This window comes from Neovison vison, chromosome 12, assembly GCF_020171115.1.
Source record: "Neovison vison isolate M4711 chromosome 12, ASM_NN_V1, whole genome shotgun sequence".
Lineage (NCBI taxonomy): Eukaryota > Metazoa > Chordata > Mammalia > Carnivora > Mustelidae > Neogale > Neogale vison.
The window spans coordinates 10,137,573-10,266,281 of NC_058102.1; the positions used below are offsets into that span (position 1 = coordinate 10,137,573).

The 128,709-nt window shown below is 53.0% G+C and overlaps 5 protein-coding genes and 1 long non-coding RNA gene across 9 annotated transcripts; 2 read left to right on the plus strand and 4 right to left on the minus strand.

Annotated features, from left to right (window-relative positions):
* Nucleotides 1-5,408: 5,408 nt before the first annotated feature.
* Nucleotides 5,409-8,279, minus strand: LOC122891284. Its single transcript, XR_006381266.1, has 2 exons — nucleotides 8,225-8,279; nucleotides 5,409-5,616 (listed from the first exon to the last, which is right to left on the minus strand). It is a non-coding gene; the product is annotated as an uncharacterized LOC122891284 (long non-coding RNA).
* Nucleotides 8,280-22,188: 13,909 nt separating this feature from the next.
* SOX10 (SRY-box transcription factor 10) lies at nucleotides 22,189-32,445 on the plus strand. The gene is given in 5 exon segments (XM_044226826.1): nucleotides 22,189-22,239; nucleotides 22,241-22,504; nucleotides 22,967-23,484; nucleotides 28,061-28,329; nucleotides 30,505-32,445. Coding segments are annotated over 5 exon segments (1,806 nt in total). The 3' UTR covers nucleotides 31,209-32,445.
* A 3,623-nt stretch (nucleotides 32,446-36,068) lies between these two features.
* On the minus strand, nucleotides 36,069-47,241 carry POLR2F (RNA polymerase II, I and III subunit F). Its single transcript, XM_044226828.1, has 5 exons — nucleotides 47,120-47,241; nucleotides 44,989-45,058; nucleotides 41,964-42,094; nucleotides 36,765-36,836; nucleotides 36,069-36,240 (listed from the first exon to the last, which is right to left on the minus strand). Exons 1-5 carry the CDS (start codon nucleotides 47,137-47,139, stop codon nucleotides 36,150-36,152), a joined length of 384 nt encoding a protein of 127 aa, XP_044082763.1. The 5' UTR covers nucleotides 47,140-47,241; the 3' UTR covers nucleotides 36,069-36,149.
* Nucleotides 47,242-47,349: 108 nt separating this feature from the next.
* C12H22orf23 (chromosome 12 C22orf23 homolog) lies at nucleotides 47,350-55,157 on the plus strand. Of its 2 annotated transcripts, XM_044228598.1 has the most exons (7): nucleotides 47,350-47,484; nucleotides 47,814-47,925; nucleotides 49,149-49,211; nucleotides 52,887-53,069; nucleotides 53,692-53,823; nucleotides 54,021-54,121; nucleotides 54,307-55,157. In XM_044228598.1, exons 2-7 carry the CDS (start codon nucleotides 47,823-47,825, stop codon nucleotides 54,376-54,378), a joined length of 654 nt encoding a protein of 217 aa, XP_044084533.1. In that variant the 5' UTR covers nucleotides 47,350-47,484; nucleotides 47,814-47,822; the 3' UTR covers nucleotides 54,379-55,157. The 2 variants fall into 2 exon arrangements, with proteins under 2 accessions (XP_044084533.1, XP_044084534.1); XM_044228599.1 differs by lacking the exon at nucleotides 49,149-49,211.
* On the minus strand, nucleotides 54,966-82,777 carry MICALL1 (MICAL like 1). Of its 2 annotated transcripts, none has more exons than XM_044228597.1 (16): nucleotides 82,595-82,777; nucleotides 77,680-77,728; nucleotides 77,083-77,224; nucleotides 72,773-72,861; nucleotides 71,494-71,636; nucleotides 69,224-69,669; nucleotides 68,504-68,561; nucleotides 67,261-67,652; nucleotides 65,076-65,491; nucleotides 62,851-62,985; nucleotides 62,193-62,319; nucleotides 61,965-62,055; nucleotides 61,729-61,802; nucleotides 59,182-59,296; nucleotides 58,959-59,005; nucleotides 54,966-57,789 (listed from the first exon to the last, which is right to left on the minus strand). In XM_044228597.1, the coding sequence occupies exons 1-16, from the start codon at nucleotides 82,621-82,623 to the stop codon at nucleotides 57,668-57,670; spliced, it is 2,475 nt and encodes an 824-aa protein (XP_044084532.1). In that variant the 5' UTR covers nucleotides 82,624-82,777; the 3' UTR covers nucleotides 54,966-57,667. The 2 variants fall into 2 exon arrangements, with proteins under 2 accessions (XP_044084532.1, XP_044084531.1); XM_044228596.1 differs by lacking the exon at nucleotides 82,595-82,777 and adding an exon at nucleotides 81,727-82,040.
* Nucleotides 82,778-93,788: 11,011 nt separating this feature from the next.
* On the minus strand, nucleotides 93,789-120,926 carry EIF3L (eukaryotic translation initiation factor 3 subunit L). 2 transcript variants are annotated; one of them, XM_044226611.1, is made up of 13 exons: nucleotides 120,822-120,926; nucleotides 120,232-120,280; nucleotides 118,532-118,742; nucleotides 115,502-115,581; nucleotides 111,967-112,028; nucleotides 108,793-108,862; nucleotides 108,506-108,579; nucleotides 104,974-105,145; nucleotides 102,682-102,836; nucleotides 101,759-101,929; nucleotides 100,207-100,704; nucleotides 94,883-94,963; nucleotides 93,789-93,997 (listed from the first exon to the last, which is right to left on the minus strand). In XM_044226611.1, exons 1-13 carry the CDS (start codon nucleotides 120,852-120,854, stop codon nucleotides 93,959-93,961), a joined length of 1,695 nt encoding a protein of 564 aa, XP_044082546.1. In that variant the 5' UTR covers nucleotides 120,855-120,926; the 3' UTR covers nucleotides 93,789-93,958. The 2 variants fall into 2 exon arrangements, with proteins under 2 accessions (XP_044082546.1, XP_044082547.1); XM_044226612.1 differs by lacking the exons at nucleotides 115,502-115,581; nucleotides 120,232-120,280; nucleotides 120,822-120,926 and having other exon boundaries at nucleotides 118,532-118,610.
* Between the last annotated feature and the right edge of the window lie 7,783 nt (nucleotides 120,927-128,709).

Consider the following 128,709-nt stretch of genomic DNA (forward strand, 5'->3'; position numbering starts at 1 on the left):
TCTAATGGTTATCACCACAAAGACAGACCCTACGAAGAGTTGTCCAGCCCGAGGAGGAAGCAGGCTCTTGTGTGCTGCTGGTGAGAATGAAAAATGGTCCAAGAAGAGGGAGATGGGTTCTTAAAAAGTGAGATACACACCTTGTGTTCAGCCCAGCCATTGCACACCTAAACACTGACCTGCAGAAGTGAGAACACATGTCCACACAACGCCTTGGACACGAATGTTCATAGTAGCTTTATTTGCAACAGTCCAAATCTGGAAACAACCCCAACGTCCAGTAGCAGGCAAATGGATAAACAAATTGTGGGCTATTCATACGATAGAATATTCTCTGGTAGTAAAAAGGATAAGCTACTAATATGCCCAATGACAGGAATCAGTCTCAGAGCAAGTCTTCTGAATGAAAGAAGACAAATCAGAAAGCACTGCCTACCGTACGATTCCATCTAGCTGCAATTCCAGAAAATGTGAATTAATCTGCAGTGACGCAGAGCAGGTCAGTGGTTGCCCGGGGAAAGGGGTGGGGCTCGGGGAGGGATGACCAAGGGGCAGGAGGGAAGTTTAGGGGGCGATGAAGGTGTTCGTTCTCTTTACGGCGGTGGTTACAGATGGGTCAACCCTCAACAAAATGCACATCTTAAATCTGCATCTTAATTTGAAGATTTAAAATGTTAATTTTAAAATGCACATCTTGGGGTGCCTGGGTGGCTCAGTGGCTTAAGCCTCTGCCTTCGACTCAGGTCATGATCGCAGGGTCCTGGGATGGAGCCCCACATTGGGCTCTCTGCTCAGCAGGGAGCCTGCTTCCTCCTCTCTCTCTGCCTGCCTCTCTGCCTACTTGTGTTCACTCTGTCTCTCTGTCAAATAAATAAAATCTTTTAAAAAAATAAAATAAAATGCACATCTTATGAATGGATAAAGAAGGTGTGGTGTATATATACAATAGAATACTATGCAGCCATCCAAAGAAATGAAATCTTGGCCATTTGCAACAACGTGGATGGAACTAGAGGGTATTATGCTGAGGGACATAAGTCAATCAGAGAAAGACAATTATCATATGATCTCCCTGATATGAGGAATTTGAGAGGCACAGTGGGGGGCTTGGGGAGTAGGGAAGGAAAAAATGAAACAAGATGGGATTGGGGAGGGAGACAAACCATAAGAGACTCTTAATCTCAGGAAACAAACTGAGGGTTGCTGGGGGTGGGGAGAGGTAGGTAGGGATAGGGTGGCTGGGTTATGGACATTGGGGAGGGTATGTGCTATGGTGAGTGCTGTGAAATGTATAAGCCTGATGATTCACAGACCTGTACCCCTGGGGCAAATAAAACATTATAATTATATGTTAATAAAACTTTTAATTAAATTATTTTATTATTGTTAATTATATATAATATATAATTATTCTATATTAATATATTTATTAATTATATATAACAATAAATAATTCATTGTTTTAATGTTATTATTAAAATAATTATATTTTTAAAATTTTTATTTTTAAAAATAAATTAATTTAAATTTAAAAAAAATAAAATAAAATGCACATTTTAAATTTATTGTATGTCAGCAACGCAACCAGGTACTCCTGGCCGTCACACTGGGGCCACCTGGGGCCACCATCCACACCACCTGGGCTCGAATTCAGTGGCTTCTCCTCCCCGATCTCCCTTGCTCACTGCTCCCGTCCCTTGAGCGCCCCAGGCACACTCCCGCCTTAGGGCCTGGGTTCCGGCTGCCCCTTCTGTGTGGAATGTTCTTTCCCAGATATCCCTGTGCCTCATCGCTTCAACAATCTCGGGCCTTCACCCTGTGGCACCTTCTCGCCTTCTTGGGGAGGCCAGCCTCCGTCACCGCACTTCAAACTGGGGTCCTGACACCCCTTTCCCTGCTCACCTTCATCCCCCTCCCATACCACACCGAATAAATCAACTTCCTTTGGGTTTTGTTTGTTTCCCTCAGTTGGAATTTGTACTTCTGTTATAATTCAGTGTTGTAGTCTGGGGGTCCCAAGTAGGTGTCCATAAATGTTGTTAAAGGAATGTTTAAGCAGCGCCTGGGTGGCTCAGTCCTTAAGCTTCTGCCTTCAGCTCAGGTCATGATCCCAGGGTCCTGGGATCGAGCCCTGCATCCAGCTCCCTGCTTGGCAGGAAGCCTGCTTCTCCCTTTCTCACTCCCCCTGCTTGTGTTCCTGCTCTCACTGTCTCTCTCTGTCAAATAAAATAAATGAAATCTTTAAAAGAAAAAAAAATAAAGGAATGTTCAATGCGTACTAGCATTGTTGTGACTGCTTTTCATAGATCATAGTATAGTCCCCGGAAGTAGTGCTATAATTCTGCCCACTTTACAGATGGGAAAATTGAGGCATGCAGAGATTTTTTTTTTTTTTTAAGCATGCCCAAGGTTATTCCAGACCCTGTGCTCTTAGCCAGCCTGCTCCACCATCTCCCCAGTGCTTGGGTCCCCTGATCACAGCTTCACACCTGGCATCTCCAACCAGATTCCTCCTGGCAGGTCCCCGATCCCGATCTTATAACAGCCACAGGAACAACAACCCTTCCTGGTTTCCTCTAGGTGTTCTCACTGCCATGGTCCAAAAGGCATGTGAGGAAGAGAAGGATACACAAAACACAAATGGCTTCTTTCAAAAGGGGGCAGGGCGGGGGGCGCCTGGGTGGCCCTGTCAGGGAAGTGCCAGACTCTCGGTTTCAGCCCAGGTCATGATCCCAGAGTCCTGGGATGGAGCCCTGTGTTGGGCCTCTCTGCTCAGCAGGGAGTCTGCCTCTCTCTCTCCCTCTGCCCCTCCCCACCTGTGCTCTGTCTTTCTCAAATAAATAAATAAAACCTTGGGGCGCCTGGGTGGCTCAGTGGGTTAAGCCGCTGCCTTCGGCTCAGGTCATGATCTCAGGGTCCTGGGATCGAGTCCTGTATCGGGCTCTCTGCTCAGCAGGGAGCCTGCTTCCCTCTCTCTCTCTGCCTGCCTCTCCATCTGCTTGTGATTTCTCTCTGTCAAATAAATAAATAAAATCTTTAAATAAATAAATAAATAAAACCTTTAAAGGGGTGGGGGGCAGGTGTGCTAAAGGTGGGAAGACAAGGGGCAAGGTGGGCAGGGTCCCAGAGGGAAATGACAATACACAGACCACACTCACGCTGTGTAAAGCTCAAGTCCTGCGACAGGTCCCAGGACAGCCCTGATGGCGCCATGATTCCCAGGGTCCTCAGGACGGAAACCAGCTGTGCCTACAGCTAGTTGTTCCCTCCCTCCCTCAGGCATTCATTCATTCACGATCTATGATTCCGCAACACAGGGGGCTTCCCCGTGGGGCCCTCACCAGGCACAATCAGGGCAGAGCGCTTCAGCCCCCCTCCTTGGGAAGGACAACCTGAGAGCATGACTCCCACTTTCATCTTGCAAATGTGGACGCAGGTCTTGGAGCCACAGAGGCTGCTCCTTGGTTTGAGCCCGGCCTCCGGCCTCTGTTGGCCACCAGATTCTCCAGCTTCCACTTACTTCCTGCGCCCCCAGACCCGCAGTCTCCCATGGCTCCTGTACCCCTCAGCCCCTCCTCTGAGCCGAGGCCTTCCTGTTTCAGGCTCATCGTCCCAGGTCAGCCCAGGGGTCCCTAACATACCTCCCTACAGGTGGGCACCCATCCTGCCCGCCCCTCTGCCCGGCACTGCCGGCAGGACCTCAAGTCAGGAATCAGGGTCAAGTTTCTACGCAGTTTGCCCTCTTTGGACCTCTTGGGTTTTTTATTCACTGAGAAATGGAGCCCTTATAACCAGTAAAATCCGGTTCCTTTCAGATTTTGTGAGCCTGCAGCTTCCCAGAACACCAGGAAGCCAGGCGCAGGGTGCACCCCGGGAGCTCCAACAGGGATCCCAAGGCAGCCCACTGTCCTCTCCGCGGAGTTGAAAGCTGGGCTGAACCCACTAAGTTGGGCCTGGAGTAAGAGGGCATCAACTCCAAGTGGACAAGGACAGATTGGGCTCCCTCTGCTCTGTATTTAAATGCTAAGGCACCTGTCCTGTGCTCTATAAACAGTCATTGTGGGACTGGCATCCCTCACTGTGGGATAGCCAGCTGCGGTCTGCTACCGCTGATCACCCCGGCCCTCGCACACTGCGAATAATCCCAAGGTTCCTCGGGCGTGCGTGGAGCCTCCCCCAGGCCTGATGGTTGGCTCCTCCGATGGCTCGCTACCCTCCCTGGACACCAGCTGTCCATCTAGGTCAGTGCTTCAGCTCACTGGACAGGAGGCCAAACAATTTTTTTTTAAATCCAATCCTTTGTGGACCAGTACTTTTGTAAATTACAATACAAATAAATAACTAAATGTTGATCCCTCCCTTGGAAACTGCAGCTAGCTATGCCAACCTGTTACAGGAGTGTCTAAAGTCTCCACTTACCCCTTCAGGGAAGGCTCCCGTCCATGGACCTCACTTGCGGGAGTGCTGCTCTGAATTTCCTCATTTCAGTGATGGTAGTTCCCGTCCCATCCCCACTGTGCCTGACAACCCCTCACCCTGCCACCGACGCAGACCAGTTGGTCATGAACTTCCTTCCATCCTAATGTCTCGCTGGTGACACCCTTCCTCTGTGGCACCCCAGACCAGAATCCCACTCTCCCACCTTCGACCTTGGCCCCCCAACACCACCCAGGGTGAGCTTTGGAACTGACGTGTGTCCCTTATGAACTGAAATCCTTTGTGCTTCCCCTTTAGGACCCAAGCTCTTGAACCTAACATTCCCTCCATAAGCTAGAGTTTCACACACAGCCCTGCCCCATCACTTCCTATGCCCTCCCCGAAACCTGGGATCCCCACGGAACGCTGGTCTGCATTCACTGTGTGCATCAGGACTCTCTCCTTCTGGGAACACACAGGCCCCAGCTCCTCTTCGGCCAGCTCTGTCCTCCCCATGCTCTCAGTCCTAGCTTCTCCTCCCTCAGAAGCTCTCCGGGAAGACCCGTGGGTTTCCTGCCTCCATCCTCCATGCTCCAGCGGCCCCTCTCCCAGCCACATAGAAAGAACCGGGTGCCCCACCCAGCACTGTTACCGGTTCTGCACACGAACGCGTTCTCCCTCCACAGACCCTTTAAGTGAGTGTGCAGACTTCTTCATCCTCCCCTGCAGTCGTGGGTGCCCACTCATAGCGATCTTTCATCTGTTTTTAAAGATTTTGTTTATTTATTTGACAGAGAGAGCGATCACAATTAGGCAGAGAGGTAAGCAGAGATGGGGGGGGGGAAGGCTCCCCACTGAGCAGAGAGCCTGATCTAGGGCTCGATCCTAGGACCTTGGGATCATGACCTGAGCCGAAGGCAGAGACTTAACCCACTGAGCCACCCAGGCGCTTCTGTCTTTCATTTTTAATGCAAGACTCTTAATCATCAACATCTCTGTAGAGTGGTTTATTAGCCTCTTTCTTCAACAGTGGAGATTTGGGACTTGCTCAAAGCCACACACCCAGGGAATGTCAGGATCAGGATTCTAACTCAGTTCTGCTGGCCTCTGGAGTTCAAATGTTTAAATAGCTACATGAAATATCTCTCTGCTGATGGTAAAGTCACACCAGGCAAACCCAGAGAGTCAGCGCTTGCAACCCTGTAATAGGACAAGATTATATTTAGGCCAAAAGCATTAAAAATGTGGACTTTATAAAGTGAAACATTATAAAGAGATTTTAAAATATAAATACATATGCACCAAATAACAGCATCAACAACCATAAAGCAGAAAACATAGGTGATTTTGGCAGAACTGAAGCCCATGGGGGACAGGAGAACTGAACCCTCCTCTCTCAGATCAAATGAGCAGAAGAATCTAGAATCGTGAAGCTGCCATAAACCCAACGCTCAGATATGTACTCGGATGCACCCCAAACATCTACCCTGCTCTCCACCTAGAGACAAGTTCATCTGCTACGCATTTCAGGGCTCAGACAAACACATTCAGATGCGCACGCTTACGGATAGAATTCTGGAACATTTCACCAAACTGTTACCACTCTCTGGACAATGATATTAGGAGTTTTTACTTTCTTGTTTTTGTTTCTCTATGTTTTTAATTTGTCTACAATAAATGTACATCATTTTCCAACATTGTTTTTTCAATGCAGAGCACAGAGGACTGATTCGTTGAAAGTTCACATGACCCAGGCTTCACTGACACAGACTTCCGGATAGCGAAGCCTGCCTCCCGTCTCTCCCTCCATGAGGAAGGTGATGAAGATTCATCTAGAAGACGCATCATCCAGAAGACACATCACAGAACGTGCAGAGCCCACACTGAGCACCCAGGGACCTGCGCTGTGTTGGTATTCCCACCTTCCTCCAGGTCTTTCAACGCAGCCACTGCCAGACGGATTCTCAAGCCTCTCCTCTTCCTCTCTCCCCTCTGACCTTGTCCCAGCCCAGGTCCCACCATCTTTTACTGAGATTACTATCTCAGCTTCCTAACCGGCCTCCCTACCTCCAGTCTCTTCCAGTACCTCCCTCCCTCCAAGCCCCGCATATATCTGCCATAAAGTCTGACCATAAAGTTGCCACATTTCCTCCTTCTTAAAGTTTCTCCATGGCTCCTCATTGTCCTTAGGATAAAGTCCCCTGCCAACCTCTCTAGTGTCACTCTGATCCCTCCCCTGTTCTCCATACCCTAAGTCCAAAATAGCTTGCATTCCACGTATCTGGCACTTCTTTTGAATTCTCCAGATGCTTGCTTTCCCCTGAACTTTGTTCGGATATCTTCTTCTTCCTCAATTACCATGAGGCCACTTTTCCTTCTGTTCAGACCCTTTCCTCTAGGTTTTTCCCAAATATCTTCTCCACTGGGAAGCCCTCTTTGATTGCCCCAGTGCAGTTCCCTTTGCCGAGCACCCTCAGACCCTGGTGCTCAGGATCGTTTCCTAAGATCCTTGTAAGTACCATACGGACCCCACACCCTATCAAGCATATTAAAAAGTACCCATATTGAAGCACCTGGGTGGCTCAGTGGGTTAAAGCCTCTGCCTTTGGCTCGGGTCATGGTCCCAGGGTCCTGGGATGGAGCCCCGCATCGGGCTCTCTGCTCAGCAAGAAGCCTGCTTCCTCCTCTCTCTCTCTCTGCCTGCCTCTCCGCCTACTTGAGATCTCTATCAAAAAAAAAAAAAATGTACCCATATTTGGGCGCCTGGGTGACTCAGTCAATTAAGTGTCTGACTCTTGATTTTGGCTCAAGTCATGATCTCAGGGTCATGAGATCAAGCCCCACATGGGGTTCCATGCTCAGCAAGGAGTCTGCTTGAGATTCTCTCTCTTTCCTTTTCCCTCTGCCCCTCCCCACACTTGCCATCTTGCTCTCTCTCTAAAATAAATAAATAAATGAAATCTTAAAAAAAATTTTTTCGCAGCTGGTGCTTTTGTGTTTCATTCTCACATATCTTTGTGGGGTGATGAAAAGCCTCTAGGCCCTGAGCCCTGAGCTCCCCCTGCCAAAGGTTAAGAAGACTGCACCCAGGGGCGCCTGGGTGGCTCAGAGGGTTAGACCTCGGCCTTCAGCTTGGGTCATGGTCTCAGGGTCCTGGGATCGAGCCCCACATCGGGTTCTCTGCTCAGCAGGAAGCCTGCCTCCCCCTTCTCTGCCTGCCTCTCTGCCTACTTGTGATCTCTCTCTGTGTCAAATAAATAAATAAAATGTTAAAAAGAAGAAGAAGAAGAAGAAGAAGACTGCACCCAGAGCTGACCACTGCTGGGTGTAGCAAATCAGGCGTTTATCGACCTGTCTCCTTGATGGACCAGGGGACCTCAAGAATCAGAGTTCGCCTCCTCTCTGTGCCCCTGGTGGCCAACAGCCAGCCAGCACAGTGCAGTGCTCAGGCAGTGCCCACAGAATCTTTCTTCTCTATGAATCTAATAAAATGCAACTTGTATTTATTCCTGTATCTGTCAACTATGTCTCTCTATTTCTTTTTTTAAAGATTTTATTTATTTATTTGAGAAAGAGAGAGTGAGCACAGGAGTAGGGGGAGGGGCAGAGGGAGAGGAGGAAGCAGGCTCCCCACTGAGCAGAGAGCCCGATGTAGGGCTCGATCCCAGGACCCCGGGATCCTGACCTGAGCCCAAGACAGACACTTAACCAACTGAGCCACCCCAGCGCCCCTCTATAAAATACTTCTACAATTTACACAACATCTCTGCTCACGTCACATGTGCGCGGCCAGGAGCCCACACGTTACCTGTCCTGAGCCTCCCGGCAACTTCACGAAGTAGATCCAGTTATCACCGGTTCACAGAGAACGACACTGGGGTTCAGAGTAGGGAACGAGCTTGCAAGGAAGAGGTTGCAGAGTGAGGAAGAGAACGAAGGGCTGTCCCATTCCCAGTCCCCCAGGCCCCCTCAACATCCTTCTCCTGCCACCCACGGGTCCCACCGCCAGCCATCCCTCCCCGCCTGCTCCTCGCCCGTTCCTCTGCTTCCAGGCAAGACGCGGCCCTCGCCTGCGCCCAAACGCGCCGCCTTGCCAGCAGTGGGCTGTCTCAACACCATCGCTCCATTCAGTCCCACCGACCCAGCGCGTGCCAAGCTCCGTGCAGGGAACCAGAGCTAAAATGAAGAACGTCAAGGTCACCTGGCTACCAGGTCCTGCAGGCCAGGGACGGCGCCCAGAGCAGAGAGACAGCAGGCCCTCACCAGCGCATCCTCTACTCCGAGGATGTTGGAGAATGTCGCTTTCAGGCACCTGCCGCCTCTCAAGCCAGGCAGGGAACCCCTGGGTTGTCCCATGTCTCAGCTGTGTTGAGTCTGCTCCCCTGGGTGGGGTAGCCATGCCTTGGGGGCACCAGCCACCCTCCCCCACCACATGGCACAGAGATAGGCCTGGGCCCCCGGCCTCCCTCTCCCAGAGCCTCTCCAGAGGATTGGCACGTTCACAAGGGGCCCCAAATGGACCCTCTTCAAACGCCCTAAATGCAGAGCATTTTTCGGTTCGCAGAAGCCTCCACCGACTTTCCTTCAGTCCATCCTGTCCCCATCTCGCCTACAGGTAAGCAGTCCTCCAGGTCCACTTGGCTCCTCGAGGCAGAGTTCGGGCTGGGACCCCGGAGTCCCTTGGTACCTCAGAAAGTCCCCTCTCCTTCCTAAAACTCACCTCCCCATCTGGGCTCTGAGGGGCCTCAGCTGGACAACCTCTGAGATCCCCTCGGGCTTCAACATGCCCAGAGTCCACAATGGGGAGGAAGGCTGGCCTTGGGACACAGGAGGGCACTAAGGCCCCGAGATTTCCAGAACCCCGACGGTGGTCCCCGGAACTGCTGTGTCAGGGAGAAACGTGCCACCTGCCACCAGGACCGGCAGGAGGAGTCAGACCGTGTGGAAACACTGTTGGCACCAAAGGGGATGGGGGGCCGGGGAGCTCACCCCCACCAAAACCAGGCATGGGATTCCTGAAAGCCACCGGAGCGGGCACAGGCTGCTGGGCACGGATTCAGACGGCCAAGTGGTACGTACTGTACGGTCCGCCTCTCAGCCGGGGGCTGGCGGGAGCGCCCAGACCTTCGGTAACAATGAGCAACACAATCAAAATAACAGCACCCTCCGGGGTTCGGGGTTCGGTTCCTGTCAGACCTTCCCTGCCCCCCCCCCGCATTCCCCCACCAAGCAGCTCCTCTCATTTTACAGAGAGAATCCCCCGCTCCCCGGCTCTCACATGGCTGTAGGTCACACGGGGGGGGGGGGGGGAGTAGGGCACCCTGCTCTGTCGGCCTTGAAGCCCTCATCCTTCCACCCACCCCGTCATCCCCGTTCTGTCTGTCCCCCACGGTGGAGGCGCCTTACGGTAGCTCAGTGGCCGGGGCGGGGGGGCTGGCTGGGCCAGAGTCAGGGCACAGGGCTGAGAGGCAAACGAGCCAGGGGCAGGTGGGCGCCTGCCAGGGGCCTCAGCCAGCACGTCTGCAGAACCAGGAATTTGACCAAGAGCTTCGCCAAGGCCCTTCCTCAGCCTGTGACATCCAGGATGTCCCCAGAGGCCCGCAGACCTCCCCAGCAGGGCCTGTGGCTGAGGTTGACCCCCATGGGGGCCGTGCCCCAGTGGGGGTCCGAGTGCTCCAGTGCCTCCCACGTGCCGGGAGCTGAAGGGGTCTGTGGTCCCCTGGCAGGAATGTGTCGGAGCTGGACCTGGAGCCAAGCCACAGACCCGGGGACAGAGGGTCCGACGCAGGAGCCCGAGCCGGCGCTCTCTGCTGCCAGCCTCAGGGCCGTTCTCCAGGGGACCCGCAAGGACCCCTCGGCAAAGATGGAGACAGGCTCCGGGCACCCAGAAGAGCAGGCCCGTGGGCCCGCCCGGACAGGCCCATAGCCTGGGCTGGGCTCCAGGCCTCTGGGGAGACAATCACATGGGACTGGAGGGTGTCGCCATCCTGGGAAAAGAGGGAAGACGGAAGGAGGAGACCCTTGGTGACGGAATGACAGGAGGGGGTCCCCATCCCAAGTGGGAACGGGGGTCCATCTGTGATGAAAAGCATACCTCCAATCTTAGGGCTGTGGGCCCACCTGCCAGGGCGGGCTCCCATTACCAGCCAGACCCTGATGCCCTTCCTTTGACATCTCTGCCTCGGGCCTCTCCCCGCGCCACCCCCACCAGCAACTCTCTCTCTCTCTCCTGCATTCCTCTGGGAGCTGATCAGGGCTTGAATGACACCCCAGATGACTCCTTGCTATTAATTCCCACACACAGAATGGGCCCCTTGTTCTCCTCTCCCGGAGGAATCGCCGTGGCCAAAGCCATCCCAAGAGTTCCTGACTTAACCCTTCTCCCGGCTGCTCGTCTGCATGTCCCCAGACCCAGGGCCACAGGGCCAGCAGGAGGTGGGATGCAGAGAGGGAGTCTGGGAAAAACAGGGACTCCTCCAACCCAGAGCTTCTGGAACAAAGTCCCCAGGATAGGACAGCAGGACCACCCAAACTTCCCAGGGATCCTGAGCCTGGCTCCTTGCCTAAGCCTCTCTCAGCCAGGCCCTGGTGGCCAGAAGGCCTCACCACTACGTGCGGGAGGCCCAGGGCCTACAGCCTCGCCAGGGCCAGTCTGATGCCTCAGACCCCCAGGGAGGTCCTTCAGGGGACACCTGGCAGGCTGGGGCTCTCAGCCGTACCCGGTCCTGAGGGGGTTAATAGGACCGGAGGCAGCAGCCACCTGTCCAGGTAGGTCACGGACGAGAGACAAGAGGTGCGTAGCCTTTGGAGTCTGGAGACAGAGGAGGAACTGGTCTGTTGAGTCAAAGGACACCATCTCTTCTTTGCCTGTCCCCACCCCTCCAACTTAGACAATGGGAGTGAGAAGAGCTTCAGAGGCCATCTAGGCCGGGCCCTCCGTGCTCAGATGGGGAAAATGAGAGGGGGACAGTGTGGCCTCTGTCTCTCCGGGCAAGTTGGTGGCACAGCCCGGGGACCCAGCTTCTAAACCAAGACACTTTCTCCTCCATCCCTTCCTTTTCCACTTTCCACCCTCGCCCTGCCACCGACCCAACTCTGTAAGCCTGCTGTGTGACCTTGAGCCCATCACCGTGGCTCCCTAGGTGGCGGAGAGCTCGTCCTTGAAGGGGACATGAATCCCTGCCCCACAGTCCACATCAGCCACCTTCGCCTCTTGCACCAGGACAAGCTTCCGTCTGCAGCTCAGTGAGGACCATTCCAGAAAGACTTGAACCCACCCTCCCACCTTGCCTTTTGCCATCACAGATAGTGCTGTGGGAGCTCAGGGAGAAGGCCCCAGAGGCCATGGCAGTTAAGCCGGGAAGAGGCAGAGGGAGGTGGGGTGCGGGGCACAGGCCTGAGGCAGCAGCAGTGCACCAGCGCGTGGAGGTGGCCGGGGCAGGACAGCCTAGGGAGCAGCAAGCTGAAATGTGGACCGGAGCCAGGCTGGGAGGACCTGGAAGGTCAGGACAGGCGGCACTGGGCGCTCAGCCCCGAGAGCTGCTTGGCAATCATGTGCACACATCTTGGCTGCTCTACCTTGTCACCTCTGCTGTCTCTCTCACCTTCCTGGGGCCCTCCACCCCCTGGCAGCCTCCCCAGATTTCCAGGTAGACGGGGCCAGGGGAGGTGAAGGATGGCCAGGGGAGCAGCGCGGGGAGGGGGAGGGCGAAGACAGAAATTTGAGGAGAGAGACCGAGAGAGGTGGAGGCCTTACAAGCAGAGCCCGGGCTGGAGACAGCGGGAGAACAAGGACAGAGACGGCCAGCCAGAGACAGAGCGGGCCAGAAGAGGACGGACGCGGGGAGATGGAAGCAACCAGCTGTGGGGTCAAAATTACAAAGCCTCCCAGAGAGAGGAGGCTGCAGACAGAAAGAGGGGGAAGAGGAAGCAATGGGCAGAGAGTAGGAAATCAGGCGGAGAGTAGGCCAAGAGGCAGAGCCAGGCGTGGAAAAGAAGACCGAAGGCAAAGATCTGGAGGAAGATGAGGCGGCCGGAGGAGGGAGGAAAAAGGGGGCCTCCCAGGCAGGTCCCCGCAGCCCCCTCCCGGCACCCCACGCCACAGGGCGCACGCACACGGCGCTCCAGCAGCGTAGAGGAGGAGGACCCGGAGCTCCCACAGCTCAGCGCACAGCAATGAGGAGGGCACCGTGGAAGCCCGGAGGGATGGTCTGCCCCAGAGGTGGGCATTGGAGGCTGGGAAGGGGAACCGAGAGGCCACCCAGTCCAGTAGTTTCCGCATTAGCCGCACCATAGACACAGAGGAGCTTTTAAAAAGAGATTCCCACCCAGGGGCACGTGGGTGGCTCAGTCAGTTCAGGGTCTGCCTTCAGCTCAGGTCATGATCCCAGGGTCCTAGGATCGAGCCCCACATTGGGCTCCCTGCTAAGCAGGAGCCTGCTTCTCCCTCTGCCTCTTTCCCTGCTTATGCTCTCTATGTCAAATATATGAATAAAATCTTAAAAAAAAAAAAAAAGAAAGAAAGAAAGAAAGAAAAAGAAAAAGAAAAAAAGTTTAAAAGAAGAGAGAGATTCCCACCTAAATCTATGACTGGGATGGGACCTGGGAACCAGCACCGACAACAAGCTCTCCAGCGAGCTTGTAGCCACGTGTGGCTCTGGGGTGAACCAGACTAACCAATGAGGGGGCCACTGACAACCACACAAGGGTTCCCTGCAAAGTCTTACAGTGAGGCCTCCCAGGTCCCAGCCCCGGGTGGCACACAGGAAGGGCCTAAGTGGGCAGTGCCGCCTCCCTCTCCCTCCATCTCTCCAGCCTCGAGGCCAGGGCCCAGCTCTTCGGGGGCTGCCAGGTCAGTCACCATCCTGAGGCCCAGAAATCAAATGGGGGAAAGAAAGGCATTGGGCCAGAAGAGGATTTCTGTCCCCCACTTCCCCACCCCCGTCCCCCGAGTGCCAAGGCCTGGGGCTGTGAGCTCTAGCCAGAGATGGGGGCGGAGGGTGGGGCAGGAGGGAGGAGGGGGAGACCTGGGTGCTTCCTGTGCCCCCCCTCTTTCCCTTGGCCTCCTTGGACTCAGGGCTGGGTCCCCTGGGGCGGTGTTTCTGAAGCTGACAGATCTGCCCCGTCCTTCCTGCCTGCTGGGGGAAGGGGTGGGGCTGGCTGGGGAGCTGGCTCAGATCCCCCTTCCCTAGGTCCTCAGGGCCTTGGCGTCTCACTAAACTCAGCCTGTCGCTCCAGGGGCCCCGGCTGCATTAGAAGGAAGAATATGGGACTAGGGGTCGAGGCACCTGCCTCTGTCACGTGACAGACCTCGGACCCGTCTCCTCCCTCTGGCCCTCAGACTCAGCCTCCCTCCTTGCTCCCTTCACCTCTCCAGGCCTCCCGCCCCTTCCTCCACTGGTCACCCCCCTTCATTCATTCATTCACTCATTCGTTCACTGGGCACCTCCGGCATGCCAGGCATTCCGCGGATCCCCAAGGATTCACGGAGTTGACATCCTTGTGGGAAGACGGACAAGGAGTAACTCATCTCACAACAAACATAAAGTCGTGAATCGACGTGAGCGCTGTAAAGGAGAAGGCCAGAGTGCGGTCCCAGGGCATAACAGATGCTAGAGAATCAGGCGGTGTCTGCAGACCCAACCTCAAGGCTGAGCCCACAGGAGAGGCCGGAGAGGTGACCGCGGAAAGCGCATTCAGTGGAAGGCCGGCATTCATGGAGCTTGGCAGCCACTGTGGCTGGAGTTTCGGGATGAGAGTGGGGCCAGGACGTGAGGGCCAGGCTGAAGATTTGGGATTTTGATCCCGAGAGCCGTAAGAAGGAACTATGTTGTATCAAGTCTGTTTCTGATGTGAAGTGTTATTTCCATAATGGGCACGTGTGTCTGCTACATCCGTGCGTTTGCTCACCCAGTGAGCAAGCAGCTGACTGTGGCATGAACTCGTGGGTCTTGCCCCAGAGGGACTGATATAAATGATGTGATCGGGCCTGGGGAGCGGAGAAGCAGCCCAAGATTCTTAGTGGGTTCTCTCTCTGGTCATCGAGGTTGGACAAGTACTCGTTGAGCACCTGCTGTGTACTCCCATGTCCGGCCCTGAGCAGCCGAGTCGGGGAGACAAAACCAGGTGTGGGCCTTTTCCCACAGAACCCTGAAACCCCTGCTAGTAAATCTGAAGGAGCCCCCTCTCCCCGGAGATCAGAGGCCAACTCTCTCATCGTACAGATGAATGGTTGAGCAAACCCAGAGAGGGCTGCCGACTGCCCCAAGGTCACACAGCAAGAGTCTGGACTTTGGCAGCATTTGGGAACAGCTCCTCCCACTGTACCTGCCAAAGCTGAGATTTCCGCTTAGGGTTCTATCCCCAAACGGGAGACATTCAAACTCTCTGACTTCTCTATCTGCCACCTGGTGGGGGTTGGAGGGGTGAGACATGTGAAATCCTTGTGTCTGGCAGCCTCATGGGTACATTTCACTTCTCCTTGGACCGGAGCACCCGGACGCATGAGCAACACCCCCCCAGGGTTGTGCCTGAGTCCCTTGGTCTTATAGCGGTAAGTGCGCCTCCTCCCCCTACAAAGGGAAGAGATTTTCCTGGGTGTATTATAGCCAAGATATTATCATATCCAATACGTGGGCCGTCCTGCCTGGAAAATGCTGGACACAGACGAGAGAAGCGAATGGCCGTGTCTACCTTTTGTTTCCGGCAATCTGCTGGGCACGTACTGTTTCTGCTTTTTCATTTTTGTGACATTCCCAGGAGCCAAGTGTTGCTATCATCATCTTACCGATGAAGTAATTCGTTACGAAGATAAGTAAGCGGCCCAACCCCACAGATTAGTGGGGGCAGGACAGGATTTGAACCCTGGTCTCTCGGGCTCTGGATCTCAGGCTCATCACTCGGCTCCCTTGTCCTTATAAAGTGACACCATCACAGAACACGGTAACCTTCTTGTGGAGCAGCCCCTTCGAGCTCATACAAACCCTGAAATCCCACCAGATCATCCCGTGTTCACTTTAAGGGGACAGAGGGGAAACTCTGCAAGAGCAGAGATGCACTCACAACGCCAAGCCTGAGTGGGTGATCGTGACTGCCTTCACGCCCAGCCCGGTCCCCTTCAGCATCCACAGCCCTGGTCCCTGGTCATGCCCCGGAGGACGGGGGTGAAATGACAGGGTGTCTGGTGTGGGCAGATCCGGGGTTTTTCCAGCCACCCCTACACCAGGCCACCTGGACAAGCCCCTCGCTCCAAGCTGCCCAGGTAATGGAGGCTCAGAGGCCCTTGTTAGCCACACGCAGCACACCCAGCTGTGACAGTAGCAGCCCCAACCCGGTCAAAACCAGGGTCCCCTCTGAGAAAAGCCACCCTCGGCCCTGCTCTGCCCTTCTTTCTCTCCTCCGCCTTCCCCACACCGCTCTCGCCAGCCTCACACCTGTCAGCGCCACTGCCCTAATAAGTGCGTGGGAATGTATGAATGAACGACCCAACTCCCCACTCATCGACAAGCTCCTCAAAGACAAGCCGACTGTTCGTCCCTCTTCATGACCCCACGGACAGCAGAGCCTTGCCTAGGAGTGGGTCCTCGGGAAACCTGGGGCAAAAAGTCAGGGCACAGAGGTCAAGTTCTGAGACTAAACAGTCACGTGACCTCAGCCAGTGAGTCGCCCCCCTTCCTGCTCTTGTTCCATGGGACGACGGTCCTGCCCGTGTTCCGCCAGCTCCTGGCTACGAGGGGCGGACAGAGAACGTCCACTGACAGCAATCGCACGTGGACGGGGAAAGAAGCAAGGATGACTATCAAACCCAAGGTCAGCTGACAGCCACCCTCCGGAGGCTGATCCCTAGAAGCCGAGATCAACAGCAGCCATTGACCTAGTCCCGTAATGTGCCAGGGACGATCCTGAGCGCTTACATACTACATCCGGATTCATCCTCCCCACAACCTAGAAGGAAAGGGAGACTCAGACCTCACGTCCTTTGCTGAGGACACACAGCTAGTAAGTGGGGGCGCCAAAATTCAACCACGGAGCAGCACAGCTTGCTGCCTGCAAGGTCATCTCCTCGGGACTCCTTCGTTCATCGGCACCGCTGGGCACCTTCCAAGCGCCGGGCATATGTCGGAAGGTCGGAAAGACCCACCTTGCAGGGACCAGGTCCTGCTGGAAAGGCGAGGGACACAGGAGCCGGACGAGGCTCCAGGCCCAGCCACCAGGCAAGGTGTCCCGAGCAAGGCTGGGCCACAGAGTGGGGCCGGGGAGAGTGCTCACGGCCGAGGAGGAGCTGGGGATAAGTATTTAAACAAAGGTCCATTTCTTAACTGCAGAACTTAGAGCTTTAGACAGGCCCTGCGTCTCTTGAAAGAGAGAGTGGAAAGCAGGGTTTCCGTAAATTATTTGCCCACAAAACTGCCTTTTCAAGAGACACCGCTCCATGTCTGGCAACACCACGGCTTGGAAACATTAGCTCAGGCGTTGGGCCCTCGTTTTGAAATAATTCATGGGCTATCCGACCTGGAAACACCCTCAGAGATAACCTAGTCTGCCCCTCATTTTAGGGGATGGGGAAACTGAGGCCACGGGAGGGTAGAGGTAGCCGGGACAACAAAGGGCCTCAACAACCCAGCCCTCGGGGTCCCTATGGCCCACATAGCCCAAGGCACTGGGTATCCGTGTAGGCCTCTCCCCTCAAACTCTGAGCTCCTGTGTCCCATACAGAGTACATTCCCGAAAGTTCAGCTCAGCGTGAGAGATTCGGGGCAGACACCCGGAAGGGGTTTCTAGCAGCAGGGTCTGGAGAACAAGAACAAGCAGTCCCCTCCTAGGAGGGCTTCTGAGAAGAGGGCAGAGGCCAGCTGCCCCGAGGCTGCCCTAGGCACTGGCCCAGCCTCCTTGTGGTCAGAGAGGGTGGGGCGGGCCAGGAAAGGAAGACTCCAGTCCCTGGAGCTGTCTTCCTGGCTTGGGGTGGGACCCTCGGCTTGGACCAGAAACAAGGACGGGGGAGAGCCCTTGTTGGGACAAGCCCTGGAACGCGGCGGTCCACCATCCTCCACAAGCGCTCAGGCCCTCCACCTCCAGGAAGCCAGCCGGTCCTGCCTGCTCCAGCCTCGCCAATCTGTTCCGCTCTGGAACCCTGACAGCAGCTCAATTCGGGAAAGACTCCCTAAGGTCATGCTGTGCCCTGGGGAGGGCCAACACCAAGAAGGAAGGCATGGCCCTACCCTCTCGGGGGCTCCAAGTAGGAGGTAGAGACTGGCCCAGACACCACGCTGTGTGAGGAAGGGAGGTGCAAGTAACAACTCCACCAGAAAGTAATCGGGAGAGAATTGCAGCGGAGTTCACGTCCAGGAGTGCGTCCCTGGAAGAGAGGGCCTCAGAGCTGAGCAGTGATGGGGAGCACGAGGGAAGTGCAAAGGCCCATAGGGTGGGTGGAGGAGGGGACTGGCCCATGGCGGCCCCTGGGGTCTAGTGGCACGGGGCAGAGTGGTCAGAGGTCCGGCTCCAGAGGTAAACTGCAGGCGCAGATGCATTCCCACCTATCACTGAGCTCGGGCCTGTCGCTGAACCTCTTGTGCCTCAGTTTCCTTCCTAGAAGGAGAATAACAACAGCACCCACTCGCTGGGTTGCCGAGAGGACAGAAGCACTCAGAGCCCACAGGAGGCTCTGGCAGTGCGGGCCTCTGCTATTGAGGGGGCCCAGGGAGAGGAGGCCCAGCGCCTAGGGGCTTATCACGCACCAGCCCGGTCTGATGCTGGGATTCAGGGGGCAGACGGTAAAACTCCTGAAGGCGAGTCCACACTGGCTACTCAGTAAACGCTTGTGCACTTGAACTGATGTGAGCATTTCCACCTCCCAGCACGTAAATTACTACTACGAACCAAACGCTGAGCTAGGCACTTGTGTGTGCATGTGAGTCTGTGCAGTTTCTGCATTCTCCCATCCACTCCCACGTGCAGTGATGTATATTATCAGCATTTTACACATGCAAAAATCAAGTCCCAAGAAACTAAGAGCACAAATTGCCCAAGGCCCCGTGGATGCTGATGGCAGGACTTCCTGACCAAGTCCAGTGCTCCTTCCACTGCCCTCCAAACGACGAACCACACAGCCTGTCCAGAGGTGGCGGGGGCCTAGGAAATGTTTGAGGGAGTGCTCACACTCCCCATACGCTCACCCAGACTAAGCTTCTGTAGCGGTCACTACCCTACCCTTGACCCCTGACCTGTGCCCCTGAGCCCTCCCTCACCCCACTGTGCAGCCGCTCCCCTGCCACAGCCCCCCACTCCCCAGACACCCCAGTGTGACTGCAATTCCAACCTCCAGCTCTGGGTTCCAGAGCCCTGGCCCCCTGCCCTCTCCCCCAGAGATGCGGGGCTCTGCATGGGCTCGTCACAGCCTGCGGACTCCAGGCCCCCAGTGATGGAAAGCAGGGCCCAGAGAGCTAAAAAGTAAGCACATCTGGACCCCCAGCCCTGATGCAGAGTTAGCCAGTCTGTGGTGGGATCCAGGCTTCGGTATTGTTTAAAAACTTCGGACGTGATTCTGAAGTTCAACAAGAATTACAACCAATCCTTCAGACACCTGCCTCGGAGCTGGTGAGAAATGCAGAATCACAGTTCGCATCCCGGACCCGAAGAATGCCAGCCAGTGTTCTGCACACCTTTATGTTGAAAAGTACTGCCCTCGGCCAAGCCCCCCTTCTGCACAAACCAGCAGGTAGGGAGGAAAGCCAATCCCGTCCCCCTGCCCCCGGGGCGCTGGACAGGTGGACAGGTGAGTGTCTGAAGCACTGAGAGGGGCCATAGGCCCCAGGGAATGAGGGAGTGACAGCCTAGACCAGGCGCCTCGAGGTGCTAAAGTGCTTTCCCAGTGTCCCCTCATCTGGTCTTCAGGCAGGAAGAGTCTCGTGCCCAGCTGGGGAAACTGAGGCTGGAGCAGAGGCCCAACTTGACCAGCACCACCTCTCACCCTGGCGCAGCCCCTGCTCCACTGAAAAGCAGACCCCCCCCCATCTCAGCTCAGTGCGTCCTAGGAGGCAGGCAGGGAGGCGCTGGGGGTCCCTGCCCAGGTGACAGATAAGGGACTGAGACCCAGGGCAGGGAACCAAGGGCGGAGCCTTCCATGGAATGGGCCCAGTGCCCTAGGAAGAGGACTCAGGGAGCTAAGGGGTTACGGGTCACTGCTGACGGAAGCAGTTCTGCCAGGCGGGGTCCTCAGTGGACTTTACCTCTGACTGCCAGGGGCCATCATTCCCTGTCAGGGCCATCTGAGCAGTAAGGCTGGGACTGGCAGCAACAGAACCCAGGTGGGGTGGGGGGAGGTCCCAGGAAAAGTCTGCAGCTCCTGAAAGGCCTCTCCACCCAGGGAGGGAAGCCTGACTCTCCACCATTACGCTCACGCTCCCATGGCAGACCCCTCTCTGCTGGGGAGAGAGGGCAGGTCACGGGGTCCGTGGCCACCACATCTCAGTGAGGAGGGGCAGGCTGGATGGGGGTGTGGCTGTTCTGCTAAGGGTAGAGCCCAGGGTATCTTCCTCCGGCACCCCTGCCCCCCCCAACTCACTGCACTCCAGGGATGCCTGGGGCCTTTGCCCTCTCTGCTGGAGGAAGCTGGGGCCCCCAGGGCCTGGGAATGGGATGGAGGGGATTACAGTGGCGGGGGGGCGGGGGGGGTGTCATAGCAGGGGTCCCCCCTGCCCCCGCCCCTGTGCCCACACCTCTGGGCATCAGGCAGCCCCTCCCCACACCCCTGAAGGCCCACCTGTCTCATCCAGCAATCTCCCAGCAGAAAGCCCAAGCACAGCAATGAGGAAACAGGAGAGAGGGGGAGATAGAGAGACAGCCAGAGGGAGGGGAAGAGAGAGGTCCCCTCTGTCCAGCATGGCTTCTCTGTGGACCCAGAGCGCCCACCGCCGCACCCACCCCATCCTGGCACAGCTGGGCCCAGGAGGGTGAGGGAGAAGGAGGGGAGCCGGAGAGGGGCGCTGTGGGACCCCACGCCCAGGCTTCTTACCCTGGGCCCTCTCCCTCTAGGGCCACCCCTCCCACCCCAGGGGGGTCTCAGACACCACGGGCAGCAGGGAAGTCCTTCCCTCCAAGAGGAGGAACCAAGGGATGGGAGGACAAGTGGGGACCCACCGGGATCGAGAGATGCCGGGCAGGCGGGCCGCGGGCGGACAGCAGCGGGTGTCGGAGACCGCTGCGGGCAGCTGGACACAACCGGCTGGATGCGCGTCCCTCCGTCCCTCTGTCCATCCAGGGCGGCTCCTCTCTGGGCGGTTCTGAGGCCGGGCGGGCGCTGTTAAAAAGCTTTTTATGTGTGTGTGTGTTAATCACATGATTGCCGTTCACCTGTATTTCGAACAAAGACAGCTCACTGTTTCAAGGCCCCGAACAAGAGTCTGGGCACAGGGAAGAGAAGGGAGGCGGGGGGAGGAGGGTTGGCAGCGCCGGGGGTGGCGTCGAGGAAAACTGGGGGGAGATTGTCCAAGGCCGGCAAGCGAGAGAAAGAGAAAACCCTTATCAAACTCCTAATTCACTGGGCTCCGAGGCCCCAGACACACTGGCCCGATTGTCTGACTGGTTGTGTGTGCGAGCATGTGTGTGTGTGTGTGTTCCGATGTCCGCTCCCCCCACCCCCAACATGCCTTTGCCTCGTGTGACTACCTCATTGTGTCCCATTACCCACCCCCCTCCACCCCCTTGGCCTTTCCCAAGCATGAGGCCTTGCCTAGACCCCCTTAGCAGCCCCACTCCAGACGAGACTCCCTTGCGCTGGGCCTAAGGCCTTGCCCAGCCGCTGAGGTCAGGAGTGTACGTGGTCGCCAGCGCGGGCCCAGGCTCCACGTGCCCCTCCACACCCACCCGAACCTCTGCCTCGACACCCGGCCCCTGGGAAAGGGGAGAGGGAAAGGAGCCTTGGGTGATGGGTGGGAAAGAAAAAGGAGAGAGGCGACCCCACTGGGGAGGTGGCCGAGGACAGAAGTGGGCAGAGAGGTGAGAGAGGGAGGCGGGCAGGGAGGGAGACACCCTGAAAGGGAGGGGGAGTGCGGGACTTCCCGACAACCCTGAATGAGAATCTCCCCACCGCAGACCAAGAGAGCATGAACCCAGCATGGAGGGAGTTGGGGTCCCAGAAGCCTTTCAGACCTAGCTGAAGAGGACCCCCCCAGCCCAGCCCCACGGCCAGCCCCCTAGGAACTTCAGTCCTGCCTCCCTCTACCTTGAGCCAGGCCAGCCCTTCCAAGCGCTGAGTGTCTGGTGAGAAGGGCCCAGGGCTGGAGCTAGGGCCTCTGGCCTGGCAGGAGGTATCCAGCCACCCCTGCCTCTCCAGGTACGGACCCGCGTGTGCTTTCTCTCCCATATGAGCTGAGGCAGAGGGTAGCCTGGGTCAGGCTGGGAGGCAGGTGAGGCAGGCTGAGAAGCAGCGTCCCTCGGATCACAGTAGGCCCTCCCTAAGTGTCTTAAACCAGCAGCGCAGGCCGGGCGCCCTCAGATGACCACAGAACCTTCCCCTGTGTTCTCTTCATCCAGCCCCAGTCCTTTGCCACCTGCCCATCCCACCACCTGAGGCAGAGGCTGGGGGTCCCAGTTGGGCCCAATTTTCCTGCAGGTGACTTGTTCCAACCCTGCCCACCTGCATCCTTTGGCTTTCCCGGCCTAACCACGCCCACTCCTACACCTCCCTGACTATGCCCAAGCCCCAAGACGGGCCTGGGACAGCCGCGCCTGGAGCTGGGGTGGGGGGGCCTGGCGGAGGAGCCCTGAGTGTTGGGGATGAAGGACAGCGCTGGAGGCTCCACCTTCTGCCCTTCCCTCCCTCCCCTCCCCCTCCCCCTCTCCCCCTCCTTCCTTCCCAGCCCTCCGCAGCAGCTCAGTGCTCAGTCAGTCTCAGGCTGTCCGGCCGGGGTGGTTGGTGGTGAGGTTTCAGGCTCCGTCGGGACGAGGCCGTGGCCTGAGGCTCAGGGCCCCCCAGCCCCTCCCTCCCAGCCCACCAGCGTCACCCCCCAGCCCCGAGCTGGACCGCACACCTTGGGACACGGTTTTCCACTTCCTAAGGACGAGCCCCAGACTGGAGGAGAGGTCCGAGGAGGTGAGTGAGTGCGCAGTCTGCTCCTCTGCTCCTGCCTTCCTGGGCCCGGGCCTGGGACCCCGCGGTGGGGCGTGGGTGGAGAGAGAATGACACCCGCATCTGCCCCCCGCCCCCGCCAGCTCCTCTAGACTCCATGGGGGGGCAGGCAGAAGGGAAGACGCAAAGGTGAGAGAAAAGGTGGGAAATTCCAGGAGCCAGGATTAGAGGAGAATAAAGAGTCCGTTTTTCTTCCTTTCCATCAACAAACCTCCACCCAAAAAGAGGTTTAAAAAAACCCAAACCCACCCACACCAAGAGACGGTTGGGACCAGGTGGTGGGAAGACGCGGAGGCGGGCGCTCGGAGGCCGAGCCCGGGTCTGGCATGTGCGCGGGCCCCACCTCGGGGCTGTGTCCGCCTCGCGCTCCGGCTGCCGTCGGGGCTGCGCTCACCGCCGCTCCGTCGCGTCCTCCTTCCCATCCAGGTGGGCGTTGGACTCTTCGCGAGGACCCCGGCGGCGGGCCCCGGGGAGGCGGCCGAGGCGGCGGCGGCCGGGGGCGACATGGCGGAGGAGCAGGACCTATCCGAGGTGGAGCTGAGCCCCGTGGGCTCCGAGGAGCCCCGCTGCCTGTCCCCGGGGAGCGCGCCCTCGCTGGGGCCCGACGGCGGTGGCGGCGGTGGCGGCGGCGGATCGGGCCTGCGAGCCAGCCCGGGGCCCGGCGAGCTGGGCAAGGTCAAGAAGGAGCAGCAGGACGGCGAGGCGGACGATGACAAGTTCCCCGTGTGCATCCGCGAGGCGGTCAGCCAGGTGCTGAGCGGCTACGACTGGACGCTGGTGCCCATGCCCGTGCGCGTCAACGGCGCCAGCAAGAGCAAGCCGCACGTCAAGCGGCCCATGAACGCCTTCATGGTGTGGGCGCAGGCGGCGCGCAGGAAGCTGGCCGACCAGTACCCGCACCTGCACAACGCCGAGCTCAGCAAGACGCTGGGCAAGCTCTGGAGGTGAGCGCCCCCGACTCGCCTCTGGGGAGCTCCCGCGGGCCCCCCTAGCTGCGGGTGGATTCAGGCCAGACGCGCGCTGCCCGGGCCCTTCTCGCGGGGGGCAGCCACCGCTCTGATGGGACTGGAAGACCAGGTGTGGGGCTCGGGCCCGCCCTTCCCCCACAAGTACCCCCTTGAGGTTGCGCCGCCTTAGAACTCCAGTGGCCTAGGCAAGGCTCCCCACCCGGGGCAGCGGGCAGGAGGGCGCCCCCTCGTGGTTGGAATTCCGTCGGTGGCAGGCGAAGGGCCTGAGCTTCTTCCTGGGGGGGTAAAGGAGAGGGAGGGGGGAGGATCCTGAGGGGCCCACACCAAAGACCTTTACTAACGTCTTCCGCCGGACCGGCGCACTCGAGGGTGCCACTGCCACCGGCCCCACTAGTCAGGGGGATGCCCGAGAAATGCTTGGGACAGAACGGAAGGCCTGGCTGGCGAAGCAGGGAAACTAAGGCAGCCAGATGGAGAATTGGGGGACAGTTCAAGGAAAATAAGGAACTCAGACAGGAGCCTTTGAAAGAGTGAGGGATGGAGAACGGCCAAGGGCAAATCTGTCACTGCAGGATCCTGTCTTGTCCCAACTACCTTCATCGTGCCCTCCTTATCCTCCCCTCCTTCCGGGTTGGGGGAGAGGGGGGCTCTTGTCTTTATCCTCTAGGGTAAGGGACGCACAGAAAGAAGTATCCCCTCCCACCCTGTGCCAATGCTGCCAGGCCTGCCCCTCTCTCCCTCCCTCCCGACGTCCGGCGCCATCTTCTTTTCCAGGGCCCCACCCAGCGTTGAGTAACCTCCTACCCCTCCAGCCCCAGAGCTGGAGCCGAATGCCCTGGCCAGGAGGAAACCTTGGCCCCTCTTCCTACCCAGGGTGCCTCAGAGTCCTTCATTCCCTGGGGCCAGCCCAAACCTCTGGGGGGAAACATGCCCCCCAACGAGGAAGCCGGCCACCCCTCCCCTCAGGTCTGGGGCTCGGCCTGGCCCCTTGAGATATGTTGAGCAGGGCAACCACCTCCCACCTCAGGCCCAAGAGACAGTCCCAGAAAGGAAAAGTGACCTCAAAGTCCACGTCCCAGCTGGTGGCAGAGCAGGGTCAAATCCATGTCTACTGGTCGTCCTCCACACTGTCCTAGGTGACAGTGGCGGGTCACCCCTTGGCTCTAAAGCGTGGTCAGGAGGTGGGGGGACAGAGAAGGGGAGAGCGGAAGTACAGCACACCTGAGTTCCAGAAAGTCCGCACTCCTCAAAGGAGCCGGCTTCCCTCCTGCTGCTGCCCTCCCCTGGTGGGCCCCAGTGTAATGGAGATGGGGCCTAGAAGGCCAAAGGTTTAGGGTGGTACAAGAAGCTTAGAAGGCCCCCCCCAAGAGACTAAGAGGGATTCGCAACCAGCCCCACGGCCCCATGTGTTTGCTGATGGCCTAGTGCCCCCTCACATCCCTATCTCGGCCGTCAGCGCTCTGCTCATCCCAGGCAGGCAGGCCTTGGGCTTAGTGACCAGCCTGCTGTATCGACTCAGAGGCTCCAGCTCTGCCCAAGAGCAGGGTCAAAACTAGCTCGTCCGCCCAAGGTCCATCTGCACTGGGTAGGGCACAGCCCAGGCCAATACTCTTGGTGTCGTGGGACAGAGAAGAGCAAATGAGAGACAGACAACCAGGAGGGAGACAGGCAGGAGGAGCAGGTCCTGGATCAGGAACAGACCAGAGCACCAGCTCAATGACAGCATCAACACAAGGATGAACCCCCACTTGTCCCTCAAGCCACTGCGAGGGATTTAAGACTAGACCCTCCACTGTCCCTGTTCTTGTTCCTCCAGCCCAGAACCCTGGGCTTGGGCTCCCTCCAGAGGACTAGCATAGGGCCATCAGGAAAGCGGGCACTGCTTGCTCAGGACCCAAGCCCAGGGTAGGAGGGTGGCAGGACAAGGACAAGGATCAAAGGCTATCCCCACAGGTGGGCAAACTATCTGGATCCTGGGTGGGGGCCCCTACTGAAATCATAATTCCCAGGCCACCAGGGAGGGGGGATGGGCTAAACAAGCAGAACTAGAAAACAGGGCCCTAAACCCAAAAAGAGGAAGACACGAGGACAGACTGCTTAGGGTGCTACAAGTAGGTTGGGGTCGGACACCCAGCGTCCAGGTCCCGGCTCCTAAGTGGCTGTGTGAGCTCTTATAGTCACATGCTGACGGTTGTTGTACATTGGCTGACTTGCTGCAAAGAGTAATTAGACCCCAGAGACTGTAAAGGGGGTCACAGGCTGGAGCCAATCTTGACCCCCAAGTCCACGGCCCCTTCCCTGACAGAAAGAGCAGAGGGAGCAGCAGCCCGTGCCCCACCTTAGGAGCCACCCCGCCCAGGTCGGGATTTCCAGTTTGTAGGGGGAACTAGCCTACCCTCTCCTGGCCCCTATTCCAGACCCTGGAGATCTAGAGGACAGAGGCCAGGTGGAGTGCAAATGAGGATCGGGTTTGCAGTTAGAGCTGTGGGTACGGGGCGGGGTGTCTGGGGGACGATGTAAGGCTGGTGCAGGGGTCAAGATGAACAGAGCTGAGGTTGGAGTAAGGCTGGGGTCGGAGCTTGGAGGCTCGTTAGCCAGCTGGGCTGGGGTGGAGGCTGGAGGCGGGGGGACCAGAGGTCAGGATCCTGTCAAGATTAGGGTACTGCTGGGACCTAGCAGGGAGGTGACAGTGTATCGTGTTGGATTCTTCCCTGTCTTGTGCCCCCACTCCATGCCCCCTACTGTGTTCTTGCTGATTCACACCCAGTTGCCAGCTGGATAGAGGGCACAAGCAAGGATCTGGGTAGGAGAGGAAGCTCAGTGTCCCCAGCCATTGCAGAGCGTCTGAGCTGGGGCCCTTGGAAGTGGCTGAGTCCTCTAGTGCCTCTCTCTCCCCGCCTTCAACACACACACATACACAAATCTGCCGCCCAGCCTCCCTGAGGCCTGGCTAGGGGGACAGCCTGCATGGCTGGGGGAGAAAGGGGGCAGCCCACTCCCTCGTCCCAGAGGAGGTGCTGATCTGGGGTTTTCATGCCATCCCTCAGCTGGAGGGATCCTTGGAGAAAGCTACACTAGGGCTGGGTTCTGGCAGCCTGGTGGGGGGAGGGGGCGGCCGGGCAGGCTAAGCTGCACAGGAATGCTGCCTCCGGCTAGGAGGTGCCTGGTATGACCACCCCCTCCCATCCTGGACAGGAGGGCTAGGCCTTCTGCTGGCTGGGGGAAGAGGGCAGCGGAGACAGGCCCTTTGGGCAGCAGAGTCACACCCCCAGAGTCCCTCATGTCTAGGACTCTCTGAGTCTGTTCTTTCCCCTCAGCCCACTCCACGAGGCACTCTATTCTGCCCTCCTTGCCCTGAGGGCAGCCAAGCCTTAAACATCACCCCCTCCACTGTCCTCCAGCCCTGGCCTGAGGCTGGACTTGAGTGGGCCCCAGGCACTGCCTTCAGGGCTGGTCTCAGGCTGGGGAGAGGGCCTATCTGCCTCTGTCTCAGGGTCTGGAAAGAAAGTCTAGCTTCCTCTACCCTCTGTCACTCCCTGGACAAGGAGATGTGATCTCCCCTGGGATGCTGTGACCCCACAGAGCAAAGGGGACTTTCATCCTGTCCGCACCACACTGGGACTCACAAAAGGAACATTCCAGAGTTGAGAGGGCCCACCCCAGGTCCTCCTGGCCCAGCCACCCCCCCAGCAGTATGAGAACAGCACCTGTTTCTCAAGGTGCCTGCCCTCCACCCCCAGGCCTCGTGCAAAGGGCTTCACACCCGGGACCTCAGCCAATCTGACACCCAGTGAAGTAGGCATTATCCTCTAGGGACAAGCAAAGAAGCCCATAGGAGCAATTTGCCCGTGGTCCCACAGCTAGCCAGTAGCAGAGACTGAGTTCTTCCCCCCACTATGCTTTGCATACCTCCAGCCCCAGGGAGCTTATCCCCTAAGAAGGCAGCCAGCTCTACCTCCAGACAGATCTGATGATGGAAAAGCTTTTTCTTTCCTTGAAATGAAGTTCCGTGTCCCTCAAAAGCCCTATTCCTGGGGCACCTGGGAGGCTCAGTCGGTTGAGCATCTGACCGTTGGTTTTGTCTCAGGTTGTGAGCTTCTCCTGGCTCCTGGAGTCAAGCCCTGCCTTGGGCTCCTCAAACAGAATCTGCTTGCCCCTCCCCATTCCCCTCCAGCCCCCTTCCCCACTACCTCCCCGCCCCCCACCGTTGTTTGTGTGCTCACACTCATGCTCTCTCTCCCTCTAGGATAAATGAATAAACCTTAAAAAAAAAAAAAAAAAAAGCTCTATCCATACGTCTAACTCCATCCTCAGGGTTGCCAGGAGCCCCTGAGAGTTTAGGGACGATCACAGCCTTCTGAGCCTGTGGATCCTCCGGCCTCACTTCCTAGTTTGCGACTCAAAGAGCAAACCCCCCCAACTCTCCCTGCCCTGGACCCCGCCCACCCTCTGCACTTGTCACCCCCCGCCCCCCCACCCCCAGGCCTCATTTGTCTGAGGGCAGAGACTCACACTGGCCGCTGGGCTATCTCCCCCAACTGTACCGCCCCAGGCTGCTGAACGAGAGTGACAAGCGCCCCTTCATCGAGGAGGCTGAGCGGCTCCGAATGCAGCACAAGAAGGATCACCCGGACTACAAGTACCAACCCCGCAGGCGGAAGAACGGAAAGGCGGCCCAGGGGGAGTCAGAGTGTCCCGGCGGGGAGGCCGAGCAGGGCGGCGCTGCTGCCATCCAGGCCCACTATAAGAGTGCCCACCTGGACCACCGGCACCCGGGAGAGGGCTCCCCCATGTCAGACGGGAACCCCGAGCACCCCTCAGGTGAGCGCTGGGCTGATGGCGAGCTGCGGGTGGGGAGAGCCTGGGCGCTGGGGAGGCTCACCGGGCTGCACAGTTGCCCCAGCTGGGGTGCAGGGTCCCGGAGGGAGCTCGGTGGGAACTCGGGCCCCCGAGGAAGTAGCTGGGCAAGATGGCTCTGGTGGATGGAAGCGGGCACAGCTACTGAGTGAAGAGGCCAGTTAAGGAGGCTGTGGAGGCCATGGAGGCCGAGGGGTGAGTTACAACAGGGAAAGCAGAGACAGGGTGATTTTGAGAGATGGGAGATCAGATGGAGGAGAGATCATTGCCTCCTTCCCGCCTCCCAGTCTGATGGGGGAGCCACGGCATGGGATCTTGAGCAAGTGCCATGGAGAGGCCAGACATAGGACATCTCATTGCATTTTTATTAGTGAAAATACCAACTAACATTAATTGAGCACCTACTGTGTACAGGCACCCGAATTACCTTATGTGTATTATCATTCAATTACTCTGAGCTGTGATAAGGCAGCCACACTGCGTGGGCTCCGACTTCAGCTGTGTGGCAAATGACGCCCATGTCACGGATGAGTAAACGAACACAGCTGAGTCTGACCCAGGCAGCTGGATTTCAGGGCCCCTGCTGACACTAGTGCTGCCTTGCTTCTGTTCGTACAACGTGTAGAAGGCCGTACGTGGGGTCAGGCATATGGGAAGTCTCTGCCGGCACAGCTCTGCCCTCAGGAGACACACCCGAGTCCTCCTTTGTGCCAGACCCAGGAGCAGACACCAGAGGCACCAACAAGAGAAGCTCCCTGGTCTACGAGGTCCACAGTGTAGAGGGAGGAGCAGGGATGAAAACAAATGAACGAATCCAAAACAAGTGTGCATGAAGCCTGCACCTTCCAGAAGGAGGCCATGTCTGAGCTGCTTAGTATCATCTTTGTTTTCTTTTTTTAAAGATTTTTTTAAATTTATTTATTGGACAGACAGAGATCACAAATAGGCAGAGAGAGAGGGAAGCAGGCTCCCCGCTGAGCAGACAGCCCAATGTGGGGCTCAATCCCAGGACCCTGGGACCATGACCTGAGCCGAAGGCAGAGGCTTCAACCCACTGAGCCACCCAGGTGCCCCAGTATCATCTCTGTTTTACTGATAAGGAAGCAGGTTAGAGAAGATGGGCATTTTTCCAGGATCACACAGTAAGTGATAGAGCCAGGATTCAAACCCAGGTGGGCCTCTCAAACTCCAGAGCACTTGGCCAGTGCCGGACCTGGCATTGCCTCTGGCCTGATGCGGAGACATGGGCCGACCCCCAAGGAGCCCCCAGTCTCATAGACCATGGGCACATTCTCTCTCCAAAGGGATCCCCAGTCCGGCCGTCTCTCCTACACAACTTACATACCTTACCTTCAAAGATTCAGGGACACACACACACACACACACACACACAGAGCAGAAGACCACATACCAAACAGTCACCTCGGAATACAACTGTGGGCCTGGGCCTCTGCTCAGCCTTCAAGGCCCAGCTCAGCTTCCTTTCCCCAGAGAGGCCTTCCCCAAGTACCCACGGCAGGGCAGGTGGCTTCTTCCTCTGGTCTCCTGAGCCCTCTGCACATCCCGTCACTTCTGAGCTGCCCTCCAGTTCAGTGTGAGTCTCTGGATCCTCCCCCAAGCCTGGGAGCTGGTAAAGTAGGATCCCTTTTCTTTCCTCTTGTGTGCCCTGCACCTGGCACCATATCCCCTAAGCATTTGCTGAATGAATGTGTGAATGAGAAAACCAAGGAACAGGGGGTGGAACGAGTCAGCTAAGTGCCCATGGAGGGGACAGCTAAGGGGCAGTGGGGGCAGAGAAGGAAGCTGACTTCAGCTGATATGAGGAACAACTTCCCTAACAGGAAAGGTCTTTCAGGATGCAGCAAATCTCTCCAGGAGGTGGGTGACAGGGAGAGTCCTGCTGTGGGTGGGGGAGGCAGATGCACCCCTCCAAATGGGGGACTTCAAAAACAGCTGGAGACCAGCCCTAGACCGTTAGAGAATTATGCACCAACTTGGGCTGCCCAAACGCGTAAAGCATACAAGGTCACGTCATGATCCATCCTCAGGCCCCCGAGGCATCTTTTCTGACAGTGAACCATCAGAATCCAGAAGCCTCTGACTTGCTTCCCACTTTCTTTCTGTCTCCCTTCCACCCAGGCCAGAGCCATGGCCCACCCACCCCTCCGACCACCCCAAAGACAGAGCTGCAGTCGGGCAAGGCAGACCCCAAGCGGGATGGGCGCTCCATGGGGGAGGGCGGGAAGCCTCACATCGACTTCGGCAACGTGGACATCGGTGAGATCAGCCACGAGGTAATGTCCAACATGGAGACCTTTGATGTGGCTGAGTTGGACCAGTACCTGCCACCCAACGGGCACCCGGGCCACGTGGGCAGCTACTCAGCAGCCGGCTACGGGCTGGGCAGCGCCCTGGCTGTGGCCAGTGGACACTCCGCCTGGATCTCCAAGCCACCAGGCGTGGCTCTGCCTACAGTCTCGCCACCCGGCGTGGACGCCAAAGCCCAGGTGAAGACGGAGACCGCAGGGCCCCAGGGCCCGCCGCACTACACCGACCAGCCGTCCACCTCGCAGATCGCCTACACCTCCCTCAGCCTGCCCCACTACGGCTCCGCCTTCCCCTCCATCTCCCGCCCCCAGTTTGACTACTCTGACCATCAGCCCTCAGGACCCTATTACGGCCATTCAGGCCAGGCCTCTGGCCTCTATTCGGCCTTCTCCTACATGGGGCCCTCGCAGCGGCCCCTCTACACGGCCATCTCTGACCCCAGCCCCTCAGGGCCCCAGTCCCACAGCCCCACACACTGGGAGCAGCCAGTATATACGACGCTGTCCCGGCCTTAAAGGGGGGGCCCTGTCATCGCCACCTTGCCCGGCCCCTCTGGGTGGCATGCCCCTTCCCCCAGCCCTCGTGCCCTGTTCCTCACCCATCTCAGGCCTGGTGGTGGCTGGAGAGGAGGCTGCAGAGGCTGACAGCTGAGGGAAGGCTTTCTGTCTGGCTCACTGCCTTTGATGACCCCACCCCATCCTATCCCAGCTCCAGCCCAGGCAAAGCCCTGGGCTTCTAGGCTGGGCAGAAGAGAAGGAGGTGACTGTCGCCCCTAGACTGAACGATGAGGGGCTGCACCTTCCCCCCCAAGAATGACCCTCATCCCAGGACCTGAGAAAGACCCATTCACCCTCCTCTGGGAGTTGGGGAGGCATCCAGGGTCGGATGGGAATCAGAGGCCCTGCCACGCCTGGGCCCGTGTTGGCTTTCTCGTGGAGAGTGAGGGGTCTGACATAACCCGTGCCACTTGGGCCACGTGCCTAAGATCAAAGCCAGCCAGAGACCTGCGTCAGTGCCTACAGTGGGCTACATCTGCCCCCCGAGGGCTGAAGACAGCTTTGAACAGCCTGGGCGGGGCAGGGGTGCTCAGAGGGAGGACTCCTCATCCCTGCAGGGCCCCCTCCCCTTCTGAACACAGGGAGGAATTGGCACAGAGGCCTCCGGACCCATTTCCGTGCCAGCCACCTCATTCTTTGTCTCGCAGAGACAGGGCGTCCTGGTCCTACTCCATGACAGCCCCCCAGACCTTGAGGCACCTCCCGGATGAGGAGTGAGAAGGCAGGGGCTCTAGGAAAGGATTCAGAGACAATTCACAGAGCCTTCCTCCCAGGCTCCCTGCCAACTCCCTCTCCCCTCACCAGGCTCTGCGGTCCCTGCTCTGTCAGCCCCAGCCCCTCGGGCTTCCCAGAGGGTCACAGCTGCTCAGACCTCTGCCCTTAGCTCCAGGAGGAGACACAGGACAGGGCCCGGGACCCAGGTTGCTGGCAGCAGGCTGAAGACACTAGACTCCTGACATGTACGTTCTGCCCTGGCCTTTTGCCCTTTGCCTCCCAGTGGTATCTGAATAAAGTATGTAGCTCTGTCTGCCCCTATCTTCCTGTTCTGCAGCCCCGCAGTCCACATGTAACTCATTACTGCCCCCTCTTATTTATCTCAGTAGACCCCTCTCCCCTCTCCCCTCCTCCTAGGTATTCCAGCCCCTATTAACTCTGCATTAAGCATTCCACATAATAAAATTAAAGGTTCCGGTTACCTGCTTGGTGGGCCTGACCTGGCCTGTCTCTTGGTCTCTTATCCCTGCACCTGTGCCTCCTCGGATGCTTTCTGGAAGTAGCTAGGGGCAGAATACAAAGGACAGATAATACAGAGGTCTCCTCTCTCCCATGAGACGGTGGGGGACGTGCCGTGTGTTGGGACAAGTGGCATCACGGTAGGGTCCGTTGATGCCCGGGCTGGAGGCCCCTGCTGGGAGTTCTCCCCCAGCCCTGCTGCGCTCATCCTGTCGTGGGGCCACCTGCGCTTCCAGCTGGAGCTCAGCAGGAGCAGCCCCTTTTACTTGCCCAGCAGAGGGGTGGGGGCCTGGAAGCATTCAAGGGACAGGTATTTGAAAGAGGGGGGTCCAGCCTGATGTCCAGCCGTCTACGGCCAGCAGGCCTGTCCTTTGGGATGTGTCCCCGGGCTTTCTCTCACTGCACCCCTCTTTGTGCCTTCCCTCCCCTAGCGCGTACGCGCATGCAGACACACACACACCCCTCGGTCTGCTCCACGATCTAGCCAAGTCTTCGTGGCAGCTGCACGGGTCTGAACCCGGAATGGCAGACACGCAAACTCATCCTTCAGTGCTCATTCCCTAAAAGCTCTTCCCTCGGTGGAATTCCAACCTGTGCTCGGGGGCAGAAGGCATTCCACGTCAGGGACAAGGGAAACCTCTTTCCTGCCATCTTCCACTGATGGATGGCTCTGAGGGTTGGAGATCCTCCTTAGGCCAGGCTCCTAACAACAGTACAGTCCCCGTGCTCTGAGTGCTCCCTGACCAAGTGCTCTGCTGACTGCTTTGTCATTCAGGCCTAGGACCAAGTGGGTCCACTCATTATCCCTATTTTCCAAATGGGCGGCTGAAACTTTGAGATGTTGATGCTAATGAGACATTGACCTTGCCCACGGCTTGCAGGCCCCAATTCTGCTTGTCATCGGGAGTGATGCTTCTCCCGCTGCTCTAGACCAGCGTCCCCAGCTCCCTTTTCCATTTCTTCCACCTGTGGGCTCCAGTCTCTCACCGCCTCGTCAGGACCTGGGGCAGGGCAGGGAGCGCCCAGGCTGGCCACACTCCCACCTGGAAGCTGCATCACGCAGTTCTTCTGGTAATGTCAGCCATAGCCACTGGCTCCCATGAGGCTTAGCGGTAACTACAAAGCCCTGCTCTTACAGACATAACTGCTGCCAAGTCAGATCACCTGAAACTGTATAGAAGCTATTTTCTGGTGTTTTCTTTTGTTGTGTTGTAGTGAAAGGCAGGATTTTATACTGAGTTTTGACAGAACTCGTCTTGTTGGATTTGACTGTTTTCCCACCTATACTCAGTCCTGGAATTCTGAATCCAACTTATTGATGCTCCTTCTGAGTTTTATGTATCTGCAAACCTGAATATCTCTATTCAAGTCACGAATAAAAGAGGCTGACATGAAGAGAGGCCCATAGACACCACCAAATACTTCTCCATCATCTGTTCCATTATCAACACTCTGAGGGAAGGACTAACCAGTCAACTCTGAATCTGACTGTATCACCACGAGTACAACCCTCTCCATCATAGCTATTCGAAAAGACCGCCTGATGCCTTGCTGAAATCAAGATTCGCTCTGTGGCATTCCTCCAACCTACCAGACCAACCAGACTACTAACCTTTGAGAAACGGAAATTGGATTCATGTGGCAACATTCTTAGAAATTCTGCTAGCTCCGGGATCTCCTCTTTATTTACCTCTGTGTTCTCAAATAGGAAACAACCTATTCTACAAATTTTGTCAGGGACGGATGAGGACTGACCTTCGGTACTCCTAAGTTTTACACCCAGCCGTTCCCCTCTGTTGCCATGCAGGTTGCTAGTACATTTCCAGGTGCTCACTGCTCCTGCTCTCCGTGGAGCTGTGGACAGAGCCAGTAAGGCAGAAGGGAGGGGCTCCATGGAGATGAAACCACCCGCTCCAGGACCCTGCCTCTCAAGAGATGGAGATGGACTGGGAAGTCACTGGGGATATGGAAGGAGGTAAAAATGGCCCCAGAGAGGACAAATGACCTTGGAGAAGTCGGAAGACCTGGCTTGTGCTCACGCCCTTAGACCTAAGGTTCTGGATGTGCTTGGGCCTCAGTAAGGCAGTGGCTTCTGTGTGTGGAGAGATGGGGCCAGATGTTTCTGGAAGGGACTGAAGAAGCCATGCCCAGGCCTGGACAGCTGAGCAGCAAGGGACTGACTCCCATGAAACAGGAGCAGGTTGGGAAGGGAGAGATGGGAAGAAAGCCACCCCTTCCTCCATCTCCCCTACACCCTATCCCCTAAGGGTTAACCCCCTACTCCCTCTCTCAGCCCCTTCTCTCTTCCCCCGCCCAAACCCCATCTCCCTTTAATCACATCTGATACTGAGCGGCCCAGCAGGAACAAAGAGACCATTTAGAGAATCGGGGCCGAGAAAGTGACCCCGCACTCCGGGGCGGCCGCCTGGACGCCAGCACAAAGGCGGCATTTCAGAGCTGGAATTTCAGCACCCTACTTGATTAAAGGACTCCACAGGCTTGGAGGAGGGAGGAAACGGGTGCTGAGTCCAGGGCTCCCTGGATTAACCCTTCTCCAGAGAGGCAGACACCCCCCCAACTCCTGGGGACACTTGTCACTCCCACTCTGTCCACGGCACACCACCCTGAAGGTCCTGCCTCTCGAAGAGGTCGGGCAAGCCCACTCTTCCTCCTGAAGGGGAGCTGGCAGCAGAATGGAGGTCAAGGCTGGAATATTCAGGGAACCAACTTTCCCTCTCTGTGGGTGTCGATATACACCCTCTCCCTGTCCCCCCAGGGAGGGAGGAAGCAGTGAGATGGTCTTACTGCAGGTTGGGTAAAGCAGGGTGAAGAGAGCAGGACCCAGAACCTAGGACAGAGGAAGCGCCGGTGTCGACTTCATGTCACACCTGGAACCCGGGAGCCCTGCTTCCCTGCCCACCGTCATCCCAGTCAAGGCCTCGCAGGAGCACGGGCCCTACACAGAAGGGAAGGGACATCCTGCAGAGGTAGGGAAGGAGAGGAGATGGGTGTGGCGGACCAGAAGGCCATGGAGGACAGTGGCCTGAGGAGTGGGGACAGAGTGGGGACAGGGCTGGGCAGGTGTTCGGTCCCTGCTCCAGCTGCTGCCTTGCCCAGCAGGGCTCTGCCTGGGAGGGCGGGAGATCACTGCATCCCTAAGCTTCCTGCTGGGGCACTAGCTCCTGAAAGGGGATCCGAGCCCACGATAAGAGGCTCGAGGCAGGTCCTCAGGAAACAATGGGTGGCTTGATGAGACCTGCTCTGTGATACTCCTGAGAAGGGAGAAGCCCCTGCAGCCAGTCCCCACTGGAAAGGAAATTGGGGGTTTCCGTGGCAACCAGCTCCCTGGGCACAAAGACTCGTCTGTCTGCTGGGAAGGCAGCTGAGGTGTCTCCCCGCAGCAGCCTTTGCACTGGGGAACAGGGAGATGGAGGGAGGGACACGGGGGATCCACGAGGAGTAAGGCCCCTGGTGCTCCTCAGTGCAGACGGTCAGGGGGCCACACGAATGGGTGTCCCCGCCAGGCAGCGGGGCAGTAACAGGGAAGGACCAAATGGGTATCAGAGAGCTGGAGGCAGAGCGGGCTAAAAGGCTGAACAGTTTATTATTTACACGTAGAAAGAATGTGAAAATAGGATGAGGCACAGTCAGGAAGACGACTCCAGCTCAGTCGGTGATGATGAGCTCGTCCACCCCCCAGTCTTCATAGCTCCCGTCCGGCAGGTAGCGGCGAATGATGATGGGGATCTTTCGGGCCCTGTGGCAGGGGGATGTTACAAGTATATGAGGGTTGGTGGCCCCGGTTCTACAGCAGATGGGACAGACTATGTGCAGAATGCCACGAAAAAGAAGTCTGGACAGCAGCCTTTTTGGACTATGAGGGCACTTTGTGGGAAAGAAATTACAATAAAAAGAAACTTCTTGCATTCTCGAGTAGGGAACAGTGGGTCTGGAAATCGTATGAGAGTGGGTCTGCCATCTTATAAGAAAGAGAAAGAAGTGTGGAGGGATACTGGTAAAGCCAAGTGCAGCAGGAAGAGGGGGATTTCAACAGACAGGAGAGGACTGTGTCTCATTAAACCCACCCCCCTTCGCCTGCTCCCTCCCAACCCTCTTCCTACAGGGCTGACTCCTGAACAAACTAAGGACCTATAGGAACAAGAATCACACTTCCCGAGCCAGGGGTGGGGAGGGTGCGCGGGGTATGCAGCAGAGAACCTAAGGGACGCCTCCCAGGGCTCTGAAGAAGTGAACCACTTCTGGGTGGTCTGGGTGACTTACTTGAGCTCTTTCATAGCGATGAGCAAGGGATCTGTCTCCCCCTCCAGCTCCACCATCACGGGGGCACACATCCTGTAGGTATAGGGACACGTGTTGGGAGAGTAGGGCCCAGCAGGAAGACGGGGGCTCACTTCACAAATCAGATCAGATCAGCGCCCTAGTCCTCCCCAAGAAAGGTCACCTTCTAGGGAGGCAGGCAAGCATGGGGGGTGGGAAGGGGTTTGGAGGCACTGCCACAGTGACTATAATAAGCAAGTGGGAGCCAGGAGACAGGCTTTAAATTCTACCTCCAGAGACACTGAATTTCTCTCCAAATTTCAGGATCCTCACTCAAACATGGGAGAAACAGAGCCCTGACGTGCCTACAATGATACAAAAATACTACTGGCTAACTTAGTACTGTCTGCTGTTTCCCGCTCTTTCCACAGAGGATCTCACTTGAGGTGAGGACTCCTATAATTCTTATTTTACTGAGGAGGAAACTAAGAACAGAGACATCAGTGACTTGCCCAAGCTCACACAGCCAGTAAGTGGCAGAGCCAAGACTGGAATCCCACATGCACCTACCCACTATGCTGTAACACCTCCCATTAATAAGCTAAAGATCCATAAACTTGGGGGCACATGGGTGGCTTAATCGTTTAAGCATCTAACTTCAGCTTAGGTCGAGATCCCAGGGTCCTAGGATAGGGCCTCACATCAGGCTCCCTATCATCGGGGAGCCTGCTTCTCTCTCTTCCTCTGCCACTCTGCCTGCTTGTACTCTCACACTTGCGCTCTATCAAATAAACAAGATCTTTAGAAAATAAAAATTTAAAAAAATAGGGCACTTGGGTGGCTCAGTCAGTTAAGCGTCTGCCTTCAGCTCAGGTCACAATCCCAGGATCCTGGGATCAAGGCGTGCATCGGGCTCCCTGCTCACCAGAAAGCCTGCTTCTCCCTCTCCCTCTGCCTGCTGCTCTGCCTACTTGTGCTCTATCAAATAAATAAAATCTAAAAAAAAATAGGGGCGCCTGGGTGGCTCAGTGGGTTAAAGCCTCTGCCTTCAGCTCAGGTCATAATCCCAGAGCTCTGGGATCGAGCTCTGCATTGGGCTCTCTGCTCAGCAGGGAGTTGGCTTCCTTCTCTCTCTCTGCCTGCCTCTGCCTTCTTGTGGTATCAAATAAATTTAAAAAATCTTTAAATGTCCATAAACTTAAGAAAGGTACTGTGAGCAGGACACATGTAGGCTTTCCTCACCGGGCCATTAAGATATCCTTGTCGGCTCCCTTGACAAGGGCCTTCCACAGACTCCCGAGCCCGGCCCCCTCAGCAGAGTGTTCCAGCACAGAGGAACGACCACCCAAAGGCTAGTTCTAACCCAACTCCTCAGGCCTGCCTCAGGGCCCAGCCAACTCATTTTCCTTCTCTGCCCAAGCAACACCCCTCAGGATCCTGCTCTTCAACCTCCACACAGGCCCTGCGGGCAAATGCTCTCTTCTTTCCAACCCTTCTATGGCACTGGGTTCGGCCATCAGCAGAACCCAGTCTGCTCACCTCTCTAGGAGCTCCTTCTCACGCTACTTGCCTGTATTCATCCCACGTTCCCGCCATACCAAACTCCCACGGGCCCCAGACACACCCTGGGGGCTCCCTTCTGCACCTTCCAATAAGCTCTTCCTCTCCCTAGAAGCCAGGGATAGGCTCAAATTTCTCTTCTCCGGCAATCCTCTGCCCCGGAAATCCCTGCTCGGCGCCCGGCCGAATTTCCATAAGCTTCTCGATCTCACTGGATGGTAGTTGCTTATCTGGAGTCTTCTGCATTAGACCATAAGCACCTGGTGGCCTGGGACCACACGTCCTAACACAACACTTGGCCGGCAGCAGAGACTCTCAAAATGAATGGGAGGAACGCCAATTCTATCCTCTAGGAAGCCACCATTCATGATTTCATCACAAGTTTACATGAATGGATCCCAAACCCCACAATCATCAGAATTACCAGAACACGCTAAAAATACAAGCCCTCAGGGCCTGCTCCAGACCCTCTGAATAGAAATTCTAGTGAAGAAGCCTGAGAACCTGCATTTGCAAAGCTCGCCAGGTGATTCTGATCATAGCCAGTCTGAGAGGTGCCAGTTTACACAACGTCATTTACTGATTTTTTTTTAAAGATTTTATTTATTTATTTATTTGACAGACAGAGATCACAAGTAGGCAGAGAAGCAGGCAGAGAGAGAGGGGGAAGCAGGCTCCCCACTGAGCAGAGAGCCCCATGTGGGGCTCTATCCCAGGTCTCTGGGATCATGACCTAAGCTGAAGGCAAAGGCTTAACCCACTGAGCCACCCAGGCGCCCCTCATTTACTAATTTTATTATGACTTTGATTTGTTGTTCCCTGAAAATTTCCCAGAGGCAGAGACCAAATGTTTAACCTTCCCTATATCCCCTCTCAAGTGTTTAAATTTCCCAATAATTTAAAGCTTTAAAATATATAGCAAAATGGTTTTCCTGATCCGTGTACACCTTATTCCTTTCAAGATATTAATAATTCAAGTCCACTCATCCAGCCTTGTGCATACAATGTGCGAATCACGAGTGTGCCCTTAGGTATTTTGTCCTGCACCAACGACCCCACAAACTTGCCAATGATCCTCAAGAAATGGCTGTGGTAAACATCGGCCACCAGGTGGTGCTAATGACCCAGAGCGACACTTCATCCAAAAAACTCAAAGAAATGTTCAGCACCTTCAAGGTGCAGGGTCCCGTGCCTGGTACTAGGTGACAAGATACAGCCCTGGCTGTCGGAGGGCCTACAGCAAGCAGGGAGCCCCTGGACAGCGTCCCAGCCCATAAAGAGAAGGAGCACAACAGACCCAACTAAGCTGAACCAAGCTTCTCTCCCAAAGCAAAGCAAGACCCTGGGACCGGCGGTGTACCAAATGTCCGCCTCCCAACTTTTCCCCACACTGCCCACCAAATGCATGCTGATCTTGTGAACTTGTCACTCGAGGCACTGGTGACACCTTTCCCAGCCTTGTGCCCCCAGCTACTTGCCATTCCCCCACCACCATCCATGCTTGTCAGCCCTTCCTTGTGCTGTCTCCGGCACCTGGGATACCCTCAAAACCGCCTGCCTCTCCCCATCCACCTGGGCTCTCACAGGCAGACCCGCAGTGACTCCCTTCTCTCCTTCCTTGTGCCTTCTAGAAAGCACGGTACCCGGCTGCTGCGGGTTCTGGTGACTTGTGAGCCATCTCCCCCAGCAGACAGCGAACGCCTGGGGGCCTGGGGGCCTGGGGCCATCTGCTGTCAGCTTCCCCTCCCCAACAGGTGCGAGCCCGATATGTCACTCAGTGCTGATAGACTGTAAGCTGGCAAAGAATCATTCTACTTGTTTGAAAAATAATTTACAAGTTATTCTTTCCGCTGGATCATTTTTAGCCTGGACAAGCACTGCCCTCTGGAATGCTCTGCAGTGTTGGAAATGTCCTCTATCTGCACTGTTACGGAGACCCTAGCCACGTGTGGCTACTAAGCACCTGAAATGTGGCTAATTAGACTGAAAAACTGAACTTTTTTTTTTTCAAAATTTTTTATTTATTTGACAGACAGAGATCACAAGTAGGCAGAGAGGCAGACAGAGAGAGCAGGGGAAGCAGGCTCCCCGCTGAGCAGAGAGCCCGATGCGGGGCCCAATTCCAGGACCCCGGGATTGTGACCCAAGCCGAAGGCACTGAGCCACCCAGGTGACCCTGAAAAACTGAACTTTAAATTTCACTTAATATTACTTGACTTAGGGATGCCTCAGTGGCTCAGGCAGTGAAGTATTTGCCTTCAGCTCAGGTCACGATCAAGGGTCCTGGAATTGAGTTCCACATCGGGCTCCTTGCTCTGCAGGGAGCCTGCTTCTCCCTCTGTCTGCTGCTCCCCCTGCTTGCGCTCACACTGGCTCTCTGACAAATAAATAAATAAAATATTAATTTTTTTTTTTTTTTTACTTAAATGGCCACATGTAGCTAGTGGCTACCATAATTGATGGTACAGACCCAGAGGATCTGACCCACAGATAATCAGAATCATCATACTGAGCGCAGCACTAATTCCACCCAGACTAGCCAGGAGTACAACCAGGCTAGAGAGAGATCTATTACTTTGAAGATGAGGAACAGTGTGGGCCACCCATAAAACCCTGTTCAAAGTGGATATGGTGGTCATCTTTACCCCAGAGAACCAGAGGCGATAAAGCCCAGCACTTTTTGAAAACAAAGAAGGGAACACAGATCAGAATCTCCTCCAGCATGCAGGACTCCACAAGGCTGACCCCAGCTCTTCCTTCTAGACATTTTCCCACTATTCCCTACTTATAGCTCCCACTCCTCCAGATACCCACCGTTTCCCACACCAGCTTGTCAGATGTTTGAGGTCGGGGGTTCATTTCCTCAGCCTGTGTTCCCTGGGTAGGACATTCCACTAGAGTCACCAATAATGTATCTGCCCTCTCTCTGTCCCCTAATTCACTCATCCCCAGGAAGGAGGAATAATAAATCCTAAGAGGGGAGTCAGGGAGAAAAAGCTATTACCTGGAGCCCAGAGTCGACAGTTCCTGCTTTCTCAAAGCCACCTGCCTGCAAGGGAGGCTGTTTTCAGGGCTGTTCATTCACCACCTTGGCAGGTAGGCTTACCCCTGCAGACACTGGCCCTGGAGGCCTGCACTGCCTACGGCTGAATATGCCATCATCGGAAGCTTTGATCTCCACCTATCTACTGGCTAGTTCCTGAATCTTGTTATCCTTCAGCTGGCTCCTAACTTGGAAGAAAGGAAAGGTCTGGCCTGGCCTCTACATGGAGGGCCTCCCCTCTTCTTGACCTTGAGTCAAGAACCACCTTAAGCCCGACGGGTGTTCCCGCAGTGCCCCTGACTAACCAGCCACAAGAGTCTACGGCTCCCTGTAGTCACACTTTTTTTTAATTTGTTTTGCTTCACTAATGTGACAGGCACTCGAGTTCTGTATTTTTATGTTGCTACTGTACTGTTATTCAGCTTCTCAGATGTTCATGTTCTGTTTCTCCCACTGGATCACAAACTCCCTGAGGGCAGGAATCTAGTACAATGCCCGGCACACAGAGACAACACCAGCCTTGCTTAGCAGGTGAGAGCAGGAACAGTGTTTTCAGGGGCCTGACCGACAGGGAAGATCGTGAAGGGGCATACACTCACGCGATCTGGAGGGCGCGGGTGCCGAGTACACGGGCTCGCTCATACTTGGTCATATACGGTGTGGTGATTCGCTTCTGGTTGGCCTGTGGTCGCTCTCCAGAGGGGAGGATCTCAACGTTCTCCTGGCCCTCCTGGGTACCAAGAGAGAAAGCACGGAAAGTCTCAGGGAGTATGTTCTGGGTTGAGGGGGAGGATGCTGGTGACAATGGCGACAATCACCGCCGCCATCACCACTTACTACGTTCCGGCACTCATGCCGCTACAGGTAGTGACGCCTCATTTAGTCCTCACGATGACGTCACATGGTGGGGGTGACAGTGACCATTTTAGAGGCTCAGAGTAGGGGCTGACTTAGCCAAAGGCTCAGGCCTAGTGAAAGAGAAGAACCACGACTGGGATTCAGACAGCCTGGAGATGGGGGTGGGGAGTGGGTAGGTCCCAGAACATTAGCTGTGGGCAAGTCCTAGAGCACAGACAACAGATCTCTCTAAGCAGGAGGCAAGGAGCAAGCACTCCATCCTTCAGACAGGGTAACTGAATCAACAGGTCGGATGGCTAAGAAGTCAAAGTGAGGACAGGAATGTGCACGTACTCACATGCATTCAACGATTACTTTAAGCGCCTGTCATATGCCAAACACCATCACAATGGTGGTAAGACAGCAAGCTAAGCGTTTCTGTTCTCAAAGAAGTCAGCCAGCAGAGGAGACATGAGTAAACAAGACAGCAGGTGCTACAAAAGAAGGCAAGGGTGCCAAGAAGTTAACAAGAAGGTGGGGGACATCAAACTCGTGCTGGGGGTTCAGAAGACCATCCAGAGAGGAGACCAGAAGAATGAGGAGGAGCTGCCAAGCCAAGAGGAAGAGAAGGGCATTTCTGGCAGGCCGGGCTGCATGCACAAAAGCACAGGGGTCAAAGAGAATGTACTACTTAGGAAGTATGAGTAGAGCAAAAGGTAAGCATAGCAGTTTAGGCAGAAGAATAAATTCTAAAATAAATAGGGGTCCTTGGCTGGTTCAGTGGGTAGAGCATGTGACTTTTGATCTCAGGGTCAGGACTTTGAGTCCTATGCTGGGTATAGAGATTACTAAAATAAAGAGAAACTTTTAAATAACAACAACAACAAAAAATTAAGTCAACAAATATTTATTGAGTACCTGTGTGTCAGATAGTATTCTAAGTGCTTTAAATAGAAGAGCAAGACAAAAAAAAAAAAAAAATTATTTCCCCTATAGAGCTGACATTATGAGAAGAGGTAACAAAATTAACAAGTAGAATTTGTAGTATAAAAACAAAAGAAAAAAAGAAGTAAAATTAAGAACAGAAAGTGAAAAAAGGGAGTGCCAGGATGGGTGTGTGGGAGGAGGGGAAGGACGCTACCACTTCAAATAGGATGGTCACGGAAGCCTCACTGAGGGGACACTTGGACAAAGACCTGAGGAAGGTGAGCCGTACGTCGCGTACATACATATAGGAAAAGCACTCCTGTAAGAGGGAATAGGGTGATCAAAGATCCTGAGCAGGAGTCAACCTAGTATGACAGGGACAGTAAGAAGAGATGAGAAAGCAGGTGGCCAGAGCATGGAGGACCTTGTACTTCTGTTTGGCACTTACTCTGTATGAGATGGGAAGCCCCTGGATGAGGGTTTTGAATAGAGGAGAGACACAATTTGACTTAAGATTTAAAGGTATCCCTGGACGCCTGGGTGGCAGAGTCAGTTAAGAATCTGCCTTCGGCTCAGGTCATGATCTCAGGGTCCTTGGATTGAGTCCCACATCGGGCTCCCCGCTCAGCAGGGAGCCTGCTTCTCCCTCACCCCTTACCCCTTCTCCCAGCTCGTGCACATGAGCACACCCTTTCTCTCTCAAATAAATAACTCTTTAAAAAAAAAAAAAAAAAGACTTAAAGGTATCCCTACGGATGCTCTGTTGAGACTATTCTGTAGGGGCTAAGGGCAGCAGCAGACCCTATAGGAAGACCAGCAGTAATCAAGCAGTTAAGAGAGAAAACTCCGGCAGCAGGATGGCAAATTAAGCAGCATGGAGGGAGACTGAAGGCAGGAAAATCAGTAAAACATTTCCTCAACAAAGTGAGTGAAAGCAATGAAGGCGGAAGCACTAAGAACGGAGAAAGAGAACCAGAGCTGGACCATGTGTGGGAGGCAGAACCAACAGAACAGGGATGGGGAGACCAGGATGGGCAGGAGGTTTCTGACTCAGTGAACAGGCAGCTGAGAGTACCATGCAGAAAAAAGAAAATCCAAAAAGGGGGGCTTTGGCTTCCAAGTCTAAAAAAATTGAGGGATTGTTCCCTTTCCAGGAGCCATAAAGCAGTTCTTCCTCCATTAGTCACAGGACAGAAAGCTGTAGGTCTTTCAGGAAGTTAGGAACCCATCCACCTAGTTATGCAAGCCAGAAACCTGGGGGTCGCCCTCTCATCTCCCACTTTCTTAGCTCTGTATCCAATCCACCAAAATATCTTTCATCCACTTTGTCATCACCTATATTACGAGCATCCAAGCCTAAGCCACAGGTCTCTCACCTGGATGGAGAGACACTAATGGTCTCTTTTACTCCTGGACCTCCCCAACTCACTCATCACTCTGAGGCCAGAACGCCCTTTCTAAAATGTACACTGGATTGGGCCCCTCTCTGCCTCAACACTTGTCAGGGGCTTTCAGTGCCTTTAGGCTAGAAAATCCTGCCTGATGTGGGTCCTTACCTCTCCAGCTTTATCCTGGCCATTCCCCACCCCACTCCCCCACCCCCCCACCCCCCAGCTCCTTTCATACAGCCTGCCCACAGGGCACCTAGTACATAATAAACATTCAACACAGGCTTGCTGCATGAATGGCGGTATTTCACCCATCAGCAAACCAACTGCCCCCAAAGCCACAGGCTATGGCCCACCCTGTTGGGCTTTTCCACCACCCAGGACACTGCTCAATCATTCAGGCAATTATCACCAAATGGCTTATTTGCCAGCTTGGGCTGCAGAGAAAGGGAGCCCACAGCTAAATACTGACCTCCTCAGCATTCTCCAGGTCACCAAGCCCTTCATCCTCCTCCACATCATCGAAGTCGTCACCATCAAAACTGTACAAGAAGAAGAGATCAGTTAGTTGGAGCATCACACTAGAATCAAAGAAAGAAGAGATCTGTGTCTCATCTGTTATGTAGAAAGGGCTCAATAAGAAACTACATAATGAGCAAATCAAACTTCTGCTCCATTTTACTCCTTCATCTTTATTCCATCAGCCCACAAATTTTGCTAGGACTCATTCGTTCTCCATCACTGTTTCCCTCTCTACTGGGTCATTCCCATGAACATATAAACATGCAGTTATTTCCCCACCTTAAAAAACAAACAGGGGTGCCTGGATAGCTCACTCACTTAAGCATCTGACTCTTGGTTTCAGTTCAGGTCATGATCTCAGGGTTGTGGGATGGAACCCCATCTGCGCTCTGCGCTCAGCACGGAGTCTGCTTAAGATCATCTCTCCTGCGCGCTCTCTCTCTCTCTCTCTCTCTCTGCCCTTCCCCACCTCTCTCTCACTCTCTCTCAAATAAATAATCTTTAAAAACAAAAAATGTACCTCTCTTTTACCTCCCGCAGAGTCCTAGCTCCATGCTTCTCTTAGAAGCAAAATTCATGACTGGGTGGCTCGGTGGGTTAAAGCCTCTGCCTTCTGCTCAGGTCATGATCCCATGGTCCTGGGATCGAGCCCCACATCAGGCTCTCTGCTCAGCAGGGAGCCTGCTTCCTCCTCTCTCTCTCTGCCTGCCCCTCTGCCTACTTGTAATCTCTCTGTCAAATAAATAAATAAAATCTTTAAAAAAAAAAAAAAGAAGAAGAAGCAAAATTCATGAGATGCCTATCTTCCCTGTCTCCAATTTCTTTCTTCTCATTCTGTCATAATCTCACTCCAGTAAGACCTTCACCCCCACAATTCCAGCAAAACCACTCTTCTCAAGTTCATTAATGACTGCCACACTGCTAAATCCAATCGACAATTCTTGTTCTCATTTAGCTTTATCTATCAGTTGGACCTCTAGAGGACTCCCCCGCTCCCCCCGCCCCCCCACCTCAATATACTCTCCTCATTTGACTGCAAGGCCTCCTCTCTCTCCTGGGGTTCCCTACCTCACTGGCTGCTCCATCTCGGTCTCCTCTGCTCATTTCCCCTCTTCTACCAGGAGCACTCAATGCTAGAATGTTCTAACACCTGGGTCACCAGCCATTTACTCTTCCCTACTGACACTCCCCTGGTGATCTCACCTGGTTCTTAGTTCTGACTAACAAACTGAGGCTGCTGATTCCACTATTTTAAGATTTTATTTATTTATCTTATTTTATTTATTTTACTGTAAAATGTTATTATAAAATTTATTTATTTGTTTGTTTGTTTGTTTGACAGACAGCGATCACAAGTAGGCAGAGAGGCAGGCTCCCCGCCGAGCAGAGAGCCGGATGCGGGGCTTGATCCCACGACCCTGGGACCATGACCCGAGCTGAAGACAGAGGCTCTCACCACCCACTGAGCAACCCAGCCACCCCTGATTCCACTATTTTTATCTTCAGAGAAGACTCTCCTCCGACCACGCACATCCGGAAATCTTCACGCCCTAGCTTCTTAATCAATCCAGAATTCAAAACCACTTGTCACCACGTCTACTAGTATCACCCCAGTCCAAGCCACTACCTCCTTTTACCGAGATTACTGCAACCCTACAGACATTCACACATACGCCCCCGGGGCTCGCCAGACTGTCCCCTGGATGACTTCTGGGCTACACGCTTCTAGCGCGTACTCTCACACGACCCCGTACTATCTGTTTCAGCGCCTGTCCCCTCTCCGGGGAGCAGGACTATGCCTAATTCACCTCAATACTCCCAATACAAAACACACAGCCCGGCTCGCCGAAAGTCTGCTGTAAGTCCTTTTCACTGCTCCTCTCTGGACCCTCGAGTCGGGCCTTTCCGTGCCCAGCCTCTCACCCGGTCTTTACTCAGGGCTCCCCGCCCTTCCCCTCTCCAGCCCCGCGCCCCCTCAGTACCCGCAGTCCCCTCAGAGACTGCGCCTGGAGCCTGGCTCCACAGCCGCCTTCGGCCCAGGCTCCCGCTTCACCCGCCCCTTCCGAAGCTCCCGCACTCACTTGTCCTCGTTGTCTGACATGACGCCCGCAGCGACGCGACGCGGCCCGGCGCTGGAGACCCTGGCGAAGACCCGCACACACCGAGCCTGACTCCCGCGCGGTGCCCCGCGCACTCTACGCCTGCGCCGTGACCCAGAGACAAGTACTTCCGGGAGGCAGGCCGGAGCCGTAACTGTGCGCACGCGCCGAGAGCCGTGTGGCCGTTACCATGGTAGCCAGAGTCGCTAGTGGCGGCTCTGGTCGCGGAGGTCTGCGAATATTTGTGCGGGGTCCAGGCACGGTGCCGCTGCGGAGCCGTGTTTACGGTCTCCGAAGCCCAGCCGCTCTCTGTGGCTGGGGGTAGCCAGCCGGGGTCTTACTTTAGGGTGAGGTTTCAATTTTGGCGTATACCCCGACCGGCACTGTCCAGACCACGGCTATCCTAACGCCCCCTTCCACCCGAGACCGCTTCCCTGCCGCAGGCGTCGGGTCAGGATGAGGTCTCCGTTCGTGTGGGGGGCGGTCTGCCTCTGTATTTGTTCGGGGTTGGGGGATCAGGCACTGTCGCGATACTGACGGCGACGTCACGATTCTCCTATGGCTCGACAGCCACCCACCCCACCCCCCGCCAGACTTTGGGTGGCGTTGTGGGGTGCGCGAGCAGAGCTTGGACCTGGGAGACAAGAGTTGTGCCGTTGCGTTTTTCCCTCCTCAGAGCCCTCCCATGGCTTCCCAGGAAAGGGTGGAGACGGTGACCAAAGGAACGGAGTTCTGGCGCTGCCCCAGGCCGGCCACTTACACCCCGGGCACCTGCGAGCTGCTCAGAGGTCAGTATTTGTAAAGGACAGAAGAGTGGTGGTAGCAGTTAACCCTCTGCAGCTTAGTTCTCCTTTACTTGACCTGCGGCTCAGCAATTGCTTTAGTCATTTTATAGGTAAAAAGCCTGGGGTTCAGAAAGGTTCAAGGATCCTACAACTTGCAAAACTCTTGTAGACCCCATAGACCACACCTTGAATTTTCCCAGGAAGCCAGGAAGCCTCCCCACTTGCCACCACCACAGTGGAGCCAACAGTTCCGCCCTTTCACAACTCCAAATACCTTTTCCTTCAATGGACGGCAAAACCTGTAGTCAGATGTTTAGTTCTTTCCCATTGGGTTAATAGTCATCTACCACTCTAGACCATGAACTCCATCAGAGCAGTGATTATGCCTGTTTGGGCTCACAACTGTAGCTCCAGCCCCTGGCACATGCTTAGTAAATATTACCCATTCATTCTTTCACTCAACAACAACAAAAAAATTTTTTTTAAGATTTTATTTATTTATTTGTCATAGAGAGAGAAGCGAGAGCAAGCACAGGCAGACAGAGTGGCAGGCAGAGGCAGAGGGAGAAGCAGGTTCCCTGCCAAGCAAGGAGCCCAATGCGGGACTCGATCCCAGGACGCTGGGATCATGACCTGAGCCGAAGGCAGCCGCTTAACCAACTGAGCCACCCAGGCATCCCAACAACAACAAAAATTTTAAACCCACTTAACGTGCTTTAGACATTGCTCTAAGTCCTGAGGATACAACAGTTAAAAAAAAAAAAAAAAAGAACAGCAAACATTCTTGCTGTCTCATAGAACTAACATTCTAGTAGGAGGGGTACAGTAAGTAAAATATGTAGAATTTCTTTTTTTTTAAGATTTTATTTATTTGTTTGACAGAGATCACAAGTAGTCAGAGAGGCAGGCAGAGAGGGAGGGGGAAGCAGGCTCCCTGCTGACCAGAGAGCCTGATGCAGAGCTCCATCAGGGCTCAATCCCAGGACCCTGAGATGATGACCTGAGCTGAAGGCAGAGGTTTAACTCACTGAGCCACCCATGTGCCTCAAGAATTTTGATGGTAATATGTGCTCCAGGAAAAGACAATAAAGCAGGAAAGGGAGAGAAGGAGTACTCAGGTGCAGAAAGGGGTTAGGGGATGATTCAGTTTTACACTGGCGTAGGATGAGATGAAGGGCTCTGCTTGTGGCTCGGGAGGCCTCATAGAGGTGCTTTTATCTTTGCAGTGATGATGAAGGAATCCAAACTGACTAACTTCCAACAGCGCCACATCATGGACACCATGAAAAGTAAGAGGCAGTCCACACAGGCTTCCTGGGCGGAGGGACTCCAGACCACACTTTCAATGCTCTTCCATACTAAGGGGTAGGGGGCCTCATTTTAAAAAGACCAAAGAAAGTGCGCCTGGGTGGCTCAGTCAGTTGAACATCCAACTCTTGGTTTTGGCTCAGGTCATGATCTCATGGGCTGTGAGATTGAGACCATGAAGGCTCTCATTCAACGGGAGTCAGCTTGAAGGATTCTCTCCTTCTGCCCCTTCTGTGCGTGCTCCCTCCCTCCCTCCCTCTCTCTCATTCTTTCTCTAAAAATAAATAAATAAATCTTTATTTATTTTTAAAAAGATTTTATTTATTTATTTACATTTATTTATTTATTTACAGAGAGTGATCATAAGTAGGCAGAGAGGGTGTGGGGAAGCAGGCTCCCTGCTGAGCAGGGAGCCCAAAGCAGGGCTCTATCCCAGGACCCTGAGATCATGACCTGAACCAAAGGCAAAGGCTTAACCCATTGAGCCTCCCAGATGCCCCAATAAATTAATCTTTAAAAAATAATAATAATAAATAAAAAGACCAAAAAAATGTGAATAGTATTTTTGACCCTTGCTCCTGGGGAATTGACCTTTTAGGATTTTAGCCTCTTCCCGGGACATGGGTCCTAGCACAACAGCAAGCCTCTTGCAGTCTGTCTATCTCTAGCCAGCCTTCCAAGAGATCACACAGCCCGATCAAGACGTGCTGCCCAGCCAAAACAGTCTCCACGTGGTCGTGGCTGCCATCTGTCCCTCCCCGTTACACACATCCCACAGGAGCTCTCCAGAGGAAAGCACTGTGTGTGTGTGTGTGTGTGTGTGTGTGTTACTCATAGTTTTATTCAGTCACAGCTTAGCTAGCAGAAGCAAAACACTTGGCAGAATTCCAGCATAGGAGGAATGTGCAAAGGCTGTCCGCACCTTGCCTTTGGCCACCCAACGTATTAGTTGTTTTGAAGGAAAACCAAACCATGGAAGTACATGAGTATGACAGCAAGGTGCTCATGAAGATCTTGAATCCTACCGTGCTTCCTGAGGTTCAACTGAATCAGCATTTAATGTATCAGAGACCTGTGATGTGGCCTTGAAGAGAGAGAATGTCAGAATCTTTTCTCTGAGTCTACCAGAAGCGATTGCCTTATGTGCCAGAGAACAAGCTCATGGGAGGGCACCAGAGCAGCCACAGCAGCAAAGGGAAGGGAGGGCCAGGGAGGCAAATATCGGCAGTTCAGGTCCAGCGGTGGCCAAGGCAGGCTCTGCCACACCAGCACAGGGGTCAGAGCCTCCTCGCTGGGGACAAGGACAGCTCAGGCTGTCAGAGCCTGGCGTGTTAACCCATGCCCAATCCATCACTCCCACCTCTGCACTCAGCAGTCCACGAATAATCTGGTGCACCCCGGCAGCATGACTACAAAGAGAAGGACCTAGAAATTCCACTAGATGTAAAGGAGATGAAGGACTATGTCCTTGTTCACCCCAGTACCACCAGCAGCCAGACGCTGGATATTTACTGAAGGACTGATTTCATTAGTGGAGAAACCAAGTTAAGGAACAGGTTTGCCAGACAGTTTTATTCTCCAAAGTTTTCTTTTTATGTATTTATTTATTTAGAAAGATTTATTTATTTATTTTAGAGAGAGTGGGGGGAGGGGCCGAAGGAGAGAATCTCAAGCTGACTCCACGCTCGGCATGGAGGCCGACACGGGGCTCGATGCCCAGACCCTGAGCTCACGACCCGGGACCAAAACCAAGAGTCAGACTCTCAGGCAACTGCCCCACCAAGGTTCCCCCTTAGTTTTCTTTTTTTAAAAACTTGCCTCCCACCATTGGTGTTGAGTTGGCTTTCTTCTGGAATCCCCTCTCTTTTTTTCTCCTCTTAACCAAATCCTACTTGTTGTTTTGAGGCTTCATTCAAGTTCTGTGGCAGGCCACAAATGCCCCCAAATTCCCAGAATTACTTGGGCTGTAATCATCTGCTGAGGCTGGGCCCGAGCAGGAGGCAGCACATGGCCCTGGGCATGTGGAAATAGCACGTGGAGGGAGCAGGAGGGACATTCTAGGAAGCACAGCATCTCTTCAGGGAAGAGTAGGAAAGGCGTGCTGGGGCTCTAGGTAGAGGCTCTGGGAAGGGGAAGGTTAGTGGGAAGTAATGGCGTCTCCAACCTTCCAGGCCCTCAGGACAGACACGTTGGCTCCTCTTTCTCTTTCTCCCAGACCCCACATCCAATCCATCTGCTTTGGTCTGCTTGACCTCCAAACAATTCCTGATTCTGACCACCTCTGCCCTTGGCCCCCACACTGTATTTTCATCATCAGCCAGAGGACCAGGTAACTTCCCTGCCCAAAACCCTCTGATGGCTTCCCACCTCAAAGGAAAAGCCAGTCTTTCCAGAGGCCTACAAGGCCCTATGCATCTCTTGCCCTCCCTGACCTCTGACCTCTACTCCCACTGTACCCCCGCCTTGCTCACTCCATTCCTGCCACCCTAGCTTCTTGACTGTTGCTCGGACACTCCAGACACCTTACCACCTCACAGCCTTTGCCCTAGCTATCCCTTCTGTCTAGAATGTTCTTCCCCAAGTATCTACACAGCAGAGCTACTCATCTCTGGGGTCTTCTCTCAAACGTTAGCCTCTTCGTGGGGGCCTTCCCTGCCTCCCCTATTGAAAACTGTAGGTGCCACTCTGACCTAGTCTGGGGACTAGACCATCCCTCTATGGTCACAGTCTGTGTGTTTCACCCATACCCCTGCAACCCCAAATGTAAGTGCCCCGAGGGCAGGACTTCGTCTTACTTTACTACTTTACCCCTGTGTCCGGGGCCTAGCACAGAGCAGATGCTCAGTACATCTTTGCTGAGTGGATGATAGAAGTTTGGAAAAGTTAGAAGAGGTAGTTGGGAGCCAGATTAAAGCAACAGGTGGGGCCTACTCTGAGCTGGGCATTGGGGCGATTGACAGGAGGGACCAGACAACCAGATAGGAGGTGACACACTTGGCTGGCCTGGGGGAGGAGCCCCAGACCTGGGCCAAGACCACTGGGATGGACAGGAGGAGGGACTGGTTTGTATTACCACCCAAACCATCCTTCCGCCTGTGGACCAAGCAGGTGTTGGGAATCCGTCTGTAGAAATAAATGCACCAGGATAGAGGCTTGATGCACAAGAATGTTTATTGCAGCATTGGTTTGAAGTAGTAAAAAAAAGGGGGGGGGAGGAACAGCTTGAATTTTCTGAAATTAGGAGGCTAGTTGAATAAAATAAATAATGTATTCATTCTAGAAACTAGTATATAGCTATAAAAATAAGTTATATATAAATGGAGTGATCTGGAAGTTTGTCCATGATAACTTGTTAAGAGTCTCTTACAGAAGGTAACACAGTAGGAGCCAGTGTTTGAAACACGGAGGTCACATACGCACATACATCTTTGAACATATTTGTATTAATGTCAGAAAGTCTGGAACAAGACCACCAAATTCTAACCACTGCTCACTGCAGGGTGGGGATGGGGAGTTGGAAGGCAGAAGGGAAGACCTCTATACTCTTCGACTTGCTGTAACAGGTGGTATCACTTTTATAATTTCACAAAAGGAAACCCAACCCAACGCAGGGGGATCCCCGCCCCCCACACCTCACCCAAACCTTCCTTCCCCAGGAGGAGACACTCTGCCCCTACAGTGCAGCCCGACGTCCAGCCAGAGGGTCTTGCCTTCCAAACAGCCAGCCTCAGCCATCTACCTGCCTCCCATCCTGGCGGCCCGGCCCCACCTCCGGCCTGCCGGCTTGTGCCAAGCCAACGGGGCCTACAGCCGGGAACCATTCAAGCCTCAAGCCACCCGTAAGTGAGAGGGCCTCGAGGGGGGCCGAAGGGCCCAGCAGCCCACGGGGCAGGCAAGCAGGTGTCTAAGGAAATTCTCTGCTGTTTATACGAATGTGCTTGAGCCTTGCCACGCCTTCGCTTGGGGTGTTCAGGGTCCAGGGGAAACCGGTTCGGTGATCCTTTTTTCTTTTCTGAGAACTCTGTAATGATTACCTGGAGGCCACCAGTCCCTGAGGAGCGTTTGGCTGTCTGGTCATGGCCACTGCTCTCTTAAGGTGACATAATCACTCCAATCCAGAGCTCCTCTGTATGCCAGCCTACTCCGTGGAGCCTTTGTCCCCCTTCCTGCTCAGCATCCGATGTAACTCCACGCAGCCTCTCCGCCCAGCCCGCCGTCACGGCAGGGGCGGTTTTCTCAGCCTCGCTCTGCACCAGAGCTGTGTGTGGGTTCTACCTTCGTTCTCCCAGCCTTCTTGCCTGGGACAAGGCAGGCCTGTCTTGACACAAGCTCAGGGGCTCCCAGGGTGGAAGGCGCCCGGTTTGCAGAAGCCCCCTCCATGTGGCCAAGGACCCGGGAGCAAAGCATGCCATGAATGGGGCGCCCTGCCCGCCTTAATGAGGCCATTTCTGGGTCCTGCAGGAGATCTGGACAAAGAGAAGCGAAGACTCCAAAATATTTTTGCTACCGGGAAGGACTCAGAGGAATGGAAAAGAAAGCCCCCTCCCGTGCGACAGGAGGACTCAGCCCCCGAGCTGGACCGCTTTGAAGAATGTAAGCCACTGAGGGGCCACTTACGCCAGAGTGGGGGGTGTGGAGGGGCCCCATCTTCAGCGGCCAGAGTGAGAAACACTGACCCCAGAACTGCTTCCTCTCCCCGAGAGAGGCAACCTGCTGCCCCCGCCACCTGTCCCAGGAGCCTGCGGGCTCCCTACTGCCCTGGACATGGACAACCCTTCTCCCCCATCTAGTGGTAAAGGAAATCCAGGAGAGGAAAGAATTCCTGGCTGGCATGGAGGCACTGGGACAGGGCAAACAGTACCGAGGGATCATCCTCACTGAGATCTCCCAGGTAGGAGAAGCAACAGGAAGGGGGTGGGGGAGGGCCCGCCATGAGCGTGCGGCAGGAGACGGGAGTGGATGAGACCGCCGGCACCCAGGTCGGGCCCAGGTCTGGGAGTCTTCTCTAGCCTCACATCAGCAGCGGCTCCTCAAGTTCCCTCCCTGATCCCCAGCTTTCCCTGATGTCGTTTGCAGAAACTACGGGAAATGGAAGACATTGACCACAAGAGGAGTGAGGACCTTAGGAAGGCTCTTGTCACCCCTTGACCTGTCTCTAGAGACAGGGGTAGGGTAGCCCATCCCGGACCACTGGAGCCTACCCCCTCGCCAAGCAGAGCCATCACCACCCCAAGTCAGCCCACCTACCCTGGCCTTCAGTCACATCAGATGGCTATGCAGCCCTGCCTTGGCCTAGGGGACCCTGGGCACACACGGCACTCTAGAAAATGGACCAGCCTCAGGGAATGGGCTCGTTCTCCTCAAGACTCTGCCCAGGGGGCCTGGGTCAGCTGGGCTACTGACCACAGTCACAGACACACACACATATGCACACACACACACACAACTTCGAGTCTTTCTCGGGGAAAGACCCCATACACAGTGAAGGCAAGGCCCAATCTCACCACCTTGGGCGTGTGTCCGAGGACATCCAACAGGCCTCTTCCTCCCTCCCCCAACGCCCACTGTGAGTCCTCCACATCCAGTTTTCAGACCTGCGTAATGAATATGACTCCTTCCTTTCTACCTGCCTTTAGGACCTACTTATCTGACTTCTCACAGCCTTAGGTAAATGTTTAACCACTATGATTAATTGGCCGGTAAGACATATTTAACATAGATCATGACATACACCATTCTGTTTTCAAAAGGATGGGCTTGTTTGTTCAAGGAGTTAGAATTTTTCAAGTACAGATGCCTTTTGGCTGTTTGTATATCTCAAGTGGAAATGAGAACCAACACTTCTCAGACACCCCACGGCCGGGGCACTGTGTCAAGGGCTGAATTTCACTTGGTTCATTCTCTCAATAAAACTGTGCGAAGACGGATCGCTCTCCCTGTGTGAAGCCTAAGGCTCCCCAAGACACTGTCACCGAGGTCACTCAGGGTAAGATGTTAGTTCTCAGGGTAAGATGTTAGTTCTCAGGCTTTCCAAGAACCCCAAAACCCACAGAAACACAAGGGTGGGCAAGAGCTAGACCAAAGGAGCCTGGCTTGGGAGCTCTGATCCCAGCCTGTGCACTGGGAGCCTGAGCAGGACCATGGCCTCAGCTCTCAAGGCTCAAGGGCGATGCCCTGCCTCAGAAGCCTTTGGAGGCACCACCGACCACACAAAGTCCTCACAGTCTTCTGACAACCACAAGCCCTGCACTCTCCAGGACTCTTGTCACTTTCCTGTCCCTATATATCAAAACAGTTTGGAAAATTCAACCAACACTTCCACCTGGAGGGATTCGTATAATCCTACAGGCCACATGACCCAAGTTTCCGGTGGCCGAAGAAAGATGGCTCCACAGCCTCAGACAGGTTAGCGGAAGGGGGAGCTCAAGGAAGGGCTGGCTCTGGAACATTTCTGTGAGAAGCCTGTGTCCACGTACCCTCCAGAATCTGAGCACAGAGGGTATACCATGATAAGGACAGCTGTCCTCCACCTCAAAGGCCCCCTCACGTAGCCCCGAAACAGCAAACTGGAGAACCCCAGGACACCTTTGGCCCATCCGTGACAACACAGCCTACCCTTGATTTAAATGCAGACTAGTTGCCAATATTTACAAATCACACACACACAATCTGGATTTCCAGCTTCTTTTGAAAAATGGAAAGGTCTAGCCACACTGGGCCCACATTCCCACAGGCTATGGTTGACTTAAGGAAGGAAGAACTTGCCCCTTAAGAGCTGGGACAGACAACCTCATTCACCTCAGTCCCCACTACCTGAGTCTCGGATACCAAGACAGCCTGACAGAGCCACCCCTCGGGTTACACCCAGCCTCGTCAGGTATGTGACGCACCAGGCCCCTAAAAGTCTTTGGAGTTGGTGACCAGCTTCTGATCAACAGGCATGTTTGGAAGGAGACCCCAGGGGCTGCGCAGGCACAGGAGCTGCCACTCCCGGCAGAGGAAGAGTCCTGCCCACCACCAGGCCCTGGGGGCCAAGGTCCCTGGCTGTGGATACCCCACTTGCCCCTCTCAGGCGACCAGAGATGCCTGACCACGGGACATTGCGGAGGCAGGGAAGAAGGCAGAGCCAGCTAAGGGCAAAGTGCCCAAGGCTCAGCGGCACTGACAACTGAGGTTGTCTCCATTTATTGTTGGTGAGGAAAATCCTCAGGAGTTAATACAGTGCGTACTTTCCCCAGAGGTGTGCTGAGGGAGGGGGCCCTAGAGCCGCCCCACAGAGCCCCAGAGATAGCTTATAGCAACAGTGCTTTGACTTGAGGGCTGCTGGACACAAGCCCGTTGTCCCCATAGGCTCCTCCTCTCCCATGGCCATCACAGTGCGGTGAGTGGCCATCAGTCCTTTGGGGGAACAAGTCGGGAGAGAATGGACAACAGTCAGGTGTGAGGAGACAGAAAGGTGACGACCGCACCCAGGAAGACACCCAAGATCAGCCCGGGGCGGCCGGGCAAGTCTGAAGGAGGAGTCAGACTACCGTGTGTTCCGTGAAGCACACAGCTCCCTCCGCTGATGCTTGGGGACCAGAACTGCCACTGGGGCCTGTCACCCAGAGGCCCTCTCTGGGGACTCAGCTCCGGGGCACCCACCCAGCTCCAACTCCTGGGAGGTGAGGTTTCCCACGGACCGAGGGGAGATGACAGAAGCACCTGCTAGAGGTCTGCGGGACAGAGGGAAGAATTTGTCCATCAGGCCCATTCGTGTCTGAGGACAGAGTAACAAGCTCAAACTTAATTAGACTTCATAAATAGAGCTCCGGAATGAGGAGAAACGGATTCGGGGCCACCTGCACTGGAAAGGAAAATAGGGACTCGGAGCCAGGGCTGGGGTGGGAAGAAGCCGGTGCGGCCAAGCCAGGCTTGCTGGCCTGCCAAGAGCAGCAGGGCCCTGAAGGCAGGAGACCTCGGCCAGAGGTCCACCACGGGCCGACCACATGGGCAGAAGGACCTTCGGGTCAGAACTCTGACTGCTAAGAATCCCGTCTGGACATGGTACAGAGGGGAAGAGGGACCCAGGGGCTGCCCGTCCTGACAGGTGGTGGGTAGGACGCAAGGCAGGGGTGCTACACCCCTGCTGCTCCCTGAACCCAGAGCCCTCTTGCTCCTTGGGTCCATCCCAGCATCTGGAATCATCAGAACCAGATCGAGCAGGGCTGACCCACAGCTGCCTGCAGCCCCGAGAAAAGGGAAGAAAATTCTTTGGCCCAGACCAGCCAGAGGAGCCTGAGGAGGGAGAGGCTGTCACCCAGAGGCCCCCCCTTCCCCTGGAGCCATCTTTCCCCAGGACTGATCCTGATGGGAAGCAGGGTGCCCCCCCAGCAGAGTACAGCTCCTCCTGTGTGTGCCAGGAGGAGGGGAAAGTCCCAGCTGGCTGCCCTGGCTGTTAGCTCTTATCCCCCGGGGACTTGCTCTTGGTATCCCGCTTGTTTCCTAGCAGCTTCAGCACCTTCATGGTCTTGAACTTCCCCTTCTTCTTGCCCTCGGGTTCAGCCTCCTTCTGGAACTCTGCAGAAGAGAAAGGGGCGCACTCAGCATGTGGGAAGGGGAGTACATCGGGGTGGGCCAGGAGCAGTGACGAAGGCCCAGCTCCATTCCTCCATCTCGTCTGGGGTCTTGGACATGTCACCTCAGCTTTGTGAACCTGCAGGATGGGGACTGCACCTCTGTCCCCGTGTTTTGGCAAGGATCCAGAAATAAACGACCATGAAAGCCACCTGGAGCTTGGAAGCACAGTACAGGTTTATCGTGAAAAGGCCCTGCTTCCCTAAGCCACTGTTCACAGCTCTGGGTGCCACAACATGGAGACACTGACAGAGCTGGAAGGAACCCCAAAAATTTCTGCCTCACCCCTAGTTTTCACGAGGCAGCTACGGGCGACTGTGGGCCTTTGGAATGGACTTAAGGCCAGCTGAGCTCTCTGCGGGGGCCAGGCCTGGGGTGAGGTGCCTTCCATGCGCCATCCCTAGACACTCAGCACCCCCCTGCAGCAGATGAGGGGCCAGAGCAGACGGACTCGAGTCCAGACCAAACCACATGGCCACAACATGAGTCCCTGATGGGACCAAGCTGAGAGCAGTCTCCTGACTCCCAGGCCAGTGCTCTGTTAGCTCTTCTGGGCACCGTCTCCAGTAGGCATGGCTATTTGGGCGCACAATTTTTTTTTTTTTTTAAGATTTATTTATTTGAAAACGAGAGAGAGAGAGAGAACGAGCATGCGCAAGCACCCAGAGTGGGGGGGGGGAGGGCAGAGGGAGAGAATCCCTAAGTAGACTCCCCGCTAAGCACAGAGCCAGACGCAGGGCTCGACCCACCACCATGAGAACATCACCAGAGCTGAAACCAGGAGTCAGAGGTTTCACTGACTCAGCCATCCAGGTGCCCCAGCCCACAAACTTCTCCAAGATCAGATGCAGATGTCAAGGAGGAACTCCTGGCTTTAGGCAACCGCCCTGGCACAGGGTTCCTCGCCCACTGAGCCCTCCCTCTAGCCCACTCTCTAAGCCCAGGCCACAGCACTGCTGGCTCTAGGCTGGCCTGCCTCGCCACACATGGCCCTCTCATCAAGAGAGAGGCCAAGAGCTTGCACATACCATCCCTGGAGCTCCCGCTCTGACCCTCTGCCCTGGCTGCCCTCCCAAGATTCAGGTGGACCAGAGAGCCAGGAGGGGCCTCACCTTTCCTCCTGATCATGGCTTCCAACATCTTATCTTCCTCCTCCTCCCTGAAATGAGAAAGGGAAGCCCGGTGTCCCCCAGGAGAAAGGACCGGATATTCCCTCAGTCCCTTCCAGCCCGAGTCCTTCCCACAAGTTAAGGGAGGGTGTGCTGGGATCGCTGAGCCCCTTCTGCAAGGACCCCCCGACTCCCCAGAGTGGGGGAGCCCCTCCCCCTCCCTCACCTCTGCCGGTCCTCATCCAGGCAGTTGACGATGGCATTGCGCTGCTCGATGAGAGCCATGAGCTCCTGCATCAGCACCTTCTCTCGGCCCCGGTCCTCCTCTGTCCAGTCCTTTTCTGCCCGAGGAGAAAAGTTGGGGAACTGAGCGAGGGGGAAACCCTCCTGCCTTCCCAGGAAGCCAGGGACCAACACCTGACTGCTTAGGTGGCTGTAGACCAACCAGCTCATGCTGAATCCTGCGAGGACAGGAAGGAAGGGACCACCTGGGGGTTGGTGATAAGTTTTGGGGGGAAATGAAGGTTAAGAGACCGAGGATACTAGGCTGCCTACTGAAAAACTCTTCAAGGGGGCTCCAGGAGGGCAAGCACAACACATGTTCTGCGAACAGAGACCAGCAGTGGCCAAAGAGGCTCCTGCTTCTGCTCATTCATTTATTGATTCAATGAATGTTCACTAGGTGGTTTCTTGGAGGAGGCAGGATTCAGGCCAGGCCTGCTGAGAGTCTCCAAGGGTGGGCTGGCCAGACGGGGCAGAGCTTGGGAGATAATAGGGGACCCCAAGGGTCTTTACGCAGTAGAAACAAGGTAACCCAAGATATATTGGAACCTTAATAAAATGCCATACAGGAAGGCATATTAGAGGAGACAGGACCCTGGGGGTGGTGAGCCCAGCAAGGGGGTGTCCTTGACGTATCCTATACCTGCTGCCCCACCAGCCTCCTCTCAAGACCCCTAGCTATCCCACGGGACCATCCAAGAGCCCACGTGCACCCTCATTTCCCTTTCACCCAGCCCACAGGCTCCCAGGGGAAGGGTGTCCACACCCAGCCTTCCCTCCACGCCATCTGCCACCATAGGCCTCCCTATCTTGAGCCCCCCCCAGTCCTGTTCCAATGTCCTTACACCTCACCTTGCCAGAGCTCGGGAGCAGGTGGCCCAGCACAGTTCTGGGGACAGCATGGGAGTCATCATCCCAATTCACATCCTTCGGCTACTTCCCAAATATGGGGCCCGGGGAGGTCCTATCCCTATACTATATGGGGAAACTGAGGCTCAGGAAAGTTAGGGCCTTAACCAGTGTCACACAGCAATGGTGGAGCCAGCCTTTAATCCTGGGTAGCCTGACAGCCCCAAGCTACAGCCCTTATGGTATCTTATGGGTCCCTAACCGACCTGGGGCCTTATAAACTAGCCTCACCATGCAAAAGCAACCCCAGGGACAGGATGACAAGCCCAGGACATGCGGCCATCACAGAGAAGGCTGGAGAAGCAACACAATAAACCCAGGGCCAGGCTGGCCTGGGGTACAGGGGACTGCACCAACTCCAGCCACATGGCGTCGCTGTGGCGCTCTCTGCATGGGGGCCGTGCCCGTCCTCCAGATGTGGGAATGACTCACAGGGGACAGTGGAATGGCTTCCAGAGACACTTCTACCTCCGGGTCTTATCCCGCCTCCCAAGTTCCCTAGTCAGTGAAGAGACAGGGCCACTGTCCCAGCAGGCAGGAGGGGCTGTGTGAGCTGGGATAGGCCAAGTCAGAGGCAGGGATGAGAAGCCCAGTGCCACCACCAATGGGCAAGACTCAACCTCTAATTCTCCATTTCCCCATCTGTGAAATGGATACAGTGAGACCCACTGTCCAGGCAGAGGAAGTAGTCAAAAGCCTGGTTCCTGTGGTCTCTCTGCCCAGCTGTGGCTCAACTACACATCAGGGCCACAGACCCCACCTTGGTCACGTAATAACCATCAACCACCAGCCCCTTGGGGGGCACCAGGTGTTGCCACATCCTCTATCTCCTGTTCCAGGAATTCCCTACAGGGTGGGTACCTTCGCCCTGTCTTACACCTGAAGCCACTAAGGCTCAGTGAGGCTAAGAAATCTGCCTAGCTCCCCCTTACCCCACCCCCACCCCGTCCCCTGCCTCCAACACATTTGTGGCGGAACCCCGCAGAACACGGGAGGATAGGACTCCACACCCAACCCCTAGAGCCGCAGCTCCACCATTCTGAGCCCATCCCGCCCTGTACCCCCAGAGTCCTTCTAAGCCACACTGTACATGGGATCCTTCCACCTTCTCTCCCACCACTGCTAAAGTCTGACTGCGCTCTGGCCTCATAGCCATGAACCCCGAGGTGCCTCTGCTGTCACTCATTTGGGGCAGCCTGGGGCCCTGGAGCCTGAAGGCTCTCCCCACTGGGGACCCATCTACCCCCAAGTTCCAAGAGAGGGAGAAGCCAAAACATGTCAGTCTGGTCCTGGGCCTGGCGCTCTCTGCAAGCCTGTCATCCCTGATGCCACAGGAGGCCACACCCCCACACTGGCCACGCTGTTCCTGCTCCTGCCATCATTCAAGCCTATTTATCACCTGCTATGACCCAGACAGCACCTTCTGGCCCTCTCCCCGCCGCGGGGCCCTGTTCCCAGAGCTGGCCTATGCGTCCCCATTGGGGTTCTGTCTCCTCCCCAGCCGCGAGGGTAAGAACTGGGCCCACTAGTGAATGTCACAGCCCCTGGCAGGTGCCAGAGGAGCGCGTGGCGCTACGCTCACCTGGCTTGTTAAGGAGGCACCGGAGCTCATACTCTACGTCCGCCTGGCGCTGCTCCAGGTTCTGCTGCTTGAAACTGGAGGGTGGGTACAGCCAGGTGTTAGCCCCGCCCCTCCGCGGAAGCCCCGCCCCCGACGCCCCGCCCCTCGCACGGCTTCCCTGCCCCATGCGGTCAGAGGAGGGAAGGCAGGAAAGATCTCCGTGCTGGGGAGCAGACGGCCCAGGGGTCTGCACTCACACATAGATGAGCTCGGACTCCCGCCGCACCAGCAGATGCTTCTCGTGGATGAGCTTGAACCAGTCCACCAGCATGTCATCCTCGCGGCCCTCTGGAAGCCAGAAGCCCACTGAGGCCAGGGCTGGCAGGACTTGCAGCCCTCAAAGGAGCCCCCGGTGGAGGGAAGGTTCCGCCCCCCCAAGACTCCTCCCCCCCACCAGGCCCTCCCAGCAGCTCCCCACACCACACCGTTCACTCCGCCCCGCAGCTTCTCCTCCAGTAGGACTCCACGGTGTTCCAGGGCATCCAGCTGGCGCTCGATCGTGTCCATCTCTCCGTGGATGTCCTCCTCGGGGATGTACTGGTCGGCCTGGACCTGCCCGACAACGCCCCGGTCACCGGAAGAACGACCCATCTCTCCCACCTGCCCGCTGCCAGGAGTTTTGCCATTCTTCGGGCCAGCACTGGCCTGCCCATTCCCACACCCCAGCACGGCCAGGTGCAGGACCCCTGTGCGGGGAAGGGCCACTGTAGAGAGCACCCCAACCCCTCCAGGCCCCTGGCCCCAGCCCAGAAAGGCACACCCAGAGGGAGGATCAACCTTCTGCCTCCTGTGGCATCCCCTCCCCCTCCTCTGCCATTCCATAAATGATATCACTGGAGAACACTCTAATCTGTTTAACTCAAAGTGTATCATGTGAGTGCTTTGATGCGTGAACTATTATTAGTAACAAGTGAAATGTCAGTCTGCTCAAAATCCCCCTGGCTGCAAGTTAAATCCTCCCTTTGGGCCCCCCAAGGGCCCCTCTCTGCAGCCCCGGAGGACAACTGCCCAGACAGCCCATCCTCTCACGAGTCCCACAGGACACCTGAGGCAGCCGAGCGCCTGCAGACTGCCGGCCAGTACCTTACGCTTGATGAGCGGGAAGCCGTGTCCTGGGGCCGGCGGCCTGGCCGGCTTGGATCCCTTGGTGGTCTTCTTTGTGGTTGGGGATGCTGTGGGTGATGCCTTCCGGTTAAAAGGGTTCTCCTTGCAGGAAGACTAAAGGCAGGGAGAATGGCAAAGGAGAAGTCTGGTGAGGGGGCAGTGAGACACCCCCACCCCCGCCCGGGCAGCCTGACTACATGGGACTGGGGCCCGGTGCCTAGGAGGAAGCAGCCCAGGCAGAGAGAGAGAGAGAGAGACCCTCCCAGCACTCCGTCTCTGGTCCACTGGGGCATTCGACAAACATCTCCATTTCCAAGGACCTCCCACCTCCCGTCCTACACTGGATCCCTTTAGATATTCTTGTTCTCCCAACCCCTCTGCAAAACGGGTATTGTAATGCCCATTTTATAGCTGAGTATACTCAAGTCCAGAGAGGTTAATTAATTGGTTCAAGGTCATGCACTTCCTAAGGGCCCAAGCTAGGGCCAGGACAGCCATCTAGTACCAGAGGCAGTGGTCAGGACGTGGAGTTTAGGGCCAGACAGTTACACTCGCTCTCTCAGGCCTCACAACCACCCCTCTCAAGCAGGGACTCTCAGGCTCAGGGAGAGAAAGGAAGCTCCTGGCCTGGATCACCCTGCCAGGAAGTATGACAGCGGTATCCCACCTTCCATCTGGCCAGGAGATGGAGGAAAAGAGTAGCTTCCTTCCTTCCTGTCCAGGAAACACCCCTCCCCTCTGTCTTCCCCCCACCGCAAGCCCCACCCCCCAGCCCTGCTTCAGTCCAGCTTTCCGCAGAGACCCCGCCCCTCTGAGGCAAGCACGGCCAGATAGCCCCAGCCCTGGGACTGGGCCTCGCTGCCACACGGGCAAAATGTCCTCCAATGGCATTTTCCAGCTCGTCCGACACAGAGATGTGGTGATGGGCCCCAAGGAAAGGTCTCACTCAAGGCCAGCAGTGCTCCCAGGAGTGTTCACCCAACCTTCTCCCAGGCAGGTGAGGGAGGCTGGTGGAGCCCTGCTCACCTCCCCCGCACCAGCCCATGGAAAGAATCCTTCAGGCTGGCAGTGGCTGCCCTGGGGTTTCTGAAGCAGAAGTACGAGGGCCCGAGTCCAGGCAGGGCAGGGAGACAGAGGCTGGTTCCCACAGGGCAGCACCCATAGGGGCCCCAGCACGGTATTAAACAGACAGAGATCCCCAAGGTCCCCAAGGGTTCTCAGCCTTTCACCACAGACTCTGTCAAGCCACCCAGGACACACACCCAGGACAGAAAGATGATGTTTAAAAGTCGCTGCCTGACGGTAGAGGGCAGGTGTCCAAAGTTGACCTCTTGCCCCACCTGCCACCACCAGGGAACCCTGGGCCTCCTCAGAGCAGGCTGAGGCCCCCAGAAGGGCCAGGACCTTCTCAAGGCCACACAGCAGGCGGGTGGCGGAGCTGGACAGGAGGCTGCAGGCCAGGCCGGGGCAAGGGAGACGTCTGAAAGGTGCACAGGTAGGAGCTAGACCCATAGCTCAGCCTGCTCCCCAGACTGATCCCCTGTCAGGTCCATCAGCCCGTGACTACGGCCACCCCACCTGAGCTGGGCCGCAGGAGCCCTGGGCCCTCAAGGGCTGCAGAGCGTGCACAGATGCAGACAACCAGTACCTGGTGGCCCAAAAGGACTGTGGCTACAAGAGAGGCCCTTGGGAACCAGACGCCCAGAGGAGTGTCCTGACCCCTGACGACCCCCGGTTCCTGGCACGGGACTGAGAAGCAATGACACAAAGAGCCACAAAGGTCACCTGGAGAACAAGCTCCTTGAGATGGGTGCCCCAGTCCCCTCTGCCCCCAAGAGGAGATGGAGTGCCAGGAGGCCTGGGTGGAGTGGGGGGCTCTGGCATAAACAGGCCTCGTGAACAGAGAGGTGGACAGAAGGATGTGGAGTTGGATGGGGGCTGGGGGACTGGATCCCCGACGGGCACATATGTGGGATGGGCAAGTAAACAGGGGACCAGGTGCCTCACTATATAAAGGGTTCAGCAGGTGGACGGGTGACTCGATGGGTAGGAGGACGGACGGATGACTGCGTGCCTCAGTGAGTGGAGCCACAAATGGGCAGAAAGACACAGCCAAGTCAGACGCCAGCCAAGACGGAAGACCCTGGACATTCCCGCCCTGAGACCAGACAGGCCAGCGGCTCTTAGCAAGGGGGAGGACTCACCTTTACTTGGAGCTGCGGGGACGAGGTTCCCGGGGAAGGCACGGGGCTCTTGTCTCCAACCAGCAAGAGAGGGGTGGGGGCCGCGCCACTGCAGGGCTTGGCGGGCTGGGGACCCGGGCTGCCCCTCGTGCCGGGGGCGAGGCCAGGGCCAGCCTGAGGTATCTGGTCTGCGCTGGGCTGCACCAGTTCCCCAGAGGAGGACAGGGAGGAGTGGGTGGAGAGGCTGGCAGAGGTCCCAGGGGTGGCGGGGGCATGGACTGCAGGCTCTGAGGAGCTCTTGGGCACAGCTGGTGGCTCCAGAAGCTCCCCAGAGGGGGTCTGGCTGGAGCTCTCAGAGGACAGGCTCTCCACGCTGAGGGCCGGTGACGGGGTCGCGGAAGGCGGCTCTGAGTGTGACAGGTGGGCGGTGTGCAGAGCTGAACGAACAAGTAAGCATGTGAGCGCCCCGCAAGGAGGCACAGCCTCACCTACCGCCCTCCCCTCTCCGCAGAGAGTTTCCATGTGCCCACAGGCTGAGGCCCAGAGAACAGCGAGGGCATGACAGGACCAAGGTCAGCAGCCGCCAAATCATCAGCCTTCGGCCCCCACACTTCGGGACCCGGGGCGCCACCTCGGGGCACGTCTGTAGTCCTGGGTTCCCTCCCTGCCTCCATTTCCCCTCCCGTGTCTGATCTGATCCAATGCCAAACCCAGTGGAGGAGGCGAGGCTGCAGGGGAGGGGAGGACACACAGAGTCCGGGCTGGCCCGTCCTGGGCCTCGGCCTGGCAGGACAGGGGAGGAACCGGAAGGCCTTGAAGCAGCCCCCGGACCTGGCCGGGCGCCGCCCTATGCTGCTTTGATCCTGTGGGCGACGGAGACACCATGCTTCGAAGCCTTGCTGTCTGTGTTTTCCAGATGAGGCAGCAGGCTCAGAGGGCAGGCACTCGGCCGGCCGGGAAGGGCTGGGGCAGACACAGCCCCGTGGGACTCGTTACTCGGCGTCCCGCAGCTGCCCACCCACCGTAGCTACAAGACCCCGGGGTTCCAGCAGGGGCCACCTGAGCACCTGCTTCCAGGCATCTCTCATGTGCTCTCAGACCCCCTGTCCCAGGGGCTCCCGCTGAGGTCCTGGAGGCGGCCGTACACCAGCCATGATGGAAGGTGACCAGCCCTGAGGCCTAAGAAGCCCCCAGGATGGTGACAGACAAAACCTACAACAAGGGGCGCCTGGGTGGCTCAATCAGTGAGCATCTGACTGTTGATTTCGGCTCAGGTCCTGACCTCAGGCTGATAGGATCGAGCTCCGCATCCGGCTCCAGGCTCAGGAGGGAGGCTGCTTCTCTCTCTGCCCCTCCCCCCACCTCTCTCGCTCTTTCTTTCTTTCCCTGTCTCTCTCTCTCAAATAGATAAATAAATCTTTTTTTTTTTATGATTTTTCTTTTAAGATTTTCTTTATTTACTTGAGAGTGAGAAAGTGAGAGAGAGCATGAGAGGGGAGAAGGTCAGAGGGAGAAGCAGACTCCCCACGGAGGTGAGAGCCCGATGCGGGACTCAATCCCAGGACTCTGGGACCGTGACCTGAGCCAAAGACAGTTGCTTAACCCTCGCAGCCATCCAGGCACCCAGATAAATAAATCTTTAAAAAAAAAAGAACCACACAGAGCCTGGATGAGAGGGCATGGTAGGTGGAGGGAGGCACAGCGCCCCGAGGCTGACTCGCCACCAACGTCCTCCAGATGGGGACGCTGAAGGCCAAGAGAGGAAAGGAGCTGCTCAAGGTCACACACAGTCAGGTCATGGCCCATGGTGCCCGGCGACAGGAGGGTAGTGACTGAAGCAAACGGTGGCAGTGCTGAGCCCCTCAGCCGTGGGACACACACTGGATCCTCACGCCTCACTGTGAGGAGGGCTACGGAGGGCTGGGAGTGCAGAGTGTGGAGCCCCCGGCCTCCTTCCTGTCCTGTCGAATCCAGCGCTCCGTGGCCTCGGGCAAATCCCCTGCCCTCTCTGGGCCTGCTTCTTCACCCACGAGGCAGGTGCATGCTACCCAGCCCGCAGGTGTGCTCTTGAATTAGCTGAGAGGACCCACGTGGCACCTGACCTGGCAGGACCCCCCACCACCACACAGCCGTCCCCAGCCCAGGGCTGACCCCGGCCCCCCCAGCCCAGCGCTTCGTCAGGAAAGCTCCAGGAGATGGCACTCACCGAGCGGGGATGCGCTGGGTGCACGGGGCGCGGGGCGCTTCTTCGTCTTGGGGCTGCTGGTGGGGGTGATGCCATACCAGGGGTGCAGGGACTTGGGGGTGACCTCCGCCGAGTGGGCCAGGGCAGGGCCTGCGGCCGGACTGGGTGCCGCTGGGGACTCCTCCTCCTCCTCCTCCTCCTCAAAGGGGTTGTAGGGTTTGGGGTCCGGGCCCGCTGTCACCTGGCTCTGCTCCTCCTGGCCCTGGCTCTCCTCCATGCCACCATTCTCCAGCCGCCTGCCTTCCCGGCTCGGAGGTCCAGGACTGCTGCTCGGGGGGAGGGGGGCTGGCTTCTTCCTGGGCTCTGCCTGCACCAGTGTGATCCATGGGGGGTCTTTTCTGGGGGCTGGTGTCCTGGAGGGAGGTGGGAAGAGGCAGACACCATTGGTCGGGGGGGAGGCGGGCAGCCTCCTCCTGTCCCTGGATAGTTTTAAGTCCATTTCAAAGAAAGTGAATGAGAAACTGCCCGCGTCTCCCCGAGTCCAGTGGGGTCAGTCTGGGCTCAAGGCTAAAGTGGACTGTTACGGTCACAACCCAGCGGGGCCCTGTAAGGCCCAGAGAGAGTGAACCCTCAGCCCCCATGAGCCCGGCCCAGGAAAGGAGGCACAGGGGCTCTCTGTGTGAGGCTGAGAAAGTCACCTGTCCCCTCACCATTGCCATTCACTGGGACAGGAATCTTCACAAGGGTTAGTGCTGATAGAGCGTTAACTAGTGCCACAGCTGGAGCCCACCCTCCCCCTCAGAGACCACACAGGGGAAGAACAGCTCCAGAACAGCTGGAAACAGCTGTCCACGTGCAGGGTCCCAGGCTAGAGGGCCTGGGCCAGGCACACAGCAGATGGAGCTTTTCGGGGTCTTTCTAGACTCAGCTGCCAGTTCTCACAACAGCTCCTCGAGGGAGGCCTAGGTGTCCCGTGTCACAGAGCAGCGGGGACAGGGAGAGGTCAAGGGGCTCCAGGGGGCCTGTCTCTACCAGCACTACTCCCCACAGGAGTGGGGACTCCAAGGGGGCCTCGGGGAAGGAGATGTGGGCACAGCACTCAGCCCTGCTGTCACCCGCCCAGAATGAGCTTTGCACGACCTTGGGACGGTGTGCTGGTGAGTCAGGTGCCCACGGAAGCCTTGCCCACCCGCCAGACGCCAGGGGCACCCCCATGCCCAGCACAAGGCCCCCATCACGGGAAATCCTCTCCGAGCCAGCCTACCTTTCAGACAGCTTGGGTGTCCCTCTCGGCTTGGGGACCGGGGGTTCGTGCAACCTTCCTAGATGGGAAAGGAGAGTGAGACAGGCCTTCTTCATGGGCGGCTGCGGGCACCAGCGAGCCGTGGTGTGCCCTCCCTTTCTACCGGCAGAGCCCGGATTCCAGGTGGCCGTGGCGAACTCCCCTCCCACCTTGTACCTCCCAGCACTTGGGGCGATTAGATAAGCACAAAAGGTGACAGGTAATGGTCACGTGCGCAAGGCCAGGAGACCCGGACACCCCATAGGCATTTCAGCCCAGAAAGGGAACCCAAGTGTCCCTTGGACACTTCCCCAACGTGGACAGGAAACACTGCCTGAACTCAGCCCAGCCCCAGTGTCACCTCCTGCTCAAAGCCTCCCCTGACCCCCCGAGTGTCCTCCGTGAAACCCACAGTAGCCTCTGCTTCCCCTGTCTTAACAGACTTCCACATTCTATGGACATCCCTGTCTGTGCTTGTCTCCCCGCTAAGACTGGCAGGGCCTTGAAGGCACAAACAGGCCTGAACAGAATCTGTCCCCAGGGCCCAGCTCGGGCCTGGGCTCAGAGCAGTCCCCCCTCCCCGGCGTGTATGGACTGAACAAGGCTCAGAGAACACGGACACACAGATACTCCCAACCACACACACATTTAAACACGAGACGCACCCCAGCGAGTGCCCCCCCACCTCAGACCCGTGCTCACCATTCACTAGGCCGCTGCTGCCGCCCTGCTCCGCCAAGTTCTCGTGCTGCAGGCTGGACCGGGGCCGGGGCGTAGGGGGTGTCAGGGCTGGGCCCTCTGGGGCCTTCCTCGGGGCAGGCGTGGGGCGGCCGGCTGGGGAGCTGCCCAGCTCCTGTGCTTTGCTTGGAAGCCGGGGCTTGGTGGGGATCTGGGGCCGGGCCTCAGGGCTGGCCTTGGGGACATCTGCCTCAGCCCCTGCGGGCGCACTACGACCCACACCGCCTCCGTCCACATCCTTGACCTCTTCTGCAAGTTGCTGCTGCTTTGGCTGCAGAGGGGGCCCGGACGTGGCCCCTGACCGCCCCCCGGGGCCCAGCCTGGCACAGTGCTCTGCGCACATGAAGGTGCCTTCCTCAGGCCCACTTTTGTAAGCCCCAGGGAGCAGGGTGCTGGAGCACTGCCGACACCTGCCCGGGAGAAGGTGGGGAGGGGGCTTCAACCGCGCGGGACACTGGCTCCTCCTCCCCAAGGAGTCACGGCTGTTCCCACCCACCCTCCTCCAGCCCAGATCCTGCACCCGGGCCTTCCCACAGGAGGAGGCAAATGTAACTGCCAGAAGTACAGAACAATAAAATCACATGAAATCAAGCAACATAAATTGTGAAACAGCCTCTGGTTTGTGCTGCAAGAGGAAGCAAAGGTTTGCCCCTGCGCAGGAGGACGAGCCAGTGCTGAGGCGGTCGGCCGCCGGCAGCTCAGGTTGTCAACCAAGCAAGGCGTTTTGGTGTTGTTTTATATGAAATAGAATGTCTTGCACAAGAAAGAATATGCTGTTTTTCCAGGAAATTCTAATTCCTGTTGTGTGTCTGTTTCCACGAGGCCTTATTCCAGTCTGTATTCACAACTGCTCATAGGGTCCAAGGCATTTTTTTACTGGGGGGTCCCTGGAAAAAGTCCTTAAAACGCTGTCCTCGTGGCCAGATGTCAGTGTGTTAGTACAATGGTGCCCCTGCTTGGGCTGTGACCCCTCAGGTCTGCAGTCAGGCCCCTGGGGTTCCAGGCCTGGCCACCCTGCTCTCACACCCACACCGACAGACACACACTGACACCCACAGACACCCCCCCACACAGACACAGACAGACACACAGACACACACTAACCCACAATCTAATGCATGTTGGAACTCAGTTGCTGGCTTCCCTTGACTATTTCTTTTCTTTTCTCTTCTTTTCTTTTCTTTTTTAAAGATTTTATTTATTTGACAGAGAGAGACACAGCGAGAGAAGGAACACAAACAGGGGGAGCAGCAGAGAGAGAGGGAGAAGCAGGCTTCCCGCGGAGCAGGGAGCCCGATGCAGGGCTCAATCCCAGGACCCTGGGATCATGACCTGAGCCGAAGACAGACACTTAACAACTGAGCTACCCAGGCGCCCCAACTATTTATTTTCTGATTGCTTTTTCGCAACACATAAAATGTTTTCAGGGGCGCATTAGTTAAGTGTCTGCTTTCGGCTCAGGTCAGGATCCCGGGAACCCTGCACGGGGCTCCCCGCTCAGTGGGGAACCTGCTTCTCCTCCCTGTCACTGCCCCGTGCTCCTGCTCTCTCACACTCTCCCTCTTGCTCACGCTCTCTCTCTCAAAGAAATAAAATCTCTTATAAAAATGTTTTCAGGGGCTTCTGGGTGGCTCAGTGGGTTAAAGCCTCTGCCTTCAGGGTCCTGGGATCAAGCCCCGCATCGGGCTCTCTGCTCAGCGGGGAGCCTGCTTACCGCCCCCCTCTCTCTGCCTGCTTCTCTGCCTACTTGTGATCTCCGTCTGTCAAATAAATAAATAAAATCTTTAAAAAAAATGTTTTCAGACATGTTCTAAGTTATTTGTCTTTTCTCTGTCTCTCATTCCATTTTCTTTAAACCTGGCTTCTTCTGGGAGCCACACATGGAAAGCAAGCTGTTATTTTAATTTTTTAAAAAAATCCTTTCTATTTTCAAGGACTTCTAAAGCAGCTCCTTAATCTCATGAGGTCATTCGCCTCAGAGAGCTTTGGGCAGGAGGTAGAACCCCTGAGCTCAGCTCCTCTGATCCCACGACTGATGAGGCTTCTCCCCTCACTAAGCCTCAGTTGGATCATCAGTAAAATGGGTTGATAAGCAAGATGCTCTGGCAGGAAGGGCCCTGTAGTGTGCCTGGCAGACTGTGATGCTGAGTCCACAGAAGCTCCCTTCCTTGGTAGTAGGGTGTTAGGTGGGGCTCGCCCCCCATCCTGCCCACCCTGCTCCCGCAGCCACTCACCGGAAGCAGTGGCGGTGGTAGAGCTTGCCCTCGACCAGGGAGCGCTGGACCAGGTGCACATGCTGCTGGCAGGCGGCGCATGTGCTGCTGGGGGTCCGCTGGGCACCTTGCTCAGACAGGCTGCCCGACGACAGCTCCTCGCCCTGCAGGGAACGGGGTGAGCAGAGGGGCGTGGGGCTGTGCTCACCAAGCTCCCTGCTCTAGAACAGCCCCCACCCCCTCTAGCACCCACTCTCCCCCGAGTGCACACGAGCTCCACGGTGCTAATGCACGTCACCGGAGCCCCAGGGCCGCAGAGGAAGGGACGCGGTCGCCACTTTGCGGATGAGGAAACTGAAGCCCAGAGCAGAGGGGAAAGACTTGCTCAAGGTCACTGAGTCAGAATGGAAACAAAAGTCCTGACTTCCAGTTTCTGGGGCGCTCTCTGCCAGAGACGGCTCCTGGCTGTATAACCTCCCTGCCCCTCGGCCATCCCTGCAGGATCCCTGCAGGTCGTCGGCCCCTGACGGGTGACCTCCTTTTACGCCCACCTCATCTGCCTTCTCTGTCTCCCCTCCTAGAGCTGCGGTGGGTTTAAATCCCAGGTTCTCCACTTCCAAGCTCTGTGACCCAGAGCAAGCTGCTCACATCTCTGGACCTTAGGTTCCCACCTGCCGGTGAACTCCTCTGACCCCTGCCTGTGTCAGCCCCACGTCACTGGGCACCCACACTGGCCAGGCTCCCCCGCCCTCAGGAGCTCCTCCAGCAAGGACAAGCGGGGGAGCAGGTGGGAAAAGCCCTCTGCGCCCTGCAACGTGCTACCCCGATATGAAGGGCTGGAGTCTGTCCTCTCAGCATCTTGGGGCGGGGCACTGGCCTTAGACAAATGACTCTCGGGATTCTCATCTCTCTCTCAGGACTCCTACCGCCCACCTCCCAGGGTTGTTGAGAGGACAGAACAGAATCATACTGGGAAGCTGAAAGCTCTGTGTGCACAGGAATCAAGGGGAATATTTGCTACATTCTATGCGTAAATCCGGTCAAGGCCAGGGTGACAAAGTCAATGCGAGAGACTGTCCAATGCCCCCCTTCCCAGGCCTGGAAGCTCCTGATCTCACCCCAAACCCTGGAGAAAGAATGGAGCCCCCTGCCCACAGAATGGGCCGGAATCTGGCCCATGTCCCCTCAGCCACCCTTGCCACTGAGGCTCTACTTCCGAAGCCAAGGGGAAAGGACCTAGAATGAACATTACAAGGGTACCCACACAGCCTGCCCCTGCAGCCCCTGGGCACCTGCCTACCTGAGCCCTGTCTCCTGGTTCTGCTGGAGTAGGTGCTTCGGAGGGCAGGGAGGAGGGTGCCTGGGCCTTTCTAGGTGATGAGACACCAGCTGCCAAGAAACAGGAAAGAGACCCTAAGAAAGGTGGAGACCCCCGGGCCCAGAAGGCCCCCAGCCAGCCTACCACTTGAACTCCACAGCTATGGCTTTTGGGGAGAGCACTCAACAGCCGGGACCAGACCTGGCTCCCCGCTCCTCACAGGGCAGGAGACAACTCCCCTTCCAAGCCGAGCACCAAGGGCAGGCTGCTTAACCTCCCCGAGCCTCCACAAAGTAGGGCCGTGACTCCAGCCACACAGGAGCGATGGAAAGGCTGAGGCCAACAGTACAGTCATGGAAGGAGATGCCCAGCATGTGGCAGGACCAGCAGCTTCCTTCCCACCAGCGTAAGGGGATGGGAGGGAAGGCAAAGAGAGAAACCGCGTGGTGCTGGCCAGAAGGTTCGGGAAAACAGGCTGGTGTGGCTGCTCTACCTCACAGCAGAAGAAACTCAGCCACCCCAGCCCATGAGCCCCCTCGGAGACCCCACTCACTCCCTTATTACTTCAGCAAATATTCACGCAGCACCTCCTGTGTCCCCAGTGATCAAACTAAAAAATGAAAATCCAGAAAGCCATATACCCCAATATTACTGTTCGATGATTTTAGGAATAAAATCCAAGTTCCCTACTGTCTTCTAAAATATCATTTACCAAACTAGTTAGTGGACCCTGAAATCCATTTAGTGGTTACAAGCAACACATTTAGAAGGCGAAATAGAAAATATCTTCACGCATCACAAGCGGTTGTGTTGTCTTTTTTTTAAGGAAGCCCTCCACCCAACGTGGGGCTTGAACTCACGACCCCAAGAGTCGCACGCTCTACCTACGGAGCCAACCAGGCACCCCTGCGTGTGTCACATGTTGTAAGGGGAAGAATCGTTTCCTGAAACTTGTTTCAGTGACACACGTGTGCATGAACTTGGCCTCTGATGGGAATGTGTGTGATGAGTCATAGCCAGAAATTTTGGAAGCTCACGACCTTGTCATCAAGTACCACTCCCCATCATCCCTCTGTCCTCATCCCCTCCTTCCTGCTCAATCCCCTGAAGCACACGGGCCCCCTGCTAGCCCTGGCCTGGAACATTCCTTCCCAGATCTTCAAATGGTCTCCTTCTTCTCCTCATTCAAGGTTTAGCTCAAATGTCACCTCCTCAGAGAGGTCCTCCGTGACCACTCACCGGAACAGCCACTTCACCTTCCCGCTGCTTTTTACACCATTGTTTTGTCTCCTTCACTGGACTCCCTTGAAACTATACTACCTCTTCATCTGTGCTCGCTCGCTCTCTCCCTCCTATTCTCGGCTCTCTCCCCAGCACCTAGCACAGTTCCTGGCACATGGTAGAGACTCAATAAATATTTGTTAAATGAGTAAGTACCAGGTGCCGGGGTTATGTAGCTGGGAACCGGACACAGATGGTCTGCAGGAGAAAAGGGAGGAGTGATCCAAATATTATGACCAGAGTCACCTGTCATATGACCTGTGTTCACCACAGGACAGGGGGCCACCAGAACACCTGGGGTAAATCAGGGCAGGCTGCATAGAGGAGGCAAAATGTGAAGATTAGAGGATGGGTAGGAAAGAATGTTTGTGGGTGGGAGACGTGGAGCAGAAAATGGAGTGTGGGGTTGGAGGATCACCAGGGAGAAAGGCTGAGTGGAGAAGGAATGCGATGTATTCAAAACACAAAAAATTCAGTATGCCTACAGCTGGGGCAGTGAGTGGCTCAAGGTTAAGTGGGGAGAGACCCTCAGGAGCCCCACTAAGAAGCTGGACTTGAGGGGGTAAGCGTCCACCTCTTGATCTCAGCTCAGGCTGTGATCTCAGGGCTGTGAGTTCAGGCCCCACGCTGGGCCCCAGCTTGGGCACATAGCCTACCCAAAAACAAAAATAAAAACAAAAAACAAAAGCTGGACTTTATCCAGGTAACAGTCGCCCTGCCCCTGTGATGGCCGGTTTCACACAGCCACTGGGCGTCCTTCACTCACTCTGGTTCCAGACCATGCCGCGGCTCCTGCAGGTCAGGGTCAGCTGCTTGGCCCAGGGTCACGGGCACCATGGAGCCTGGCGCGAGCGAACACAGCACAGGGCTGTGTCTTAGCCAGGGTCAGGCTTCAGAGCCACCCGGTCCAGGGAAACTCAAGTCTGGTTTAAATTGCCCTTGAAATACTTCTAGTGGCCCAGAAAGCACAGCACGGGACCATCTGGGGGAGTCTAACAGCCAGCTCTGCCTCCGGGGTGGGAACGCACTGCTGCTGTTTCCTTTGGCGGAACAGCAGGCAGGATACAAACGGTTCGTATTTAGAAGCCAAGTTGTATGAGAAGCACAGACTGTACCTTTATCAATAAGAACCCCCGCAAGCCCAGGGGGGTGCCCCCTCCTCCCCGGATGGTTAGGGGAGCTGGGCCCACCGGGGCCACCCTCATCCCAGGGTACCCCGCAAGGACCCAGGAACAGAGCGGGCACCATCAACAGTACTGTGGGGGCCCCTCCCCAACCCTCCCACCTCACAGGCCCCTGGAAGTGTGGCCCTCCAGAAAAGAGCTTAGTTGGAAGAGATCAGGGTTTGGAGACAGGCAACCCTCCTGAAGGTAAGACTGAACCATGATTCTAGGTAAGCAAGCTATACTCTAACCAATGAAATAAAGAAGTCATTAATAATGTTAACCTTGAGTCCTAAGTAAGGGCCAGACACAGGTTCACATCTCCTCGCTTATGCCTCACATCAACCCTAAGAGGTAGGCACTGCTCTTCACTGCATCGCAAAGGAGAAACTGAGGCAGACAGGTGACCACAGTGGCCCACTGTTACCCAGACAGTCAACAGCAACCTATGCTCTTAATTTCCACCTTACTGCCTCTCACCAAAGAATCAGCGGATGGGAAATACTTTCATTTTTGTTTTCTGTAAAAACACGTAATGTGTGGGGCATCTGGGTGGCTCAGTCAGTTAATTGGCTGCCTTTGGCTTGGGTCATGGTCCCAAGGTCCTGGGATTGAGCCCCGCATCGGGCTCCCTGCTCAGTGAAGAGCCTGCTTCTCCCTCTCCCTCTGCCTGCTGCTCTGCCTACTTGTGCTCTCTCTGTCAAATAAATAAAATCTTAAAAAAAAAAAAAAAAAACCCACACATAATGTGGGATGCCTTGGTGGCTCAGTCCGTTAAGTGTCTGCTTTCAGCTCAGGTCATGATCCCAGGGTCCTGGGATCGAGTCCCGCATGGAGCTCCCTGCTCAGTGCTGCTTCTCCCTCTCCCTCTGCTTGTGCTCTTTCTCTCTCTGACAAATAAATTAATAAAATCTTTAAAACACACACACACACATATAATGTTATTTGTTCAACCATAATCCTGATCTGTATCACTGGGGGGGGGCAGGTAACAGATTATCTTAATTTTTATGCTCTTTGCTATGTTCTACATGTTCTATAGTAAGCATGTTTTGTCCTTAATAAGAAAAAAATGACTTTGTAGAACACTTTTTCTTAAAGAGACAGGTGGAGACTGTCCACAGGTAGAGCCAAGGCAGGAGGGAGGACCGAAATGGGACAGGGTAGGGGTAAGGCCCCCAGGGACCCAGCACAGGGGTCAGGACACCTGGATTCTGGCCCCACCATTCAGCTTTCCTGTGGTGTGACCTTGACCTTCTTGCTTCCCCTCTGGACCTATTTCTTCTCTGCAGAAGGAGATCCCCAGGAAAGATTCCTGCAGAAGGATGCCCCAGGCAGGAGGCTCAGAAGCCACCCAGTGAACGGACTCAGATCAGAGAAGCGCCCTGTGGCTCCCTCAACGCCCCCGCCCGCTCCCCAGCCTCTCAGTTCTCAGACCTTGAAGGTCATTTCTGGGGGAAGACGGCTGCACCACAGCCCCACAGGGCCACTCGCTGGCTTTGGGGGAAAAGCCCCAGGGAAGTGTCCGTACACAGGAAGTGGGGGGGGGGGGCGCCTGAGAGGGGAACTTGCCCGCTTTGTCTCCCTACCTGTATTTCGTTCAGTGATGGGTTTTGGGCTTTGTGCCAGTAAGACTGTGGGTGGTACAAGCGCAGCGAAGGCCCCAGCTGCACCCCAGGGGGCCCAGCACACGGCTGTCTTCCTCACTATGTATTATGAGGACTAAATGAATGATGCAGTGAATAAGGGCCATGCTGCCTCCTGGGCTGGGGAGCTCAGAACACAGCCAGGCACCTCCCAGCCCCACCCCCAGTGCCAGCCTCCCAGAACAGCTCTGCCCCCTCTCACCTTGGCCAGGGCTGGCGAAGTGGTGGTAATACTGGGACACGTAGGTCATGATGCTGAGGCAGTCGGGGACACTCATGGAGACCATGTCACTGGGGTCCAGGAGAGCGGGGATCCCCAACTCCTTCTCGGCCACTTCAAAGGCCTGGGGTGAGGGCAGGTGTAGGGGTGGGGGGTGGGCAAGAGCAGGAGTGGGGGTGGGGAAAGGTGGGGGGGGGTAGAGGCAGGGGTGGGCATGGGGAGCAGGTGCAGGGGTGGGGAAGGTGCCGGAATGGGTGCAAAAACAGTCAGAACAGGGAGAGGAGGAGGCAGGGTTAGGGTGAGTGGCCCTTAGCAGAGACCCAGCTTCCAGCAGTGGGATGAAGGGTCCAGGACTAGGGGCTCCCCTCAGCTCTGGCGCCACAGGGTGACTCCCGGGAAGGGCTGGGCTGGTGTTCCAGGCACAAAGGGGCCAGAAGGAAGAAGGGGAGTGGGGAAGGGGCAGCCAAGGCCCCAGTGCAAAGCAGCTTCTCAGCTCCTACTCTGCAACACCCCTGCCCCCCTCGCCCCGCCCAACACGCACTCACAGCCTCCAAGGCTTCCCTCTGTCTGGGGACTCACCAAACGGTTATTCTCGAAGACATTGTCCTTGGAAAGCGAGTCAAAATCTCTGCAAGAGGCAAAGGGAGGGAGGAGCACTGAGGAAGTGAGTGGGGCAGGGGTGTGGAGTCTGGGAGGAAAGGAGCTGACCTCATCCCGCCTGCGTGGGCCTCAGCAGGCTTGGGGGAGGGTCTGTGGGCGGCCCACGAGGAAACTGAGGCAACCAGCTGGGTCTGCCAGGTGCAGGGAGGAGCATGAGCGCAGGGCCCCCTGAGGCATCCTCAAAGAGGCTCGAAATCACTCTGAAGGGGCAGGACTCAAGTCCAAGCTTTCAAGTTTAAGATCCCTTCTCTCCAGCGGCCAGAAAGTCAGGTCCTGAGTCAGTGGCAGAGACAAGACTGAGACCAGGACTAAGGTTTGTAATGGTAGGGACGGCCTCGGATTGCTGACCTCACACTGGGCACTGTGCTGAGCTCCTGCCGGGAGTCTGTTCTCATGGCAACTCTCCTGGGAGGTACTGACCCCATTTCACAGATGGGGACACTGAGACCCAGACAGGGAAAGACACTTAGCCCTGAGAATCTGCATTTCTGGCTCTTCCAGTGCATATCAGAAACCCAGAGAAGCTGGGTTACTGATTTGCCCAATCCCCAACCCAGCGCAGAGACAAATGTTGTTTAATGGGGCTAAGAACAGAAGGAACAAGTTTGAAACCGACTGGCAATTGTACATATTCTAGAGCTACGGACACTAACCCTCTGGCCGACCGGCTGGGCTGCTCCTGGGGCCTGCTTTCCTTGGGGGAGCAGTAAAGGGTTTCCCAGTGTCTAAGCTGGGACAGGTGAGAGGCAGCAGAGCCTGCCCTGGGGAACCCCAGCCAGGGATAGCTGGCCCCCCTGCTGGATCTATTTACCACGAACCCCCCCACCCCCTAACCCCCCTACCCACACCCCCAGTCCCCTCCACCCTTCCCCCCACCCCAGTGCTACAGGCTGCTCAAGGGCCTGAAGGTAGCTTTCTGGCTTGGCAGCCTCCTGGGTGCACCCAGCCAATGCCTTGCCCTTCTATGGCTGCAAACTGAAGCCTTGACCCTCCCACATCTTCGGCGGGCCCAGAGGCCTGAGCAGGCAGCAAGGAGTCCAAGGTCAGGGTCTCAGCCTCTGCTCTTCCAGGCCTGGCTGTGCGACCTTGGACAGGCCGGCAGTCTTCTCTGCCTTCATTTCCCATCTGTCAGTTGGGAGAAGCTCTAGCACCCACCACCGGGTTGGTGGGGAGGGCTGGTTGCGTCTGGGCTTGGGGAAGGGCAGGTCTCGCTGCCCTCCTCCTGCCCCCACACTGCTCCAGGAATGGTCCAGGTAGGAACAGTGGGCAGAAGCAGGAAATGGTAGCCTGAGAACCCTAGAGGGAGGTGCCCCAAGGCTGGATGGACTGGGACAGAGGAGCTGACTAAGTATGAGCCCTTTTGCCACCTCTGGCCAAGCTGCTTCCCTCCCCACTCCACGCACCACCCCCACCGCCACCCCCCACCCCACCTGAAGCTGGGACCCTAAGCCCTCTCGCTTTGCCACTGCCCAAGAGTGTGACCACAAGCAAGTTATTTAGTCTCTAAACCTCAGCTTCCTGGTCTGTGACACTGTGAACAAATGAGGGGACACAAGCCCAGCCCCAACAAAGGCTAGTTTGGAGACCAAAGGAGACAAAGGCAACTTCTCTTGGCAGATAATTTCAGTCTCCCTGGCAGTGTTCTGGAAGGCTGGGTGTCACGTTTTGTTTGCCCAGTGCCCCCAACACCCTATGTAATTCCTGGTACTTAGTAAGTGCTCAACAAATGTTGATTGAATGAATAAATTACAGAAACAGTGTGAAAACTGCAAAACCCCAGAGACACTGGTTTTTCCTGAAGCTTCTTCCCCTCCCCCATCCCAGTCCCTAATGGACATCTGGGCTTTGGTAACACAGATATTTTCTGAGAGTTTTCAAAAGCCGGGGAAGTTCAATTTGGCCCTGGGGGAGATGAAGTACACAAAAATGAAACCCATATGGTCCCTGCCCTCAAGGGAGCTTAAACAGGCCTGGATTGGGGGTGGGAGGGCCAGCAAACAATGAACCAGGCCCCCCAGCTTGGCAAACCCCGCAGAGGTGAGGCCCCAGCTCCAACAGCTTGAACCTCTTCAGATGATTCTTGCCGCTGTCCCAACCCTCATAGAGAGCCTCCCTATGCCTCCTGTGGCAGCTGGGCCTCAGTCTGTCTTCTGTACAATGGGCTAGTAGCTCCGGGCCATCTGCATCTCCCAGTCCTCCCTGCCCTGAGCCATGGGCCCCAGCAGTGCTCCCTCCCAGGGCTCGGCTCAGGTGGCCCCCTCCAGCCGCGCGACCACCCTTTCCTCCAGCGGCACCCGGCTCCTGCTCTCTCCATTACCGTGCCAGGCCCAGCACACAGCAGCCACACTGTAAATACTGCTGAACAAAGAAAGGGCTAACATACACTCATCACACCCGACTGTCTAATCACACAACTTACAATAACTCAGGTTAATTGAATGCTCGTTGCCTCATATAACCCTCACAACAGTTCTGTGACCTAGATCCTATTATTAACCCCACTGACCAGACGAGGAAACTGATGTCTGGAGGGGCCCAGTGACTGACCTCAGGTCGCACATCTAGAACACGAAGGAGCTGAACGAAGCCAAACAGCCTGGCGAGCTCAGGCCCACTGATCCCCTTACTGGACACGGAGGTCCCTTCAAACACTGGCCCTGTCCCCTGCCTCCTGCCTCACTGCCTGCTTCAAACAGAACACCCCTTGAGCCCTCTGCTCCAAAGCAGGGGTCCAACCTGGGCACCCTTCTCCATTCTTCCATCTCCCACTCCGGGGATGTCCTATCCCCATGCCATGCCGGTGACCTACCCCACAGCAGGTGGAAGCCCAGGGAATGTCTCCACCTCGTCCCCTTCTCTTCTGCAGCCACATCCTCCAAAACCCTCTCCTCCACAGCCCCACACAGAGCCCGCCCCAGCACCCAGACATGCTAGCACACAGTATAGACCCCCAAAGACTGCAGACCCAGCCAGGCTTGGGGAGCCCTGTCAGGGGCACTGTTGGCAAGAGAGGCAAGGACCAGGTCTCTGAGTCTCAAGTTGCAAATGAGACAGGCACCCAAGGAATGGTGGGCCCCCGCTTAATTTTCAGTCTGTGTTGGATGAATGAGTGAACGAGTGAGAGGTTCCAGAGCCCACGGCGGGGGAGCTGAGAGAGAAGCCCCAAGTCCACTGCTCTGGGGTCTGAATAAAATTTTCCAAGAGAACTTGTCTGGGTAGCTGGGCGTGAGAAGGGCCCATTTCACACAGGGAGCCGCAGGCCAGGGGCGCTGGCTGTCAGTCAGACCTTGGGACCCTTCACTCAGTCTCCGTGGCCCACTGAGGACCCCAGGGCTGTGGGGCACACATTTGGGGGGCAGGTTCGTACCCAAACTGGGGTGGGAGGTAGGCAGGGGGTGTCTATCCATTCATCCAACCACTATTAACCTAGGATCTCCTCTGTGTCAGGTACCATGCTAGCGCCCTGGAAACTAGTCCACATGGGGGAATCAGAGAAGTGAGCAAGAGGACCCCCCACCCCACGCACACAGAGGGACGGGCCTCAATGTCTCGCGGGGAGGGGGCTGCTCAGTGCGCCTGTTTGAAAGCTTTGAAAGCACCGTGGTGCGGGAAAGGCCCAGGGTCCCCAAGGAGGGCTAGGTGTCCCTTTGGCGGAAATCGGCGCCCTGTGGGCGGGGCCAGGGCCCTCTGTGCAAGGACCAGTATGGGGGGCAGGTTCAGTGTCCCAGTGGGCAGGGCGGGGCCTCGTGGGGGAGGGGTCCCCCGGGGGACGGGTGCTCGGTGACCCAAGCGAGTCGTAGAGGGCCCGTCCTCAGGGTGGGCGTCTCGGTCTCCGGGGGGCGGCGCCTCCCACGGCCCGGGCTCCGCGTCACTGAGGGGGGCGGGGGTCCCCAGCTCTGGCCCGCGCCCCCCGGCGCCCCGGCTCGCCCGACCTCCCCTCTCCTCTCCCCCACCCCCGGCACTCACAGCAGGTCGGGCCGGTGCCGGTGCAGGATGGCGCAGAAAGCCAGGCCGTCCCGGAAGGAGCTGCTCAGGTCGCGGATGTCCACGCCGCGGTAGCCCTCGCACTGGCGGCGGCACCAGGCCAGCAGCGCGCCCCGCGGCCCCGCCATGAGCCGCGCGGGGCTCGGGACCGGCTCCGGGCGCCGCCGGGATCGGGCTTCACCCCCGGACCCGGCTCCGTCCGGTTTCCGGCGGCGGCTCCAGCTCCGACTCCTGCGCCGCTCCGAGCTGTAGGCGCCGACCCGCGGGCGGCGGGCGCAGGGCGGGGAGGAGGCGGGGCCGCGGCCTCGGTGTCCGCGCTCGGCTCCGGCGCGGGGTCCCGGCTGGGCTCGCAGCTCCCGGCCCGGCCCTGCCCGGACCTGCCCGAGCAGCCGCCGCCCGCGCGGCCCGGCCCGGCCCGGCCGCCGCCTACTCACCGCCGCCCGCCCCCCTCGCTGTGGGCCGGCCGCGGGCGCGGGTGCGGGCGTCCCGCTGGCTTCGGTCCCCGCCCGCTGCCACCGCCGCCGCCACCGCCTGGAGCGGGGGCCTGGCGCCCCACCCAGCGGCGGCTCCGCCCCCAGACGCGCCCCCGCCCGCCCGAGGGCCAGACACGGCGCAGCCCCCCTGCTGGGCGATCGCGGTCACCGCTCTCCCTCTGGAACCTCTCAAAGATCTCCGGGACAGCCCCTGGACCCCTCACCCACTGCCAACTCGCCCGTCCCACAATGACTTCACCCGACGACCTCCACCACGCCGCCCACCTGGAATTCTCCTTTCTCCCAGCCCGCCTTCTTCCCACTCTGGCCTAAGGACCTCCAGATCCCCCCACCCTGACTTCTCTAAACCCACTCACCTCTCCTGCCTGAAACTTTGGACAGGCATTTCTCGCTCCTCAGGCCAATCAGGCAGCTCCCCCGCAGACCCCCAAAGCACCCCCAGAGGGCAACCAGCTTCCCCGACCCAGTCTCACCACTCCAAAACGCCCCTGACCTCCACAGTTCTGCCACCAGCCCCTCCCCCCATCTACTGCCAGGGAGACTTCATGCTCTCACCCCACCCCCATGGGTCCAGGTGCGCAACCACTGAAGTGTTGAGCCTGATAACTGGTCTTTCAGAGGTCTCTGCCCCCACTGTAGGCTCAGCGATCTCCCCATCAGAATGGTGGTGGGTGGGGCCCCTGGGGACAGAACCCATAGGAAGCAGCCCTTTTCTGCTGGGGATCTGAGACTCAGGCTCTTGAACCCCCAAGCCTCATTCTGCTCCCCTCTCCAAGACCTGGGTCAGCCACTCCTCCCAGAGGTCCCTCCTGACCTCAGATGAATCAGCCTTCCACTCCACTGCCCTTGGTGGTGACGTCACTCTGACCGATGGAATAGTTAGTTGGGATGGGTCTGTAGCTCCACCTCCCTCCTCCCCCTCCCCGGAGGGAAGTAGCAGGATCTTAGTCACCTCTGTCACCCCTCGGCCCTTGGAGGTCGGAAAGAGCAGGATCTTGGGAGTCCTAGGCACCCAGACTGGAATCCTGGCTTTCCCCACTCCCTCAGCGGTGGGATCTTGTGGCTCCCTGAACCTCAGTTTCCATGCCTTAAAAATAGGGATACTTCCTGAATAATGTATAGAATTGTTGACCCGTTGTGCGCCTGAAACCAATATAACACCGCATGTTAATTATTCTCCAATTTAAAAAATTGGGATAATTCTAGCTTTACGAAGTGGCTGAGAGGATTAAGATATAATGTGCCTGACCTTGAAGTCATCATCCACAAATTCTAACTCTGGTTACCTGGTAACCTGGTATTTAAACATGAGGCAAAATGGATTGAAAACGTTTTGTACCGGCTTCTCACGGGGGCCTTTTGAGGAAATGATGGAGGAGAGAAGCCCACTTGGGGCTTCCCACCTCCTAAAGGACATACAAGCCCCAGCCCAGAATGCCATTATGACTCCAACCGGGCCAGCCTCCCACCTTAGATCTGTTCAAGGGGTGAAGGCACATTCTTAGCCCAGAATGTGGACTCTCCCCGGCCACCTAGGAAGTGGCTGCCATGGGCGAAGTGGCCCAGGGAGCCCTCCTGGCCCCTCACCGGCCTGTCTTTGGAGCGAAAGCCACTCCAGGAAAGGAAGGTTTCTTTCTCTAAATCAAAGACTCAGCCTCAGGACCCACCCTAGCCTTCAAAGACCATCAGGACTCTTTCCTTAAAACCCAAGAGGGATTATACCTCTGTCCTCAACAGCCTAAGGGACTCCCTTCAGGTCCCTGAAGATGGCTCCTGATCAGACCTTGATCCCGTTGCCATAATAATAACTTAAATGGCACAGCCCTCTGCATCCGCATTAGCCCATTTGTGGGCTTTATAAAAGGGAAGGGAGGGGGAGGGAAGGGAAGGGACAGGGAGTTGGTACTGTGTTTACAGGTGGAGTGAGGTCAGAAGCCACAGAAAGCTAGGCAAGTCAAGTCACTGACCCCAAATCCTACAATAATTTCAGGATTAGGACTGAGGGGTCTGGGCCCTTAATTCAGTGTTTTTCTTTCTTTCTTTTTTTTAACTACCAATTAAGGGATCACATTCTCATCAAAAATTGAAAAATAGGGGCGCCTGGGTGGCTCAGTGGATTAAGCCACTGCCTTCAGCTCAGGTCATGATCTCAGGGTCCTGGGATCGAGTCCCGCATCGGGCTCTCTGCTCAGCAGGGAATCTGCTTCCCTCTCTCTCTCTCTGCCTGCCTCTCCATCTACTTGTGATTTCTCTCTGTCAAATAAATAAATAAAATCTTTAAAAAAAAAAATTGAAAAATAAAAGCTAGGATGCCTGGGTGGCTCAGTGGGTTAAGCCTCTGCCTTCGGCTCAGGTTAAGATCTCAGGGTCCTGGGATGGAGCCCCACATCAGGCTTTCTGCTCAGCAGGGAGCCTGTTTCCCCTCTCTCTCTGCCTGCATCTCTGCCTACTTGTGATCTCTGTCTGTCAAGTAAATTTTAACAAGTCTTTAAAAAAAAAAAAAAAAGAACACCCATCCCTCCAGGAAGCATATTGAATGCAAGCTGGTGAGAGATGTCCTTGCAGGCAGAGGTGGAATCTTTTCTGATTGAATCCAGGGTAACAGCTGCAGGGAGCCCAGTGGTAGGGCCAGACTAGTCTGGTGAGTGAACACGATAAAGGGCAAGGGGAAGGAAGGTGTCCAAGGGAGCTCCTGGGCTCCTTTGAAAAAGAGAGCCTTGCTTTCTCCACTGGCCATTCTTCTGCCAAGCTGTCTTGCAATAGGCTGAGGTAAAGACTGGATGGAAAACCAGAACCGACTGGGGTAGGAGAAGCTAACAGAGGATGAACACTGCTGGGAATGAAAGAATGAGGGACTGACCAGGACCTAAGGTTTACGTTTGCCTTCCCATGCAGATCTCAAGGTCAGTTTCAGAAAGACAAAAGGGAGAGGGGTTGGGGACCCCTGGCTAGCTCAGTCCTTCGACCTTGAGACTCCTGATCTTTGGTGATTGAGTTTGAGTCCCATGTTGGACAGAGAGATTTAAAAAAAAAAAAAAAGAAAAAAAAAGGAAAAAAGGAGAAGGACTGCCCCAGAGGGGACCACGAGGCACCTCTGGCTGTTGAGTTTTCTGATTCTGCACCTGCTCAGAGGCCAGTGGATAGAGGCTTGTGAACTGCTTCTGTCTCAGAGCCAGAGAGCTCCATGTCTGTATGTGCGTTCCCGGGGGTGGGACGGGAGACCTGGCTGGCCCCATTTCACCCCCACCCCTCTCCGCCTCAGACTTGCTAGAAGATCCTGGACAAAGATGTCATCTGCCCAAGTTCAACATCAACACCTATAAAAGGTGGAGGATTCCGTCTTCCAAAATACTATCCCAGGGGCCCTGAGATGCACATACAAATATGGCCTTTGTTTGCTAACAGCAAAGCACTGGAAACATCCTAAACACTCATTAGTAAAGGACTGGGTAATTACGTTCCAGCACCAGCTACATGACAGAAAACCACACAACTGGTAAAAAGAACGTCCTGGAAATACATTCTCGAAAGAAATGAAAAAACCAAGCTGCAGAGTAGTAGGTATAAAAGGATCTCATTTTTGCAAACCAAAATTCATATGCATGTGATAGATATTTCATATCGTGTATATTTACGTATCGAAACATTGACATAAGCCTACCTGTGGAATTTGCCAACATCAGGAAGAGAGGGTACCAGCCCAAATGCTGGGGGTGTTAACTCTGGGAGTGAGACTGGGGGAATGGCAGATTCACTTTTTATAAATCATTATGGTTTGAATTTATGACAACCGCCAGTATAACTTTAAAAATAACAGCTCTGAGATGGAATTCATATACCATAAAATCCACTCTCTTCAACTGTACAGTTCAGTGGTTTTTATTTTTTTTTTGTTTTTTTTTTTAAAGATTTTATTTATTTCATTTGACAGAGAGATCCCAAGTAGGCAGAGAGGCAGGCAGAGACAGAGGGGGAAGCAGGCTCCCCGCTGAGCAGAGGGCCCGATGCGGGGCTCCATCCCAGGACACTGAGATCATGACCTGAGCTGAAGGCAGCGGCTTAATCCATTGAGCCACCAGGCGCCCCTCAGTGGTTTTTAATACATTCACAGAGTTGCGCAACTATCACCACTATTTATAACATTTTTTTTGAAAGTTTTTTAAAAATTTATTTGACAGTGAAAGAGAGCACAAGTAGGCAGAGCGGCAGGCAGAGAGAGAGGGAGAAGCAGGCTCCCTGCTGAGCGGGGAGCCTGACATGGGGCTCGATCTCAGGATCCTGAGATCATGACCTGAGCCAAAGGCAGGTGCTTAACCAACTGAGCCACCTGGTCATCCCTATTTAGAACATTTTCATCATGCCCCAAAGTCTGTACTTCTTGGCACTCGACCTCCATTTTACTTTCTGTGCCTTTGGCTGCACTAGGTACCTCTTATAAGTGGGTCATATGACATGGGTTAATTTTTAAACTTCTATTCTGCTCACAGTATTAACCAATCACTTGAAAAAACTCACTTTAACTTTCTCATACCAACACAACATTGTTTGCTATGGGATCAACCCTGCCAGAGGAAAATCGGGCTCGGATTTTAAAGCAAAACAGGCCCCACGTGAGCAAGACGAAATTTGTCCACCAGGCCACGGGGCAGATCACAGGAGAGATGAGAGATCTGGGTAGGTCAGGTGGAGCAAGTCACCTTTAGAGTTGAACAACTAAAATAACGTACGGGAGTGGGGCGATGGAACCGGGCCGTCCCTCCCTGAGCGCACAGCCTCAGCCCCCGTGCTGTTCTCACTCTACGATTCCCTTCTTCTAAGCTTTTCTGCCAGATCCTATGATTCTCCAAGTTCCATGTAGGTCTGTTGGCTGTGCTTTTCTGCCCAGGCCCTTGGTTCCGAGCTGCTCCCTGGGGGCAGCCTGGCAGGGCTGGTGGACAATGAGAGCATTGTGGGACCTCAGAGCTGGGGCCTGGGAGCAGCAGGAGGCATGTGGGAGGCTCGGGTGGCAGAAGTGGCAGCTGCTTCCCTGCTCTTCATCCCCACTGGGCCAGAAGCCCGCCCTGAGCAAGCCGGGACAGCATCCTGAGCCCTGACCCTGGCTTGCCAGGGTGAGCACGGTCCCCTGGAATCCCAGATATGTCTGAGGATAGGCAACTCTCCCAGATCTTTCTTCAAAGGCTGTGCCTCTCCCCACGTAAACGCGTATGGCGAAACCCATCCGGGACTGGGCACAAGAACTTGTATCCTTACCCTAAAACCAAACAACCTTCCCACTAAACTCTCCCGAACAGAGTTCAGGACAGGGCCACAAGCTGCCTGTCACTGGGAGGGTGCTCTCCGAGCCAGGACATACTCCTACTTTGCCATCTGGGGCTATCCCAGGAGGGGAGTCCCAGCTGGCGAGGGCTATTGGGGTTAGCTAGCATAGCCCCCTGGTAATATTGACAAGGGAGACTAGAGTCCAGGGAGACAAGGTGTTGGCTCAGGGTGGTAGAAGCGCTTAGAGGGGAAACGGATTGAACCCCATCTCCCTGATCCTCACTCTCTGTGCTACAAGTGGCTACCTGGTCCCTCACCCTTTTCAGCTGCCCCTGAAATGCCAACGGTTGCTGTTCTAAATCCTGCACAGGCTTCAAGGCCCAGCTCAGACATCACCTCCTCCCTGAAGCCCTCCATGATAGGTCCAGATAGAAAACACAACTCTAGGCCTTCTCACAGAATCCCACCCTTGCCATTAGATTGAACCTAGAGGGGATATCCTTGTCGACTTTAGGAAGGAATTTCCACATGCCTCCCCTGGAGGGACTGGCAGAGTGTGGAAGACAGGTATGTAAACAATTGCAATAAACATTCACAGAAAGACAAGGGATGCTAAGGAGAAATGAACAAAGGGCAACAGGGCTTCCAGAAGGAACTTCTCATCTTCTGCCTGGGGATTCAGGGTACATCCCGGAGGGCTGCATGGAGGAGGTGGCATCTGAACAGTTGCTCATGTGGTGTGGCATTTATTTGTGTATCTATGTCCCTTCCCAATGGACTGTGAGATCCTTAACACACGTTTTTGTTGTTGAGTGCATTACCTCTTTGACTCCTCGCAGCACCTCCGTGGGTTAGGGACGGTCACTGGATCCCCATTTACTGATAAAGAGAAGGCTTTGCAAGGTTAAAGCCTGTCTGAAGCCATTCTGCCTAGCTCTGACTTCACAAAGACCTCTCACCACAAAGATGCGTCACCGGTATCCTGAAGCAGGCCATGGGTTCCATTTATCCCCGCACACCTCATCTGTACTACAGATTCGCTCCCTCTTCTCTCCCCATGAGCTGGGTGAGCAGGAACCCTCCCTGGGGCCTGAGCTCCGCAGCCTCCAGAGGCTCTGTCCACCAGGCTGGAGGCCAACCCTGGACATGGAGCCCCAGGGCCTCCGGCCCTGCTGCACTTGTGACTTCTCATCTGACTTCCAGCTGTGATCAACAGGACTGGTACTGGGGTTCTTCTAGCAGGGTTCATGCTCCGTTGCTGATGCAGAATTCAAGATCCTAACAGCCCGCGGGAGGGGCTCGGGGCAGAAAGCGGACAGGAAGGAGCAGGAGGGAGACTAGAAGGCTTGGCTCAGGGTTGAGTCTGCCAAGCCCGCCCTGCTTATCCCCTGACTCTCCCGGGATGACAGGGGGTTATGGTGGGTACAGGAACGCCGAACCCCTCCCTGTGACCCCGCTTTATCTCCCAGGCCAGCTCCGCAGATGAAAAGTGGAGCAGAAAATGGTCTCAGAGCCTTTCTGACACTGGACGGTCACCTCGCCTCTGAGGACCGAGCAACAAGGGAGGGGCTGTCAGCTGGAGAGAGTTGGGTTGACCGGGGGTCAGACCACTTGACAAGGCTGCCGGACCCTAGAGAAGGACCGCTGGTCTCCCGCTCACCTGACTGTCTACACGGAACTGTGAGCAGGGCAACTCTTCCTGTCTGAAACAGAAAGTGAGACTTGGCCGCGGAAGCTCTGAGCACCAGTTGCTTCTTCCTCTGACTAGAACAGGGGTTGGAAAGGGTGCACCTCTCCGCCAGGTGACACAGCACAGCACGCCTGGCGACAGGAGTAACACCCAACACTTCTGGCACACGCTCCGGCTCTATATGCTAAGACAGAGCGCCAGGGAGGCAGGTGGGGGACAGTGACTCTCTCCACTTGGCTGAAAAGGAAGCCAAGGCTCAGATAAATTAAGTGACGTGCCAGAAATGTCTCCACTTGTAAGGGGGAAGCGGTGTCAGGACTGGGACCTAGGTTCCCTGCCACTTCCGAACCATGACCAGAGCCCCTGCCCACTGGCCCTAGGGGAACCTAAGGGGGTGGCGGTGAGGGCAGAAAGGAGGTACTTTGATCTCAATCGAGTGGCTGGATGGGGACGGGGGTGGGGTGGGGGCAGACGTAAGGACAAGCTAGAACTTCCAGCTGCCGGCTTGCCACAGGAACCAGGACAACTTGCAGCTTCCCATAGCCCCTGCCCTCCGGAAAACATCAGGAAATTGCTGGTTAGGCTCTGGACCTCCAGAGCGCCCCCCTTCCCCCGCTGCGCTCCTGACCCAGAGCCACCCTGACCCTGAGCGTGGCTCCCTCCAGCCCATGTCCAGGCTGCGGGGGCGGGCTGGCTGGCGGAGGGGCTGAGAGGCCGCCGTGAGGAGCCAGCCCAGGCCCAGCCACGGCTCTTCACCAGCTAGAGAGTGCACACACTCATCACTTATTCATTCTCTGCCTCTCCATTCTAGAAAGGACTTAGGCCCACTCCATCACTTATTCATATGCTTACATTGTTTCGTTCAATCATTTCTCACTCGCCTCCCTCAGCCACTCATCGTTCATGCAGCTCATTCTCTCTACTGCCAAGGTCACGGCGCCTGAGGGCGGCCTCTCTTGCCTCAAGTGTTCCTGGGACTCCTGGCCCGTGTGGATCCTAGGATGTTACCCAGAATGCCGCAGCCCTCGGACAGCTGGCCTCACTACCTCCCCTGGCAGATGAGGAGGGGATCAGTAGCCACCCAAGGTCAAGGCTGGGCTGGGAAGAGAAGCCCCATCTTCGGTTTGCAGCCCAGCGTAGAGGAAGCCGGACAGAGACACCGTGGAGAAGCAGCAGAGGCTGCCAGAGGATGGTCTTTGTACTGAGGAACCAGCTTGAGCCTTGGGGTCTGAAGACCAGGGCTCAGCCCCAGCTGTTCACTACCTCTGCCCAAATTCCTACACCCTGGCCATCTCCACCCGGATGCCCCACAGGACCCTTGAACTGATGTCCAAACCCAGTTCCCTACCTACCTGCACGTGCCTCCTGTACCAAACCTGCTACACTTACCCCCGCAACTGAGTCCACAATCACCCCAGCTGCAAAAGCCGGAGGACTGGGCATCTCTCCCGCGTCCACCTCTGGCCAACTACCAAGTCCTGTCGTCCGTGACCTCCCCAATTCGCTCTTGAAGTCTCCCACTCCCCCCACCCCCCACCCCCGTGCCTGCTGCTGCCCCTGCATGAGTCCCCGCTCCTCTAGACAAATGCCTCAGTCTTTCTGTGAACCTGTCTCTTGGGTGTCTGTACACAGGCCTGCCCTTGAGGGCACGGAGGAACAGGCAGTGGAGAAAGTCCCCGGGTGAATCTGGAGGCTGGGAGTCCCAGCTCCGCCCCGAACTAGCCACGCTGTTTGACACAGGACCTTTTGCATCTGTCATCTAGCACCCTGAGTTCCAAGATCACGGCCAGCTAATCCCTAAACACACTATGGCCAGGTGCTGTGCTAAGAACTTTGTATGAGTTAATCAACAGAACCGTCCTCAGGCAGGTGTTTGAGACAGTGAGGTGCTAAGTAACTTGGCCCGCGATCACACAGCCCGTATGTGGAGTTTGGATTCAAACCCAGATCCAAGCCCAAGCCCACACACTCTGCTGCGCCGCCTTGTCTTGTGGGTGCAGAACTTGGTAACGGCCACCAGCCAGAGCTGCCCATTCCCTCACAGAACCTGCACTCCCTCTCGGTGTGGGAGGATCGTAACCTCTCTTCTTCCATTCTAGGCAAGCCGCACGAGAACTCTGGCAGGCTGGCCGCAGCTGCTGAATGCCCGGCATTCCTTGAGCCGTACCAGGCGGAGTTCAGCTCTGCCTGCCCCCTCCCGGGGGCTGCTGGCTGCCCAGCACTGCTGCTGGGCCTGGACCAAGCTACTGGGAAGTGGCCCCAAGCCAGGCGCTCACACACTGGGTCTGTGTGACCTTGAGCTTCTGAAATGGCCTGTCTTCTGGCACAGTAAGGAGATGCTGAGAGGCTGTGTCAGACACAACACACCTTGACCTGGCAGGGTTTGAATGATGGAGACAGGAGACTGACACGAACCAGGAGACGTTGGAGTTGGATTTAAAACAAGTTAAGCCCAGGGGGCTGCCCATGTGGGTCTAAAATTTCTGAGCCATCAGAGCTGAACTTCAGGATTCACGGTGGGAGAACAGCCTAACAGCAGGAGTTGGACAGGCCAGCCTTTGGGAGGCCGGGGAACCACAGACTGGCACCGCAGGGACACGGTCTGGCTGGCACTGGCCTGGCAATCAAAACGTGTGGCAGGATCCTGACTCTGCCACTCCTCAGGTTCCAGCAAGGTAAGAGATGCGTAAGTGCTTGGAAAGCTACCAAGAGCTCCGTGAATGTTTGGACTTATTACATGCGAACAGAGGCTGCTTTTGTTTTCTCCGCCTTCATAGGATGGTTGTCCCACAGACAGCACAGGCTCAAACACTGGGCTGACCTGGGTTCCAATCCTGGCTCCACTCTAGCTCTTGGCCAAGTTCTATGACCTGCCTGGTCTCTCCCCTGACTCAGACTTAAGTCACAGTCCTTGTAGCCTACAGATGACTGGGGGCTTCACCAGTCTCTGGCCCCTTTCTCCCTCCCTCCCTGGCTCACTCAATCCAACTGGCCTTTTCACTACATTCTCTTAACTGGAGGAACACGCTCTGGCCTCATGGCTTGCACACTTGGGTTTTCTCCTCCTGGAACACGTCCCCTGGTAGTTCAACGGCTGCCATCCCGCCCCCCTCAGGTCTCTGCCCAAATGACACCCACCACAGGTTCTCTCTAACTATCCTATTCAAAATGCTAACTCCTACCCCTGACTTACAAGGGGGGGCTACTACCGAGAGCCATCCCTGCGCCCACTTCAGGTGGGAGGCACAGCCCTAACACCCAGGGTAAGGAGGAAGCCACGCGGCCCAGCTCCAGCGGATGCCTACCGTCCAAGTCCCTAGCTGAGGCACTAAGACCCGTCAAGGGCACTTCCACACCCACCCCACCTCACAACCGGGGGAGGCATCCGGAGACGCTAACAGAACCCACCGCAAACCAGGTGAGCACAAAGCCTCGCTCGAGAATTCCTAGCAGCCCTGTCACCAGGACACATGGAGCAGCCTTGCCAGTCCTGCCTTGCCAAGTTCCAGGAAATACACCTTCGCTTTAGGGCTCACAGCCGTGCGGATTTGTGCAGGCCATCCACTGCTGCCTCGTCTCTTCCTGCCAGTCTCCGGGTAGGACTTTCTAAAGTCCAAGTAGGTCGGGGAAACTGTTTTCACGATTACCTTGCTCTTGGACAAACTATGTGATTAGCCCAAGCCTCGATTTCTTCATCCATAAAATCAGGATACCAAGTCCACCAGGCTCCAGAACAAATGCGGAAAGACGCAGACTTCATGCAGACCCCGCTGGGGACGTACCTCTGCACACAAAGCTTCTGCGGCACCAGGAATGTGCGGACGTGCGTGAGTGGGCAAGCGGGGTCGGTGAGATGCCTGAGGCAACCAGCCTCAGTGACGGCTTCGAGCATCACAGATCCGGATCGTCTGTGCTTTGTTAGAAGGTTAGAAATTGGCTGTGACAGTACATAGTGTGGGTTTGTTAGGTTTTGAGGTGGCTCTTCCCAGGGAAGTCCCCAAGATGGCAGAGCCCCTCGGGGCGTTTAAGGAAGGAGTGGCAGAGAGTGGGAAGCACACAACTGTCGTGACTGGCCGCGTGAAGCTGTCAGCGTGAGGCATCGTAGACACGGGCAGCAAAACTAAGTAGTTGTTGGGAGCCGAGTCTTGGCTTTTGTAGAACTCTCTCTCGTTCTGACAAATAAATAAAATCTTAAAAAAAAAAAAAAAAAAGAACTATACGACCTCAAGCAGTCACTTTATAACCTGAGCGCGTCTCCTCCTCAGCAAGTGGGGATCCAACGGCTAACCGCGGGCCGGGAGGTGTCAGCGCGCACCTGGCTTCCTCCCAGCGCAGCTCATGGCCGCAGGAGGGGTTCAAGTTTCTGCCTGAGACCCAGCACTCTGCTAACATGCGTGGAAATCATGGCAGGTCACTTAATGCTCACAGGATTCTTGTGAGGTATAAATAAGATATTGAATGCGAGAATGTCCTGCGAACCGCAAATTCAAATGAAACACCAACATCGATCGGCTGCATCAGGAGAAAAGTGTCACAGGAAATCACATACTGTCGCCCCGACTACAGATCCCCCCCACCCCCAACAATGATGAGATGACAAATCTGGCTCCAAAGACCTTTTACTGAGACCTATTTAAAACATTTCAGTCCTTAATACAAATAAACTTCAACTCAGCTGGATGGCTGATCTAGGTAAAGGCTTCACGGTGACAAAAATACGCCCCGCCTGCAGAGACCCCAGAATCGGCTTCTAACGAGAGTGTGAAGGTACTCAGGGTCTCTGTCCCATCTTCTTCAGGGTTCGATTGAGCTAGGAGAAAAAGAAAAGCCAAGTTAGATACGGAGATCTCACCGACCCCTGTCCTCCAGTGTGCACGATCCCCAGGTCCGACCCCTGGGCTACCGCTGTGAAGTCCAGGAAGGGTCTCTCTGACGCAGGCACCGGAGTCCACCTTGTGTGCAGGAAGCCCCAGTCAGGTGCCCGCCCGCGACACTCCCACAGCCCTGCACAATTCACACGGACTGTTCCACCTGCCCTTCACACGCCACACCCACACCCACACTGCTCTGTCCGTTTTATAAGACACGCGGCTCACAGAAGCCAAACTTGCCAGGGCTGTGCTCCTCCTGCAGGAGGAGCCCCGTGGCTGGCCCAGACCAGAGCAGTGACCTCTGCTGGAGAACTCAGAACACCAGGACGAAGCGGTTCCAGTTACGGCCACACACAGAAAGCACGCACACACCCTGCATCCTCGTAGTATTTGGCGCGACCCCCAGGACCTCTCCCAGGGCAAGATGTGAAATGCACCAAGTCTGTCAAAACCCAGCTTCCTGTCCTCTGCCTGCAAGAACCGGCCAGACCTGTCTACATCTGAGAGTAACTGCCAAACGGGGAGGGATGGGTAAGAGCAGGCAGTGAAGCCACCCATATTAGGAAATACCAGGGAGGGAGAGGAGAGCCGGCCACCCGCAGAGAGAGATCTTGGACAGAGATGCTCTGGAGAAGGCTGACACAGCAACTGCTACAGGCCCAACCCCATTCCCCAAACCCCAAGCAGTCAGCCAGTCTTGCTCAGAAACTTTTTTAAAGGGCCAACTCCAGGCTTTCTTGAAATGAAAAATAAAAAAAAGTAAAAACTCCCCACCAGTTCCAAACCTCTGTCTCCAACCCACACACCGCTCCCCAACTTCTCACCTCCTCAAATTTGTGGATCTGCCGGATAAAGAAATCCCCATAGCGCCTGGCGACCTTGGTGTCTGCGATGTGGATCATGTCCTGTGGGAGAAGCAAAGCAGAGTCAGAGACGAGCAGGAAGGCAGGGGCACTTAGACTTGCAAGTACATGAAGTCCCACATTGCCTTCCAAACGCCAACGCTGGCGGGGGGCACCCTACAGAAGAGCATTACCAGCTGATGGCAGCTCGCTCGCTCTTTCTAGATGCTTGATTTTTGCTTCCTCGTTAATTCATTTATTTGAGGCAAGGAGAGGGACAGATGACCCTCCCTCCGCCGCCAAGCATGGAGCCCGATGCGGGCTTGATCCCAACCTTGAGATCATGACCAGAGCTGAAGACAGGGCTTAACCCATTGAGCCACCCAGGCACCATTTTTATTTTCAAGTCTTCTGTAACGAACACGAATCTTTCAGCAACAGAAACATTTCAGACAGCATTTTATTCTCACACACTGTTTAGGAGTGTGAGGCTACAAGTGAATCCAGATTCTAAACTTTGTTTTTTAACTCAAATGTGGTTGAACACCATTTTTCTTGTAAATTCCTGCATAATCTAGGTCAAGGCCCAAGAATTTTCTGGATCTCTTTGAAAGGACTTTTTCAAGTCAAGGATGAAAAAAGAAAAGCCAGAAAGCAAGCAGGGATGCCTGGCGGCTCAGTCAGCAGAGCATGCGACTTTGGATCCCTGGGTCATGAGTTACATATAAATGCAATGTTTACCAAAAGAACCACCACAACTACCCAGAAAGCAACATTTTGCCAAAGACAAAAGTGAACCAGTAAGAGGAATAATTTTTTAAAAAGCCCCAAAAAGATGCAATCAAAAAACATTTTCATGGGGCGCCTGTGTGGCTCAGTTAAGCGTTTGCCTTTGGCTCAGGTCATGATCCCAGGGTCCTGGGATCAAGCCCTACATTGAGCTCCCTGCTCAGGGGGGAGCTTGCGTCTTCCTCCCTCTCTCCCTCTGCCCCTGGCTCGCTCTCTCTCTTAAATGAATAAATAAAATCTTAAAAAAAAAAATAGGGGTGCCTGGGTGGCTCAGTGGGTTAAAGTCTCTGCCTTCAGCTCAAGTCATGATCCAGAGTCCTGGGATCAAGCCCCGCATCGGGCTCTCTGCTCAGCAGGGAGCCTGCTCCCCGGCCCCTGCCTGATTCTCTGCCTACTTGTGATCTCTGTCAAATAAATAAATAAACAAACAAACAAATAAATAAAATCTTAAAAAAAACCACAAACTTTCTCATGTACAGACTTTAAATCATATTATAAGTAATTTATTATGTTATAATTTAATTAATATATGAATATAACTTCATATAAGTTTTTTGTAATAACCAAGTTGTTGATTCTTGGGAGAAATGTTTTATTTATTTATTTTGAAGTAAAGCTTTTACTCCACCCTCAAGGTAGAACTTGAAATCATGACTCTGAGATCAAGAATCACATGTTCTGGGGCACCTGCATGCCTCAGTGGGTTGTCCCTCTGCCTTCAGCTCAGGTCAGAGGGTCCTGGGATCAAGCCCCGAGTCAGGCTCTCTGCTCAGCAGGGACCCTGCTTCTCCCCCTCTCTCTACCTGCTTGTGATCTCTCTCTCTCTCTCTCTGTCAAGTAATAAATATATAAAAATCTTTAAAAAAAAAAAAAAGGAAAAAAAAGAATCTCATGTTCTACCAAGTGCATCCACCAGGCTTCCCAGAAGTGTTTTGTTAAAGACCATCCAGATAACTGGGACCAGTTCAGCAGGGTTACAAAGTGATGACAGGGGACGGAGCAGGTTACCGATGCTGCCAAACATTATGTCAGGCACGCACTGAGAACAAATCCGAAAAGGACTTTAGGTAGTAGAAGTGATACTACAAGGGACAGTTCTGATTTTTAAAACAACACTGGAAAACTTCCCTAGTGACTCTACTTTCAGTGAGCCCATTCGTGTCAGAGACAGCCAATTTCTGCCAAACATCAAGACTTCCAAAAGCCACTCTAAATGAGAGGGTTCGGTTTAGCAAGATGAGCTTTCAAAACTAACTACCCAAATTGACCCAGCAATCCCCAAGTAGGTATACGCCCAAGAGAAGACATCCACACAAAAACTTGTACACAAAAATTCATGATAGTGGCGTTACCCGCGATAGTCAAAAGGTGGAAACTCGACTGTCCATCAGCTAATGACTGGGTCAACAGAGCAGCGCACCCCTACAAGCGCGGTCCTTCGCCACCACGAAAACGGACAGATACGCGCCAGGGCCTGGACGAGACCTGAAAACGTGCTCGGTGAAAGAAGTCAAACACGAAAAGGCCACATGTTTATCATAGCAAATATCGAAAACAGACAAATCCACAGAGATGGAGAGCAGATTACTGGTTTGCCAAGGATGAGGGGACAAGGGGACTTGGGAATGACTGCTCGTGGGTAGGGAGCTGTGGAAATGTCATGGAATTAGGGGAAACCAATTCATGACACTGTGAATATAACAATAACCACAGAATTTCATCCTATGTTACCCGGTTATACCTTTAAAGCACTGCCAAAAAATATAGTACGTGTAGACCAATACTTTCTCAAAGCAACTGGAAATACAAAATAAATAGTTTGTAAAAATCTCATCGCATCGAAGAGCTGACGAGAGAATAAAGAGCTACTTTAAGAGAAAATAAACCATTCCAACCGAAACACAGAAGCCTGCTCTGCAGGGAGTGCGTTCACTCCTCTATCCCAGAAGACTTGCACAGAGGGACAAACCAAGGCCAGGGTCAGTCTTACAGAAGATGCTCCCTGCACTGTTGGATCCCTTGAGCTACACCCTCAAGCTGAAGGCAAAACGGGGACTGGGCAGCCATCCCACTCCAGACACCAAGCAATGCTCACCAAGTTGGGGGAGGAACATACAAGAGGAAAGACACACACTCCCGGGACGTTATAAACATAAGGTGATTCTTCTGCCAATCTGTAGCCTGGGCTTATTTCCTGGTTGGTCCAGGGGACCCGAGGCTTTGCGTCTATGGTGGTCCCAGACCAGTAATCTCCCCAGGCACCTTGAAGAGGCAAAAGCAAATCCCTTCTAGAAGAATGAATATTCATCCTACACTTTAAAAAATGTCAACAAAGTTTTTCAAGGACAATAAACTGTATGTAGTAAACAAACAAAAGGAACGAAGGACGTTTATGGAAACACTTCACCATGAATTTAAGAAAAATCAGAGAAAGTAAAAACAGAGCTAAAGAGATTAACAAGGATAGAATCATCAATCAAAAGAAAATTACCCAGAACAGAGACTAAAAAAGATGGAGAAAGGGTTTAAGAGACACAGAAAACAGAATGAGGTCTGATACACATCAAGTAAGAACTCCAGAAGGAAAAGAAAGCACATAAAGTAAAAGATATTAGCTAAGAACATTCCAAAAGAGATGAAAGACATCAGTCTATTCATTTTAACAGACTGCTGTTAAGTCTGTATCAGCATTCCAGGTATGTTAAGCAGAACATCATCTTTGAGTGTGTGCACATTAAGGAGGATGAGAGGGAGTGACTTCATGGAAAAAGCAATTCTAGGAGTCTCGCATATTTTACATCTGAAAAAAACTCACCTACAAAACAGAACTTAGTTCTTTTAAAAACCTCATTAGGACACCAAAATGTTAACTTGAACTTAAAATCCAGCAATGCAAACAAACACTAGACCTCCTCCTGAGAGGAGCCTAGGATGTCGCTTGTGCCTCCTTCCAGAAATAACTCTGCATTCACAAGCAGATATAAATGAATCACTTAAAAAAAAAAAAACAACTTCAATGAACCACTGAGAGCCACTCTCCAAAACCATGGACACTTTCTGTAATACACAAAACCACTGAAAAGCGCATCCGCATTAGAATGCGAAAATCAGAGCCAACTCCTGCAGCAGCAGCTGGCCCAGCGCCTAAGGGGACTCCTGCTGTGCACGAAAATGCTGGATGGTGACGGTCTTAAATGTAACACAAGAAAAAGAAGCCAGACACGAAAAAAAGAGCACATGCCGTGTCAGTCCTCCACATGAAGTCCAAAAGTAGGCAGCACTCGTCCAGGGTGCGACAAGTCGGGACAATGGCTCTCACTGGCTAAACTATGTCCCACCCTGTACGCCACACCCTCCCATTTTCTTCCCTGATCCTCTCTTCTGCCACAGCCTCCTGTTTGAGGTCACTGCAGCCACAATGAGGCTGTCCCTCAAACATCCTGGGTTCACTCCTGCCCCAGGGCCTTTGCCCTTATAGCGCCCACTCCTTGGAACGCTGCTCCCTCAAACAGGTGTCTGGCTAGTTTCTTCACCTGCTTCAAGTCTCAGCTGCAATTTCACTTCCTCAACAAGGGCTACCCTGAGCACCTGTGCAATACGGCCACCTCTGCCTTCCACCACCACTACCCTTAACTGCACAGCACTTGGCAATTTCTAACCTATGATAAAGGAAACGTTCCACTTTTCATGTTTGTAGGCCCCACTCCTGGTAAAACATTTACTCAAGGTCAAAATGACTTGGCGAAGTCATTTTGACTTTGGCAAAACCTCAAAACATGGGCTCTATTCCTGCCCCAAGTACACACTGTACATCTGTTTCATTAAAAAACAAACAAAACCCACCAAAAAAGAACATTCCAAACAGAAACGTAAGAAAAAAAACCTCACTGATTCCCGTAAGATTCCAGTCTTACAGCCTTTCTGGAAAGCTTTTCATCACAACTTGTAACTCTACGTAAAACAAGAACAAAAACACGAGCAAAACCATATGTAACTCTTGCGCCAGCCCTCCCTCCCCTGCAGCGCTCTCCTCTTTGTGAAGACTGTGTACCCCAGGCAGCTCTCTTAACTCGGACTAGAATGAAACTCTTTTTCTTAAAAAAAATAAAAAAATAAATTTAAAGGATTGGAGAGAGAGCAAGTGAGCACGGGTGGTGAAGAACGGCACAGGGAGACACAGAAACAGGCCGAGCACGGAGCCCAATGTGGGACTTGATCCCAGGACTCTGAGATCATGACCCAAACCAAACGCAGATGCTTAACGGACTGAGCCATGCAGGCGCCCTTTAAGTGTTTTTAAAGGCTTGTTCATTTTGCATTGACGCCTACTACGTGGTCTGCTTCACTGTAGCGCTATCTACTCTCACATGAGAAGATCAGTGCAGGGGCAGAAACCTCTGCTGGTTTTGTGCACCACCAAGTCTCGAATGCTCCAAGTGGCGGGCGCCCAGGAAACCCTGATGGCTGAACAGATGGAGAGAGAGGCCGCAGCCGCCCAGGCCGGAAGGCAGCCGTACCTTATCGATGTAGAAGTCAACCTCGGAGGCCGACTGAAATTCGCCATCGAGGGCGGAGATGCCACTGGTCCACACCAGGTTCTTCATCTTGTGCTTGAAGACCAGCAGCTGGATCCGGAACTCCTGCTCTGTGAGGTCCAGGAAGCCGGCCAGCTTGGCCACAGGCATGGTGGTGTAGAGCTTGAGGAAGCTGCGGATGGTGGACAGCTGCGCCTGCTGCTGCACCTCGTCCGAGAACACCTTCAGCTGCTGCAGGAAGGGCTCCTTGTGGTAGTTGGGGTGCACGTTGTCGTAGTTGGGGACCACGGGCGACAGGAATTTGGGGCACGAGTAGCTGAAAAGTTCCTCATAGACCTGCGGGTCGCCCTTCTGCATGCGCAGCATCTTGTCCCCGTACTTCTCCCGCAGCTGCAGGTGAATGCTCTCGTCGATGCGCATGGGGTACATGGTGAGGGCAATGGCCAGCAGCGCGTGCATCTGCTCGTTCTGCTTGTTAATCTGCGGGCACGAGACCAATTGGCGTGGGCTCAAATGAGATGGACTTTCTGAGGTCCCCACCACCCTCCCAAGTACACGGTGCATAGGCCTCTGGTTTCTTCCTGATCTTGCACCCGTCAGTTAACTTTCCCAAAGTCCCTCCGCATCTGCCCTCCAGCTCTACTGAACTTCCAGCCCACTTCCAGGGCCTCCTCAGCTGGTTTCTGGATTCTTCCCTAGGGCCTCCTCCTCATTCCTCCTGATCTACCCCATCCTCGCCGGCAGATCGATCCTCTCACACCGTCATGACTGAGTCACCCAGAAATTCTAGATGGCACTGTAAGGCCTATAAAGATTAAATACTTGAGCCAGACAGTGAAGGTTACCCCAGAACCTAGCACCCCAATCTGACTACTCTACGGCCCTCCAGCAAAACTGTTCCTTGTGCTGCTACATCATCACGCTTCCAAGTCTCTGCCTAGAAACTTTGCTCTGCCTAGAAACCTCCCAATTCTAGGCACGTCTTGGACCCTTCCCCTCCTCCATAGCAAACTGCTTGAGGGTGGTACCCCTACCTCCCTCAGTTTTAACTACCCAGAGCCCAGTGAACACTCAGCAAACTTGCTGAATAAATGTAGACGCTGCTGGAGGGAGAAAGTAAAACAAAAGATACTGTCTTTATCGTTAAGGAATAATGATCTGAAGTAACAGGCACAACAAAAGAAACTTAACAAAGAGTAGTCCAGCCATTAAGAAATCGCCCTAATGAAAAGACATACAAAAAGCAAAATTTGGGGGGCGCCTGGGTGGCTCAGTGGTTTAAAGCCTCTGCCTTCGGCTCAGGTCATGATCCCTGGATCCTGGGATTGAGCCCCGCATCGGGCTCTCTGCTCAGCGGGGAGCCTGCTTCCTCCTCTCTCTCTCTGCCTGCCTCTCTGCCTACTTGTGATCTCTGTCTGTCAAATAAATAGATAAAATCTTTAAAAAAAAAAAGAAAAGCAAAATTTGGGAGAACTTTTACCAAAAACTGTCAGCACATGTACCAAGGGTTCAAGCTGGTCAGAGGCTTCCTTACCATCTCGTACTTGTATGTGGTCCTCTGGAACATGCTCTTGGTCCTCTGGATATAGAGGAGGATGTTGGCAAAGACCCGGATGGCATCCTGGTAGCGACGCATCATCAGATATGCAAAACCGACGTAGTAGTAGGTGGTCACCTGGCACTCGGGCACCCGTGAGTACATGCTCTGTGGATGGAAGCATCCGTGAGTCCCCAAACCAAGTCATCCCGGAGAGAATCTGCAAGCCAGCAGGGCCCAGGGCCCAGTGTCAGCCGAGCAGAATCCCCCTACAGACGCCCCGAACTACCCAGCAGGAAAGTGCTGCCCTCTGGAGTTAAGAGGCTCCAAGCGCAGACCACACCAGTCACCGATTAAGTCGTGTGACCCGAGAGCTCCGCACTGTTAGATATAACAGGAAGGGACTAGACCCGGTGACCCTAACATTTCTTTCCACTCCAAATCCCTCCACACCTCAGCTGTGTACTCTTCCTCGATTTCTAACTCCTTCCTTTTCCAGATAAACCCGATAAAGGAACAGATAACAAGACTGAAAAAAAAGACACACACACATACAACAAAAAAGTACCGATTTTTCTGTGACTAAGAAAAACCACCACAGCTAATCGTCATTGTCTATACCACCTCAGAACTAAGTCTCATTTCTTAAGTAGTGAGATGTGAATAGTAAAAATCTGCCATTATCATGGTCTTGAAAACAGAATCAAAGACTGCCAAACATTTCGAGTGTTACTAAGCAACAAAGAGAAAGCACCTTGCCTACGCGCAGACGCTCACTACAGTGCTTTCCCCATGTCTCAATTTTCAACTTGTCTGGGGAAGAGTCCTCTCTCTGATCCCTAACATTTGTCCTTCAAGATCATTCTCTTAGCGCAGACTCTGGCTCGGGGCAGGGGAGGCAGGGGGAAATAGGTAATCACCTTCTTATTCAGTTCGATATTCTCCAGCACCTTGATGGCCTGATAGTAGTCCCCCAACAGGGAGTGCAGACGCAGAAGGCCCACCAGGCTGAAATACCCAAGCATCTTGTAAAGGGAGTGCCGTCCGTACTCGCCAGCCACACTCTCGGGGTCACCTAAGAGAAGCAGACACTGTGACCATTCTAGCAGGGACACGTGAAGGTAGGTGAGCCTAATCCCTGAATACCACTCAGCTGACTCTCCACCTTCTACGGGCCTCTGAAGCTTCCCGCAATGGGGATTAACTGCCCTCAGAGGACTACCCAGAAGCAGCATGCCTGACCTTTTTTTTTTTTTAAAAGGTAACCTGGGGCACCGGGTGGCTCAGGGTCCTGGGATTGAGTCTTGCATCGGTCTCTCTGCTCAGCAGGGAGCCTGCTTCCCTCTCTCTCTCTGCCTACCTGTGTTCTGTCTCTCTGTCAAATAAATAATTAAAATCCTAAAAATAAAATAAAATAAAAATAAAAAAGGTAACCTACACCTAACATGAGTCTCGAACTCACAACCCCCATACCAACTAACAGGCCAGGTATCCTTGGCTTCACACTAATCTTTTACCAAGAATTGTGGGGGGGGGCGGGGGATGGGCAGGTTTTTGTTTGGTTGGTTCCAAGACACCGAGATTACTGAGATGACCCTTTTTATCAGCAGCAGCTACTCATCAAGGCCACTGCTTTTAGGAAGTGCATGAGGTCAAAGTTACTTTCCTAGTAACACTAACACGCTATTTGTCTTTCTCACTGAAACACCACGTTGCACTGATGGTGCAAACACAGTGGGTAAGACTGACAACTCAGCATAAACCAGGCAGTGGCAGCAAACTGTATCAGTAATTACTGTATTCCTTCCCACCACACGTGGCGAAAGAACCAGCCACTTTTTCACAAAACACCGTTTTTACTTGAATGACTGACACACAAATTATGGTCAGCAGACATTTTCTCAAAAACGAATAGGGTGAGCCTGTTACATGTCAATAAAGACAACGGACAGTGCTCACTGCCAATGAAAATAGGAGCTTTTAAGCAAATTCTAGTTTTAAAAACATGTATCTGCCACTATGAGCTTCCAAATAAAGACTTACCTAATGAAGCTGATGATCAAAGTGGGTTTTTTAGGTTGTATAATAAAATACATCAATATTTAGGAAATCTTTATAACTCAATGAACCAATATTTTACAAAATTGTGCAGGGGTAAAAAGATCCATTCAAGGGGCACCTGGGTGACTCAGCGGGTTAAGCTGCTGCCTTCAGCTCAGGTCATGATCCCAGGGTCCTGGGATCAAGCCGCACATTGGGCTTTCTGCTCAGCAGGGAGCCTGCTCCCCTCTTCCCGCCTACTTGTGATCTCTGTCAAATAAATAAATAAAATCTTAAAAAAAAAAAAAAAAAGATCCATTCAAGCTGCAGGGTAGACCAATAAAGCTTAACATAATCAAGTAAAAGTTCATTGCTAAAGGGCGCCTGGGTGACTCAGGGGGTTAAGCCTCTACCTTTGGCTTAGGTCATGATCTCAGGGTCCTCAGATCGAGCCCAGCACTGGGCTCCCAGCAGGGAGCCTGCTCCCCCCTTCCTGCCTACTTGTGATCTCTGCCAAATAAATAAATAAAATCTTAAAAAAAAAAAAAGTTCATTGTTAAGGCTGCAGATTTGTCACTGCAATTCACCAGTATGAAACCCCCATTGTCTCTGAACTACCTGAGAAGGCTGTGAAGACATTCCTCCCTTTCCCAACTCCCCATCTAGGTGAGGCCAGGTCTCCCTCATATACTTCAACCCAAACCGCATACTGGAATTCCAACAAACCGAACGCAGGAGCAGAAAGCGAATCCAGCGCTCTTCGTATATGCCCGGCAGATTTGCAAAAAGGGCACTGCTGCAGGTGCCCTTTCCTTTAAACATTTTTTTAAAGGCTTGTTCATTTTGCATTGACGCCTACTATATGGACAAACTCTGTGATTCTCAGTCTTTAAAGACTGTAAAGCAGTCCTGACACCAAGCGTGAGAAGCGCTTATCTACACGAAGGCCCTGGAGACTCGGTTAGAAGCGTCTGCGAATCAGACCTCGTGAGTGCCAGCTGGGTCCGCGTGTCGGCCAACAGACGGCCGAGCCTGACAGCCCTCAGCACCTGCACTTGGCTGCTGTTCACACCCAGCACCAAAGCAAAGCAGCCCCTTACCTAAGCCACAGTGGCTCCCCCGCGCTCCCCGGGCCTCTCTCCCCACCGGAACAGATGGCAAGCAGCACTCACCTCCGCTTGTATACACCTCCAGCTGCCGGTTAATGTTGGACTTGTCCACCAGGGAGTGAAGGACATTGAGGACACTGTGAACATTCCAGATTTTGGGATTGGAGCGAAGGAAGTCGATTTCCTCCTCTGACTTCTTGGCAGTCTTACAGCGATACTGACTGAATGACTGAAACTGTTGGGAAGAAGGGAGAGAGGCAGGAGTTGCATATGATGCTGAAACGGAGGGAGAGCGCGCGGGGGTCAGGTGGGGCGCGTGGCACCGTTTCCTGCTAAACTGTTCTGTACGCTACTTGTTTTTGCAAAGCCGCCTTTCACTGAACTGAATGGTGTTCATTATGGAGTATGTCACTTCTTCCATAGCTAAGTAAAAAATCTCTAAGATGAAAGGTAGTTTGTGAAAAAAAAAAAAGAAAAAATTCAATTTGGAGTCAAACACCGCCTAGAGTCACTTAACATCTCTGGGCTTCACAATGCAATCGATCTGGCTGTCAGAACCGGATGGTTTGTACAGATCTTCTTATCTTGGGCTGTGACATGCCAAGTCAGGATGACAAATGAAGACACATGGGGATAGGGTAGTATCTGGATGTATGTCTTGACTACTGGAGCCGACCATCTGTTTGCCAGGGACAGGAACCCAGTTGGGTCACCTCCGTTATAAACCACAGAGCCTCGCCAAGTAGATGGCACATCTAGGGCCCACACCACAGGTAATCCTTAAGGCAGTGGTTCTATCAGTCACCCAGAGAACAGCACAAGAAACCTACCCACTCAACTGGTTTTTAAAAGATCCTTGGTCAATTCTGGTACCAGGTTCGGAAACCAGTGACCTAGAATCTAGGTCCTAGATGACAAAACCCAAAAACGTTCTTCAACTCCATATTAGCACCTTCCTCTAAGAACACAGAAAAAAGTTTCCAGATTTATAATAAACAGAAGAACATCCAGAATATAGAAGGAATTCCCATAATTCAGTAAGAACGAGGTAATCCATCAGAAAAATGGACTAAGAATAATGAGGATCACTTCGAAGAAAATCAAAACTGGCCAATTAACAGGGAAAATACCTAAGTTCTTCACATATCAGAGAAATGCAAATTAAAATGAGATTACCATTTCTTTCCCATCAAACAGACAAAAATTAGACTAATAACACCCACAGCAGAGAAAAACTCTCAAATGCTGTTGACAGCAGTGTAATCTGATAAGCCCTTACAGGGGACAACGTATTACTATTTATTAAGGTCCAAACTGATTGAAAATGTTCTGTACTGACTGTGGTGGTGGATACTGTCTGTTCAATCTCTTCAACAGCACAATTAAAAATCAGTATCTAATTGTATGCAAGTTTTGACTCTATAAAGCTGATCTTAAACTTAAAAGCGGGGAACCTGGGTGGCTCAGTCAGTTAAACACGACTCCTGGCAGCTCAGTCATTAGGCATCTGCATTCAGCTCAGGTCATGATCCCCAGGTCCTGGGATGGAGCCCCGCATCAGGCTCCCTGCTCAGCAGGAAGCCTGCTTCTCCCTCTCCCACTGCCCCTGCTTGTGTTCCCTCTCTCTCTGTCTCTCTCCATCAAATAAATAAATAAAATCTTTAAAAACAACTGAACATGACTCCTGATTTCAGCTCAGGTCACGATCTCAGGGTTGTGAGGTCAAGCCCAACGTCAGTTCCACGCTGGGCATGGAGTCTGCTTCAGATTCTCTCCCACTGCTCCTGCCTCCTTCCTCCCGCAGGCACTCCCTTACTCTCAAAAACAAACAGAAAAACTTAAAAAGCAAAAATTCTTCAAAAAACAATTCTACCTCTGGCGATCTCTAGAGACAGACCAATGTGCAACACACACAAGACTACTGAGGGACTCACTATTTGTAATAGTCAAACTCAACACCAAGGGTGGTGTATCATCACCAAGAGGGTGGTATATCCGTATCGTGTACATGGCAGAGAAGAATAAAGCCATCTCTACACAGACATGTTAAGTGTTCCATATCACAACAAATTACACAACACAGTATTATGCCATTTTTAGACGGTGTATTTGATACGTACATATTTATATAAACGCCTGAAAAGCATGAATGTAATGCCTGTCTTTCCAGACAATAACTGATGCCGCCACAAAGGCAAGGAAGGAAGACACTTTAAATTTTATCTGCAGTTTGGGGACACCCGGGCGGCTCAGTCGGCTCAGTCGGTTGGGCATTTGCCTTCAGGTCAGGTCATGACCCCAGGGTCCTGGGATCAAGCCCCATGTCAGGCTCCCTGCTCAGAGGGGAGTTGCTTCTCCCTCTCCCTATGCCTCTCTTCCCTGCCTTGTGTGTGCACATGCGTGCTCACTCTCTCAAATAAATGATCTTTAAAAAAAAAAAAGATAAAAACAAACTTCACCTGCAATTTGAAAAGACAAAGTTTTTAAACAGTAATGACATATCATGTATTACCTGTACTGATAAAAATAAATGAAAGCCGGGGGGTGGGGGACCCACTTACCCCCTGTGACATCTACCTGGCTGGAGGAGTCACACCTGGCTCCTGCCAACCGGTCTTTGTTAAGTGAGAGCACTTTAAGCCCCTTAAGAGAACACCAGCTAAGCCCAAGCCCAAGGGATTATGATTATCTTAAGGATGAAGAACCTTAGCACGGATGATCCTCCCTGGACTTGCTGTGAGTTTAAAGGACCTCCAGCCTTCTAAAATTTGCCAAAGAAAGGGCTTATACAGACCAAGGAGCCAGAAAAGGCAAACAAGGCCAGTGTGGTTTGTAGCCTTCTCTGCACAAAGGCACCGAAGCCTCATAAGCCCCCTCTCAGCAGGCCAGCCCTAGGAAGGCTTTCTCAGCATACCAATCACAATCTGCCAGCACTTCTTAGGTCTGTTTTGTCTATGCAGCTAAAATAACAGCTTTATTAAGAAACTCATTTTTCCTGAAATACCCAGTGAGAGATACTCCATTCCCATAAAACTCTTGGAAAACCTGTATTTTCCCAAATTGAATTATTCTGGTTTTTGTGGGTTTTTAAAAAGATTTTATTTACTTGAGAGAGAGAGAGAGACAGTGCGGAGGCACACAAGAGAGCAAAGGGAGAAGGCTCCGCTCTGAGCATGGAACAGACATGGGGCTCGATCCCAGGACCCTGAGATAATGACCTGAGCCAACCAAAATTAAGAGTTGGCCACTCAATCGAGAATCAGGCTTATTCTTCAGAAACGGAGTAGACTTAAAAACAGAATAACTGACTCCAAAGCTTGTGATGCCTTTATTTTTTCCAACCAGACCAACTCTCAAGATCAGGTAACAGCTTAGTGAAAGTCAGTTCAACTCTGCTGACTTCCAAGTTCATATCCAGAGCTCTTAGGCCTGACTCTTCAGAAAACTGTAACATCAAAGACCACCACCGTGGGGTCTTTCCCACCGTGATGGGCCATTTTTATCCCAAGCATGTTTTAAACAATGCAAACAATGGTAGCAGCTAATCCTTTTGTCAGACTAGTTATTTCAAATCAGACCAAGGCTGGCCAGATACCTGATAGATGAACTCATCAATGATATCCCAGAGCCACTGGTTGGGTAGTTCAAGGGGAGCAGGACCATCGGCATCTGTGCAGGAGATCACAGAAAAGTCAGACGCAAAGCAAAGACTATTCACACTTAGTAAGCATACAGAGTACATTCTGTAATTTTTCTCTTAAAAGAACTAAGAATTACGGGACATCCTTCCTTCCCACCCTTTTAAAAATCCTGCTAAAAAGAGCTGGAAGCTAACATCAGGCCTCCCTGTAGCCTCACCCCCAGGCCAAACCTCAAACTCACTAAGAATGTAGTTGAAGAGATTGCAGTAGTTGTAGTAGGACTCAAACCTCTGCTCCAAGGAAGGCCCTCCCTGGAAAGAGAACAGAGACATCAGGACTGACAGTTAATTTAAATGTGTTTTACTCATGGTCTGCCACGATAGTTGAACACACGTGAGAACCAATGCCTCTTCAGGCCTTCTTAGTACGCAAATAGCACTCAGGCCAGAGGCAAGACAGTAAGTGCCAGAGCATTCGAAAGGACATTAAATATCTTGACCACAATGATTAGGCATTATGGCAACAACCTCAACTGACTGTTCGAGAACATGCAGGCAGATCTGGTGAAGCAGAAAGACAGAAGTACTAACAAAAGCAAAGGAGTAAAATCACGGTGCTTGAAGGATGGGGAGAGCAGGTAGCGCTACACTAGGCTATGCCAGAATGGACTGCAACAGTTTAGGAGTGCAGGGGTCTTTCGGTGCCGAACAGGAATCCAGGCCACGGATATCAGCAAGTCCACCGTCACCTGGTTTTTGTAAATAAAAAGCTCAACGGGAATATAGTCATAGACACTCATTGTCTGTGGCTGCTACAAAGGCAGAGCCAATAGATTCAACAGAGACCATTATGGCCTCAAAGCCAAACAACTATCTGACCCTTTGCACAGAAGGCTATTGACCCCCCCAATCTAGACTTGATGTTGCCGGCAACTGAGAACATTGAAGATTTCTGAGCTGGGAAAGAATATGCTGTTATTTGTGAATAGCTAGAAAGAACACGGCCCTGGAGTTTTAGCTCCAGTGCTTATTAAATGCGAGCTTCCGACAAGGTATTTAATCTCTCCATAGTACGAGACTATGTAGGTGAAGTGCCCAATATAATAAATGCTCTTTCAAAGAACTCCCCCGCCCGACAAGGTTCCAAACGGATCATATATATATAAGTACTTTGGTACCTAACAAAGAGGTCATAGAGTCAATAAACTTCTGCTGAATCTTCGTCACAGACCTAACGGAAGATTAGAAGTGGCACAACCACCTGTACTATGGGTTCTGATGCCACGGTCTTCCCAAAGAAGAGATGTTATACAGGCTAGCTAGAGTCTCAACCTAGGCCACAGAGTACGTGAGCTAGAATAGCAACGGTAGGAGGAAACCTTTACTTTCTAACAGATAGGACAGAGAGCTCACTGGGATGCCGGAAAAACATGGCCCCCTGCACTGACAACAGGAACTCCTGCAGCAACCACTAACTGTGGCTCCTGTGGCAAGGCAGGAGCCCTAGCCAGGTCAGGTGGTCTTTGAGAGATGAGCTGACTGGGAGAAGAAATACTCTGTGGAGAGATGACGGTGACAGGTTCCTTCATTTACACATGCACATACGAGCTCCAACAATTAACTTGTCACCATCGAGGATCAGGGACCAGATTATAGCAGTGACAAGATGAAGTCCATGCCCTGGTGGAGTCTTACCCTCTAGTGCAGGGAGCAGACAAAACCCAAGTAAACAAATACTGCAATGTCAGCTGGTGGTGTGTGCTCCGAAGTGCCAGGGTACGGCAAGGAGCCCAATAAGGAATGAAAGTCGTAGGAAAGGAGACTGGCAAGGGAGTCAGGGGCCAGATCAAATAGGACTATGACTGAGACGTGGGGTTTTCTTCCAAGTGTGATGGTGAGAAGTCATGGTAGGATTGGGAGGGAGGGTGTGACGTGACAAGACTATGTTTCAAAGGGACCATGCAGGTTACTAGGCTGAGAATAAACTCAAGTGGAAGAGTGGAACCTGATACCAGGTAAGCAGCTGCTCAGCTCAGGCAAAAGATGATACAATGCTTTGAACCAAGGTAGCAGCAGTGATGGAGGTAAGAAGTGGGTGGTTTCAAAAAGCATGCTGAAGACAGAGATGAACAGGATTTGTTACAGGGTTGGAAGTTAAGTCAAGAACACCATCAAGGTTTTTGTCTGAATGGTCATATTATTTACTGAGTTGGTTGACATAAGAAGAACAGGCTTAGAGGGAAAATAAGATTTCCGTTTGGAGTATGCTAAACTTGAGGTGCCTGGGTGACTCAGTCAGTTACGCATCTGCCTTCGACTTCGGTCACGCTCTCCGGGCCCTGGGATCAAGACCCATGTCGGGCTCCGTGGTCACCACGGAGTCTGCTTGTCCCTCTGCCCCTCCCCCTGCTCATACTCTCCCTCTCTCAAATAAATTCTTTTTTTAAAAGATTTTATTTATTTGTTTGAGAGAGAACATGCAAGTCAGAGTGCACAAGGCAGGGAGGGGGAGAGAGAGCAGCAGACTCGCTGACAAGCAGGGAGTCGGACATGGGGCCCAACCCCAGGACCAGGACCTGAGCCAAAGGCAGATGCTTCATCAACTGAGCTACTGAGGTGCCCCAGAATAAAATCTTAAACAAAACACCCAAATCTGAGAGGAGTATCAGACAGCCAAGTGGAGATAATGGAATAGGCAGCTGGATATACAAGTACGGATTTGGAGAGACAGGGGCTAAAGAGAGAGATTTTCAGTCATGGTGTATGTAAATAGTATAGATAGTTATTTTAAGCAACTTGGGGCATTCTAAAATTCAGAAACAAGAGAAGAATCAAACAAGTGCCCAAAGCTGAGAGAGTACAGTGGAAAGAACATTGGCATCACAGTAAACCAGGCCTGGGTTCAAGGGGTTTTGCCACCTACTCATTGCATGAATTTGAGAAGAAGCAACCCCTCTGCACCCCAGTTTGCCTGCCTTGCAGGGCCACTGTGAGGATTAGAGCAGAGATGCCCACCAGGTGTCAAGCATTACACCGGGCACACAGGGACAGTCCCTGTGTGTTTCAGAGAGCAGAAGGCTCACAGTCCTACACTGAAGGTAAAAAGCAAGGGCATCAAAAGCTGAAGCAGTAGGAGTCTGGGAACACACCATTAGGATGGCATCCTGAAACCCAGTCGATGTGATGAGTGCCAAATCAGGAACTGCGGGGATGGAGAAATTGAAAAGGACACACAAGCTATGCCAAGTAAGTCTGTCTGCGACAGACATGCAACTTCTTGGATTCAAGCATTCCCTCTGTCATTTCTGAACACTCAGAAAACATGCCAACCACTCCTGGACACTGAACCAATAGAAACTAATGACTGTGTTCCAAAGACAAAAATGGCATAGAGCTAGCAACAGTTAGATACTCACACTGACTTTGGCATATATGTGCCTGTAGTATAATTCTTTGTACAGAATCAGGAAGACGGCATCTGAAAAAAATGGCACAGAGCTGCTTTAGTAATCCACAAAACAACTAGGGTCTTCAGGCAGTTTTAGCCCACTGAACGGAAGAGAGGGATAAACACGATTTAAGATACAAAATAACATCTAAATTCCAGTACACCCCAAGAACACAGGCAAAAAGAAAACCATCTCTCGTCTATCTTTCAACCTCATCTTAATCCATTCAGGCCCATTTCCCTTTGCTAACATTTAGAGATTTTTGCCATCCAGTCGCTTAACAAACCAACACAGAAATAAATAGTTAACAGCACTAAAAAAGACAATGTCACATTATCAAAATTGCAAACACATGGGTGTTTTTGACTTAGAAATTCTACTGTAAAGAATTTATCCTTTTGATATGATACAACCACTAAAAAGAAAGGAGGGAAGAAAAGGTCTTTGGGTACTGATGCTGTACAGAAAAGAATTAAGGAAGTAGATCTGAGACTTCTATCCTTTGGCTAGTAAAGTTGGGTCTTGGCTGGCATCTGGGAACCTGGATTTCAAGAGGGTCCCCAGTATCCTGACAAGAGGGATGTGCTGAGCCTAACTATGCAACACTATGGTTTATCCTGAACTCCTGCCTTCCTTCTGGGAGTCTGGAATTTTGGTTCGTGCTAGGCAGGGGGTGTGCCCACATGACCAGCACCCCATAAAACCCTTGGACATTGGACAATCCTTGTAACTGTGTTACAGTTTTCTCTGAGAGACTTTTCACACGTCACAATTCTTTGCTCGAGAAATTAGGCACATCCCAAATGACTCCACAGGAAAGGACTGGTGATAACATACATGCACGTGGTTTTCTCTGGATTCCACTCTGCGTGCCCCTTCCCTTTACCCTGCGTCTTGGGAGTCCTCCTAGCAAATCATCAAACCTAGGGGTGGTCTTAGGAATCCTAGAAATGCAGTATACTCTCCAAAAATATAATAAACTTTAAAAAGGGAAGAAAATGGCATTTGCTTTATATAAAAAGAAACAAACAGGCCATTCCTACTTGCTTAGGTACACATAGACTATCACGGGAGGGACTAAAAAGTGTTACCACTAGATGGCTCTAGAGAAACTTAAGCCTTGAGGAGGAAAGTAGGAAAAGGATTTCTACACCAAATCTCCTTTTATACTGTTAAGCCCTGTCATTACTTACCTGTTTGAAATTATACACAGCTGACATTTAAACAGAGGGGGGTTAGGAACATAGATCCCCCCTGCCTCATGCAGTCAAAAACTCACCTTTAACTTTTTTTTTTTTTTTAATTTTATTTATTTTTGACAAAGAGAGAGATCACAAGCAGGTAGAGCAGCAGGCAGAGACAGAGGGGGAAGCAGACTCCCTGGTGAGCAGAGAGCCCTATGTGGGGCTCGATCCCAGGACCCTAAGATCATGACCTGAGCCAAAGGCACAGAGGCTTAACCCACTGAGCCACCCAGGTGCCCCTCACATTTAACTTTTGAATCCCCACATATTTTTTTTTCCAATTTATTTATTTTCAGAAAAACAGTATTCATTATTTTTTCACCACACCCAGTGCTCCATGCAAGCCGTGCCCTCTATAATACCCACCACCTGGTACCCCAACCTCCCACACCCCCGCCACTTCAAACCCATCAGACTGTTTTTCAGAGTCCATAGTCTCTCATGGTTCACCTCCCCTTCCAATCTACCCAAATTCCCTACTCCTCTCTAACGCCCCTTGTCCTCCATGCTATTTGTTATGCTCCACAAATAAGTGAAACCATATGATAATTGACTCTCTCTGCTTGACTTATTTCACTCAGCATAATCTCTTCCAGTCCCGTCCATGTTGCTACAAAAGTTGGGTATTCATCCTTTCTGATGGAGGCATAATACTCCATAGTGTATATGGACCACATCTTCCTTATCCATTCATCCGTTGAAGGGCATCTTGGTTCTTTCCATAGTTTGGCGACTGTGGCCATTGCTGCTATAAACATTGAATCCCCACATATTTAACTGTTAACTTTAACAGCCTATGATTGACTGGAACCTTACCGGTAACAGTCAACACTTATTTTGCGTGGTATATATGTTATACACTGTGTTATCATGGTATACAATATATAAGTTAAAGATGAGAACTGTTAAGAACATCATAAGGAGGAGAAAATACATGTACACTATTATATGAAAAAAATCCATGTATATGTGGATTCACCCAGTTCAAACCCATGTGCTCAAGGGCCAACCGTATTACAAGACTACTACTGTTGTTGACACACACAATATGATTCTTTATAGGCAACATATTAAACAGAGCATAAGGTCTGAGCAACATAGAAAATAACACCTCCTACAAAGTGAGTTCTAACTTGCGTAGCAATGATACTAAAAATAAAGTTCCAAAAAAATCAGCTATATCAAAGAAGTACAAGACTTGTACACTGAAAACAGTAAAATGTCATTGAAATAAAGACCTAAATAAATGCAAAGACATCACATGTCCATAAATTAGAGGGCTTAATATAATGGCAACAGTCCCCTAGTGTATCTTCAGATGCAACATAATCCCTATCAAAATCCCAACTTCTTTCCAGAAACTGACAAACTGATCCTGAAATTCATATGGAAATCCAAGGGTCTCAGAAGAACCAACAATAAGTTTGAAAAAGAAGAACACAAGGGAACCTGGGTGGCTAAGTAGGTTAAGCCTCTGCTTTTGGCTCAGGTCATGATCTCAGGGTTCTAGGATCAAGCCCCACATTGGGCTCTCTGCTCAGCCACGGAGCCTGCTTCCCCTCCCCCACCCCCATCCCGCCGGCCTCTCTGCCTACTTGTGATCTCTTTCTCAGTCAAATAAAAAATAAAATCTTTTAAAAAAAGAACAAGAAGAACAAGAAGACAGTTGGAGGACTTAATGCTTCCTGGTTTCAAAACTTACCACAAAGCCACAATAATTCAGACAGTGTGGCACAAGCATCAGGATGGATGGATACCAACGGAGTTAACAGAGGGTCCTGACATAAATCCTGACATTTGCACAATCACCAATTTCAACAAAGGTGCCAGGACAATCAATCCAATGGAAAAAGAATAGTCTTTTCACAAACTGGTACTGGGACAACTAGATACGTACACGCAAAAGCATGAAGCTGGATCTTCCTACTTTACACCATATACAACAAACACCATGAGGTGAGGTGGGAGGAAGCCAGACAGCTCATTCCCAAGTGACTGTACTGACCCCCCAAATCACGGGGGGATGGAAACAAGTCAGGACAAAGATCTGTTTCAGCTTCATCACATGTGAGAGGTCTCTGTCCCCTCTTCATTTATTCTGCTGTCACTCAGCAAGCTCTTTACTAAGGGTCTACTATGCACCAAGCCCTGGGGAAACAAAATGGTTAGCAAAACACACACGGACTCTTCTGAGCTTCCTCAGGACCCGTCACTCGCAGAATCCCATCCAGCGTACAGAACATGGAACTCATACCTACCGTTGCCAACCTGTGGAGCAATGGCTTCAGCCTCAGGCCACGGTGTATTCTTGAAGAACCTTTCAGTCAACTTGGTCCAGCTGAAAACCAAGCAGAGAAATTCTAAACAGGAAGGAACAGAGAAGAGGCAACCCACATGTTTTACAGGTAAGGACCGAAGCTCACAAAGAGGGAGAGGTCACAGAAACAAAGGACCAGAGCCTTCCAAGGCTACAACTCTCCTCAACAGAACTCTGCACCTCAACTTTTAATACGGTAAACACTCCTCTCTACCAGTCAGTCAACCGCCATGCTCTCCAGGATCATTTCCTGCCTCTGTATCATGATACATGACAGCTTGCTGTTCCTGGTCTGATAACTACTTTCTAGAAACCCACGCTTCCCCCCCCAGCAATTTCCCCCTACTTTCCCAGAGCACGGTGCCTCCTCCCCCATCCAAATCTGGAAGCCAATCAATCTGTTTGTGGTGGTCTGACGCTGCAACAGACTACGGCATCCAACCCAAACACTCAGAGCCCTGATGCCCTCAGGAGTGAATTCAACTGCCCCCCACTCTCCTCAAGCCCCACCTTTCCACTTCTCCATATTTTTCTTTTTCTTTTTTTTTTAAAGATTTTATTTATTTATTTGACAGAGAGAGAGATCACAAGTAGGCAGAGAGGCAGGCAGAGAGGAGGAAGCAGGCTCCCTGCTGAGCTGACAGCCTGATGGGGGGCTTGATCCCAGGACCCTGAGATCATGACCTGAGCCAAAGACAGAGGCTTTAACCTACTGAGCCACCCAGGCACCCCTTCTCCAGATTTTTCAGTTCAGCACAAAAACATGCTCAAGTCTCCACTTCAGGACTTATTATAAAACATAAAGCATCTCAATAACACTGAATTTTCCAAGGCACCAGCCATTCTTCGCACCACACATTCTCCTTCAGAAAGATCTACCACGTTTGGATTCAACTATAGTCTGTATCCGCCTGTACTATCAAATACAGTAACCATTTACCACATGTGATTATTGTGACTAAAGAATTGAATTTTAAATTTTACTTAATTTTAACCAAAAAACCCAATACTTAGTTACTGCAAACTTTCAACTACATTTAGAATTACTTGGATATCTGCTTTTTCTATCATAAATGCTATGAAATCTAAATGGAGATCAGGTATTTCCAACATACACGAATTGAAATGCGGTATAAATACAAAAAATAGGTTTTAGACTTAATACCAAAAAAAAAAAAGTAAAATAACTCATTAACAGTTTAATACTGATTATGTATGATAATAATATTTTAGATGTTGAAATGTCATGAAAATTAATTTCACCTGTTTCAGTTTTTAAAAAATTTTTATATTTAAGTAATCTCTACATCCAATCTCACCCACCCAAGTGAGGCTCAAACTCACAACCCTGAGATCAAGAGTTGCACACTCCACCAACTGAGACAGCCAGGCACCCCTCCTTTTACATTTCTTTTTTTCTTTTTTTTATTTAACAGAGAGAGAGATCACAAGCAGGCAGAGTCAGGCAGAGTGGGGGGGGGGGGAGCAGGCTCCCGGAGGAGCAGAGAGCCCGATGCGATGATGTGATGTGGGGCTTGATCCCAGGACCCTGAGATCATGACCCGAGCCAAAGGCAGCGGTTTAACCCACTGAGCTACCCAGCTGCCCCTCCTTTTACATTTCTTTTTTTTTTTTTTTAAAGATTTTATTTTATTTTATTTTATTTATTTGAGAGAGAGAGACAGTGAGAGAGAGAATGAGCGAGGAGAAGGTCAGAGAGCGAAGCAGACTCCCCATGGAGCTGGGAGCCTGATGTGGGACTCGATCCCGGGACTCCAGGATCACGCCCTGAGCCGGAGGCAGTCGTCCAACCAACTGCGCCACCCAGGCGTCCCCCCTCCTTTTACATTTCTTAAACGTAACTGATGAAAAAAGTTAAATTACACATGTGGCTAATATTATTTCTATGGGACAGCACTGATCTACACATTTCTACTAGAAAGACCTGGAGATGCAGGCAAAAAACAGTTTGGGGATTAATTCTATTCATTAATCCAAAAAGCCTTTGGCTATTCATTTTGTCCACCCATCCTCCTAGGAATTAACTAATTATTACTTTAAGTTTATTTACTTAAAGTAATTTCTACTTTAAATAGTGGAGCTCAAACTCACGACCCTGAGATCAAGAGTTATGTGCTCTTCCAACTGAGCCAACCAGGCACCACTCCCAGAAATTGTTTAAATTCTATATCCCTGGTGAAGTCTTTCCTGACTTTCTCAACCCTAACGAACCAGTCTCATTTCTAATGCCAATTAAACAAGGGCAATCCCCTCAAAACAGAAGCAGCCACTCAAAGCTCTGCTCACCCTGTTACGCATTAACTTGTACAGTAACTCAGAAGTTAGGCTCTGGGGGTGCCTGGGTGGCTCAGTCAGTTAAGAGTCTACCTTTGGCTCAGGTCATGATCCTGGAGACCCCAGATCCAGCCCTATGTCCCCACGTGGAGGGGTGGGGTGTCCCTGCTCAGCAGGGAGTCTGCTTCTCCCTCTCCCTCTGCCCCTCCCCGTTCCTTCTCTCTCTCAGATAAATAAATAAAATCTTTTAAAAAAAATTAGGCTCTGATGTCAGACTATGCAAGTTCAAAACTCAACATATGCACTCAACTAGCTATATCCTTTCTAGGCTTTGTTTCCCTCATATGTAAAATAAAGAAAACAATACTACCTACCTCATGAGGTTACTGTGAAGAGTAACGAGTAAATATGGGAAAAGCGTTCTCAACACTGTTTGATCTATACTAGACAGACATACTAGTTGCTGCTACGACTACTGAAAATGATGTTATTTTAAGCCCTGAGTTCTGGGAATACAGAATATTCCAACAGAATAACATGTCTCCCCATGAGCAATCACAGAGACCCATTGGGCACTCTCTTTACAGAGAAATGACTAATAGACCCCTTTTTTAGGGGCTGTATCAGTAAACCAGTCCCACCCAGAAAGACGGTCATTTCAGTTTGCACTCTGTACCTGTTCTCATAGATGTCCTGGATCTCATACACCTTCTGATCAATGACATCACTGGACACACGACTGGCCTGCAGCTCATACACCTTCTGGTCAATCAAATCTGAGACGGTTTTGTGGAAATACTGGATGAAGTTTTTGATCACTTCAGGGATCACCTGATAGGTCTGCTGTTCATACTGACGTTCATAAGCCAGATCCTGCTTTGGATCACCTAGAGGTCAGATATAATAAATACTTTACCAAGTGTTTTCAAACTCACATGTTACAAAACAGAAGGGCAAGACCATCCCCCAAAGAAAACTCAGTCTATAAAATCAGGTACGATTCCCTTTTAAACACTCAAAGATGGGGCACCTGCGTGGCTCAGTTGGTTAAGCATGCCTTTGGCTCAGGTCATTATCCCAGGGTCTTTGGATCGAACCCCGCATTGGGATCCCTGCTCCACGGGGAGCCTGCTTCTTCCTCTCCCTCTGCCTGCTATTCCCCCTACCTGTGCTCTCTCTCTCTCCATCAAACAAATTAATAGATCTTTTTTTTTTTTTTTGGTTGTTTATTTATTTATTTGACAGAGAAAGAGAGACAGACAGACAGACAGAGAGGAACACAAGCAGGGGGAGTGGGAGAGGGGGAAGCAGGTCTCCCTCAGAGCTTGATCCCAGGATGCTGGGATCATGACCTGAGCCAAAGGCAGACAACTGAGCCACCCAGCCGCCCCAAATTAATAAACTTTAAAAATAAACACTCAAAGATAAAATTATCCCCAACTCACTCTCAACCCCATCGCCCTGTTTCTTCAGAACATTTACCACTATTTACAACTATATATTTGCTTATCATCTGTTTCTTCCACTAGAACTTAAATCCTATAAGGGCAAGAACCTTGTCTGTCTTGTACTCAGGTACACCCTCAGCACCTAAAACAGTTGTTAAGTGTGTTGAAAGAGAAGGGAAGACCATCGGAACGGTAGGTAAGTAGGGGGCACCTTATGTACATGTATTTTAAATATATACATTTATATATTTTTTTAAAGTAGGCTCCACGCCCAGGGTACAGCCCATCAGGGGGCTTGAGCTCAAGACCGAGATCAAGACCTTAGCTGAGGTCAAGAGTTGAACGCTTAACCAAATGAGCCACCCAGGTGTCCCAGCACTTAGTATTTCTTGAATGAATGACTGCCATTTACTACCTATACAACAGTGCTAGTTGCTAAACCTCTCTGTTCAGTTTTCTCACCCGAGAAAATGGAGACATTAATTTAGGCACTTCCTAGAGTTCTCTTAAGGATTAAAGGAAATACTTAGCACAGAGTACCTGTAACAATGTATGGCACTTACAAAATGCTAAGTCAAACTAACTCACTATAACATTTCAGGAAACCGCAAAAACTTCCAAAAAGATTTCATTTGGGCTTGGTTTGAATCATTAATTTTTCACAACAAGATTTTCTTCTTCAACAAGCAGTTTAACAAGGAAACCACGGCCAGGACAGTAAGTCTTCCCTTCTGGGACTTTGAGGTGGACCATGAAAGAGGCTTCATTTATTAGGCATTGTACCACCCTCTTTCTGAGAACTAATAACTGACTCCAAACCTGGACCACGGAGAAGCAGCGCTTCACAGATGACCCTCAAGAGCTGTTCCGAGACATTCAAAAAGTTGCAAAACCCTAGAAGTACCAGCTAGCCAGCCCGTAGTCTCACCTGTGTGCATATCATAGTCACCAGGGTAAGCGTAGGGATCATAAGCAGCCTATTAACGAAACAGACATAGGAACAGTCACCAATTCGTGAACCCAAAATGCTCGTTCGACCTATGTGCCAAGTAAAAGTACTAAGGATACAAAAGTGGGTAAAACAGAACCTCTGCTTTTGAGAAACTAACATGCTCGTGAGAGAAGGGCGAATAAGCAGGCGACAATACAACGTTACGGGTGCGATAAGGTAAAGCAAAGCACAAGAGGCTGTGGGAACCAACGGGGACCGACAAGAGTGAACCAAGCCCACAGGAGCTAAGTTTACAGAAACCCCATGACCAGTCTCCGTCTCCGATCTCGGAAAACCAGAAGACGAGGAGATGGGACACGCGAAGTGGGCGGGCAGAGACTGGGCTGGAGAGGAGACGCAAGCAATGGAAACAGCCTGAGAGCCGCGCACGCCGGAAGGCAGACCGCAGCTAGTTGCGGCCGGGGGAGGCTCCCAGAGGGACCCGGACACCGTCTCACGGCGGCACCCAACATCCAGAGAACGCTGCCTCCGTCACGAAGCCCAATACACGCGCAGGGCCCGCTTACCTCGGACTCGTAATCATCAGCCGGATACGACATGGCTGCGCGGCTCAGGAACACCGCCAGAGAGAACGAAAAGTGCGGCCCGCGCCTGCGTCGTGAGGCCGGAAGTTCAGGGGCCCTGGGCATGCTGGGAAGCCGGAAGTCCTTAGGAAGCCTCTAGCCATAGGAGACCGCCACGTTAAGAAGGGCGAAGACTACAAACCTCTGAATTTTTCTTCTTTCTTCAAACAGAGGCTCTACAAGGAAGGGGGGACTCTTTATGGCTTGCGTAAATTCAGAAATACGGTTGAACCACTTCGGCATAACAAATGGGAAAGAGACACCAGAAATAATGCCACACAAAAGATGGCTGGCAGCCTCCTCTGGAGATTTCTCGCGATATGGGAAATTCTGGTATGGGGCCTACTGTTGGTTTTAGGTGTAAGCAGTTTGCCTGCGGCAAGAAGTGTCTTGGAATGTTCGACCTCAGAAGAGTAAACTTATGGTGTAAAAGTTGAGACCTGGTCCTCTGAGGCAAGAGGTCATTGAGAAAATGTTCCTGCCAACTTTGGACAACAAGGCTGGAGCAGGCAGTGTGCGGCCAGCTGTGGTGTGGGGCCCAGGAGCCGTGGGAGGTGGGGTAGGTTCGTCTCCCGGAGAACCCTCGAGTCAGGGATGGGGTTATACAATTAGCAGAAACCAGCCTGTGGCACAGGGACCTTCGTACGCTCATCTGCTCATACACAACACCTAATAGAAATTTGGATTCCAGTCCCTGCTCTGCTACTGATTTGCTGTGACCAGGAACTTGTCTCACCCATCTTAGGACCCAGTCTCCGCTGCTTCTTGTCAAAAAACAGCTCTTCCCATCATTTCCCGGCGAGGCACAGGCCGCCTGTGGTCTTTCGCATTCCCATTTACTGGTATAGATCATAGAATGCAGCCCTCCCAGATATCTGCAAGGCTGGCTCTGTCACCTTCAGTTCTCTGAGCATCCCGTTTAGAATTGCCATGCCCTGCCCCGCCCCTTGGGTCGCTTTTTTGCTTTGCTTTTTTTGACACCTGAAACTGATCTAACATTCTATGTTAACTACATCGGGAATTTAAAATGAAATATAATAAAAATGTTGATCTAACACGCTAGAGGACATTATTTTTCCATTCACATTATGGAAAATGAGGATACAAAATTGTCATGTAAAGAGGTGATCCAAGCATATTCAACCTAAAAAGTAAAAAGTGGAAGTGCTTAAGAAAACTAACAGATATGTTTCTTTTCTGGACTTTGTGATGTTTCTGTTATCTGTCAGCTTTTTGAAATTGCAAATTGCAGTTTGTAATGGGTTGATTTCTCCCACAATTTGTGTTGTGATTTCTTGTTCTAAGTAAACATTCTCTTTCTTACCTAGTTTAGTTTCTGTAATTTCTTATTCTTTATTATTCTTCAGGTAAGCTTCAGTCACCAAAAATTCGGATCCCTTGTTTATAACCATCTAACTATGTGTATGTATGTATATGTGTGTATGTAGTTTATATATTCTTGTACATATTCATGTACATGTGTTTGTTACTTTCTACCTCTTCTAAGGTGCATACTCCAACTTAGAGAATAGTAAAGTCTCTATGAGCACCTTCCTCGCTGGCTACTCTTTCTCATATTCTTTTGTTGATTCCTCCTCTTCCCTCCAATCACTAACTAGTGGAGTACTTCTTCTCCCTGGGCTTGTCTCTTCTCTGTCTCCCTTTACTTTCTGGGTGGGTTGTCCGGTCCAGCAGGTTTAAATATCACTCGTATGCTGTTGACTCCCTACATATCTCCATCCCAGATCCCCCCCCCAACCGAAGTGGGCTCAGTGGCCAATGTAAGTCCCTGTATGTCTGCAGGCACCTCGAACTTAACACGTCCCAATGGAGCTTCTGGTTTTCTTCCTCTCACCCTTGTTCCTCCCACAGTGTTCCCCTTCTCAGTTAAGGGCAACTTCAGTTTGTTCAGTTGCTCAAGCCAAAGCCTTCAGAACCACCATGGACTTGACTCTCCTACCACACATGTCAGTGCATGTGCATTTTGCTGGCTCAGCCTTCAAAACATTCCCTCTCAATTCTCACCATCTTGTTTCTATCATTCTTGTCCAAACCACTATCATCTCATTAGTGTTGTAATACTACCTCACCCTACTTACAATTCTCAACCCATATTTGTTGAACTGCATTTGAAATGAAACTTAGGCCATTGCTTGGCAGCACCTTAAGCCCTCTTAGAAACAAAACTTTGAAAAAAATAAAGGAAGGAAGGAAGAAATGCAACCTGACCTGAAAGCAGCCAGAATCCCATTACAGACTATGAAATGTCTGATCACAGAGTGTTTGATTTTGCAAGGCTCCCTTGTTAATGGAACAGCCATACTTCAAAGGCAAAGAAACTGTGGACAGACCAAAGTTCCTGGAATAATTTTACCTGGGGGAGTCACTGAGAGGACTGAGCAGCTGAAAAGCTGCCCTGATTCTCTTGATCTTCTTTTGCCTGGGATTTGAGGCAGGAAACACTCTGACTCAGAAAAGCCATTATTTCCATTTTCCAGTCTGCCTTGTCTCTTCAATGGGGTTCATTTCAAGATCCTCTTCCCAGAAAAACCGTATTTGTCTGTAGTTCACTTACTGTCCTGCTTCTTTTGCTCTCTTGAGCATGGTCTCACAAACCCCTGACAGCCCCGTTTACTGCAGTAGTATGTGTGCCCTGGGAGAGCAGTAGCTCAGTTTCTGCAAGGCAGAACTACAGGCTCCACAGGGGTCATCTGGTACAAGGAGTCCACTAGACAGAAAAAAAACACACAAAAAACAGCGAAGTAGCAGGCTATTTCCTGACATGCTAAGTTGTATCCCTTTTTCTCCATAGACATGAAGATTGTTGTTCTTGGGGTACCTGGGTGGCTCAGTGGGTTAAAGCCTCTGCCTTCAGCTCAGGTCATGATCCCAGAGTCCTGGGATTGAGCCCCACATCAGGCTCTCTGCTTAGGGGGGAGCCTGCTTCCTCCTCTCTCTCTCTCTCTGCCTGCCACTCTGCCTACTTGTGATCTCTGTCTGTCAAATAAATAAATTTTTAAAATCCTAAAAAAAAATTATTGTTCTTTCCCACTGTTCACAAATCAAGTTGAGCTACTGAGTAGATTTAAGGATCAGGTTGGCTTTATTCAACAATTCATGTATGGGGCACACATACATCTAGCAATAGAAAAGAGCTCTGCTGAGCTGTAGACAAAGAAAGGTTTTAAAAGGCAGAGGACAGGGGTGGGGCTTGGGTGGCTCAGTTAACTGTATAACTTTGGATTTCTGTTCAGGTCATTATCTTGGGGTCCTGGTTTTGGGTCCTGCGTCAGCTCCACATTAATCCAGGAGTCTGCTTGAGGATTGTCTCTCCCTCTGCTCCCCCTCGACTTGCATGTGTGTGCACGCATGCACTCTTTCTCTCAAATAAATGAATCTTTTTACTTCTTTTTCTTTTTTAAATTTATTTTTAAATTAACATTATAATGTATTATTTGTTTCAAGGGTACAGGTCTGTGAATCATCAGTCTTACACAATTCACAGCACTCACCATAGCACATACCCTCCCCAATGTCCATCACCCAGTCACCCCCCTCCCTCCCACCACCCCCAGCAGCCCTCAGTTTGTTTCCTGAGATTAAGAGTCTCTTATGGTTTGTCTCCCTCCCCAATCCCATCTTGTTTAAATGAATCTATTTAAAAATTAAAAAAAAAATAGGGGTGCCTGGGTGGCTCAGTGGGTTATGTATCAGCCTTCGGCTCAGGTCATGATCCTGGAACCCCAGGATCAAGCCCCCCATCAGGCTCCCTGCTTAGTGGGGAGTCTGCTTCTCCCTCTCCCTCTGGTCCTCCCCCCAGCTGTGTTCTCTCTCCTCTTTCAAATAAATAAAATCTTTTTTTAAAAAGATGGTAAGATTTATAACTTTAAGAGAAATAATATAAATTTTAAAAAATTTTTAAAGGGGCAGATAAAAGTTATTTGCTTGAGAATGTACACTTGCAGGCAAGGTCTCTTTCTTAAGGGGAACGGAAGGACTCTATCTGACAGATTATTTCACTAGTACTGACCAGGTAACCCTATAGTGACTGGTTTAAGTCTAGATTCTGCGGGGCGGGGGTGTCGACACTGCAATTAGTTTAGGTATTATGTTTATTTTTTGTTTTTTTTTAAGATTTTATTTATTTATTTGACAGATAAAGAGATCACAAGTAGGCAGAGAGTCAGGCAGAGAGAGAGGAGGAAGCAGGCTCCCTGCAGAGCAGAGAGCCCAATGTGGGACTTGATCCCAGGACCCTAGGATCGTGACCTGAGTCGAAGGTAGACGCTTAACCAACAGAGCCACCCAGGTGCCCCCTCTTGTCTCTTTTTTAACACCATAAATAATCACTTTTCTGTTTAAATTTATTTATTTGAGAGAGAGAGAAAGAGACCATGAGTGGCGGGGAGGGGCAGAGGGAGAGAGAAAGAGAATCCCCAAGCAGACTCTCCACTGAGCATAGAGCCTGAGATGTAACTTGATCTCCAGACCCCTGGATCATGACCTGAGCTGAAATCAAGAGTCAGACCTTTAACTAGTCAAGCTACCCAGGCGTCCCAATAATCACCTACTTTCATTTTTTGTTTTTTTTTTAAGATTTTATTTATTTATTTGACAGACAGAAATCACAAGGAGGCAGAGAAGCAGGCACAGAGAGAGGGGGAAGCAGACTCCCTGCCCAGCAGAGAGCCTGATTAGGGGCTTGAACCCAGGCCCCTGGGATCATTCATGATCTGAGCCAAAGGCAGAGGCTTTAACCCACTGAGCCACCCAGGCGCCCCACCTACTTTTTTGAAAATGCAGGTCCATCTCTAGCCTAAAAGAGCAATTCTCACATTGTTGAAAATATCATTTTCATGTTCTCTATCTTGACTGCAGTGGTTGTTACCTAAGTATATACATTTGTCAAAAATCATCAGCCTTGTACACTTCAAATGTGGAAATCTGGGGCGCCTGGGTGGTTCAGTGGGTTAAAGCCTCTGCCTTCAGCTCAGGTCATGATCCCAGGGTCCTGGGATCGAGTCCTGCATTGGGCTCTCTGCTTAGTGGGGATCCTGCTTCCTCCTCTCTCTCTCTCTCTGCCTGCCTCTCTGCCTACTTGTGATCTTTGTCTGTCAAATAAACAATGAAAATCTTTAAAAAAAAAAACAAGTTTGAGAATTTTATACATAATTTTTAAACAGATTTTTATTATTTATTTGACAGAGAGAGAGCATAAGTAGGCAGAGTGGCAAGCAGAGGGAGAGGGAGAAGCAGGCTCCCTGCTGAGCAGAGAGCCCAATGCTGGGCTGGATCCCAGGACACCAGGATCATGATCTGAGCTGAGGGCAGATCCTTAACCACCTGGGCCACCCAGGTGCCCAAAAATGTAGGGCTTTTATTGTAGGTAATTCATACCTCAATAAATTTGATTTTTTAATTTAATTAACATTAATAAGAAGTAACTAACCAAAACAATTTTGGAAATTACATGATGACAAAAGAGTAATACCTTTATGAAATTAAAGAAATAACTCCCATACCAATAAAGAGCAAGCTTATTTAATTGCTAATGAAGGAACCACCAGTATGACAGAGCTGGTTCAGAAAGAATTTGAGAAGAGTAAAGAATACTGAGTTATGATTGCTGATCATCTTTTGTCCCCTATAGGATAATACAATTGTAAACTTTGGGATTATTTCCTTCATCAGCTATGCAAAAATTATTACATCTTCTCAGCTTCCTATAAGCTAACTTCTAACTTTACAGAGTTAGAAAACATCACCGGATGCTAATCAATTGTTAGTCAAAGTTAAATTTCCTCAGAGAGTCAGACGGCTCTTATGTGGGTTTACAAGCAACCCTCTAGGCTGATATTAAAAAGGCACGCAATCACCCTATGGCATATTTTCAGATAAGAGATCATTTCCCTCCACACTAGTTTTCATTATTCCATGTTTAATGAAGACAAGAAATATATTCATTTCCTGTTAACTCTGCCTAAGAAAGACAACAGTCGCCTTATTGGGTGACAAATGGCTAAATGGCAACTGCTTTTAAGCCTCAACAGGGAGTGGTGAGGACTGTGGCCGACCACAACCATGTCCCATCTAAAGGGGAAAGGTGCTCGGCGGCTCCAGCCATCTGCGGCCACGTGGGAGGGCTGGTCCTGTATTGCCGTATCTCCCCATTTTTTAAGAGAATCTGGAAATTTAAAAAATGTCTGTAAAAGCTCTCAATTTTTAAATGTCGGCAATCAGTTCAAATTGTTCTAAAATACTGTGAGGGCTGACAGAATGAGGGAAAGAATGAAAGGAAAGTCCTTCTGCATCTAGCCTGACCCAGTGTCCATATCTGATCTAGAACAATACCTTCTTGCAGGAAGACAGAGACCTAAAGAAAGGAAACACTTAACCCCATACCATGAGGTGAGTTTGGGTTAGATTGGACTTTAAACCAAAGTCCCTGGATTCCCAGGTAGAAGCTTTTTCCAAAAAGCAAACATTATAAGCATTTTCTTTGTCTCCTACCAAATGCCTCATGTTTTATTTGCTGATTAACCAAATAAAAATGACTAGTATGAAAGCTTGCAGTACCCTTAGGTCAAGTTCAAGTCAGTGCGATGGGCCCACCATTGCACAGGATTTGCTTGGGCCCCAGCCTGCATTCTACCCTTATTTATTATCATAATAGCACTAGGTACCATTTTTGAGCACTGACTCTGTGCCAAGCCCTATGCTTTACTTACATCGTTATCATTTAGTCTTGTGATAACCACACGACATAGGTACTACTATTACCACCATTGAGGCTCAGAAAAGTAAAGTCACTTGCTCAAAGTCAAATCCCCACATATTTATGACTCCAAAGTTGATGGTTTTAGCCACTGGACTATACTATCTTTGCTCATTCACTCATTCAAGGAATCTGGCAGTCAGTCAATCAAACAGTTAACAAGGTCGTGGAGCCAGATGCTGAGCCAGGCATTATGGGGGAATATGGTTCCAGTCCTAAAGCTCTGGGGCTGAGGCTAACTGGATTCATATTCAACCCACTTCCTATTCTTCTAATCCAAAATAACAAGCAGTTCTTGAAACACACAAGGTTGGGCTATGTAATTCATACTTCAACAAAGCTGATTTAAAAATGAGAACTATCTCCTCTAAATGTTTAGAGATCCTGTTCAAATGAAAAGATTGCGACAAGGCACACATATTTGGTAGATTAGATTTGACTGAGGACCAGACCTGCTAGGAGGAGGAAGACAATGGCTGACTGCTGGGATAAAGGGTTTGCACTTTAAACCCGTACTCAGTGGGTAGGCAAATCCCACAAAAAGGAAGAGAACTGTGCCTTAGCCAGCAGGTGCACCTTGAATTCTACAAAGAGAGACTGGAGGGTTGAAGACTACTTCGGAGGCTATTACATGGAAAAAGAGGAGGAATGAGTAATGAAGTTATTTTCAGGTACATTCAGCAGGAGTAAAGTATAAATACCTAGATGTCACTTAAATTCTCTGGAACCAGGTTTCCAGTACGCTCTTCATTAAAAGAAAACAGTGTGACAGGAAGAGAGGACTTTGGGGGCTCAAATCCTAGTTCTTCAACTTTCTTACCCTGTACATGGGTACATATAACACCTCAGGACCTCAGTTTCCTGGTCCTCAAAGTGGGTATAATAATACCTACCAGGGGCACCTGGGTGGCTCAGGTCATGATCTGCTCAGCAGGGAGCCTGCTCCCCCCCCCACCGCCTGCCTCTCTGCTACTTGTGATCTCTGTCAAATAAATAAATAAAATCTTTAAAAATTTTTTTGAATTTTTTAAGATTTTATTTGACAGAGATCACAAG

Excerpts from the sequence above, each read along its gene's own strand:
- POLR2F (XM_044226828.1), bottom strand. The coding sequence starts at position 47,139 with ATGTCAGACAACGAGGACAA. Across the intron at positions 42,095-44,988 it reads ACCTGGAGAATGCTGAGGAG|GAGGGCCAGGAGAACGTTGA; the intron begins GTCAGTATTTAG and ends CTTGGTACCCAG. Across the intron at positions 36,241-36,764 it reads ATCGCTATGAAAGAGCTCAA|GGCCCGAAAGATCCCCATCA; the intron begins GTAAGTCACCCA and ends CCCCTGCCACAG.
- EIF3L (XM_044226611.1), bottom strand. The coding sequence starts at position 120,854 with ATGTCGTATCCGGCTGATGATTACGAGTCCGAG. Across the intron at positions 120,281-120,821 it reads CTGATGATTACGAGTCCGAG|GCTGCTTATGATCCCTACGC; the intron begins GTAAGCGGGCCC and ends TTTCGTTAATAG. Across the intron at positions 108,580-108,792 it reads TCTCTTCAACTACATTCTTA|ATGCCGATGGTCCTGCTCCC; the intron begins GTGAGTTTGAGG and ends TCTCCTGCACAG.
- MICALL1 (XM_044228596.1), bottom strand. The coding sequence starts at position 81,872 with ATGGCGGGGCCGCGGGGCGCGCTGCTGGCCTGGTGCCGCCGCCAGTGC. Across the intron at positions 72,862-77,082 it reads CTTCGCCAGCCCTGGCCAAG|CTGGTGTCTCATCACCTAGA; the intron begins GTGAGAGGGGGC and ends GTTTCTTGGCAG. Across the intron at positions 57,790-58,958 it reads AGCCATGATCAGGAGGAAAG|AGTTCCAGAAGGAGGCTGAA; the intron begins GTGAGGCCCCTC and ends TCTCTTCTGCAG.
- C12H22orf23 (XM_044228598.1), top strand. The coding sequence starts at position 47,823 with ATGGCTTCCCAGGAAAGGGTGGAGACGGTGACCAAAGGAACGGAGTTC. Across the intron at positions 47,926-49,148 it reads CACCTGCGAGCTGCTCAGAG|TGATGATGAAGGAATCCAAA; the intron begins GTCAGTATTTGT and ends TTATCTTTGCAG. Across the intron at positions 53,824-54,020 it reads GCTGGACCGCTTTGAAGAAT|TGGTAAAGGAAATCCAGGAG; the intron begins GTAAGCCACTGA and ends TCCCCCATCTAG.